This window comes from Myxocyprinus asiaticus, chromosome 38 (genome assembly GCF_019703515.2).
Source record: "Myxocyprinus asiaticus isolate MX2 ecotype Aquarium Trade chromosome 38, UBuf_Myxa_2, whole genome shotgun sequence".
Lineage (NCBI taxonomy): Eukaryota > Metazoa > Chordata > Actinopteri > Cypriniformes > Catostomidae > Myxocyprinus > Myxocyprinus asiaticus.
Genome location: NC_059381.1, coordinates 7,887,787 through 8,031,965, shown reverse-complemented (window position 1 = coordinate 8,031,965; position 144,179 = coordinate 7,887,787). Strand labels below are relative to the sequence as shown.

Below are 144,179 nucleotides of genomic sequence, written 5' to 3'. Positions count from 1 at the left end.
GAACTATGAATTTTTTATGTATGATAACTTGCAGACACTCAGGAGATGTTTAGTAATTCCTTATTGTAAAAAGGAAAACATTTCAGGCTCTACTTTGGGTTCCTCAGTCCACCACACTGGCAGAACCCTTTGGAGAACCTCTATGTACCCTTTAAAAAAATGGCAGTTCTCCAAGGAACTATCAAGCAGCTCTCAAAATGGAACCCTAAAGTTCCTGTAAGAATTCTAAAGACTGCCCACTGAGTGGTTCCTCCAGCAGCCTAACCCCATCATTCACATTAAAAATGAAAAGAAAATGGAGGCACAATTTGGGGACCCTCTGAACCAGTTCTCTGAGAAGTTCTCAGAAATTCTCTAAAGTTCCAAGAACTGTAAACACTCTAAAGAAGGACAGTCAATTGTTACATCAGTAACTCAATCATAAATAAAAGGCTTTGATGCTCTTGAAATGTATTTTGAAGTACTTTGAATACATAAATAGAATATTTGAGGCACCTTCCAATCATGTCTGTAGGATCTCCAAAGAGTTCCGGCACTGTCAACAAAGGAACCTCAATTGGCGACTCAAAAGAGGTCTTCCAGGAACTTAAAGTTTCTCAGATAATTGCCCTTTTTGAAAAGGTGAATACAGTGCAAACATTTATAGATTCTCAAGGTACCATTTGGGGTTTTTCATTTGCCAAACCTGAGGAACCTTCTGGAGATCCTCGATACACCCTTTTAGTTCTCTGAGGAACTTACCCTTACCTTATGGTACCTCAAGTATCTTTCGATAGTGTATATACTGAAGTTCCTCTAGTAAACAATTTGATTTTCAAGGCACCTTAAAAGGGTGCATAGATGTTCTCTAAAGGGTTCCGTCAATGTGGAAATCTGAGGGACCCTGAATGGTGCCTCAAGTATTTTTTTTATTTTTATAATCAGTACATTTACAGGTTTTTGTTTTGTCAAGCTACAGTCTTCATCTGTCTGTCCAAGTATCCATGACACAATGCATAATCTAATATTTTAAGGACGCACAACAAATACGCCATGTTAATAACATCCAGCATCACCTCTGACTTTCGGAACATGCATGCACTTTACAAGCGAGGCCAATTGAAGTCTGATTAAGGTGTATTCATGCTGGACAAAGTCGAGCTACAGTCGCTTTATCTAGGTCTGTTAGTCTGACTTTGCAAAAATCGGACTGGTAGAATTTCAGTCAGACTAAAGCGATTGACATTTTAAAAAGATGAACTATTGTTTTAGTCCGAATGAAATCTAACTTTTAAAGTGCATTTAAACATACAGTTTTCTGTAGTTATTCACTAAGAAGATTCAACCTTTGAAGAGAGAACTGCTATTAAATATGACATACAAATTCTGACGTCAGAAAAACGCGTCTACCCTACCCTAACTAACATACCCCAGACATGTTTAAAGAAGAAAGACCTCAGTTCAAGCACTGAATTCCTATAAACATGTAACATTACTTTCACACATGGAGCAGCAAATGTTTTTATGAACAATTCACACACCTGAACTGATTTGAAAATTTTATTTAAGAAAGCTAAATGAAACAAAGTGCATAAGCATCTTCAATCCTACAAATCCTACAATCCTCTGTTAAGAAACTGAAAGTAATGACCGAAAGGTCTCGTTTAATTCTATTGTTTGCCAGTTGACAAGTACCTCCGTTCAGTTCATGTTGCTGTTTAGCTATTGTCCCAAAAACGACCCTTGAATTGTCACTCTCATTTTGGAAGGTGATTATCTGCCATAAAGAAAATCTGACATGGTCAAAATGGTAGCTGACATTGCCTGTCCAAGGTAAAGACACTTCAAGCAATAAGGACACATTGTGTCCACAGAGTCCCATAACTGTTCCATTACGGGGCTATTGGAAGCATAAATGAAGTGAAAACAAATTATTCCTGAAGGGAAGGTCATTGGTAGTGTGAGTTGTAATTCTTATCGATTTCTAAATTTGAATTTACATTGGGTGACAATACGGTTGCCTTGGCAGGGCGCATTGTTAAAGACGTTTATCTCTGAAACTATTAATGAGCTCTAACACAGGAAGTTTGTGGAAGAGCGCATAAGGCACAGAATGAATTTTTGTGTTCATTTGCACACTTTTTCCATTGTTTTTCTACAGTGGCAAGAAAAAGTATGTGAACCCTTTGGAATTAGCTGGTTTTCTACATTAAATGCTCGTAAAAATGTGATCTCATCATTAGAGTCACAAGTATAGACAAAGCAAAATGTGCTTAAGCTAACAACACACAAACAATTGTAATCTTTCATGTCTTTATTAAACACATCCCATTAAACATTAAAAGTGATGTGGAAAATCTTGCCTAAATATATATACAAAAAAAGCTAATTAGAGTCAGGAGATGGCAAACCTGGCATCCAATTAATAAAACGAGGTTGGAGGTGTGGGTTAGAGCAACTTTAACTTATAAAAAGCACTCAAACATTGAGTTTGCTATTCACAAGAAGCATCTGCTGACACGGACCATGCCTTGCAAAAAAGACCTACAATCAAGAATTGTTGCTTTGCATGAAGATTGAAAGGGTTAAAAGATTTTTATGAAGAGCTTAGATATTCATCTGTCCACAGTTAGACACATTTTCTATAAGTGGAGATGATTTAGTACTGTGGCTACTCTTCCTAGAAGTGTCTGTCCAGCCAAGATGACTCAAAGGGCTCACAGCAGAATGCTCAGTGAGGTAAAAAAGAACCCTAGATTGACAGCTAAAGACATGAAGGAATTATTGGAACTGGTTAACATCTCTGTTCATGAGTCTACTATACAGAAAACATTAAATAGGCATGGTGTCCAAAGCCACTGCTTTCCAAAAACAAAAAAAACAAAAAAACAATTGCTGCGTGCCTGAAGTTTGCCAAGGACCACCATGACACTCCACAACGCTACTGGGAATTTGTTTTTGGGACTGATGAAACTATGGTTTCATTGTTTGGGAAGAACACACAGCAATACGTATAGTGTAAAAAGGGTACCGCATACAATCATAAAAACATCCCAACATTGAAGTACGGTGGAGGGAGCATCATGATTTGGGACCAGGACTGCTTGCCATCATCGAAGGAAAAATGAATTCCCAAGATTATAAAGATATCCTACAGGATAATGTCAGGTTGGCTGTGCGCCAGCTGAAGCTCAGTAGAAGTTGGGTGATGCAGCAGGATAATGACCCTAAATATTGAAGTAAATCCACTACAGAATGGCTTCAAAAAAAGAACATCCACCTTTTGGAGTGACCCAGTCAGGGCCCAGACCTTAACCCAATAGAAATGCTGTGGGGTCAGAATCAGAATATGCTTTATTGCCAAGTATGCTTACACATACAAAGAATTTGTCTTCGTGACAGAAGCTTCCAGTGCACAAACAATACAGCAACAAGACTGTAGAATAAAAATAAAAAGCGAATAGAAAAAGTATATATAGAAATACACAATAGGACAATATATATCCAATATTATCAATATGAATGATCTCAAGAGAGCTGTTTACACCAGACATCCAAAGAATATGGCTGAGCTGAAGCAGTTCTATAAGGAAGAATGGTCCAAAATTCCTTCTGAACGTTGTACTTGTCTAATCCGCAGCACATTGTGCTTTGTTTATACTTGTGACTTTGATAAAGATGAGATCACATTTTATGACCAATTAATGCAGAAAACCAGCTAATTCCAAAGGGTTCACATAATTTTTCTTGTCACTGTAACGTGGTTATTAGATGCACATTCAGGTTAAAAAGAACGTCAACTTTTAAACACACATCTTGAGACACGTACGTTCTCTTATAGCTTTTTTAGTGCAAGAACGCATTCGGTCTGAATAGCACCTGGCCCGTTTGTCATTTAGCACTCTTTAAAAAAAAATAAAAAGAGGAATAATATAGATCCACACAACCCTCTTGTTTTGACTTGTAGGAGTGGCAACACAAAAAAAAAAAACAACAAAAAAAAAAAACTGTATTCAAAAAGGTATTCCCGAACACTCCCCCCATCTGTCATTGGTCCGACAAAAATTGTCCCGCCATAAACTCTTGCCATTGTTCGAGTCTATGTTGCTGTCAGGCTGAAATCTACCTACAAAGGGCTAACTTTCATTTGTCTCTGCAAATTAAGCGAGGATAGGAGAGAGTAATTTAACATCTTAAAAGTTACACACTTCAGCTTCATGGTGAAAAACTGTCTGATAATTGCAACAGTTGAATGGCAGTTTTAAATTGCAACTGTTTTAATATCTGCTGCTAGCACAAGAGAGCACGCGCTGCATTGATTGCACAGAATGGTGGGACAGAGTGACAGATGTGCTTAACTTGCACGGTATCTCTCAGTGTAATCCTCTGACAAGAGGGAGGAGGGGGGTGGGGTAGAGAAAGATAAGAGTACAGTACGTAATCAAGCCTAGGTATAGAACACAGATTGAGAGCAGAGAGAGAAAGGGAGAGAGCGACCGGCTGTTGGATTATCAGCTCTATGATTCATCGGCATAGCCAAACGCAATGCCCTAATGTCACAAATGGATGACTGCAAAGAGGATGCTCAGAATTGATACACAGACTGGCACAGACAGAGTTTAAACAGTGTTTCAAACAGCAACTAATTTTTCAAAATATACTAAGAGCAAAGTAAACATGATTTTTATATTTCCTGATCATTTTCATGGTTCTTGCATGGGCAAAATTAATTGCCCTTATGCTAGGGAGTTGCTATGCATTTGATAAGTGTTCTGAGGAGGATTTAGCTTGTTGCTGGTTGCTAGGGCACTGCTAGGTGGTTGCTTACTTGCCTAAGTCTAAAGAGCCCACCCTAAGTATTCTGATCCCTAGATATGGCACAGATCACTCCTTCAATGTAAGGTTTATTGTACTCCATATGGAAAAAGCAAGTCTGATTTCTTACAAAATTAATAGCATACCCCTCCTCAACAGCTGCTCAATGGTGCAAGAGAAATTACATGCCAAACCATACTTCATGTTAGAGTTTGGATCAAACCCTTAACCTTGGGTTTTGGATTTACAATATATAGCAATACAAGAGTGATACTTCCATTAGCAAGCACCACTATAAAGGATATGAGGTTGAACATTCAGTACAAACAGTTCTGACTATACAAAGTTAAAGAGCAGAAATGTGCTTTACTGTGTTTACTATAAATGCACCATTATGTACAACAGCTTTCAACATGATCTGCCAAAAAGCAAATATACTGTTACTGGATTAGACCACTTTGTGTCAATACATCCATTATAAACTAATGCCTATACAGTTTTCAACCGCTTCTATTCACCATAGACCAAAAGCCTTTAAACCATCAGTTGTTTGAGATGATTAGAGCTGAATAAAGGTGGAGAATGTGTGTTAAAGCCCTATGTCTCTGATCTAATCCCTAACAATGGCCCAGGTCATACAAGCTTCCACAGAGCAGCACTATAGCTCTCAGCTGGGTTCCCTATATAATCTTCTGCATGAGGCCGCTCCTGTCAGACAGAGTTACATCTACAGCTTCTAACTTCTGCCTCTCATTTACACAGTGAGCTGGGAATTTATATTTCAATATATAATCTTAGGCAGAATCAGCCTATGGAAACTAGGGTTGAAAAGTTGCACAATGGAAATAATCAATGAACCGAGTTGTGATTGTTAAAAAGATTTTACATTTTTGGAGAGATTCGGTGATAAAACAGCCATGAAATTAACCCGTGTTGATGGATTCTGTATAACAGTAAAATATAATTTTGGCCATTCTCAGTAAACTGTGCCATTAGTGCGTGGATAACTGACTACTGAACTTCACGTTATTCATAAGTAAGTCACATTATCTGACAAATGTTTAGTGTGTAATGCAAAAGAACGTAATAAGTAAAACATACAATTTATTTCTTTGTTTTTCATTGGCATATCAGCTTAATTTACATATGTCACTTTCATTTTAATGTGCCTTTTATGTGAATTATATAACACAAGAAAACTGTGCTTAGAAATGCATTGCCAGTGCAATGATATTAGATATTTTTGCACATTTTGAATGTAACAGGGTTGGCACAAAACATGTTTTAAGATAAATGTTATGGGTTATTAATATTTTTTTCCAATTATAAATGTGCAATTTTTTACAAGGCACATAGACACAAGAGTTATACTAGAATATACTTATCTATTCAAATAAAAAGTACACCAACTCCAGATTTATTGTGATGGGGTTGTATCTATGGTGGCATCATCTTTCACGAGCACTACATTTTAAAGGGATATTTCACCCAAAAATGAAAATTCTCTCATCATTTATTCACCCTCATGCTATCCCAGATGTGTATGACTTTCTTTCTTCTGCTGAACACAAACAAAGATTTTTAGAACCATATCTCAGCTCTGAAGGTCCATACAATACAATACAAGTGAATGCTGACCAGAACTTTAAAGGTCCAAAAAGCACATAAAGGCAGCAGTAAACATATGCATATGACTCCAGTGGTTAAATCCATGTCTTCAGAAGCGATATGATAGGTGTGGGTGAGAAACAGATCAATGTAAGTCCCAATAGGTGGCGATATGCATAAAAATGTGAATCGCCAAAAACAAAAGAAGCATGTTAAGGACTAAAATATTGATCTGGACTTTCAAAGTTCTGGCCATCATTCACTTGCATTGTATGGAACTACAGAGCAGATATATTCTTCTAAAAATATTGTTCAGCAAAAGAAAGTCATACACTTTCTTGGATGGCATGAGGGTGAGTAAATTATGAGAAAATTTTCATTTTTGGGTGAACTATCCCTTTAAGATGCCATGTTAAGTTAAAAAAAAGAACGTTAACTTTGAAAAACACATTTTGAGACACCCGCATTCTGTTCCATTCATTCTGCTGCATCTAGCATTTTTTAACCTGAGAATGTGTTCCGCCTGAACAGCCCCTATGGTGAACGTTTAAAAAACATTTTTTTGGACAAAATGTTTTGGTAAGTTGGCAGAAAGAGGCAACACGAAGGTCATTCAAATAGTTTTTTTTTATGTAAATTGTTTGAGAAGAAAAACATATTTCCCATGTTTTAAAGATTCAAAACACGTATTCACCTTTGAGGTGCTTGTTTCCACCAATACAATTAGGCTTTAACACTTTTGTAAGAATAAAACTAATAATAATAATAATAATAATAATAATAAAAACAGCCTTCTTGTAAAGCATGCACCAAAGGACTTGTTCAAATGCTTTATAATATTGCAGCAACTTTTACCACAGTTCAGAAAATGCCTGGGGACAGTGATTGAGGTTTTTAAAATGATCCTTGGACTGGTCTTTAAATGTAAATATAATGTTAGGCATCTAAGGAATATATTAAATCATATTTGGTAAAATGTAACACACACTTGGAAAAAGAGCAGCCATTCAAACCCTGTACAACTCTGATAAAAAACCCCAAAACAAAACAAAAAAAATCCTCAAACAAAATACTTTTCAAGCATAATAATTTACAGTTTGCAAACAGAAAAACAAACAAACTGGAAATGAACAAAAATGGACAATTCCTCATGTACACGTTGTGCTGTGATTACCAAGAGCTCTACTTCATCAAAAGAACTTCTTAGCTGCAGCTTCCTGTTGACTCCTGGAAGAAGAAAAAGGGAGAAAGAGCAAGCATTAAGGCTCAGTCACCATTCACTTTCATTATATCTTTTATTATTTTGAACGATCTTACTTTTTCAGTATGCAAACAAAATATCATCTAATTAGGTAACTTAGGCCTTCAACGAGAAAGACCAATCAGACTAGAGCGATAGCGCAAAACTCATATCATGAATGCACCATTAAAGGAGTTTTGTATAGGGTGAACACCACAGGGACATGAAAAGTCACTCACTTGTACATTACATAGCCGAAGAAGAGGAGGGACTGAATGACGATAAAGATCATAAAGTGTGTGGTGGAGAGGCAGCTGGGTGATGGAGGAAGTTCAGGACATTTCATTTTCTCTGCAGGATTCTAAAGACCAAAAAAAAAAAAAAAAAACATTTTCTAAATGTATTACACAGCTCTCAGAATTACCTGATTCTGATTGGTCAATCCCATCATTTTACAGATCATATAACTCTTTGGTCTCCTCCTTTTCACATAAAAAGCTCAAATAAAAAAATGTATGTCCATTTGTTTATTTGGCAAGTATAAGTACATGTACAGTAAGCCGATCATTATGACAAAATAAAGTCCTTCTGCATAACAAGACCCCTCTGCTTATTTTGTGATCATGACCAGCTAAATGTTAATTATCCCTCACTTTAATCATATTTATTTGATAGGCGACATTAAGTGTGCTATCCCATCCTATCGACACATTGTCCCCATTAGAAATGCTCACCACATTTTTCTGAATTATATGTTCGATGTTCCTCTTGACTTCGTGTAAATGCTCTTTTATGTCATTGAAGTGCTGGACTGTCTCATATGTTCCCAGGCCACCTGTGTTACCCTGCTGTTGACCCACTGCTAACTGCTTCAGCGAGCCTGCCAACGAATTCCTACAAACCACAAAACAACATTAGTGCAATTCTTCATTAACTACCCTCACATCGTAAAATACATTTGTATATATGAAGAGGACTGCAACAGAGGCCACATGTAATGATATCAACTACTCAAGCAGGAAATTGGTTAACATATTAAAAGACTTTGCATGCCTCTTGCATGCCTGCTGGCCAAGCTCTTAACAAAATGCCTTTTTTATTTATATATATATATACACAGTATGTCATACAAGAGGATCTTATCAGACAATCAATTCCTCTGAGACACAGGGTCACACTTCTTAATCTGTGTTTTAAATGCATAAAACAGCTTTAAAATCGGAATATCTGATCTGATTCTTAAGACAAAGCTCTTGTTTTCTGGATTGCATGACGTATTTCTCTTGCACAGACATGACTATGCAGGAAGATGATTTGCACTTGTTATCTTCACTTCACACTTCAAAGTAAAAAAAAGCTTGCAGTTGTGTTTAGACAAATTCTGTAGCTAAAATAAACATATTTTCATAGCAATCGCAGTTCTTATATTTGTTGAAAAATGTTTTCTTCATAACACATTTTTTCCAATGTATATCTTTATAAAGCAGAAGACTACTTTATAAATAATACCAAAATGTGATAATTCAATATATAAGAACATGTTAATTCTGAAATGTCATGGAATCTGGTTAGGTATACCTGTAAATTATTTCAATATCAGGTTATATATTATGCATTTAGTTTCTGTTTAGCAACCAGAAGGTTTAATACTGGTTTGGATTGTTACCATGTTTTTGCTAAGGGGTAGTAAAAAAAAAAAAAAAAAAAAAAAAAAACCCACAAAGCTTAAAACACAAATCAAAAACCTAACAGAAAAAACAAACAAAACTAAACAAAAATGCAACAAAAAACAAAACAAAAACCTAGCAAAACAACAAAACACACACCCAATAACAAAAAGCATAAAGAAACGAAGCAAAAACAAATAAAAAAACAAAAGAAAACAAGCATTAAAAAAACAACAAAACACAGAAAAAACTAAAAGCATAATAAAAACTAAAACAAACAAAAAGCATTAAACAACAAACAAAAAAACAAAACAATAAACACAAAGATTAAAACATAAATAAAAAAACCTAACAGAAAAATAAATAAAAAAAAACAGAAAAAAAAACAAAAACCTAGCAAACACACTCCCCCCAAAAAATCCAAAAAGCATAAAAAAAACAAAAAAAACAAAGCATTAACTGAAACAAATAAAAACCAAACCAAAAGAAAACAAAAAGCATAAACTGGAACAAATAAAAAAATAAATTAAAAAAAGCATAAAAAAACATTAACCAAAAAAACAAAACAAAACACAATAAACACAAAAAGTATCCAAAAACAAACCAAATCAAAAACAAAAAAAGAACACTAAATGAGCAAGGCAATGTCCAATCCAAATGAGAGAATTGTAATATCTGAAAGTGCTTTCGAATCAACAATTGTCAATTTTATTTTCAGCAAAATAAATAAATAAATAAATACAAATAAAATACATATTCTTTTATTTTCTATTAATATATTCTTTATATTATGGACACTCACTGTTCAGTGAAAAGTTGAGATGTTCTCTTGCCTCTAGTGGTTGCTTGAAAGCACTGCAAGCAAACGCTGGTGTCCCCGATTACACTGGCAAACGACTGCGACCCAATCTAATCTCTTAAACCTCCTTAACTCTCCCAAAAGGCCATATATCCTTCAGCTTCATATAAAAAATGAAATTACCCTGCAGCTCAAGCAAAAATGATTGCTAAATTAATCTTCCTAAAACAGTCCTTTTCTTAAACATATTTCAGATCTTAATATAAATTTTCTATAAAAAATACATTTATATCAATGTAGTTAGGATAAACAATCTAGCAAATACTTCAATAGTAACAGTTAATGACTAAAATAAAATAAAAAAACCTATGGGAGAATTTGAAAACAAAAATTTGGACATTTTAGACAGAATCTTTAATTACTTTAAAATACACTGAGAAGAGGCATTCAAAACAAGTTGTCAGTTTAGTCACCATTTTTTGGTGACTAAGTTTTTACAAAACTTTCTCTTAAAATACATTGTGAAATTTTTAATCGAAACAAGCAGCCTGCGGTCTGCACAATAAAAGAGCAACGCCTGGTTTAACCTTGTAAACGGGAACACATCTTCAAACTGAGATAATTTCACTGCTTAACATGCATTTTTTTTTTTTTTACTAATCGTGTATTATCACAAGCAGTTGAACCCTATTTCTTTGGTTATCCTCATCAAAATTCTAAGATGATTACTAGGATAAAAATATATATATATATATATATATGAAGGGACGAAAATCAAAACGTTTGGTAAGTCATAAGTACAGACTCCTTGGGGAATTAAAAAGACAAGAAAGCAATCAGAAGCTGACAGTGTTTTCACTCGTGTATGATGGATATATATTTAAAGACTCGCATCTAATCCATCAAACAGAAGCCCATAAGGAGCCTAAACAAAATCAAATTTGTTTCTTAAGGGGGAAAAAAAATAATTAGACACAAATCTCCCTCGGGGCAAAAAAAAAAAAAAAAAAAGTGAACATTTAGTAACCCTCCTCATATTCTTTATCCACTTCAAATGACCTATATGTCAGAGAAAGGCGTTTTGGCCATCAGACAAGTAACTTTGTTCGGCTAAGATGAGGCAAGTGAAATTATGATTAAAAAGAAAAAGTCAAGATCTTTAAATGAATATAATCTATAAGATGAATCTGATCAATTGAGCATTAGTTTGTTGCGGACCAAACAGTGTTTAAATATGCGCACCAAACAGGATTAGCCTAAATGAACAATCAACAGAGATTACTGATCTTTTTGACATCTGTCATCTCTCAACTGTCCTTTTAATGAAATCTGCTGTATTATTTTCCACCAACAGCGATATAAATGCAATATTTGCATAAATGCTAAATAGCCAACCTTCTGACCTTTTTAAATGAGAGAGCATTAAGAACATGTTGCTTGTTTTGGGTCATGCAGATTCATTATTCAGCTGGCTTGTTGATAGTTAGGGGTCATACACTATATGGCCAAACGTTTGTGGACACCCCCTTCTAATTAACGAATTTGGTTACTCCATTAAATCCAGTGAAGAAAAATCTTAATGTTTCTTTATGTATTGGCTTGGGCTTTGTGTGCTTCCAAATTTGTGGCAACTGTTTGGGCATAGCCCTTTTCTGTTTCAGCATGACAATGCCCCTGTGAACAAAGTGAGGTCTATAAAGAAATGGTTTACTGTGTCTGGTGTGGAAGATATTGACTGGCCTGCACAAAGCCCAGACCTGAACCCCACTGATCAGTTTTGGGGTGAACTGGAACAGCAACTGTAAGTCAGGCCCCATCGACCAACATCAGTTCCTGACCTCACTGATAGCCTTGTGTCTGAATGAGAGCAAATCCCTGCAGCCATGTTACTACATACAGTATAGTGGAAAGCCTTCCCAAAAGAGTGGAAGCTGTTATTACAGCAAAGGGGGAAATTGATGCCTACGGTTTTGAAATCCAATGTTCATCAAGCACATATGGTGTCCACAAACTTTTGGCCATATAGTGTAGTTAAAACAGCCCCTATTTGTTCTCTTCTGGAAAACCCTTTGCACTTTATTAAAGGGATATAAAATGAAAGAACAAGAGAAGAGTCTACTTAAATGGGCTTGCTCTTAAAATTAAGTCTTTAAGTCATCACTTAACCTTAATGTTGTTCAAAACCTGTATGACTTGCTTTCTTCCGTAGAATACGGTGGGGGGGGGAGAGCAGCACCAAAATCCAGCGTCAAAATGTCTCCTCGTGTTCCACAGAAGAAAGCAAGTCAGATGGGTTTGAAACAAAATAAGGTTGAGAAAATTATGACAGAATTTTCATTTTTCAGCAAACTAACTCTTTAAATCGTAATATGAAATATGCTGTCTATAATTTAAATGGGTTGTTAAAAGTGGGAAAACAGTGCACTTACCTGTAACAATACTCTTAATCTAAAATACATGTGTTACGGACAAATCTCTTGGTTAACTCCTAAGACATCAACAACAAAAAATCTGTTTAACAATCATTATAGTTTGATCACATTAGAGTTGAAGTGTTGTAAAAACAGTCTTTTGTTGGCTAATCCCCTACTTGCACGGTAAAAGAGTTCTAAACGCCATGTTTTGGGGTCTAATCCCAAAGCCTTATTGTTTGATTTTGTCATTGTGCTTTAATCCTTGTTCGTCTACACCTCACTTCAAAAACACCTGGAAGGAAAACAAACAACTGGCCACAAACAAAACAAAAACAATGCTGACATTACAAAGGCTAAAGAGAATAACAAACAAAATGTAACTAATCTGGATTTAACAAGGAACATCTTTAGATCTTCGTGTAACGACACAACAAGCAGGAACTTTACAGACAAAACCTAATCCGTTCCATTATTCAGTCTTTTGCAAAGGCATGTAATGTGCCAAGGCCTCTGGTTTTACTCCACAATTGCATGAGATTTAAGGCTTTATTGGTTGGGAATTTTCTGCAATATAATCCAGTCTTTTTCGGGGTAGGAGAATAATATTTTCCTTGGGGACTTACCTTACTTCATTAAGGTTTCTCAAAACCTCCTGTTGTGTGTTGATAATCGTGTCCATTTCATGACTGGGAGCCTAAATAAAGCAAGTAAAGTAAAGTAAAGTTAGTATTAATTAGGTTGAAGGACAGTTCAGAACATAAATTACATTATCTTTAATGAATCTGACTCAAGAGTAACGTGGAAAAACACATGCCACGTCATTCAATATGCAAATCCCTGTTAGTGAGCCTGTGTTCAATGCCATTACAAATATTTTTGCTTTACCAGACCAAACTAACCAATGCTGATGTACTGTATTTATAGTTGTTTTAACCGAACAGCACGTGATGCAGATTTTATGTTATGTTAGTTCTATAACCATGGTTTCTTTTACATTACATTTATTAAAACTGACTCACAATTTAAAGAAAAGCACAAGTAATTTATAATAAAGGAGCCAACAATATTAGCAGTAATGCAATACTGAATTTCAAGAGTTAACCAGAGTAGTACAAAAGCTGAACCAGAAATGTAACTGCAGGAAAGTAGCAAAACAAATAATTTTTTTTTTTTTTTTTTTAAATTGATAGGAAGTGCCTTGATTATGGTTACGGCGTGTCTAAACTTTTAGAATTAATTTTTCCTCGGGGCCTGGGTAGCTCAGCAAGTAAAGACGCTGTCTACCACCCCTGGAGTCGTGAGTTCGAATCCAGGGCGTGCTGAGTGACTCCAGCCAGGTCTCCTAAGCAACCAAATTGGCCCGGTTGCTAAGGAGGGTAGAGTCACATGGGGTAACCGCCTTGTGGTCGCTACAATGTGTGGTTCTCGCTCTCGGTGGGGCGTGTGGCGAGTTGTGCGTGGATGCTGCGGGGAATAGCGTGATGCCTCCACACGCGCTATGTCTCCGCGGTAACGCGCTCAACAAGCCACGTGATAAGACGCGCGGGTTGACGGTTTCAGACGCGGAGGAAACTGAGATTCGTGCTCCGCCACCTGGATTGAGGCGAGTCACTACGCCACCACGAGTACTTAGAGCGCATTGGGAATTGGGCATTCCAAATTGGGGAGAAAAAGTGGAGAAAAAAGAAAATAAATTGTTTTGCCTGTCCTACCTGTCCTGACTGTGGTTGCGATGTGCGTTTGGAGATCTCTTCTGTGAGGACGGACACGTAACGGCGTTGTTCGTCCAGAATCATGGCCAGCTGCCGATTCAACTGCTTGATTTCCAGATGGAGTTGATTCTGGCCCTCAAACACCTGACGGATCTCCCGGTCATTCACGCTCTCATACAGGTCCTCAACTGCCAGAAGAGGAAATCATATGGTAGCTGAAGATGATGAGCAAACATTTTTTCTTTAAAAACAGTTTTGAGTGCCTCTTTGCTTTTATAAAGCAGTGCAAAAGCAATATGATATAAGACCTAAATGCCAGATAAGTAATAACTGTAATATAATAATTAAAATGTATAAATAATATGTACAGTACATTGATTTGATTTCTAATCATTTAATAAAATAAATGAATACAGTCAATTTATTAATAATTATTAGCACAATTCTTTTGTTAACTAATACAGTTCATAAGCTTAACAGTAGGCTGTTTAAGTTCTGTCTGATTTTAGAGCAGGACTGTGCACCATTGTCTTATTTTATTTATGTCTGTGAATTCAATGCAATACAACTTTATGTTGAATCTTGACACATGAAAAAACTTTTCCTAAAGTCTCTTTTTTTATCCATCTAGCTAGCACATTTCTTCAACTACAAACATGTTGAAAGCCCAAAGCTGTGAATTTGAAGACAAAACTGAATGAGACAGAATGAGAAAACTACTCACTGGGCTGCCCCTGAACATCAGGGTGCTCTTTCTGAAACTCCTCTTTCCTTTTGTCCAGCTCTTGTTGGAAATTTTCAAATTCCTCTTGGTACTTGTCCTTCTCCTCTTTGGGAATCTCTTTTTCAGGGGGAGGCTTCATAGAAACACACAAAACACACATTCAGAGCCACTCACGCACATTGACACACTTACGCATACTCCAATTATAATTAACAAGAGGAGTGGAGTAAGAGGCGGACACTTATGAAATAAGTATGGCGGATTCTTTTTAATCATACTTAAATGCATGTGTGTGCATGTGTGTAGGTAGAGAAATGTTTACCAGATCCTGCCCAGGCTCTGTAAGTCTGAAAAGAAAAAATGACAGCACATCATGGTCATCTATGGGGGGGAAAAAACAACAACCTTTAATTATTTGATTAATGGCCACCTAACTGTATTCACACCATATATACTGTATATACTTATTTAAGCTTTATTTTAGCACTAGTTAAACTAGTTATTTATTGAACTAGTTAACCCTTATATTGTGTTCCAGTCAAAACTGAATGATTAACTTTTTTTCTTCTGAAAATTGTAGCTTATTTCACTGAGTTGGAATAAAATTTCATGACTTTGTTCACACAGGGCATCTAAACGCGTGCGCGTGCGTGCACACACACACACACACACACACACACACACACACTCACGTTGGTGCGGCTATCCTAATGAGGACTCTCCATAGCAAAATGATTTTTATACTGTACAAACTATAGATTCTATCCCCTAACACTAACCCTAAACCTAACCCTCACAAAAAACTTTCTGCATTTTTAAATTTTCAAAAAAAACAAAAAAACAACAAAAAACATTTAGTATGTTTAAGAGATTTGAATTATGGGGACACTAGAAATGTCCTCATAAACCACATTTATAGCATCATACCCTTGTAATTACCAGTGTGTAACCTAAAAAAAAATGTCCTCGTAAACCACTTAAACCTGCACACACACACACATCATGTGTTGAGTGCCCTTTTGTGTATCGTTTTCCATGTACAGTCTTTGAGGAATATTTAAAGATCTGCTCATCATATTATGTTGTGTTTGGGCTCGTTTGAATCGGGATAGTCTGCTGTAAGTTACGCTATGTCATTGTCTATGTTATATGTATGTTCCAGGAAGTAATAAGGAAAAACGTGACAAAAAGACACTTCTGTTTATTATATTTGTGTGTGTCAGTAGGAATTTCATACACTAATACTCACTGCAGTTTGGCCTCTGAGTGAAACAAATTTGCTCATTGCATTTTACTAATTAAGACCTTTCCAACAATACTGAAAACATTTATTTTTTCTGCAGGGAGTGCCCCCCACTAGCCTGGTATAAGCTCAGTTCAATGAATTCTTCTATCGATTAAAAAAAAAAAAAAAATTATTATATATATATATTTTGCAATATGAGATATTTATTAACAATCTTGTGGGCTGGTGATTACCTAACTACTAAGTAATTGGACTAGTTAAACTAGTTGAACTAAATATTTTTACCTAGTTAGTTTAATTATCTAACCATCTTAACTAATTTCACTAGTTAAATCAAACCAGTTTCTTCCACAGTACTTTCAATACATAGATTAATGACTATTAACTATCCAATACATAATTTTTGAGTTAAACTTTTATTTTCTTTGTGAGTCAAATTTCAATTGAAATCTAAAGACAGAAAGGAAACACTTTACAATAAGGTTCCATTTGTTAACAACATAAGTTAGCATGAACTAACAATGAATAATACTTAAGCATTTATTCATCTTAGTTAATGTTAATTTCAAGATATAGTAACACATTTTTGTATTAGTATAATCAAAAGTTTTGTATTGGTATAATCAAAAGTTGTATTAGTTAACATATAGTTAATGCACTATAAACTAACATGAACTAACAATGAAAAACTGTATTTTTATTAACTAACATTAACTAAGATTAATAAATGCTGTAAAAAATATATTGTTCACTGTCTGTTCATGATACTTAATAAATTAACTAATGTTAATGAATGGAACCTTATTGTAAAGTGTAACCGACAGAAAAAATTTGATACCTGCAAGTCCCCCAGTGGCTGCAGAGATGCCAAAGTATCCGGTATCAGGAATGATCATGTTCTCAACTTTGGTGCAGAACTCATAGTCGTCTTTATCAGGAGTGAAGCCGTTATTGATGAAAACCTGAAAAGGTTAATATATGCAGTTGTCAGAAGTTTACACACACACCTTAGCCAAATACATTTAAACTCAGTTTTTCACAATTCCTGACATTTAATTGTAGAAAACAGTCCCTGACTTAGGTCAGTTAGGATCACAACTTTATTTTAAGAATGTGAAATGTCAGAATAATAGTAGAGAGAATGATTTATTTCAGCTTTTATTTCTTTCATCACATTCCCAGTGGGTCAGAAGTTTACATACACTTTGTTAGTATTTGGTAGCATTGCCTTTAAATTGTTTAACTTTGGTCAAACTTTTTGGGTGCCTTCCACATGCTTCTCCCATTCCTCCAGACAGAACTTGTGTAACTGAGTCAGGTTTGTAGGCCTCCTTGCTCACACACGCTTTTTCAGTTCTGCCCACAAAGTTTCTATCGGATTGAGGTCTGGGCTTTGTGATGGCCACTCCAATACCTTGACTTTGTTGTCCTTAAGCCATTTTGCCATGTAGGTATGCTTGGGGTCATTGTCCATTTGGAAGACCCATTTGCGACTGAGCTTTAACATCCTGGCTGATGTCTTAAGATGTTGCTTCAATATATCCACATAATTTTCCTTCCTCATGATGCCATCTATTTTGTGAAGTGCACCAGTCCCTCCTGCAGCAATGCACCCCCACAAAATGATGCTGCCACCCCCATGCTTCACGGTTGGGATGGTGTTCTTCGGCTTGCAAGCCTCACCCTTTTTCCTCCAAACATAACGATGGTCATTATGGCCAAACAGTTCAATTTTTGTTTCATCAAACCAGAGGACATTTCTCCAAAAAGTTAGATCCTTGTCCTCATTGCACCATGTGCGGCTATTTTTAGCCTTCACGCGGTGCACAATATTTGAGCACTACTCACGAAAAACATCTCAGAAGTAGATGCTCAATAGTTTTTTGAGCATTTAAATAAGAAGCGAATTTAAATAAGAATTTAACTACTGTGAACTTGCCTACAAACAGACACATACAGAACTTCGTGAAAAGTTCAAAATGTCAAAATAAAAGCCCGAGGGTTTTAGTTAAAGGTGCACGATTGAGATATATTACGGTTGTATTTTAAATTCTACAAATCAATAATAATAGTAATAATTATAATAATAATTTATTGTTGTTATTATTTGTTTACAAATTATAACAATATTTAAGTTGAATGGGTTCCAAAAAATAACTGTGAATGAAAAGTGAGCTGATATCTTACAATTAAATTGAACAAAAAATAGATCTGAATCCAGATACAAAATTGAAAACATTTTGCAAAAAAAAAGAAAAAAAATTGCCTTTTCTACTGAACACAGACTGGAATTACTGTTAATTTTGCTACTACACTATCCAGTAGACTAGTAAACAATAACGTTTTTCTTAATAAGCTATACATTTATTATGATATAATGTGTAGTAAGAAGTTTGTGTTTCTTTACAGATAAGAGTGCCCCCAATTAGTTCCACACAATACTGAAAAGATATTCTAGATTATGCAAAAAAAAACAAAAACAAAAAAAAAAAAACAAAAAAAACACCAGTATCGGATTGGTTTTCGGCCGATACTGAGATTTCAGATATCGGAATCGGAAGAGAAAAAACAGTGGTATCTGTGCATCCCTAATATACAGTATATATATATATATATATATATATATATATATATATATATATATATATATATATATATATATATATATATATATATATACACACACATATATACTGTATATATATGTATGTGTATATGTATGTGTGTATATATATATATATGTATGTGTGTATATATATATATGTATGTGTGTATATATATATATATATATATACATATATATGAAGAACTGGATTGCTGACACAACGGTAAAATGCCAGCAGGAGTGTTCGAGCGGCCATATTGGTATTCCCCAACTGCCATCGAGCCTCGATGACTGATAGCCAATACCTCAGCCATTTCACCATCTCCGACCTCTGGATATGGAGGTCGTTATGGATAATATCGTTACAAGAGAGAAGACATATGCCGATCGCAACGTCAGAGCATCCATCTGCCCTGCAGTGTGCCACCTATCAATGTAGGACAGCGCTCACCAAGGGATGTGGCAAAACTGTTAACAAGTTGTAATGCACGTAGGAAAAGCAGCAATGTCTGCTTGTTATAGGGTGACAACATGCCCTTTTCCCCAGACATCCTCTTTTTCAGACCTTACAAAAAGTCAGACCGGGATTTCTATATCTAAAATATATGATAATATAATATAAACAGGCACCCATACCGATAATGTTTTCTTGTAGTAGATGATTTTGGCGCGTACAGGGTAGGGTTTGTTCCTGAAATCTCTAAGGCATGTACCCAGGGACTGGGTTGTCCCATCACTACAAGGAAAAATATCATCAAATACACACATAATATAAGTAAAAAAAGAAATAAAAAAAAGCAACAAAAGGTAACACATTTCCTTTTCAACTGTTGTCGTGTTGAAGAAAAATCCAATATAAAAAGTTAAAAATTTTTTGATGGCTTATTGAAATCCCTCTGAAAATGTTATTGAAAATCATGATGAAAAAAGGTTAAACAATAAAATGAGGGTCTGTGAATGTATCACTGTATGTATCTATGTGTTCCTCCAGTCTATATTAACACATATGCTGCTGTCAGCTCTGTTCCGCTGGCTCACAGATCTAATTTAATGCTTTCACTGTTTCTGCGCTCAGATTAGGATAGACAGAGGATTAGACTCTCTCTCTCATAAATAATCATATTTTCGAATCCCCTTTCAGTTGTACAAAATGAGAGCGCTTATGTCAGCAAGGAGGATATGTTTACTTACTTCTGATGATCATAAACAAGTTTTCCATTGTTACCCACCACCAGGACAGCAGGGTTATTTTTCTACAATGGCCAGGTCACACAGGAGAGAGAAATAATCCTTATTAAGTACACAGCGCAAAACAAATCTACTGAGGTGCTTTGATGTTTGTTCCTGGGGCAAAAGAACAACAGATAACCTATAATCCTTAAATACATATTTACCTCCACCTTGTTGTTTTGTTACCTTGATGTTTTGTCTGAAAAATGTACATAATTTGAAAATAAAATCTATTGGACCATTTTACCAAACATTTTTCTCTTCCATAACCAAATAATATCTGATAATATTTTCTAATGTTGAACTAACTTAATTCAACAAACAATTTTGGGATTTCCCCTTTGATGTTTATTCCTGAGACAAAAGCACAAATGATAATCAAAAGCCCTTGGAAAATACATATTAACCTCTATCTTGTTGTTTTCTTACCTTGATGTTTTGTCCGAAAAATACACATTTTAAAACAAAGTTTATTCTATTTTTTTTTAGTATATAACAAAAAAACTTCTTAAATATATAAAATAAAATAAAAAACATGTATAAACATCTTTAAAAGCACGATTCACAATCAGGGTCCAAATAAAATCTAAATGATTTTTTTTTAAGAAAGGCATTTTACATATTTTATAATACAATAATATAATAAAATGTAATATATCAAATTGTAGAAATAAAAAATTAAAGAATGAGAATGTGTGTTGCAGTTTTATTTACCCAAATATTTCTATTTTTTGTTTTTAATATAAAGAACTAAGCAATTTTTTTATGCAACTGCTTTTAATATAAAAAACTATGATATTTTGTACATTACTGTTGTATAAAAAACTAATTTTCTAAACAATTACATATACATATATATATATATATATATATATATATATATATATATATATATATATATATATATATATATATATATATATACATATATATATATATATATATATATATATATATATATATATATAGAGAGAGAGAGAGAGAGAGAGAGAGAGAGAGAGAGAGAGAGAGAGAGAGAGAGAGAGAGAGAGAGAGAGAGAGAGAGAGAGAGAGATTGATTGTCACAGTAATATATTACATTCAGGCCAGTTAGTAAACTTTAAAACAATAACTGACAACTATAATTGATGCAGCTTTAATGATATACAAAATCATAATTGTGTGCATTCACCTTTCCATCATTATCAAATGAGTCAAAGAATATTCCCACACCGTTCCACTGATCGGCAGCCCCGTACACAGGGCCCTCCAAACCTTGAACAGTCGTGAACCATATGGCCTACAGAAGAGAGACACACACACACTTCTGTGAGCATGGGTAATTTGATAAGTGGTGCTTGAGATCTGTGTGGTCTGCTCCACTGGACTGGAGAACAATTCAAAGAAAGTAGTGTTACTTGTACAACACTAAACTATAATTACTAATTCTACATTTCAAATATGCCCAACAACTTGCAGGAATGTATCAAGGCTGACCTGTGGATGCTTGGCCTGATATAATGATATCTTCAGTGCAACAGAAGTGCCGCCCACTTAAGATAAAATATCTGAAACTCATCTTGACTGTTATCAAATCAAGAAAAACAGACTGTGTGTAATGCAGAAACAATAAATAAGCTCATATACGGTATGACCAATGAAAAGGGAAAGTGAATGTGACATGAAGTTGTAAAGCTAAGCCCAAACAAATAATAAAATAAAAACTGCAGAACCGTCCCTTTAAGTGTGAGCAGTAGTAATAGTGATGCTTGCCTTATACATGCCACTAATTACAGCGAGACCCACATTGCCTTGCTTCTGTGCTGACACTGATGACATCATAAATATATACAATTAAGAGTCTTCCCTGATATCCCCTACCAGCACATGCACTGTCCTTCACATGTCAATCACCAAGGCCACAATACTGTGAAAAAGCAACTGTCTGTGCTAAGTTGTGAATTGATGGACAGACTCATGTTTTTGCAGTTTGTTGTTTAACCTATAAGCAAGGTGTTTTGAAAAGGATTAGTAAGACAAAGGTGGTCACTATACAGTCAGCTAAATTAAGGTGTGGTGAGCTGGAATTAAATGCGCTGCACCACCTAAAAATAAGTCTAAATATGCAAATGTCTGCGTTGTGTGTTAACCAAGTAATCTGTAAAGGCACAGAATGGAAATGCCCCTGATGTCTGACAGTGGCATAGCAGCACAGATCACAATGCCACCAGATACTAGACGAACACAGCAGTCTGGCAGGCATTGTAAAAAAAGACAGAGCCCACATCCACTTTAGCAAGAGTGTCAAAAGATTGAGAGCCATAACAACTGTGAGACTGTGATACAGCCTGTAGTGACCATTTAAGTTACACTGTATGAAACACAGCAAATGCTTTTCATCCTATGAAAGGTGCTAGGAATAGGCTTAAAGGAATTGTCCATAGTCATAATTTACTCATCCACATGTTGTTCCAAACCCATATGACTTTCTTTCTTCTGTGCAACACAAGAGGAATTTGAAGATTGTTGACGCTGCTCTTTTTCCATACAATGAAAGTGAATGGTGACTGAGGCTAACTTTCTGCCCTACTTTTGTGTTCTGCAGAAGAAAGAAAGTCATATGGGTTTGGAACAACATGACAGTGCATAAACAATGACTGAATTGTAACTTTTGGGTGAAGTAACCATTCAGGTCACCCAGACCTGGAATTTAACCAGCGTCACTTGCTTAGAACCTTAACTCAAGGTTACCTTATCAATATAACCAATATAAGTAAATATAACCTTTGCATAAACCTCCACAGCCAGCAGGGTTTGATTCTGCTCTTGAACAGCCAACAGATTTCTTAAACATTGCCCTAACCACTGATACATACTGTATGTAGACAGATTAAAAATAATAATAAAAATAATAATAATAATAATAATTTCACTTACCAGCCCATCAGCTCCCATCCGCCCTCGTCCGGACACACGGAATACAACTTCAGCCTCCCAGTTTTCAAAATTTACAGGAGATTTTGTCCATACTGAACCCTTCTGACTGCGCAAAGAAGGGGTGATTCGGACCTGATCCGAACTTGGAATGGCATCTGGAATAAAAGATATAATTAGAAAAAGATAAAAAAAACATTAAGAATTTAATGATGATTGGGGGCCTGGGTAGCTCAGCGAGTATTGATGCTGACTACCACCCCTAGAGTCGCGAGTTCAAATCCAGGGCGTGCTGAGCAACCAAATTGGCCCGGTTGCTAGGGAGGGTAGAGTCACATGGGGTAACCTCCTCGTGGTCACTATAATGAGTGGTTCTCGCTCTCGGTAGGGCACGTGGTGAGTTGTGCGTGGATGCCGCGGGGAATAGCGTGAGCCTCCACATGCGCTACGTCTCTGCGGTAACACGCTCAACAGGCCACGTGACAAGATGCGCGGATTGACGGTCTCAGACGCGGAGGCAACTGAGATTCGTCTTCCACCGCCTGGATTGAGGTGAGTCACTACGCCACCACGAGGACTTAGAGCACATTGGGAATTGGGCATTCCAAATTGGGGAGAATTTTTAATGATGATTGAATGGTTAGCTTTAAAAGAATAGTTCACCCAAAAATTCTCTCATCATTTACTCAACCTCATGCCATCCTAGATGCGCATGACTTTCTTCTGCTGACCACAAACTACGATTTCTAGAAAAATATTTCAGCTCTGTAGGTCCAAACAATGCAAGTGAACAAGATCAAAAACTTTGAAGCTAAAAAAGCACACAAATGCAGCTTAAAAGTAATCCATATAACTGTAGTGGATAAATCCATGTCTTCAGAAGCAATACGATATGTGTGGGTGAGAAACAGATATATATTTTTAATCCATTTTTTTACTTTAAATCTCCACTTTCAAACAGCCCTCCTAAGAGTTCTTCTTTTTTTGTTGTTGGCAATTCGCATTCATCGGGCATATCGCCACCTACTGGGCAGGGAGGAGAATTTATAGTAAAAAAGGACTTAAATATTGATCGGGTTCTCACCCACACCAATCATATCGCTTCTGAAGAAATGGACTTAACCACTGGAGTCTTATGGATTACTTTCATGCTGCCTTTATAAGCTTTTTTTGAGCTTCAAAGTTTTGGACCATGTTGACTTGCATTGTATGGACCTACAAAGCTGAGATATTCTTCTAAAAACCTTCATTTGTCTTCAGCAGAAGAAAGAAAGTCATACACATCTGGTATGGCATGAGGGTGAATAAATGAGAGAATTTTAATTTTGGGGTGAACTATTCTTTTAAGGCCATCATGTTGATTTTAAAATCACAATCTTCTAGTAAAACAGATGTCATGTTTTAAGCTCTCAAATTAGGAATGCAAGTTAGGAAAGTTAGTTTTTGATCCCCCAACAATGACCTGTAATGTGTGAAGGCAAAAGCCTAATACAAAAATGCTTCCTCTGGGCCAAAAATGAAACTACGATTAAGATCACAAACTTTAGTCACACATGCTGCTGTATTCTGGGATGGCACATCCTTAGAATGTTCTTAAAGTTAGTCTTAAAATAGGTGTGCAACAAATCCATCAGCTTACCTTATATTACTGTATGTATTAAGTATTATTAGGCAAATGCAGAAAGCAAAACAGTAGTTAAATAGGCTGATTTAGCTAATCATTATCGGATGCCAGTGTGCAATATCTGGCTGGCTCAATGCCAAATATAAGAGCAGTGATTTCCATGACAGCATGCTTCTCAATTGAGAAAGGCCTAAATCTATTGAAACGAAGCAATATAACAATAAGTACAGTAATAATACTACAGACCACATATTCAGCATACGTATTGCTCCTGCAAGATATTAACGGGGTTAATTTGAGAGAGCCAATAAGTGTTGTAACAAAGACCTTTGCTCTTCCAATTGTGCCTAGATAGACTTGTTTAACCCTTTAGTAAAAACTAGAGCTAGTGATGCCCAAATCCTTGGTTTCATTACTTGTGGTTAAACATATTCTAATGTAATGAACATTTTTTTTGCAACAACTGAATTCCAAGTGTTTCAGTTGTTAAGCTATATAACATTTGTTGTTTTAACAATATCAGCAGCATTATGCATCAAAAGTGACTGTGTGAAACTGATATCTGCACAATATACATCAAAATCACCGTTTTAATGCAACATATTATTGTTAATATTGGTGTTAATTTCCTTAATACATCAAAGCACAACTGGCAAAGCACCATACAGTTTTTATACTAACTTTCAAGTGTTTGTATAATTTATTACAACATATCATGTTACAAAAAATCACCAGTTGCTACAATTACTAGACTACAGGAGACCTCACATGCACAATGCAAACCATCTTTCATTCAATAATGCAATACTTGCACCACTTAAGTTCAGTTCATTTGAATGCAATTCCATCTAAACTTCATAATGCATTTAAACCACATGTCTGCGCATGGATTAAAAATGCTGACATATAACAGACAGTGATCCATATGGATGTGAGATGAGAGAAATATACCCATCCATAAACTTACTCCCAGTATGAACCCAGAATGGGATTCTTCCATCACTCTGAGTCAGATGCGGCCCTTTGAAACTGTATTTGTACTCGAAGCGCCGATGTGGCATGTCTCCGGCAGGGCTGTCGGCAAAAGCAGAGTGAAATATTAAAGATATTAATAAAAAACAGACATGAGCTGCCAGGCACTTGGCTATGGTTACCGCCATGTTTCAGTCTGAGTGCTGACGTAGCGAAGAGAGGGGCGGGATGACGGGAAACGCTGAAGGGCCAACAGGGCGCTCGCTCATTGGCTTAGGCGCTTGATTGACACACGGAGAGTTTATGCGTGAAGAGCTATTGCCGCGTGTTACTATGGTAACGATAGTTTCCGCTAAAATCGTTTCTGCTGCAAAATTATAATAAATGTAGGACCAGTTTCAAACTGTGTGTGAATCTTTCTGTAATTTTTCTTTAATTTCTCGTTTTGTTTTAATGGTGGTTTATATACCAAGTTACCACAATTTTTGGCATTTTGATTTATTATTATCCTGATAATTTTTTGCAGGGATTCAAGATCCCAAAATTCTCATCTCAAATCTCAAATGTTTGTTTATTTGCATATTTAATTATTTAGAATGGTAAGGACTTGTTTAGAAGTCAGTTTATTATTATAATAATAAATCAACTTACATTATTTTACTATAATAATGTATTGAATATTGATCATTTATAGTAGTAGTAGAAAAATTAATAATAGTAGTTAATGTTAATATAATTATAAAAATACAAATAATAATAATATGTGAGTGGTTCTTACGAAAGCTGTCAAGAAAATGTCCTGGTCATTAAACCCTAAATCAATAAAAAAAACATACAATTATTCTTGCATAAAAAAATGGAGCCTAAATTTAGGGCTAGTAAGATTTTTTTGCATTTCAGGACACTTAAGCACATTTAACACCCCAATTATCATTACCGTAATGTGTCTGGAAGTTTTACTTTTAATATTCCCATTGTTTTTTTGTTTTATCACAGTAAAAATATGCTGTTGTACAATGATTTTAAAATTAAAATTAGCAAAAATTAAAGGCAGAACCTATTATGATCTCACTGACCACTTTATTGGGTACATCCGTACACCTACTTATTCATGCGATTATCTAATCAGCCAATCGTGTGGCAGCAATGCAATGCATAAAATCTTGCAGATACGGGTCAGGAGCTTCATTTAATGTTCACATCAACCATCAGAATGGGGAATTATTATTATTATTATTTTTTTTTATCTCAGTGATTTGGACTCTGGCATGATTGTTGGTGCCAGATGGGCTGGTTTAATTATTTTTGTAACTGCTAATCACCTGGGATTTTCATGCGCAACAGTCTCTAGAGTTTACTCAGAATGGTGCCAAAAACAAAACACATCCAGTGAGCGGCAGTTCTGTGGACGGAAACACCTTGTTGATGAGAGAGGTCAACAGAGAATGGCCAGACTGGTTTGAGCTGACAGAAAGGCTATGGTAACTCAGATAACCACTCTGTACAATTGTAGTGAGCAGAATAGCATCTCAGAATGCACAACACGTTGAACCTTGAGGCAGATGGACTACAACAGCAGAAGACCACGTCAGGTTCCACTTCTGTGGAAAGCTGAGACTGCAGTGGGCACAGGCTCACCAAAACTGGACAGTTAAAAACTGGAAAAACATAGTCTGGCCTGATGAATATCTATTCTGCTGAGGTACACAGATGGTACGCCCACTGCAGCCTCAGCTTTCTGTTCTTGGCTGGGCCTCAAGTTTCGACATGTTGTGCATTCTGAGATGCTATTCTGCTCACTACAATTGTACAGAGTGGTTATCTGAGTTACCGTAGCCTTTCTGTCAGCTCGAACCAGTCTGGCCATTCTCTGTTGATGTCTCTCATCAACAAGGTGTTTCCGTCCACAGAACTGACACTTACTGGATGTTTTTTGTTTTTGGCACCATTCTGAGTAAACTCTAGAGACTGTTGTGTGTGAAAATCCCAGGAGATCAGCAGTTACAGAAATACTCAAACCAGCCCATCTGGCACCAAAAATCATCCACGGTCGAAATCACTGAGATTACATTTTTCCGCATTCTGATGGTTGATGTGAACATTAACAGAAGCTCCTGACCCGTATCTGCATGATTTTATGCATTGCACTGCTGCCACATGATTTGCTGATTAGATAATCGCATGAATAAGTAGGTGTACAGGTGTTCCTAATAAAGTGGTTGACGGTAATTAGAATTTGAGGAAATATATGCATAATTGTAATAAAAATAATGTCACAATGTAAAATGTCTTAATGCCCCTAAAATTAGGCTTTGTTTTGCATGCAAAATATGATTAGTTATTTGTTTCTTTTGATTCTGGAGTAAAATAGGGCCAGTTCATTTTCTTGACAGGTTTTGTGAAAATCACCAATAAGTCAGTTTGTATTATTTTGTCTGGCTCTACTGCGTTTGTGTTTCTTTTGTGAAATAAAAGACTATTTTCTTGTTTTCTTTATTTCTCTCTTAAAAATTTGTCATTTTGGATTAATGTATCTATCAAATCAATACTTGTAAATGCAATGTAAATAAAACATTATTAATGTGTAATTCAAATAAAAACAATTGCATTGTGGAGAATAATTTGCAAGAGCAATTTAATATATATTAAATATATATTGCACTCTCTAGAACAGATAGTTCAACTGTCAAGCTCCTTGTGTAGAACACATTAATTCCTTCTCAGTACACACACATTCACCTTAAAAGGACTCACTCATCACGTCTTCTTATCCTGCTAGTGAACCTGTAATGAAGGTCTTAATGAGGCTGGCGTGCCATGACCTGTCACTATGGGGGACACCAGGTAGATGACACCCCTTCATTCTGAGCAATGAGCAACCCCCCTGGTCTCAGGTCAGCACTAGCACCGTGTGGAAGGGATCAGAGTCGAATGGAAAGCAGGGGCACCTGAGTTCCAAACCCTCAGTGGATGGTGGTGGTGGGGATCTGTTATAATCCCCCCTGCCATTCACTTTCTATGCTAATTGCTCAGGACTAATGAGGGGACAACCTCACTCTGAGGTTAACTTCAGCTGAACCTGACACAAAAGTGTGGAGAGGGTTCTACAATGGTTGACATGAAATTTAATTAATTATTTGTTTCAAATGCAAAAGTATACAGGCACACAAAAAGATTTTATATGTTGATAGAAAATGGATAGTTATTTGAATTTATGGCACATGAGATCATAATAACATAGTTGGGCAGTTGTAAGTTACTAAAAAAATAATCCACTACAAATTTCTAATTACTTCTCTAAAATTGTAATCAGATTACTTTATTTATACCACATCTAGAAGTAATCACATTACAAATTACTTTAAGTTACTTTTCTTTTCACAGAAGTTTATATTTGTTTCACTCAACATATTTCAAAATAATGTCTATATTTCCTTGTTCATTGTTCAAGCCATACACTCAGCACCACGTTTCTCCCTCACAACGCACACCCTTTATTTGTCACAGAAATTAAAATAGACGTACATATGAACATAATTCATGTTTTAAAAGTATTCTACACAAACATATTTTTCTAGAAATATGTATAACCCAAGTAATGTACTTATTACTTTTAAAATGTATTTAAAAGTCAGTAATCGTTATCTGTTTACAAGAATTACACTGATTACACTACTTTTGCCTAAAAAAGTTATTCGATTACAGTAACTAATTACTTTGTAATCAGATTACACCCAACACTGGACAGTAGTGACTGTTGTACTATAGGCAACTTTATCTAAAATTATTTTAAACAACATTTTCCAGTTATATAATATACTTTTACATTACTAAACTCATGTTATATTTCTCTCGTATTTATAAAAATGTTTACATTGCTCTGATTGGGTTTCTAATACAAATGTTGAGGGAGTTTGGGGTCTAGTTTTTCCTCTTTTGGAATGTCATGGAAATCTGATGGTTGACTTTTAATTTATTTGTTTTGATGTTGAACCAAATGGGAATGCTATAGATGTTCCAAACTGGAAATATGAGAAGGGTTTTTTGAAAGACATTGAATATTTATTTTCTGTTTATGCATAGGCCTATATATTTTAATCTAAAATCTTGATGTTGAAAAAAATTCATGTTCATATTATTTCTCAATTATATATGTCAAACGCCATCTTGCTTTTTTTGTTTTTAATGTCTACTTGTTAAAATCATGCAGGTTTTTTTTAGACATCTCTTGCCTGAAAACCGAATGTCATGTTGCATTTTCCAAACTAGTGCATTATCCTTAGACAGACTTAAATGTCATTCTGTTGGTATCCATCCGAGCAGTATTCCTCTTTGCTTGTAATCCGTCAGGCAAACAGCATCCCTCCAGCTGATCTCATCCTGTGGCCTATTCTCCTGCCCACGATACTCCTCTAATCATGACAAGTGTCTCTCTTGTTTGCGTCATTAGTTTAGCCTGAGGAGAGAGTTTGTAATTGAGGTCCCTTCTCCTTTGTGTGAAGTTCATTAGGAAGTTAATTCTCACAGTTTAGAGGAAACGCATTATTTAAATAACAAAAGGAATGCAAATAGCTCATTTGGATAAGAGACAATGGCACCTGATGGGAGATAATGGATTACGCTTTAGGAGAATACCACTACAAATTAGTCAGCACAAATATTTGGTCAGCTAATAATGCAGCCTTGGCATCAGAGAATTGTTCAAGTGGGATTCAAAAGTCTGAGTCAGGTTTCCTTGCTTACACTGAAGCACACAAGATGCTCTTTGTAATTCTCATTCTCAAATCATCTGTAAAATATAAAACAAAATATAACAAAATTTCAGTGAAAAGTTGAATTGAAATGTTAACATGAATTTCAGAATTTCTTAGTATTTAGTTAGTTCCCAATTTGCTTTAATGACATCAGGCACATGAGTTGACGTGGACTCCACAAGTTTGTGCAAAACCTGATTATTTTGAGATGACTAAAGAAAGTAGAGCATCGTGTTTTCATTGTGTGCATCAAGGTAATCTGACCTTTTGTACAAAGTTAACATTGTCAATGCCACAAATTTGCTTACATTTAATTAGTGACCAAGAAATAGGCCACAATCTTAAATAATTCAGTAAAACTTTACAATAAGGTTCCATTTGTAAGCATTAGTTAACAACATTACCTTACATGAACTAACAATGAACAATACATTTACAGCATTTATTAATCTTACTTTATCTTAATTTCTACATACTGTATGTATACTAATACATGTTTTAAATCAAAAGATGTATTAGTTAACATTAATTAGTGCACTACGAACCAACAATGAACAATTGTATTTTTATTAATTAACATTAACAAAGATTAATAAATGGTAAAAAAAAAAAAAAAAAAAAAAAGGTTAATTGTTTGTTTATGATACCCAATGCATCAACTAACAAATGGAACCTTATTGTAAAGTGTTACCAATAATTCTTCTACATTTTATGTAAAAACATTTATAAACTGAATATAAATCCTGTATTATGAATGTGGTCTCATACTTGCACCCCACTGCAGATCACAGTTTAATGTCTAAAATAGAGCACCAAGGCAAGAACTGTTGTATAGACGGCTGAAATAAAAGAAAGACTAAATTATGTTGGAGAGCATCTCCTAAAAGGGTCATTGTGTGCATTCCCTGTGCATTATAAAAAGGTTCTTTTCGGGTCGTACGGGACACTGGGCTTCTCACCTCTCAGCTGGGTTCCCTTCTCTGTATTCAGTTCGTCTTTTGCATTGAATTCACAAACCCATGCAAACCCACAAAAACAACAAGTATTTCCACAACAAAACCTAAGTAAATAACAACAGTGTAGAAGGAAAGCAGCTTGTCACATTTTATGATCCTTCACCTGCTGAGTTAACATCTCTATGGTGACCAATTCAGCCCTAAATGGGCTATTCATTTTTCTATAGAACCAACATAAAGATTTGACTCCTTTTTGGATGGCAGGCTAAGGCCATATGTTGTAGTTTGAGTTATGAATAGGGTTTATATATATATATATATGTGTGTGTGTGTGTGTGTGTGTGTGTGTGTGTGTGTGTGCTGATTGGGGCTAGTTGTCACCAGTGTTAGGTAAGTTACTCAAAAATAGTAATCCACTACAAATTACTTATTACTTCTCTAAAATATATTTTTTTTGCACAATGATTTCAAAATAAGGTCTATATTTCCTAATTTTTCACTGTTGTTGTCCCTTCAGCTGTCACTGAAACACAAACAGACATAAAAATGAACATGTTTTAAGTGGTTTCTAAATAAATATTATTTTAGAAATATGTGTAACCCAAGGGATGTACTCAAAAGTAATTAACTCTGAAAGTCAGTAACTGTAATCTGATTACAATAATTTAAAATATAATGCATTGCACTACTTTTTGACTACAAAAGTAATTAGGTTACATTAACTAATCTAATTAACTACATCAGCACTGCTGTGATTCGTCCGCAGGCACGAGGCCGCAGTGCTGATTTAGGGCCATATCGCACTCTTGCTTGTGTGATATTGCTTAAATATATATATATATATGTTTTTTATTCTATTTAATCATTCTTAGTATTTAAATGTTTAACTTTTATTTTTTCATTACTACTATTTGTTGTATTTATTATTGTATTATTATCTTATTTTAAACAGTTTGTATTTACATAACCTTAAAATATACTACAATTGTCATGTCAATAAAGCTGAATTGAATTGAAAATTGACTCTTGCCCACCGGCTACTGTGAAATAGGGAGGAATACCCCCTCTTGGAAGGCTATTTTTCCACTGAGAAAATGAATTTCACCAAAATGACATTATCTTCAGAAAGCTGACTAACACACTACAGCATCATCAACAGGTGATCGCACACGCACCAACTCTCTCTCTCTCTCTCTCTCTCTCTCTCTCTCTCTCACACACACACACACACACACACACACAAACACACATCCTTGTTTCTCCAATAACATGTTAGAAACAGCCCAAACTGTGATTCTAGTCATTCTAAAGTGATGTTTTTGAGAGGCTTGGACACATCATTTGTTTTGAACCAGCAATGGCAGATTCTGATCCATCACGTAAGAATGTAGTTCCATGCACAAATGCATTTTTTATGACCATACTCAGTTTTTCCTAATTTTTTAAAAAATTTACTTGTTCAATGAACTATTGTACATAAGCAATATCACACTAGTAATCGTGCTATATGGCCCTAAATCAGCAATGCTGTGATTACCTGTGGCCGAATCACAGCAGTGCTGATATAGGGCCATATCGCACTCTTGTTCGTGTGATATTGCTTATATATGCAACAGTTAGTTCCGGTCCTCAAATCTGATTGGACGAGAGATGTTCCATGAGTACTGCTGGTCTCACACCATCATCACTCGGATGCTTCACTGTGTGTGTATCACTCCGCTTGTGTTCGTGCCATTCTAAACTAAAGTGTAAGAGCAGTGCAAATATGTTAAGAGCTACTGTATATGTGTCTCTTTACATGTAATTTTTTTGACATTACATACACTACTGCTTAAAAGTTTTGAAACACTTATTCTTTATTATAAATGTTTTTTCACATTTTAGAATAATAGTAAAGTCATCAAAACTATGGAATAACATAAATGTAACTATGGGAATTATGTTATGACTAAACAAAATCCAAAATAAATCAAAACTGTGTTATATTTTAGCATCTTCAGAGTAGTCACCCTTTGCCTAGAATTTGCAGACATGTACTCTTGACATTTTCTCAACCAACTTCTTGAGGTATCACCCTGGGATGCTTTTTAAACAGTATTGAAGGAGTTCTCATCTATGATGGGCACTTATTGGCTGCTTTTCGTTATTATTTGGTCCAAGTCATCAATTTAAAAAAGTTTTTTTTTGTAATTACATTTTAGTTTTATAATGAAATAAATTAATATGGTGGCACAATTATATTTTTGTTTGGAAATAGTTTTGTAGACATTTAAGGATGCGCCTTCAGATCAAAAGATTTTTAAGATCATGAGAAACATTTCAAAACTTTTGTGTTTCAAAACTTTTGACCGGTAGTGTATGTTAGCCAGCAGGTGGTGGCAAAAGATAATTTTTGTGTGTAATATGAGCCAGTTAGGTGAGGTGAAGTAAGTCAGCGTCAGTCAGTGTTTACATAGAACAGCACTACGTGATCGCTCGTATTACTGCTACACTACTAAAGATAGGAAATAGCTTTAAACGGCTTTAAACTAACAGCATTACAGCTCAACACAGCTGAGAGACACAACAGACTGATTTACACAAACTCAAGGTGCTTACCTCTTACCAGACTTTTCACATTGAAGAAAAAATACTGTTCAAAATGGCAGAGGACATTGCAGTTTCTATAGTGAAAGACTCCTGTGTACCGGCTACCGTGAAATAGGGTGAAATACCCCCACTTGGATGGCTATCTTTCCACTGAGAAAGCTGATCTTCAGAAAGCTGACAGCATCTCTGCTTAGGAGTGGCAACAGGAGATAGCACACGCTCCATCTCTCTCTCTCTCTCTTTCTCTCTCTCACACTCACACACACGCACACACACACACACACACGTTGGTGTAGCTATCATTATGAGGACTCTCCATAGACATAATTATTTTTATACTGTACAAACTATAGATTCTATCCCCTAACCCTAACCCTAGCCCTAAACCTAACCCTCACAAAAAACGTTGTGTATTTTTACATTTTCAATAAAACATCATTTAGTATGTTTTTTTTAAGTGATTTGAATTATGGCGACACTAGAAATGTCCTCATAAACCACATTTATAGCATAATACCCTTGTAATTACCGGTGTGTAACCTAAAAAAAAGTCCTCGTAAACCACTTAAACCTGCCCACACACACACACACACACACACACACACACATCCATCCTTGTTTATCCAATAACTTGTTAGAAACAGTACAAGCCGTAATACTATTTCTGAAGTGACATTTTTGAATTACTAATGAAGGCTTGGACGCATCATTTGGTTTGAACCAGCAACAGCAGATTCTGATCTGTCGCGTAAGAATGCAGTTCCATGCACAAATGCATTTTTTATGACCATACTCAGTTTTTCCTAATTTTTTAAAAAATTTACTTGTTCAATGAACTATTGTACATAAGCAATATCACACTCGCATTCATGCTATATGGCCCTAAATCAGCACTGCTGTGATTACCTGTGGCCGAATCACAGCAGTGCTGATGTAGGGCCATATCGCACTCTTGTTCGTGTGATATTGCTTATATATGCAACAGTTAGTTCCAGTCCTCAAATCTGATTGGACAAGAGATGTTCCATGAGTACTGAAGGTCTTATATATATATATATATACACACAAAATAGGAGAATATATACAATATGAATTAAATGTATACAGTGAATTAGTCATGTCTAAGTGAATGGCAGACACATATTTAGCAGCTAGTGCGGCTGTGCTGTCGTCCTCTCCAAGTATATAGGGGATTTACTTTGTATCACTATAAGAAAGGATGGATTCAGCATTTCAAATTTGGGGAAAAACATTTCTCTCACAGTTTGGTACTTGGGACAGATGAGAAGAAAGTATTTCTCATCCTCTATTTGCTTTAGGTCGCAGTGTCTGCATATTCTCTGCTCTCTCTGTGTCCAGGCTTTCTTATATCTTCATCTCTCTATTTCTAAATCATGATCACTTATTTTGAGAGGATTTTTCTCTCTTTAAATTGTTTAATTAAAAAGTAGTTTGCCAATTTTGTGGTTCTATTTAGGGCCGAATAAAATTGGAGTTTGTTTTGGAGGTCAAATTGAGTTTTTAATGATTTATCATGAGCATCTTTAAAAAATTTTATCAATGTCTTTAATAATTATTTTAGAGTTGTACCTAGAGTCAACCATGGGTTGAGTTTCATTAACTAGTTTAAGAGCCAGTGTATTTAAAGGATGAGACACTGGTGGGATCACACTGGCGAGGAGGGCTTTATATAGACTCTGGATCAGACTGATGGAGGTGTTGCCAGAAATGAACAGATCTCCTCTGTATTTCAATGTTTAGGGAATATAAGCCTAATTCAGTCCTGCACCCAGTATCGGAAGTGCCACTATGTACCCCCAAAATATTCTTTGCAAATTCCAAGATTTTTTTTCTACTGCAGTTTTATCCCAGTTTAAAAATTTAAGACTGGTCCCCAAATTTCACATCCTTATAATAGAATTGCTTTAATGATTGAGCTGTATAATTTAATCCATGTTTTATTTGGTAATTTCATATTGCCGAATCATGATTTAACTGCATAAAATGCCCTCCAAGCCTTTTCACTCAATGCTTTTACAGCCAGACCGAAACCCCCAGATGCACTGATCTCAATGCCCAGATAACTGTAGCTGGTGCTGTGCTGTAGGACCTTTTCTCTGTAGGTGAACTGGTTTCCCTGAGATCTAGCCTTCCTCTGGAATACCATGACCATGGTTTTGTCCAGGTTGACTGTAAGGGCCCATTCCTGACAGTACTCCTCCAGCACGGACAAGCTCTTCCGAAGACCCTCTACTGTGGGAGACAGCAGGACTAAATCACCTGCATACAGCAGACATTTGACCTCAGTGTAATGTAGAGTGAGGCCAGGGATACTGGACTGCTCCAGAGCTGCTGAAAAATCATTTATATAGATGTTAAATAGGGTTGGACTCAGACTGCATCCCTGTCTCACTCCACGTCCCTGCCAGAAGAATATTGATCTGTGATTTCTCATTTTGATTGCACATTTACTGTTTGTGTACAGGGATTGTATAATATCGGATGTTTTTCAGCCAATGCCAATTTGAAGAAGTTTGTAAATGTTATAAAACTTTTAAATCTATAAAACCTTGACTGACCTGGCTGTGTGGTATGAAACACTGTCCTGCTGGAAAAACCAATCCTCAGATTTGGGGAACATTGTCAAAGCAGAGGGAAGCACCAGATAAAGACCCTGTCATGGCCAGCCCAATCTCCAGACCTGAACCCCATTGAAAACCTCTGAAATGTGATCAAGAGGAAGATGGATGGCCACAAGCCATCAAACAAAGCTGAGAGGAGTGGCATAAAATCACCCAACAGCAAAGTGAAAGACTGGTAGAGAGCATACCAAGACGCATGAAAGCTGTGATTGAAAATCAGGGTTATTCCACCAAATATTGATTTCTAAACTCTTCCTAAGTTAAAACATTAGTATTGTGTTGTTTAAAAATTAATATGAACTTGTTTTCTTTGCATTATTTGAGGTCTGAAAACACTGCATCTTTTTGTTATTTGGGAGAAATGTTGTCAGTACTTTATAGAATAAAACAACAATTTTCATTTTACTCAAACACATACCTATAAATAGTAAATCCAGAGAAACTGATAATTTTTCAGTGGTCTCTTAATTTTTTACAGAGCTGCAACATAGATTGTAAAACATTTAATGTAACATTTGTGAAATCCATAATGATTGTATCTGGGCCAGCTCTTGAATTCACAAGGCCTGGGACAACATTTTTATGGATGGGCCCCCATGTAAAGATGCATTTTTCAACGTTTCCCCCCGACAATGGCCCTGGATTGTATATTTCTCTTGAAATGTCACTTAAATTTAAGAGTTTATAAAATATGTGCCAATTAAATGAAGTGTTAGTACACTATTGTGACACCTATTTTATGTATAAGTGTGTTGAAGAGTTTGTATCTACTAAAGCAATAGTGCCCTTTGTGCGAGCATGTGTATGGTGTTTTGAGCACTCAAACATTACCTTAAAGTGGCCTGATACAGCCTTGTGTGAGTGTATGTGTGTGTGTGTGTGTGTGTGTGTGTGTGCGTGGAGTGACCTGTTATTATCTGTCCAAACTAAAGAAACATTCACCGGAGAGGCTGTTCTCTGCTCGTATTTACCGACACACGAAAACCAAAACTTCCAAACAATATCAAATGGATTCCTTTATCCTCACAAAACATGCTTTGCTATTGTGGCACCTATTTTATGTACAAGTGTGTTTAAGAGTGTGTGTCTACTGAAGCAATAGTGCCCTTTGTGCGAGCATGTGTGTGGTGTTTTGAGCACTCAAACATTACCTTAAAGTGGCCTGACACAGCCTTGTGTGAGTGTGTGTGTGTGTGTGTGTGTGTGTGGAGTGACCTCTTATTATCTGTCCGAACTAAAGAAACATTCACCGGAGAGGCTGTTCTCTGCTCATATTTACAGACACACGAAAACCAAAGCTTCCAAACAATACAGAATGGATTCCTTTATCCTCACAAGTACTCGCCATCTCGTCCACCTTTGAATTCCCCTCCCTCCAGATACCTGCACAAAAAAAAAAAAGTATGACAAAAGGTTATCCCAAACTTTCCTCTGCAGCCCCCCATGCAGAGATAGAGGGCCTGGTTTAAGACCTTTATTTGTGTAAAACCTCTCATTAACTTTGCTCATGCTGCTTGCTCGGCCTGTTGTGGCTTAAGTAGCACGCTTTATAAAAAAGCTACCAATTAGTCACCCATCAGCTCCAATTAGAAGAGACAAAACCAGTATAAAGATAACTCAATGAGAGTGGGAGGGAACCTCTAGCTCAACACTGTGTGATCGCTCAAGATCCTCGGCCCCATTCATGAGCGCTTGCAGCACCAGGGTCCTTTCAGCGAGGCCTCCTTACCGAACGCACCCTCCTCAACCTGTTTCTCCCTTTCTAAGAACCCAGTGTTGTTGAGATGGGAAGCTAGGCCTCCCAGGAGCCTCAGAAGGAGGCCTATTCAGCCTTCGTACCTGTTTACGGGCTCTAAAGCGTTCGGCTTGCATACAGTCGGCCTTTGTCCCCGCAGTGCTTCCTTTAACTTAGGCTCCAACAAGAGCGAGCTTTCACCAGCACTCTCTTTCTTTCTGTGAGTGAAGAGAGGGGGAAAAAAAGAGGAGAAAAAAAACTAGTTGAAGGAGTGGCTTTCGCCTCATTAAAATTGAATTTGCACTGTCCTATAATTACATGGGAGGGCAACAATATATTTCTTCCCTTCAATGACGTTTTTTTGGGGCAGTTAATTTGGTGCTTGCATTTAATCTCTTAAAAGCATTAATTAGTGCAGAGTGAAACCCTAATTTCCTCCACCGGTGCTTTTCAGTTGTAAGGTTTAGCCTCCTGTTCTTATACCGTGGCTGGGTGAGCAAGCACCTTTAATAAAATTACCTCACTAATGACTTTTATTCCAGCACAGTGACTCACTTGGGGTCTGCCATTAAGCATTAGCTTGATGCTGTTTGAACGGGGCCCCCCACTTTCACTTGTGTTTTTTTCTTCATAGTGGGCAGTTCTAAATAATGAGGGAGGCAGACAGTGAGATATAAGGAACAAGGGGCACTTCAGCAAATATTTGAAATCTTTTAAGGCTGGCTCTTGTACACTGTCCATTAATTACTTCCAGATGGGATTTCGCTATAAACTTTCTGTCCAAATGTCACCTTTCTCTCCCTCCACAAGCTCTCTGCCTCTTATGTAACCTTGAAGAAGACCATCTTGTTTGTTTCTTGCATTTGTTCTCATGTGTAGACAGGAGTGTAAATTGTCAATGGCTCAAAATGAATTTGATGACATTGCTTTAATTCAAAGTGATGTAATAATTCAAAAGAGCCATAAAAAACAATGAAGAAATAGAGAATTTGCCCAAGATAAGATTACAACTCATTAATATCTTTATTAACTTCATATTTCCCTCTTTCAAACTGCTGCAAAGTAGGAAAGCTTTAGCTTAAAATAAAAAATGATAACTTTAAAACAGTGGCTATGTTTAAAATGAAATGCTAGTGTAGCACTTACTGTGAACTGCACAGCATACTGTACACTGAATAATGCCTTGTACTTTAAATATAGAATGTGAAACAATATGTATTATGTAATGTGAAACATTTCAAACAGAAGTATGCTACGTTGTTGTCACATGACCTCAGCTAGTGCCGTCCAGTCTTTATAATTGTTTTTAATTTAGTTTAAATGTATAACATTACACTTTGTGTTATATTACCCTGGCATTAATAATAATACTTTAAAAAAAGTCACAATTTTTTTCCTCTTTTTGGAAAGTTGTGGAAATGTAATAGCCTTTTTTTTTTTTTTTTTGCTGCTGGGAACGCAAAAATAAAATTAGCTGTGGTCTCCCATTTACCGCTATAGAAGTTTACCCTGCAACAGAGTGCAACAGTCTGGTTCCCAAAGTAAAATTCCCATTCATATATCCCATAGACAAATAAATGATATCTTATAAACCTTTAAAGACAGACCTACTGTGAGTTACGAGGTTGTTCATCGATGGTATATGCTTCCGTTGAAGCATCCGTCTGCGTTATCTCAACTTCATTGTTTAAAAATCATGTTCGATAGGGGAATCCATAGTAAACAACTATATTACCCATGATACAGCAGAGAAAGATGCACCAATAAGAGAACTGCGGCCAACAAAATGTGCCTCTGAGCGACCGCGCGCTCCCATGACGCACTGTGATTGACGTAATCGAGTTGGTCTCCCTTCATCATTAAACTGCTTATATATGTGTCAGAATATTTTGTAATAATCAACAACCTAAAATCAATAGTTTTATATATTCCCATCATTTATTATTCAATGACATCATTTGCAATGCTTCATGGGATTGTAGTTTATGCCCTCATGAAAGACGGTAAGTACACGGCCTTGTACCTTTGTCTTTATGTCCGATTTTCAAATACTTTTTTTGCCTCAAAACAAAGTTCACGATGTTGGGATTCTCCTCAGAGCTGGTTGGTTTGATTCATGGCTCACAACTGTTATTAAGGATTTTATGAAAAGTCTATGGAAGAAATGAATGGGGAAAATACTTCCGGAACCCAGATGGCTGAAAAAGTGGGCGGGCACTGTTGCCTTACTCTATTGTTTACTACCATGTTCCAAATGTGAAGAAGGGTTCATATTGCAATTTTTGTCAAATGTTGTAGGTCATCCAGGAAGTTTAAGCATACAGAAAATTAGAATATTGTGCACATACATAATGCATACTGCAGAATTAATGGGACTAGTATGGTAGTATGCTGTTCTGAGCATAGACGGTTTTAGAAGAAAAGATCTTTAGCATGAACTTCTATATTATGAACTAACAGTGACTATTAATTGTTGTTGTTTTTCATAGCCTGATTTATGGCCCCACAAAACCAAAGTGCGTCTTCGGTTTTTCATATGCTCGATATTGTAGGTTCACTTCATGGTCTTCTCGGTGGGATTCATCAACCTGGAGGTCATCGGTCACGTGTAATGGTTAAAGAAAATGGCATAAGCTTAAACAATAGAGATGTCACATGTTTTCACTACAACTGACTACATTGTACTTACTGAGGGACCACGTCCAGTAATTACATGATCAGCAATTGTGCCCACGCACATGCACACACAAACGCATGAACATCCATGCTTACATGTTCACAGGTATGCACTCACAAATACATTTGCACACAAAAAATATGCTTACATTCACATGAACAGGAATGCACGTTATTGCATACAAAAAAGACAACTGATCAACACCATTTGATAAACATTATCTCAACAAACTCCTAACCCTAAGTATTAAAATTTGTCAAATAACTCATACTACACACTTTGTGCTGCAGACATAAATGATACCTCAAATCATGTGGCTACTTGAAGAGTGGTGTGCTAGTACTTTTCTAAGAAATGATGAATTTCACTTAGCGGATGATTCTGAGAGATTTACATTTAGAAAATCTAGTGTTCTGGCAAACTAGCTGCAACATTGCAAAAAAATTATTATTATTATTATTATTATTTTGTTTTTATTTTACATTTTTTGCATATTTTTTTGTCTTGTTTTCCAGTAAAAATTTTGGCCGGTTATACTAATAACCGATAATTCATAAAAATTTGGTAGCTGATTGCTCTTACATTTGCCGATAAATGTAAATCTGGATATAAATCAACATTCTGTCTGAATACAAAAACAAAAGGCTCAGCTTTTAAAGCCACGTCCACAGCACTTCAAATGAAATTCAAGATCTCAGATCCTCAGATCCAGTATGATCTTTTAAGCAAAGTCTGCTGTGTGCTGACGTCACGTCATGCAGAAGGCACCAATCAAAACCCTCATGGAGACTAGTGTGTGCCTGAAAAAGCCATAATTTACTGGCTTTATTATACAGTATCGGATAACATTTTCTTAACGGACCGATAACCAATAACTTTAAAATTCATATTTATCGGCCGATAACGATATGGCCACCGATATATCGTGCATCCCTAGTAAAAATATCTAAACATTCTTAAAACAAGATAAATTTACTTGACCAAAAAAACAAAAAACAAACAAAACAAAAAACAATTCAGATAAATATAACAAAATTTAGTGAGGTTTAAGCGTAAAACAAGAAAAAACTATTTGCCACTGAGATAAAAAAAAATACATAAAAAACATTATTCAGAGTGAAAACAAGTTTCTTTTTCAAACCCCATTGGCAGATTATTTTTTATTGTTTAATGCATAAAGTTTACTAAATTTGGTCAGATTTCTCTGAAAACAAGATTTTATATCTCATGCCATTTCACTTGTGAAGTAAATATATCTTGTTTTATACATCTTAGCAGCCTCCTAGCAACCAATCTAAAAACTTTAGCAACCTCCTAGGAACCACTGTGAACATCTTAGCAACCTCAAAGTAACCACTCAGAACACCTTAGCAACTTGCTAAGTGGTTGCTAGGAGGTTACTATATAGCAACCTCCTAGCAACCACTCTGAACACTTTAGCAAATGGCTTAACAAATCCCTGCACAAACGGCACAAAAACAGCACAATCCATCCCAAACGTAAGGGGTACTCGGAATCAGGGGTACTTGGAAAGTTCTCAGCCCAACAGACTCCAGCAACTTTCCATAAATAACATCTTTTTCATCTGTCAAATACAATACTCATATTAAAATACACAAAAGACATACCAACAAACTGAGTGACGTGCTAACGGACACATAATGCATTGCTTGTCAATCCACCATTCTAACAACATGGATTCTATTGTTGTCCATCAGCACAACAAAGGTGATTTTGAGCACAGCAGATTGACCCTGTTGTTGCTGAGATAATTACTGCAGTGGAAGCAGATCTAATCAGGGCTGGACTTTACTTACATGGAATTGTAATTAATTACATGGAACTGGGGTACAAAACCCTCACAAAAGATATACATGGATAGGGTATCAGTCCTTTGAGAGGAGATAACTGGGACCAGATCGGAACATGGATTTTTTGGGGAATGTGCCACTCGGAAAGCAAGCCAAGGAAGTCCTGAATGGGCATTGCTGTGCTCTGTGCCAAATAACCCTCATGAATAGGTTGAGAGAGAGAGGATCCCTATGCCAGCTATAGGACCCTCCAAATTAACCAGAGGCTCTGATATATGTAAAAAGAAGAGAGCTAAACAAGGATCAGCTTTTGCTGCTCAGACTGTTGTGGATTTATCCTCAGTACCGAGATGAGAACATTTTCAAACAATGTTTAGTTATGACAAATGTTAATTGCTGCATATTAAAAATAAAAAATAAATAAATTATTAAGTGGATGTATGCATCTATCCAGAACACCCTAGCACAAAGAAAATTTTGTTTTTGGGTGTTATTGAGCAACTGGTCCATGGCACTGTCGCTTATGATAGAGTGCCCATCAAAATATGAATTGTATGAAAGGAAATAAAAGATGTTGTTTTTTTGTTTTTTTAGCACCAAAAGTGTCTATTTTACCAGGAAACTTGTTGATTAGCATATTGAATTAGGCTACATATTCAGCATTTTGAGAGAGACCAGATTAAATAGTCTGGATTGACTGAATGAGTCTGTGAGAATCATTAAACATGAATTACACCTGACTCAAGTGTCTATTTATTACACACATTATACCACATTTATTACATTAAACAGTTCACCCCAAAATGAAAATGTTGTCATCAGTTGCTCCCTCATGATTTGTCATCCAATCACCCTCATGTTGTCAACCATCCTCATGTTGTCTTGAATTTAAAAGGGGATGTCAGGCAGAATGTTGGCCTCAGTCACCATATACTTTCATTGTATGGAAAACAGAGACAATGAAAGTGAATGGTGACTGAGGCCAACATTCTGCCTGACATCCCCTTTAAATTCAATGGGGAAAAAGAAAGTCAAAGGGTGTTTGGAACAACACGAGGGTGAGTAAACGATGATGGAATTATAATTTTTTGGGTGAACTATCCCTTTAAATTGAAGGAGTGAAATGCTTACAAAACATTTTGTGATTACCAGACGCTCCACCTTGTTATTTCCTTCATTAGGAGGTACAGCATGTACACACGAATTATAGCCTGATTTAAACGCCTCTTTGATCTGAGCAGTTTTAGCATAAAGTTTCTCATTTCTAGATCTGTCATAATCACGTGTTACCACACGATAGCTTGTGTGTTTTTGCTGCCACCTTGTGGAGAACACCCAACTTACAGCGCTACAGCATTATATCACTGCTGCCATCTAGCGGTTATGTAACCACACAACAAAATACAATATTGAAGAATTCTACCACCCACATAAATAAAATAAAATAAAATAAAGAATCTGTGGTATTTGATACACAAACAGTATTTAATTTATATTCTTTGTCATATTTTTTCACTAGTTTATGGCCATGATATTCAGAGAAACAGGCATGATTTGTCTGTAAATACTGAAAGAGCTTGTTGAGAGGGTGTGTATTTAGTAGTTTCTTAAGTTTGGCTTGCACTAAGCAGAGATATACACAATTGTTATGGTTATATGGGGGATTTAGAGCACCATAAACTGTTTTGTCTTTATCAAAAAGTAATGAAAGATTAAAAAGGCAAAACATGCATAAATCAACTCAAAGTTCAGTCTAGACATGATATATTTTTCTTCTTTTTTATTTGGGTTAAACACACTTTAACCTGTTCATTTTCCAGTGAATATTATTGTTGGATGTCCACCTCCATTGGTCCTTAATTTTATTAATTTTGGAGTATAGGCCTATTAAATCATTGGTTCTCATCCTTTTTTGACTCCAAGGCCCCCAATAGTCCAAAACAACATTTGAAGGCCCCCGTTCCCCTGAAACTACAAGAAAATGTAAACCCTTTCAACATTTACCCATGTATATTTAATTCAATAAGACATCTGTAAATATAAGATAAAATTGCACTGGCTTGGAAAATGTTGATGTGAATCTATAATCCTTTTCTCTCTACTTTACTACTGTTGCAATTAAATTGTGTAATATAGATCTACTTTTTTAATTTATCATTTGTAGATATTGCAGACCAGGCGCCATGCAAAATATACATTAATTTACTGAAATATGACCCTTCATTCTTTAATAAAAGGTAAAGTCAACTTACTGGCCATTTCCAAACCTTAATATTAATGTTTTCACTTCACCCAGTTGATTAATCGTTTTATTTGATCACATCAAAATATTATATTTCCCCTCGCAAGGTAATCAAAGCCAAAGTTGTTCTTGTCTCATTGGAAAATGATGTTTTGATGAAGTCTATGTTTAAAAGGCCTACAGGGTGAGCTGACCGCAGTCGTTGGCCGGTTACTTCAGACAGTCTCCCTTCACGGGCAATTAATGTGCGGCTCTCGCAGGGATCAGTACAATTTAACCATGAAATGTAGGGGGGGGGGGTTGTGTCAGAATGGTGCCCGACGGTGGGAATCTTCATTTTAGTTTGGGTAAGCAATGAGCAGGCATTGATTTCTTTGATTTATAAGTTTCAGATGGTAGAATTAACTGTGGGACCTTTTTAAAGATATATGTTCACATGATAGGCCTACATTACATTTAATACATGCCAATGGTCTAAGGCTATATTCGAAATCGCATGCTACCTTACTGACCTTACTATTTTTGCAGTATGTAGTAGAGTACAAAGGGGCTAAAGGCACCCATTAAGGAAGAAAATGTGTTATTTTCAGGTCACAAATTGTATCAAGATTTTGTTTTTATTTATTTTTTATTAATATTGATGGAACAACATAATTTGTGTCAAAAGAAATAATAGAAGGTTTTTTGATTAAACTGCATAAAAAAAAAAAATAAATAAAAAAAATGTGGCATTGGGACCTTTATACCCCACACTTGGGGTGTAGTGATATAATTTACTGTAGATATAGTGGCAATAGTTATAGTGCAAAATTCATGCAAATGAATGAGACAGTAAGTTCCTTTTTAAGGAACAAAAATAAGATAATGCTTACTAAATCTAAACACTTCAGAAAGGGGGGGGGGGGGGTATTGAAAATCTTTTGATTTATTCACATTGAACAACACAAAAAATGACAAATAAATGTGCGGTCACACATACCTTCACACGGCGAAATTCCGCGGGAGAAATACAGTCATCTAAATGGGAATCCACGTTGTACTTCCGGTGGCTTAGAATTTCCCCTCGTGGATTTCGCGTGGAGTTCAAGTTTGGTGAACTTTGACAGTCGAATTCGCAGCGTTGACCAGTCGGAAGTGGCTTGGTTTTTCATTCACAGCTAAACTGAAAATTCACAGTGGACACGATATCATTTTAGCAGTGAGTTTTTTTTTTTTTTTTAACAAAGTCTCACAGAGTATAAGGTGCAGCATTAAACAGAGGCCGCCTGACAATAATATTTTTGCTGTTTTCACATGCGCTCAATGTTTGTCCATCTTCGCCTGCGGAATTTCGCCATGCAAAGGTATGTTTGACCACGAATAGTTCACCCAAAAATGCAAATTCTCTCATTATTCACTTACCTGGATACCATCCCAGATGTGTATGACTGTCTTTTCTTCAGCAGAACACAAATGAAGATTTTTAGAAGAAGATAGAGCTCTGTCAGGTCCTTATAATATATGTACATGGGTGCCAGCACTTTGACAGTCCAAAAGTCACATTTAGGCAACATAAAATTAATCCACACTACTCCAGTCGATCAATTAATGTCTTCTGAAGCAAATCGATACGTTTGTATAAAAAATAAATCGATAATTAAAATGGTATTAACTTTTAAAAAGCTCTTCCTGCCAGCAGCTGACACGAAGCGTGACGTAAGTGTGTTGGCGAGTTCACGAGAGAATTCGGAAGCGCCGCTTATTTACAACAGAAGAACGAACATCACGCGAGAGTTTGGCCATTTCAAACAGCATCAGAGTCCTGGATGGAAGCGCCGATTTAAATTGAAAAACTTTTTAATTATCGACTTGTTTCTTACATAAACCTATCGATTAGCTTCAGAAGACATTCAATGATCAACTGGAGTCTTGTGGATTACTTTTATGCTGCCTAAATTTGACTTTTGGACCGTCAAAGTGCTGGCACCCATGTACTTCCATTATAAGGAACTGACAGAGCTCTATCTTCTTCTAAAAATCTTCATTTGTGTTCTGCTGAAGAAAGACAGTCATACACATCTGGGATGGCATCAGGGTAAGTGAATAATGAGAGAATTTTCATTTTTGGGTGAAATATTCCTTTAAGTATTTTGCCAAAAATATAAATGTGGTAATTTGAGAGATTCTCACTAGCTATTTAATTTTGCATCATTTTAAAAGTTATTGTATAAATGTTAGACTTCATGGAACAGGAATATTTTTGCAGTGCATAGTGAAGAACAGGTGTTTAGTAAAGTGCTTCTTTTTAGTGTTTTGAGGGAAAATAAAATCAAAAGTGCCTTATAATCTGGGGGGCCTTTAGCCCTGTTGTACCCTACTATACGTACCTGGCAGAAGAAATATTTGTTGTGATTATTGGTATCTTATATCATATAGCTGTTACTGCCATTTTATAAAATAAATGAATAAAGGCCTAACTTTAAAAACTTGTGCCATACAAAACCATGAATTGACAGTAATATGTTGTATTTGAATGTTATGAGGCTCTAAAACCGTAACAAAACACCTTTCCCAAGTTAAAACTTCAACACCTATGGAAGACAGAATCTACGGAAGATCAAGAAGCAGATATCCGTAATCTTGGCCTTTGGCCAGTTGTCCTCAGAGATAAATGAGCGTCAGACTGAGCAGGAGGGTCAAATGGGAATGCTGCTCCTTTGTTGTGATCCGCTTCATGAAGTGTGAGCGAAAAATACAGAAAGGGTAAGGAAAGATGGCAAGGATTTTTTTTTAGGTCATGGTTGTAGATAGAGAGCTATGGAGCACCAAAATAGAAAGATAATTTAAAGAGCTAGTTCAACCCAAAATGGAAATTTTGCAGTTGTTTACACTCATGTTGTTCCAAACCTGTATGACTTTCTTTCTTCCATGGAACACAGGCAAAATGAAGGTACTGACAGCCTCAGTTTCCATTCACTCCCATTGTATGGAAAAATATACTGTGTATCGTGACTGAGGCTTTCATTCTCCTTTTGTGTTCCATAGAATGCTTAGGCGTAAATGCTTACAGAATAAATTTTTTTCGGGTGAACTATCCCTTTAAGAGTGATGAAACGTAGTCTATGCACCTCAAAGTCAACGCTTGCACCAATTTCCTTCCATTATCACTGAATCATGGGTGTAATTTTAACCTAATGTTTTTTGGAGTTTGATAAAAGGTGAAAACATGTAGAAAAATCTTAAAGAGAGCCAGTTTTGTACTGTATTTACACTGCTTTCTTCATTGTTTTTCATTCCATACATTCATAGAACCTGACCAAATGTACACTGTGTGTGTGGTGCTGGTATAATCATGATAATTGCTCATTAATTGCTCACATACTTGAAAATGTATGGTTCAGCCATGGGTGATAGTTAATATTTGTTATCTGGTGGACAAATGACTCATGAAAAATGCAGAAATTACAAAAATGTACATCCTTTATGTTATAAAAATAGAAATTTCATACAGTGAAATACATTCAGCCTTTTTTTTTTCCAGAGAGTATACAATTAAATAACAATCATTCTGTGATATTTATACTCCACTCATTCTCTCTTTAATAAGTTCTTTCTTTCAGTATTGCCAAATTCGATGGCGGTCTCAAATTGGCCAATTGGGATTATTTAAGGTCTCGGGCAATTTTCTCTTCCTGGTGCTCTTGGGGGGACTCTGGGGTTTGTAGTCTTCTCCGGAGCCAAAGTCCAGACTTTCCTGGTTATCTCTCCAAGTGTCAGGGGCAGGGGGCAAGTCCTCTTCTGAAGAGTGCAACGGTCTTCCAAACACTTTATGCTGCAGTTCTGCAATGTCATGACGAATGTCGGCCATCAGGAGCAACAGGAAGTCGAAAGATCCTGGTGGGCCCTGAACACACAAATACACTCGCATCATATGAAAGGCCACCTGGTTGAGTCTGTGATCACTACCACACTCCTATGGATTACTTTACCCATCAATCTCAAGGACTGACAAATAAAACATTTTTGATTTCATGTTTACTAATGTTAATGAAAAGAGAATAAACTGGTTAAAGTGTAATCTAAAATATTACATTTCTGATTACAATTTTGGTTGTTAGTGTAATTTGGAATCAGTACTGGATTACATTTCAGAAGCAATCTACCCAACACTGCTTATAACCAATATAATCTAAATAAAACATCTCAACCTCAACAGGTTGTCAAATTTAGGGGCTTGTTTTGCTATTCCTTTTTGGGCCCAGAGAAAATAATGTTTTAAGGGTTAGTTTATGAGTACTCGATTGTTATAAACTTGTGGAGTATATCCCCAAAATTTTCATTCTGTGTCATTCGTGAACTTGCATTGTTTAACGTTTTGACCAAAGTAATACTGCATGTCTGCTCATTTTTAGTAAACCACCATCAACAGAGGTGGTGTATTTTGTTTATGTTCCTTTTTAACTTCAACACCTGTAAAACTTAGTAAATGATCACAATTGCTGGTCTAATCTAGTATTTTGAAAGAGTCAGACACACAAACAGACAGACAGACCAACATTAAAGGGATAGTTCACCCAAAAATGAAAATTCTCTGATCATTTACTCACCATCATGCCATCCCAGATGTGTATGACTTTCTTTCTTCAGCAGACCACATTTAAAGAAAAATAGAAAAATATCTTGGCTCAGTAGGTCCTTAAAATGCAAGTGGATGGTGATCCGAACTTTGAAGCTACAAAAATCACAGACAGTCATCATAAAAGTCATCCATATAACTCTACTGGTAAATGAATGTCTTCTAAAGCTAAACAAAAGCTTTTGGTGCAAAAAAGATAAATATTTAAGTACTTTTTAACTATAAATCATCGCTTCTGGTCAGCAGCAGTATGCGCATTCACGAGAGGGCGGAGTTCAAGCAGTCTCTCGTATAACGTATTCGTTTCGGCATGCTATGGACATAATCTCACGTTTTTCTCTCGGTTGAGACATCCAAAATGAGCACACAAATGCACAATTGTGAGTAAAAAAAAGATACATATACAGATCTAATCTAAAACCAACTAAGCTTCTGTACAGTGTTCCTCCTATTCTGTTGTAAATAGCGCTGCTCTTCCGGGTGTGTCGCACCCGTAAATATTGATTTTTTTTTTTGCACCAAAAGCGATCGTTTCACTTTAGAAGACATTAATTTAACCAGTGGAGTCATATGGATGGTGTTTATGCTGACTGCCTGTTCTTTTTGGAGCTTCGAAAGGTCGGATCACCATCCACTTGCATTTTAAGGACCTAGGATATTTTTCTATTTTTCTTCATATGTGTTCTGCTGAAGAAAGAAAGTCATACACACCTGGGACAGCATGAGGTTGAGTAAATGATGAGAGAATTTTCATTTTTGGGTAAACAAACACTTTAAGACAAAGGTAAGAGTGAGAAAGGACAATACAGACAAATATATCTCAGACAAACACCATGAGAGAAAATGTCATAAGAAATTCTTACTGGAGGTCCAGAAAGGCCAGGAAGCCCTCTCTCTCCCTGGAGAATCCAAACAAATATTTGGGTTAGCAGGATTACAGTAAAGAAGCCATGAGAAGTCCAATGGGACAATTATTGCCTGCTATCTATCAGTAACACGATAACACGTGAGAAAACAAGCCATTGCTGGCCATGTCAACATCAGACATCTTTACTCTGTCGTTCTAGGTCTAACATGCCAAAAAATTCATCACTACACACAGCAATTTGGCTGGTACAAAAAACCAAAAGACGGAAACGAGTTTATTCAACATCAGAGCTTATATATAAATGTTATCTTAGCACTTTTTCTGTTCCCCATTTGGAGTTGGTCTATAGCTCATTTGGGGTGAGGTATGGCAGTAGGTACCACACAGATAGACATTGTGAGATATTGACCCCTCTGTAGGGATTATGTAGGGTCAGGGTTCACACAGAGGTAGTGAGCAAGGCCAGATGGTTTTGATTTGTGAACACAAAGTCAAAAAACATAACACAAAAGCTCTCTATACAAACATGTAACAGAGACGTGCACACACTCACACATACACAGTCCATGGATCCACTATGAATGTATGTGAGCGCACACACTTGTTGGAAAACTTTAAGTATGCAGAGAATATGTTTCTGACCTAATCGTTATTTTTGGTGGCTTTAATGCAATATTTGTCTTTTATGCAGTAACAAAGCCTGCTATAGCTTGACCTACACAAATGTTAGCTACTTTTGGTCCAAACTTGATATAATATCTGGCAAATACAGCCCATTTCAGAGCACTGTGCTTTTAAAGTCTGTTATATAGACCACGGTTAGACTTGTGGGGGAGACTTGATTTAGATCTGTTTGGACATAACAAAAAGTTATAAAATTACAGAAAACATGTTACATATATTCACAAAGTCAAACTGGGAATATTTAAAGAATGCATTAATTTCAAGAATAACATTTCAAGAATGCATTAATGGTATTTTGAAATACCAGAGATTGCATTTGTCCTGCCATCTATGATGTCATATTTTAACACTGTGTTCCTCTTTGACCTGGCTCCATCCAAGAATTTATTTAATTAGTGATCGGTCACAATTGAATTCAAACATCTTTATCCTGTTTTTCCAAATATTTGCATTCCGCACATGGAAAATAGCCCGTGACCATAGTGTGAGTTTGAAAAGTCAAGGATAGAGATAAGGATAGATCGAAAACATACTGTACCTTCATGCCATCTTTCCCTGGCGCCCCGGGAGGACCCTACACACAAACACACACACACACACACACACACACACGATCATCCTTATTAAACAAACAACCACATATAACAATAAAAAAATATATCGTAAATTTTAACTTATAGGTGCATATGTCACGTCATATGGCTTAAGCAAACTGCATTCCTGAAATTTTTAAATATAATAATAATAATAAAATATAACAAGAAGAACCTCTGTTATGCTGTCTTTAGACTTATTTGCGAAAATTTGCAATTGTTCATGTCTGAGTTATGAAGTGTCATTTCATCTTACAACACAATGAACAAACCCATGTGCCAGCCAAGGGTCAATTTAAAGGAATAGTTCACCCAAAAATGAAAATTGGCTGATAATTACCCTCAGGCCATCCAAGATGGATCTGAGTTTCTTTCTTCATCAAAACAATATTTAAGATTTTTAGGATTTCATTTCAGGCCTCCTCCTTTAAACAATGCAAGTGAATGTACTCAATTATTTGACGGTCCAAAATGCATATTTAGGGTGCATCAAAATAATCCACACAACTCCAGTCGACAAAAAGTTCTTCTGAACCCAAGCGATTTATTATTTTTAGAAACAAAACAATACTTATATACTTTTTAACAACAAATGTTCGCTTCCGTACATCTCTGTGACGCGCGCTCATGAGAGGGATGACGTAAGCTCATTGGTAAGGTCACGCATCACGTGGAGGAGGTTTTTAACTGTAGTTAAAAAGTATATAAGTATTGTTTTGTTTCTAAAAATAATCATTTGGGTTCAGAAGAACCGTGTGGATTATTTTGATGCACCCTAAATATGCATTGTGTACCATCAAAAAATAGAATACATTCACTTGCATTGTTTAAAGGAGGAGGCCTGAAATGAAATCCTAAAAATCTTAAATTCTGTTTTGACGAAGAAAGAAACTCCGATACATCTTGGATGGCCTGAGGGAGAGTAAATTATCAGCAAATTTTCATTTTTGGGTGAACTATTCCTTTAAGGGTCCTCAGCACTCCAAGAAAGTAATATTTAGATTAATCAAATATTAGATTTAATGGTCTTCCTCATTCAACTCTCAAATATGTTCACACATCCAATCATACTTGTAAAGAGTAGATCTGAGTAGTATTCTGAACTGAAATGCGGGTCTTTATGCGGGCTGAAGCCCAGGGGCCCACAACTCCCAGGGGGCCCAGCTCGTGGTGTCCACCACCCCATTTTCCCCTATCGATGTTCAGGAGGCATGTCCAATCGCTTTCAGCGGGAGACAGAGTTGCTGACACAGAGATTGTGTGCAACTGTGAAAATGCACAGCAGTTCCACCAACATCCCCTTTTAACTGGTTTAGCTGGTCAACCATTTGAAGCTGAAAAGTGCCCAAAACCCCTTTTAAAACAGCCAACAACGCAGCCTAACCAGAATGGGTGACCAGCTAAAAACAGCAAACCAGCTTAGTCTGGTTGTTAGTGTTTTTTTTTTTTTCAGCTGGGTTCACACTTGCACAAATACTCACACAAAATCCCATGGTAGATGCAACCAGTGGCAGATCCCTACGCAGAATTTTCCAAATGTTCCAAACAGCTTGACTTCTCATTTATCAAATTAAAAAAAGAAACTCTGAGCACTTTAGAACTAAATTCATACTATGAGTCACGACCCTCGAGCATTGAAGGTCTCATGTTTCTAGGTCCAGGCTTCATAAATTATTACAGAACTTCAGCAACAAGGTATTTTTCTTCATTGACGACTCACACTTCTGCGATGTGGTCCAATGCATTAAAAACTAAAAGGTAAATGCTATCGGACAAGTTAACTGCCGGCCCTGAGAACAACACAGGCAAAAGAAAGCAACCCCTGAGCCACAACACAGCCAGCATTTTCCCTGTTATTGCCATTATCATTTGTCTACTTAAAGATGGGATGGATGTCGTGTTTTGGCATATTGAGAAATGTGTTGTGTCTATGCACGCACAGACTTTGAGAATGGTTTGGCTCACAACCAGTTTTTTTTATACATCAACCAAAAAAAGGACAGGAGATCAAAAGTGATCAACATGGTAGACAGAGAAAAGTACCTCAACAGAAGAAACAGAACAAAAGGAATAATAAAAATAAAAAAATGATGAAAGTGAATCTGTCCTAGTTTCAAACCCACCTGTGTAGCTGCCCCCCTTTAAAGAGTCAGAGGTCAGCCAGCTGAATGTCATGGGGTTTAGGGGACACGTGTTCAAGCACTAGCCCAGGCGGAGGTGACCCAGCTAGGCATGATCTGATACAGCACTCATCTTATCTGGAAAACTGAAAACCTGCTGCTTTATTGCAGCCAGACACGGCTAAAACTGATCTGTTTCTAAGCCAAGAAGGGAAATTTAACAAGATTATATAACTCATTATGAGATATTAAATTTTGTCTTGTATTTTTTAAATATTTTTTTAGTTCCCGTTACAGCATTCTGCAGCCTCCTTTCTTAATGGGAACTGGTTAGAATAAAATAAAATTACGGTTTATAACATTCTTTTTAAAATGACAAGCACTCTGTGCTAAGGGAAGGAGATTGCAGTTGCAGTGTTGCAATAGAAAACATGAGACCTGCTCTGGAAAAACAAGCTCAAAATAAGGGACTTGCCTGAAAATAAGCAATTAAAATTATTTTCCATGTGAGGAAATTATCCGAATAGAAATAGTATACAGTAGCCTATTTAAAATAGTCTTTTCAATAAATGGATTCTTAGTATTAAATATATCCCAAGAAATATTTCTAGTATTTCAAATATATATCTGGCAATCTAAAATCAATTAATAGCCTTCATCTCTCTTTCGCACATGCACGCACACACTGCTAGGCACATGTGGACTAAACGTCACTTTATGCGGGCCAAATCATTGTTATTTTTTTAAACCTTGGAATCCTTTTGAATCAAAGCACATTCTTACGTTCTACTAAAAAGAGAGAAGCCTAATTTTTTCAGGCAACAGGAAGTTTGTATTCTAAAAAAAATCACTGAGACAAACCTTTTGGTTTCATGAAAAAAAAAATTGAAACAAAATTAAGCGGTTATTAACTGTTTATCAGCATTTAAAAATAACATTTTCACTCTGGATCAGTTGAAAGCGATTTCGATCCCATTTTCGGTTATGTTCCTTGAATGTTTTAAAGTCCTTGATGTACACACTACACATTTAAAAAAAATGTTCTTCAGTCCAAAGACTATTTGTTGAAACTAATGCGCAAAAACAGCTCCTTATGATCTCTCACAAAAACGATAACAATACTGGACCATAAAGCAAACCTGCAGACCTTGTGTAAATGCAGCAAATTGCTGTTACTCAATTCATTTCACATGCAAAGAGGGCATTTACAAAAATGACTCGTTTAATTTTAAGGGTCAGAGAGAGGGTGGAAAACTGTCCTTAAAAAATTTAATCATGACTGTTTTTGGTGCAAAAACCCTTGAAAAATATGTTTTGACCACAAGGGAAAAAAATTAAATGCATGAAATTCTGCTAATGTAATTATTATTATTATTTTTATTTATTTTTTTACCATTCTACACACTGTACGCTTAGTTCACAACAACCAAAGCATCTGCAGTATTGATAGTCCAAAGAATTTTCTAATTAGTTTAGTGGAAATAAAGCAGATCTTGCACCTGTTGATCTAGTTCCAGCCTGGCCAGCTGAAACTATTAAGAGTCTATGTGAAAACTTCCAAAAAAACAAATAATTCCAAAGCTAAGATTACCAAAACAGACGAAGTCCCTAATGAGACCAGTCATTACACTCAGCGTTTTATGACCTTGAAGTAAAAGTAAGTGTTGTGCGTGAAAATCCCAGGAGATCAGCAGTTACAGAAATACTCAAACCAGCCCGTCTGGCACCAACAAACATCCATGCGATTATCTAATCAGCCAGTCGTGTGGCAGCAGTGCAGTGTCATGCAAAATCATTTAGATACGGGTCAGGAGCTTCTGTTAATGTTCACATCAACCATCAGAATGGGGGAAAACAATTTGATCTCAGTGATTTGGACTGTGGCATGATTGTTGGTGCCAGACGGGCTGGTTTGAGTATTTCTGTAACTGCTGATCTCCTGGGATTTTCATGCACAACAGTCTCTAGAATTTACTCAGAATGGTGCCAAAAACAAAAAACATCCAGTGAGTGGGAGTTTTGCGGGCTGAAACGCCTTGTTGATGAGAGAGGTCAACAGAGAATGGCCAGACTGGTTCGAACTGACAAAGTCTACGGTAACTCAGATAACCGCTCTGTACAATTGTGGTGAGAAGAATAGCATCTCAGAATGCTATTCTGAGATGTGGGTTAGCGCTGTTTTGGCGGCACGAGGAGGACCTTCACAATATCAGGCAGGTGGTTTTAATGTTGTGACTGATCGGTGTATCTACAAAATATTCATGGTCATGAACTTTGACTTTTGTTTCTAGAGGCTAGATACACATGGGGCAAAGTGATGATTCAGCTGAAAAGGTTAACAATAGAAAGGCTGATGTTATTCACGGTGCTTGTAATTTGAGTGTGTGTGAGATCATTCATTTTGTCCGTCGGTATGGGTAAGAATGTGTGGAAGAGTAATGAGGGTTAACGGTGCATAACAGGAAGTGAAAAGCGTGTCACTGTTGACAGAAACCACAGGTCAGCACTATATGACACTTTTATACAGTGTTAAAGAAATGCAGCTTGGTGCAATAAATCAGCAAATGATACAAATTAAGAATGAAGAATTAAATTCTGGAATCCAAGTCAAAGGAATAACTATTAGGAGGGTACTCTGCATCTTAAGAATGCAAGTACTGTGACATTTATAATCTTAACACCAGGGGTGCTCTCAATCCTACCCTGAAGACCTAACTTCCTGCAGAGTTTGTGTCTAAAGGCCTGTTCAACAAAGTTCCCCCCCACCCAATTTTTAAACAAAACAATACAGAGCCAGCAAAACCATACTGTGATGATTAGTGATCGACCAATATGGGTTTTTGTAATGGCTGATGATATCCAGAGAGCAGGGTGGCCGATAGGCCAATACAATTCCGATATACCACACAATTTAATATAGTAAATAACATCAACATAAAATAGCTAAATAATGAATAAACTCTTATTTAGCACTATATTTACTCAATTTCACACTAAACTTTAACTTATAATAATAATATCAAATATAAAAATATAAAATAATATTTAAAATGGTAGATTTCTTCTGATTTCCATTTGAAGCAGGTCTGAGCACCACAGCTTTACATCCTACACCCTGCTTCAGTACATCCTATAGTAAGTCATAATAAATAAAAACCAGCTGAACTAATGGGCTTATGTTGAACAAAGCACAAAAAGGGTTGGGCAAATGTCACCTAATAAATGCACAGAAGTGACAAATCTTTATGAGTTTATCTTTGTGGCAGAGACAAACTGCAATATAAAAACAACATTGTTGCCCTGTGTAATACCTGCGAAAGGAAGCGTGAAATAAGAAACATGAAAACGTGCGATTCAGAGAGAAAAAGCACTTTCCGAGCTAGACTAGTGATTACAATTATATATGCAGAAATATTTACGAATTACAAACTGGTGCAGATTAGTCCTTAATTTCTTAGAAATCAGATAGTTAATGACACTAATTACAGCTGACTTTATGCATGATTTGTAATGTTTCCTGTTGGTGACTTATGAGGTGTAATCCGATGCATACCATTTGACCACGCCGGCCTTGTTTGATATGAGAGAGGTCCGGAGAGGGACCAATGGGCCCCATGTCACCTCGGAGGCCAGGCAAGCCTGGTGGCCCCATCTGTCCTGCTGGGCCAGGTGAACCATTGGGTCCTGGGCTCCCTAAGAGACAGATAAAGAAAAAGAAAATCAAAGTCAATATAAAAAAAAAAAAACAAACAAAACAAAAAACAAATCAATTGTATTGAATATGTAAAAAAAAATAATTATAAAGTTGTATAACCTCGTGCAACCCCACGCACACATGCGTGGACTTTGTATTTTGGCTTTGCTATACACAATGCATATTTTAAATTAATTTAAACCAACTGATCTCAGTTCAGGAGACTCTGGGCTGTCATTAAAGGGTTAAACTTTCGACACACAGAGTCATGTGACCAAATAACATGGCGCCGATCACAGCTGAGTTTGCCACTGGGAGAAACACCAACACAACTACATCTGGTAAGAAACCTAATTACGACTTTACATTGAAACCTTTTTGAGTCAAAAGATTCGAGTCTATAGTTTCATCCGATATGCCATTTTTAACATTTGAGTGATTTATCGCAAAACACCACACTGCTAAACACAATGCACACTAATGTGTACTTAAGCACATTTTTTCCTTAGAAATGCTATATTTATGGTGCATTTTCACATTGAGAATCAATGGGTTCATTCAAAAGCAGAAGTATGGCTTTATATGGAGTTAGGATGAAAATATGGTGCATTTCAAACTGTTCTGAGACCACTAAATAGAAACAGGGGAACATCCTATAGTGTATTCACTCCTAAAATCCGACCAATAGTTTAGTTTCAGGCTGCAGATGATGACTGGACCACTCAACATGTTTGACAGAGATAGGACAATGGTAATCAGTACATAGAATTTATAATGTATGGGCCTCATTCATGAAACACGAGCAGAAAAATTGTGTAAATTGTTCGTAAAGCCGGTCTGACATAAAGTTTCGGATTCATGAAAGTTTTCATATTTTCAAAACGTTAATTGGTACGAATAAAATTAACACCTGCTCCCGACCATCATGCATAAATTGTGCGTAAGACATCCGAATGCGTTTTGTTCTTTCAGACAAACTGCCATGATTACATTTTAATAGAAGTGAAATTAAATGAGTAATGGAAAAAAGAATTAATAATTAGTGAAATTAACCTTAAAAAATTATAAATAATAAAAAAAGAAGAAAAAAAAAGCTTTCATTTAGAATCGTTTCTTTGCTGCTTGCATTTATTTGTTAAAAGTATACTTTTTTTTCAACTCTGCTTATTTTCAGCAGAAGTTCTTGACATGGGTTTGCATTTGATTTTCTCGAGATAAATAATAATAATACCCTCTAACGTGACTGGCTGGACTGTTTTTTTATTTTTATTTGATATAAGCTCTATTATTTAGATTTCATAATTTAGAATAGGGATCGGTATATCGTGTTCAGTTGACATGGTGGTAAAACCATAAAAGAACACGTCGCAGGTAGGTGCAGAAAAAATACAATGGGGGAAAAAAAGACAAAAAAGTATTTTAAGCTTTTAAATCTGTCAAATTTTAAATTTAACTGTCTTTTCAGTCAAAGACATCCTTCAGGCATTCTATGTCAGAAAGAGAGAGCGAGACAAAGAGACCCAAGAGCAGAGGAACAGTTCAAAGGATTTATTAACAATAAATATTCACTTCAGCTGTGCTGGCGAAGACTGAGGATCCTGGCACTGGCCGCAGTAGCGGGGAGAGTTTGTGGATGCGTGCATGCCGTGGCCACGCAATGGGCAAATCTGTGAATAGTGTGTTCGTAGGAGAGCGTGTGCATTGTGGAAGTCAGGAGCAGATTTGTAGGAATCCTCCATTGAAGTGTAGTGAGGTGCAGAGAACCTCACCCAACAGACTGGAAGGCAGTCACTCTCCCAACACGTGGGCAGAGACGAGGAATCCTCCATTGAAGACTAATAAGCACAGAGAACATGCGTAAAGCAAACTGGAAGGCAACCACACTCCCGACACGAGGGCAGAGATGGGCAACCAAACAGATGCACGAGACAGGACCAACTAGAGTGAGGTAAGTACTTCACATCAAACAGCAATCTAGCAAAGATACTCAGAACACAAAGGGCTTAAGTAGGGAGTGAATCAGTGGAGAACCAGGTGCTGTTAGTATGCTAATTAGTGACATGATCAGCGTTCCCCTGAAAACAATCAATGTTCCCATGGAAACACTGATCATGCATGCCGGCAGTGTCTGCGAGACATGAGGGAGAGAAAATAACAAAACACACAGAGCAAACCGACAAATTCAACGGAGCCATGAAATTCTATAAATTTCTTTAAAGATTGTTCTTGTTGCAAGTGAAGTATCACTGCACAGTCTTGGATTTACTCAAAGTTTCTCCAATGATGCTGGCGATGCGCTCAACTGAACCAGAGAAGGCGGTGGACATACTCCTGTGACCTCTTGGCATGAACTGAACATTTTTTACACTAAAGCTTCATGTCAAACTATTTTATTCACAAAAGAACCTCTGATGACAGCAAATAAGATGACTGCAAGTTCCTCACTTTCTTTTTAGATGTGAATATTTTACGATGTGTATGCACCCGTGCATCTTATCACGTGGCTTGTTGAGCACGTTGCCACGGAGACATAGCGCATGTGGAGGCTTCACGCCATCCACCGCAGCATTCACACTCAACTCACCACGTGCCCCACCGAGAACGAACCACATTATAGCGACCACGAGGAGTTTACCCCATGTGACTCTACCCTCCCTAGCAACCGGGCCAATTTGGTTGCTTAGGAGACCTGGCTGGAGTCACTCAGCATGCCCTGGGATTCAAACTAGCGAGCTAGTGAACTCCAGGGGTGGTAGTCAGCGTATTTTTCCACTAAGCCACCCAGGCCCCCGAGGAATTTGTTTTTACACACAGCAGCAGATATCCGAAAGCTAAATTTATACACTAAAATCTCACCTGCTGGCCCAGGTGGCCCTGGAGGTCCGGGTAAGAATGCGTGTGTCGTCAGTATCTTTTCATTGGTCGTCTGCTTATTCACCTCTGTGTTGCTTGGCAACATAGCTATCTGAGGAAAGAAAAGCTCAACATATCACACCGATCTTCCCAGGTCTCAGTTTTTCACACTACATTTCTAAAAAAGGATAGAGCAAAATATTACATAATCGCTTGATCATGATTATTTAATCTAATCTCAATTATTTGAGATAACCATGATCACTGTGGACTTTAAATTCAAACCATTGACTGCCATCCAAATAAGGGAATTTTAAGAGAATACAGAAATACACATTTTATGTGTCTCTTTTTCTAGTGCAGTATGCGCAATTCACTTGGTAAACAATAAAACAATCATTATAGTAACTATTATAGTAATAAATACTATACACTTTTACTACTACTATTATTGTAATAATATTAAAGCAGTCAGGGTTCCAAAAAAACAATATAAATGGTGTGAATTGAAAGTGGACTTAAAATACTATATACAGTATTTTAATATTTAGAACATTATATACATGTCATTCAACTCCATATTCTACACAATAGATTAAAAAATATACAGTACTGTGCAAAAGTCTTAGGCACATTAGATGTTTCACAAAAACGTTTGTCCTAAGATGGTTATTTATATCTTTAGCTTTTGTCAATAGGAAATATACATTTTTGACTCCCAAACATTCATTTTGCAAATAGAATAGAATAACAGGGAACCCTGCAACAGATAGTATGTCCCCCACAGAGCCCCCGGCTGAACATCGAGTTAGTCTGGAATTACATGAAGAGACAGAAGCATTTGAGACAGCCTAAATAGAAAGAAGAACTGTGGCGAATTCTCCAAGAAGCTTGGAACATCCTATCTGCCAATCACCAAGGAAAACTGTGTCCAGGTGTACCTAGGAGAATTGGTGCAGTTTTGAAGGCAAAGGTGGTCACACCAAATACTGACTTAGATTTTTTTTATGTTTACTGGACTTTGTATGACGTTAATTGATAAAGGAAAACTATGTATGACATTATTTTTGAAGACATTCTCACTTTGCAACATTTTTTCACAAGTGCCTAAAACTTTTGCACAGTACTGTATGTTTTCAAGTTCATTTTGTAAAAATAACTTTTTCTTTGTGTATATGTTTTAAGCTTACACTGTAACTGACATGAACAAAATAGACAATTACATCATGAATCACACTTATTTGTATGAAAATTAATCACCAGCCAAAATGTAATATTCGTGAAAGTCCTTTGAATAAGCTTCAAACACTGGATTACTCAATCTGATTTCTGAAGTAAAACAGAATGAAGACCAAAAGACTTGCTATCAGTTACAAATGTAAGAGGAACACAACCGATGCTACGGTTGTCTGATAGTACAGACTGCACAGTCTGACAGGAGAGAATTACTAAAATATATTATATTAATGGTTAAATGGTAGTAAATTGTAATAAAAAGGAATGCTTACAGTGACATTCAGCATGTAATCTCATCTATAAACTGTAACATCTGCATACATGCCATTTGCAACAGCAGGAAATCCCAGAATTACTCTGGTCGGTGTATAGACTAAGAGCAGTGCTTGTCTTTTACAAGCGTTCTTTGCGGAGTATTTCACTTCAAAGAACTGGAGGCTCTTTGGGTGAACTGGAAGTATCCATTACCTGCTAACCTCTGTGCTTTGGACAACAGAGCACACTCGCACACACAGACCTTTGAGGTCTTGCCACACACAGTAGATATAGCCCGAGGCGTAACGCATAAATCTATGTGAGTGTCTGGGTTCAGCCCATTGCAAGCAATTTAAATCCCATTCCTCGTTTCTGGTTTTGATTTGTGTTGGTTCCTTGGACGGCATATATTTCAATCCCATCTTGCACCGAATGCCAATGTCAACTACTTACACTGCCACGAGAGATTAGCAGAATTATTTGCCATGAAGAACAGTCCATTTTGCACAAAAGATCTGCATTTGAACTATGACACTATAGCTCTGTTCCAAAACCTAGTGACTTGTCTTGCTGTCTACTGCCTACATAGGCAGCAGCCTTCTAAGGCAGCATCCTAACCTTCATGGAACCTCATAAGCGACCCATTTGATATGTTCTACAAAGGTAGAAACTCAATGCGCCACACAAATAATGCTCCTTATTGCTACTTATTTGTATTGACACTTATTGGTAGTGAATGTATTACAATTATATTTGTAATCATCTTGAATGAATATTTTCACAGAGCTTGTTGCAATGCATTCCCAGATTGGCTTCTCCACAATGTAGATTTTGGCCAAAAGAAGGTACACTATATTGCCAAAAGTATTCGCTCACCCTTCCAAATAATTGAATTCAGGTGTTCCAATCACTTCCATGGCCACAGGTGTATAAAATGAAGCACCTAGGCATGCAGACTGCTTCTACAAACATTTGTGAAAGAATGGGCCGCTTTCAGGAGCACAGTGAATTCCAGCGTGGTACTGTGATAGGATGCCACCTGTGCAACAAGTCCAGTCGTGAAATTTCCTCGCTACTAAATATTCCACAGTCAACTGTCAGTGGTATTATAAGAAATTGGAAGCGATTGGGAATGACAGCAACTCAGCCACGAAGTGGTAGGCCACGTAAAATGACAGAGCGGGGTCAGCGGATGCTGAGGCGCATAGTGCGCAGAGGTCGCCAACTTTCTGCAGAGTCAATCGCTACAGACCTCCAAAGTTCATGTGGCCTTCAGATTAGCTCAAGAACAGTGCGTAGACAGCTTCATGGAATGGGTTTCCATGGCCGAGCAGCTGCATCCAAGCCATGCAACACCAAGTGCAATGCAAAGAGTCGGATGCAGTGGTGTAAAGCACGCCGCCACTGGACTCTAGAGCAGTGGAGACGCGTTCTCTGGAGTGACGAATCACGCTTCTCCATCTGGCAATCTGATGGACGAGTCTGGGTTTGGTGGTTGCCAGGAGAACGGTACTTGTCTGACTGCATTGTGCCAACTGTGAAGTTTGGTGGAGGGGGGATTATGGTGTGGGATTGTTTTTCAGGAGCTGGGCTTGGCCCCTTAGTTCCAGTGAAAGGAACTCTGAATGCTGCAGCATACCAAGAGATTTTGGACAATTCCATGCTCCCAACTTTGTGGGAACAGTTTGGGGATGGCCTTTCCTGTTCCAACATGACTGCGCACCAGTGCACAAAGCAAGGTCCATAAAGACATGGATGAGTGAGTTTGGTGTGGAAGAACTTGACTGGCCTGCACAGAGTCCTGACCTCAACCCAATAGAGCACCTTTGGGATGAATTAGAGCGAAGACTGCGAGCCAGGCCTTCTCGTCCAACATCAGTGTCTGACCTCACAAATGCGCTTCTGGAAGAATGGTCAAAAATTCCCATAAACACACTCCTAAACCTTGTGGAAAGCCTTCCCAGAAGAGTTGAAGCTGTTATAGCTGCAAATGGTGGGCCGACGTCATATTAAACCCTATGGATTAAGAATGGGATGTAACTTAAGTTCATATGCGTCTAAAGGCAGATGAGTGAATACTTTTGGCAATATAGTGTATCTTGTCAGCCGTTCAGACCAAATACAACTAGCACTACAATAGGTAGATGAACATAGCCCAGAACAGAACCCATGCATCTCGAGATGTTTTTAAAAGTGGATGTTCTTTTAAACTTGACATGGCGTCTAAAAACACAGCCCTCCTGTGCAAGAAAAGGCACTGCGGTTAAAGATGTCCATCTAGCGTATGTTTACACCGAAAAACAATTAAAAAACAGAGCAGATCGGTCCCTTACGGCCTGATATACTTCTGGAGAAGTTCTTCGTTCAGCGGTAAAAAAAAGTTGTAAACAGCCGAGTAACAGTCTGCTGTTTCTGTACATTCAGACACCCGCCACACCACTGTGGGAGGCGTTTAGAAGTACATTTAAATATGAGGACACTACATGTAAAACCTTAACTAGTGTGACATTAAATGTGTTATCAATGACTTTGTGCTTCTTTCTATGAGTAGAATTCACGAGATCATTAAAAGTTGTTGTTTTAACCACTCGATGATGATTTAAAATAACACTGTAAATGCAGTAGAAAATGTTTAATTTGTCATTCTCAATTCATGACGCCAATGCACTAACCAGCTATACACGGCCATAATATGCGCCGGTTACACTCTGTTATTGTAATTTATGATGAAACTGATACTACTGCAGAGAATAAAGAAAAAATAATGATGATAGGCTTACTTTATGAAAATGCGTGAATGGCTTTCGGTGCAGATGGCACATGAGTGAATAGGCACTTGAGAGTATTTGAGTAGATTTGATTTCTTTTGTAAGCTAATTAAACAAACAAACAAAAAAAATTGAATGACATGGTCTTGGAAAATATCTCTTCGTGATTGTACAATGTAAGTACATTTGCACCAGCTCACTAATAACTCTGCATGCCGATGAGTTCATGTTGACTGATCTTCCAGACTGAACAATGCAAACAAAGTAGGTGGAGCTTCAGGTCACAACTACCAATGATGTGGACCAATGGTAGTAAGAAGGTGTTTAGCATTCGGTAAGAATTTTTCCTAAAAATTCGCCCAGGTGAGCTCTTACGAACCACCGAAACGAACACAAAAACACCTTCTTTTTGGCCAGATTTTGTTCTAAATTATGTTACACCAGTTAATTCTTTGATTTTGTATAAAGTATATTGGGGCCTTTAGAAGGCAGCATAACTATTTCATAACTTTTGGAACAGCCTTTGCATCAGGACTCAGGAGTGTGCCTAAAATACCTTAAAATACTGTCTAGATAGGCAGCTCACTAGGTTTTGGGACAGAGTTTATGAGTACATTAAGGCAAGAGGTAAAAAATAAATTGGGGAGAAGTTACAAAATTGGTCAGAGAAAGCATCTGTATCAATCATATCAGAGTCTTTGTGCATAATAGAAAAATAACTCAAGCCTCACTCTCACTGGTTTACATTCACTTTATTTTATTCTCTCAATCTGTTCCCTCATAGTCTACAGTACCACGAGAGCTTTATATCAAGTCATGACCATGAGGGTGCTGAGTGGATTTGTTGACAATCTTGCTTTGACTGCAGAACACTGACTTTGCACCCTTACCCCGTCTTAACCACATTCGGCATGTTCAACGTGATTTACTAGCCTGCAGCAAGGACAGACATAAGTCACAGTACCAGATTGCTCAGGGGTTTGGACCGTGTTTTAGCACTTTTTATTTAGTCTATAAAGCTGCCAACATGTCCCCAAAGACCTGTATAACCTGAGTTCCACTGGCTTGTGAAATATTGGCAGGTATGCTCTCGTTGGGTCAGCTCACGTCTATGGATGAGGACATGTATATAAAAAAAAAACCTCCTGTTTTTTTTTTAATGGCTACGGCCTGCAGGGTCCTGCAGGTAAAAAAGGTTTAGAGTGGTAGGGGCTGGAATTGGGTACCTTCTGTTTGAGTTGGAGAACAGTCATCTTCATACGATGGAAGTCCTCACATGTGGCTGAGCATGTTCCCTCTTTCATGACATTGTCTGACTTCTCAAACAGCGGAGCTGCAAAGATACAAAAAAATTGTGCATGCAAACTTTAAAGCCAAAGTGTGCAATTTCTGTGTAACTAGCATCACCAGACAGAGTTGCTAAAATATTGGCTTTTCAAACATGTTTCCTGAATAGTCTTGGCCTGCCATTCATTTGTCATACCTCTAAAGCTATTTAAAAAATAACTAAGAAAGTCAAAAAGATCCTTTAAAATGGTGAAAAGCTTTCCCTAACATATTCAAATACATTTTCTTACCCACAATCTTGATGTTGATAAAAATAAATTAAAAAAAAAAACGTTCCATGGACACATTATGCATCAATTACACAACGATTTATAGTTTCTTTATAATAAACGAACAGAAATGTACTATCTTTTCCGATCCTGCCAAAGGTCTGCTAAGTTGCATCACAATCTCTTTTGAGACTCTAACAACTTAGTTTGACCAGCTGTTGACAGCCTCATCTGATCCACACACTGTAATCTCAATGGCCTGGATTACTCAGAATTCCTGTTTTGTACGCCTGGACTATGGCAACCAAGAACGTCTTGAAAGATCATCTTGTTTGTGCTCGCATTGACCCAAAAGAGAGGAAACAGCACACAGGAAACCCTGACAGACTGACACGCTCCACAAGAAGGGCTAGAGATAGATGGAGAGAGAAGGGGGGTGTGATTGATGCTAATGCTAACTGCTAGCTGGTGTCCTAAGTCATTAGCCGCGATGGGTCAGTGGACTTCCAGCTGGGAGGAAGGAAGCAATGTCTTATAAATGTGTCAAACCAGAAGAGGCTCCAGAATGGATTTTTTTTAATATAGTGAGGTTAGATTAAGAGTTAAGACACATTTGACATGAAATCAGAGGGAGTGCAGCTCTTGGCACGCAACCAACGTCCAATCACGCTGGTGCCATAGTGATATTTCCTTGTGCTCCATGTTTCAACTTCAAAAATATTTGTGCAAAAAAACATCCAGTAACTTTCAGACCTTCAGAAAACTTCTTCCCCAGAGTAATAGACCATTTATTGAAACTAAGATGAAAAATGGCGAAATGAAAATTCGTAACTTTCCAATTTTCATTAGAACAAATGCACATATTACCACCCACATTTACATGTCAACACCACATATAACGCCCCAGTCATGGTGATTCAATATGAATGAAGAAAGATATTAGGGGTCCGTAATGCTTTAAGCAGCAACAAACACTGTTTAATTCTAAGGGTAAGAGAGAGGGTGGAAAATTGTCAAACTAAATTATGACCACTTTGGCACAGAAAAACTTTACTAACATAAGTGGACCTCAGAAGATAATTGTTTTTATAATATATATATATATATATATATATATATATATATATATATATATATATATATATATATACACACACACACACATACACACACAAGCATACACACACACACACAGCCATTCAAAAGTTTGAAGTCACTTGACTGAAATGTTTCTCATGATCTTAAAAACTTTTGATCTGAAGGCATATGGTTAAATGTTTGAAATTAGTTTTGTAGACAAAAATATGATTGTGCCAAAATATAAAATTATTTCATTACAAAACTAACATTTAAAAAAAAAAAAAGTTTTTCAAATGGATGACTTGGACCAACTAATTAAGAAATGCAGACAATAAATGCCCATCATAGATGGGAACTCCTTTAATAATGTTTCTTTAAAAGCATCCCAGTGTGATACCTAAAGAAGTTGGTTGAGAAAATGCCAAGAGTACGTTTCTGCAAATTCTAAACAAAGGATGGCTACTTTGAAGATGCTAAAATATAATTTTGTTTATTTATTTTTGGATTTGTTTAGTCACAACATAATTCCCATAATTCCATTTTTGTTATTCCATAGTTTTGATGACTTCGATATTATTCTAAAATGTGAAGAAAAAATAATAATAAAGAATGAGTATGTTACCCCAAACCTTTGAACGGCAGTGTGTATACATTCTGTATATTAGGGGTGTAACAGTTCTCGGTAAAAAAAACGAACCGTATGGTTCGCCACCTACGGTTCGGGAAGCACTGGCACCGCGGTCGGTTCACCTCAAGTTTAATGACCCATCTGGAGTACAAGAAAACAAAGCGTCAATCAAACAGGCACAGTTACAACCTCTGCTAATGCTCCTGTATGGCTTTGTAGATGGACGCTCCGCCTGTGTTTCATGTAGGTCAGCTTGATGACATCACTGTTCTGCAAGTGTTGTGTGTAGTTAGTTGAGAATGGTAAGTGGAGAAAATGAGCCGCTGATAGAGAAGCCCCTTGCGTTTATCCTTTCTGAGAACATTTTCTTTTTGCAGTCAATTACAACAGCGATGGTGAAAATACGTTTACAAAACAGGCACTGTTTGCAGACATCGCTCGGCATGAGTGCTGTATACTGGTAATATATGTAAAAAATGCGCATGAGGGTTTATTTCAAACGTGCACGCAAGTTCTTCCCGTTACCTCGAGCGGCTGTAATCTATCGCGAGTGTCAATAATGTGCTTTGATTAATGGCATTAAGATGCCATTATAGTAATACATTGATACATGATTAATCTTTTACGCTGACATCACACAGGGAAAGGGCCGCAGGTGAGCCAAAACTGCACACACTCCCTTCCATTTATAAGCAGACACTCTGTGCTAATTCGGACAGACATGAAACAATAACTGAAGCACTTGGGGTGCTCATGTGGGATTTCCACATATTATTAAAATACTCGAGTAGCATTATCACCTCTCTCATCAGCATGGCATTTCCATCCACAGAACTGCCACTCACTGGATGTTTTTTGTTTTTGGCACCATTTGGAGTAAATTCTAGACTGTTGTGTGTGAAAATCCCTGGAGATCAGCAGTTACAGAAATACTCAAACCAGCCCGTCTGGCACCAACAATCATCCATGCGATTATCTAATCAGCCAATCATGTGGCTGCAGTGCAGTGCATAAAATCATGCAGATACGGGTCAGGAGCTTCAGTTAATGTTCACATCAACCATCAGAATGGGGAAAAAAATGTGATCTCAGTGATTTGGACCGTGGCATGATTGTTGGTGCCAGATGGGCTGGTTTGAGTATTTCTGTAACTGTTGATCACCTGAGATTTTCATGCACAACAGTCTCTAGAATTTACTCAGAATGGTGCCAAAAAAAAAAAAAAAAAATCCAGTAAGGGGCAGTTCTGTGGATGGAAATACCTTGTTGATGAGAGAGGTCAACCAAGAATGGCCAGACTGGTTCAAACTGACAAAGTCTACAGTGACTCAGATAACCGCTCTGTACAATTGTGGTGAGAAGAATAGCATCTCAGAATGTAGGATATATTGTGTGTATATATATATATATATATATATATATATATATATATATATATATATATATATATATATATATATATATATATATACATACATATATATATATATATATACATACACACACACACACACACACAGTGGCATGCAAAAGTTTGGGCACCCCTGATCAAAATTTCTGTTGCTGTGAATAGCTAAACGAGCAAAAGATGGCCTGATTTCCAAAAGGCATAAAGTTAAAGATGACACATTTCTTTAATATTTTAAGCAATTTTACTTTTTTATTCCCATCTTTTATAGTTTCAAAAAAACAAAAAATGAAAAGGGCCCAACAGCAAAAGTTTGGGCACCCTGCATGGTCAGTATTTATTAACACCTCCTTTGGCAAGTATTACAGCTTGTAAATGTTTTTCGTGGCCAGCTAAGGGTCATTCAATTCTTGTTTGGGGGATTTTCACCCATTCTTCCTTGCATAAGGCTTCTAGTTCTGTGATTCTTGGGCTGTCTTGCATGCACTGCTCTTTTGAGGTCTATCCACAGATTTTCTATGTTTTGGTCGGGGGACTGTGAGGGCCATGGCAAAACCTTCAGCTTGCACCTCTTGAGGTCATCCATTGTGGATTTTGAGGTGTGTTTAGGATCGTTTCCTGACTAAATCCCTTCCACACCTATGTGACAAAGAGAGTGCCATGGATGGTCATGTGCAGACAGGAAAGAGTATATCTTTGGTTCTTTGTGCTCTATTTAAAACCTCAAACTCTGGAGAATCGCCTTTCCGTGCTCTATTTCTGAAGTTTGTTGGAAAAGCATTGGGCAAATCAAAGCAGTACTGTGAGGTTCAGAAATGCAGCGTACAAAGGGAAAGCATTTAGACGGACACCAAGAGGTGTTGAGTGGAGATTACCAGATGTTTGGAGAAGAATCGATAAATTACAGATTCCTTAGAAGCACACATTTATCTAGAGTAGAAAAGGATAGAGACAGACGGCAACATTGAGACATGTTTCTAGTGAGAAACAGACACATTTTTAAAAGTTTTTTTTTTTTTTTTTTTTTTTTTTTTTAACTTGACACACATTTTCATAAACAATTGAAAAACAGCACAGATGGATGTAAAAATACATTCAGTGTGAATGGCCCCAAAGAATATGGCCAAAAGAAGGTATCTTAGGAGGTAGCATAATTATCCTACCATTTGTAACAGCCTTTGTGTCTACAGCACACCTATTATGCCTTAAAATGCTGTCTAGGTTGGCAGCTCACTAGTTTTTGGATCAGAGCAATAACAAAGATCCAAAGAGAAAATAGACGGATAACATGGAGAGTACACTCACCTCTTTCGCCCTTGGTGCATGTTTTTCCATCATCCTCTAAGTAGAAGCCTCTCTTGCACTCACAGCGGTAACTGCCTGGGGTGTTCACACAGATCTGTGAGCACACCGTCTCGTTGTTGCTGGCACATTCATCAATGTCTGATGCAAGAACAGAGAGTGAGAGTGTGAGTGATGGAAAGCTGGCAATGCACAAGGATGTGAAATTCACTCCTCAGGCTGTATGGAACACTTCTGTGAGATTGGTATGAGAAACTTAATTTGACATCAGATCAACTTAAAGGAATATTCCGGGTTCAATACAAGTTAATATCGATCGACAGCATTTGTGGAATAATGTTGATTACTACAAAAATAAATTTTTACTTGCCCCTCCTTTTCTTAAGTAAAAGCAATTAATCTGGGTTTCAGTGAGGCACTTAAAATGTAAGTGAATGGGGCCAATCTGTAAATGTTAAAATACTAACTGTTTCAAAAGTATATCCACAAGACATAAACAATATGTGTGTTTACATCATTTTAGTGTTATAAAAATGCTTATTAACCTTTTCTGTGTAAAGTTATAGCAATTGTACAACTTCATTGCCATGACGATCTATTGTCATCAAACCCTTAAAACCACTGTAAAAATTATGATTCAAACAACTTTACACCTCAAAAAACAGAAGGTGCTTTTATAAAATTATAAGCTTCACATTCCTGTCTTTAAACCCTAAAAAAAATTGGTCCTATTCATTTTCATTCTTAATTTTCTTTCCCCTTTGGTTCCCCCACAATCTTGAATATTTGACAGCATTCCTAATAGCGGATCAGAGTCGTAGCCTTGTGTCTATCGTGTAGCATCCCGAGTAATGTGAAAAAATTATAGAGAGAATGCTTTGGCTTTGTCAATATGTTAATAATAAGAAGAGCAGAATCTTACCCAGGCAGTACGGTTTCTCGCGGTTTTTATGACGTTCTCGGTCGTAACGATAACCAGAGTAACAGGTACACACCACACGGCCGAAATGATCGGTACACTGTTGTTCACAGGGGGCACCAGCACATACATCATAGTCTGTAGACACAAACACACCCACACACAAACAAACCAACAAATATAAACACAACATAAGAGAAACTGGATAAACAAATATAAAATCACAGGATTATGAAAAAAATAAATCAGCCCAAGTGCAAAAAGCACAATATTGATTTTTCTAAATTAATTCTACCAGTGCTTAGAAGTCATATACAACTGTTTTACTGCATAAGTCTTTTCTGTCACTATTTTATTTTAAATACTAGGGGAGGGTGGTACGACCAAAATCTTATAAATCATGGTGTGAGTAATGTTATATATCATGCTGGTAATGTATATATCACAATATGGTTCTTTTTTTCTGTTTGATCAACCAATATCAGACAGGATTTTTCTGGAAAGCTGTGTGAAAATAATAATTTTTGCAGTTCCGTTTGGTGGCACAGAAATTACACACAACTTCAGATTTAAAGGGATAGTTCACCCAAAAATGACAATTCTCTCATCATTCACTCACCCTCATGCCATCCCAGACATGTGACATTTTTCTTCTGCTGAACACACATTTTTTTTGAAGAATATTTCAGCTCTGTAGATCATTAAGAAGAATGTGAAAGTAAAAGTGATTTACAGTAAAAAAAAAAAAAAAAAAAAAAAGGACTTAAATATTGATCTGTTCCTCACCCACACCTGTCATATTGCTTCTGAAGACATGGATTGAACCACTGGAGCCTTATGGATTACTTTTATGCTGCCTTTATGTCTATTTGGAGCTTCAAAATTGGTTAATAACAATTCACTTGCATTGGGAGGACCTAAAGAGCTGAGATATTCTTCTAAAAATCTTTGTGTTCAGTGGCAGAAATTAAGTCACACACATCTGGGATTGCATGAGGGTGAGTAACCAATGAGAGAATTTTCATTTTTGGGTGAACTATCCCTTTAAGTTGCAACGTTGATGGGCAACCATAAACAACCTAACGTTCCATTTTGCCTACATGTGGTGTGTCACATCAAAACTTAATCGCTGACACAGTTGTAGAGTCAACTATAGTTTTCTGCTTGGTGCTGGATTTTTTATTTTATTTATTTTCTCCACAGATAAATCATGGTACAACGGTATAGTAGAATCTCTACACATTTCTATATATATTTAGTCATACAGTCCAGCCTTAGTAAGTACTTAATAAACACTCCAGTTTGGGAAGCCAGTACTGCATTTTCTAACCCAAGAATCTCTCACATCTTTCCTTTTCCCCAATCTCTCCTGAAAGAGCCAAAACATCCCAGGCACAGCATGGAAAATATGTATCCATTTTAAATGGTCTCTTTATGTGTTTCTCATCAGCAGAGAGAGAGCAGGTAAGGACACCAGAGAACAGAAACAACATAGAAAAATACTTTAAAAACAAGGGACTTTCTCAATGGGCCATTCCAGAAACCACTACACACACTCTCAATGTGGCAGATCTTGGCAGGGTGGACTGCAGAATGCAGACAATATCACTGTAAGCTTTAATTTGACAGTTATGAGTAAAACTCATTAGAGGTTTGAAGCCCATCCAAAGATGGAGAAGGAATATTACTTTATTCATAAGCTAATATACAGATCTGTTCCCACAAGAAAAATACACACATAAGGTAATCAAGCAATCGTTACTTGGGTGGAAACTCTGCCAAGCTTTCTAAGGTGTGCAGGAAATGTTAAAACAACATTAAACAGCCCTAGCTGAGTGGTTTCCAAAAGGAATGATTTTGTTTAGAATGCTAATGGGAGACAAGGGAAAACATGTCCAGAAATATCACAGAGTTCATGCCAGAGGCATTAAAACAGGGGAGAGGGTGGGATCTTACCTTCTGGAATACACTGTCCCAGCACAAATTTAAAACCATCACAGCACTTCTTTCTGTAAGGGAGAAGATAAATAAAACAACTTTACTAGCGCTGTATAATATAATCATATAAGGAATACAAATTAAAGAGCCACAGTTTATAAAACAGAGTTGTATATAAACAGAAACTACATTTGAACTCTCCAGCATGATGCTAGGGTGCTGTGTGTGGTTGCCAGAGGTTTACTAAGGTATTTGTTTTTGTAAATGTTGCTAGGTGGTTGCTAAGGTGTTCTGAGTAGTTGCTAAGTGGTTGCTTACTGGTCCAATTCAAAATAACCTATACAAGAGTCTCTATGATATTCTGGTCATAGAGACTCTTGACTTCAATGCAAGTCTATGGGATTTTCCGCCTGTTTTATTGTCCACCAGGTGGAAATCGTAAATTCAATCACTCATATCACAACAATCCAGGTGATTTTAAGTATCATTCATGTCCGTAGCTCAAAGGTGCTGGACATACGTCACTTATAATCCTAAGTAATACTCAAAAAAAGACCACATAACGGGGCCTGGGTAGCTCAGTGGTAAAATACACTGGCTACCACCCCTGGAGTTCGCTAGCTCGCTAGTTCGAATCCCAGGGTGTGCTGAGTGACTCCAGACTAAGCAACCAAATTGGCCCGGTTGCTAGGGAGGGTAAAGTCACATGGAGCAAACTCCTCATGGTCGCTATAATGTGGTTCGCTCTCGGTGGGGCACGTGGTGAAATGAGCGTGGTTGCCGCAGTGGATGGCGTGAAGCCTCCACATGCGCTATGTCTCCGTGGCAACGCACTCAACAAGCCACGTGATAAGATGCGCGGGTTGATGGTCTCAGATGCGGAGGCAACTGAGATTCGTCTTCCGCCACCTGGACTGAGGCGAATCACTACACAACCACGAGGACTTAAAAGCACATTGGGAATAGGGCATTCCAAATTGGGAGAAAAAGGAGAAAAATCCAAAATAAAAAAATTAAAAAAAAGACCACATGGGTGTATATAAATAGAAATAATACATTCAGAAAGAGTTTAAGACAAAAACACTGAATGGCCCCAATCCAGTCTGAATCTAATCCACATGTATTATTAATGTACTTAAGTGACTCTTCTGTTTTGCAATTTTCATAGTTGGATTTAATGTGATATCCATGTCCACATGGGTATGTGAGACAGACAGACAAAAGAGCCAGAGGAGGATGATGTTCTATTTCTCGACAGTGATGGAATACTCACCTTCAAGGTAATGCATTGAATAATAACACCCTCCTCTCCCCTCGACATTCTCCCTCTCCGAGTGGCCACTGTGGAAGCCAATCCACTTTCGGCACAACGAGGGAGCAACTTGCAAGCACTAACAAAATCACTCTTGTCAACACCATTTTACAATGATTCCCAAATGTTTCTCAACCATCCAAATAAAAAACAAAAACAAAAAATACACATGGAATTTGGATATTAAGTAGTAAAGATATTATTTCCAAGTGTATTACTCATGAATTTCATAAAACTGTTTAGTCTAGTAAGAGCAAGCTCTATTAGTCTCTGGCAGCAAACCAATCAACAATTTTGTAATGGAGCACATTAAAAAGTATATCAGCATGCTTTAATTAAATCAGTTTATGAGCTAATCAGAAATTTAACAGCTAATATATTTCCAGACAATCTCTTTTACAGGCAGAAACAAAGCACATCTGAGCCAGGCTACTATAGTGTGGTTTGAATCATGGGACCCATTTAGGTGGTCTGATTCACACAGGAAAACTTTATTGGTTTGTTTGATGTACTAAATGAAAATATTGGGAGGTGCAGTCACACACACACACACAAACAAACTCAACCAAAACACAGCGAACTCTTGCTGTATTAAAGACGTGCTTTCTATATCTTAATGTCCACAAAAAATAATAAATACATAATAATGGACTTCAATTGCATTGTGGGCTAAGACAGAGTTTAAAGCAACCATATGTAACTCCTTTATGGAAATGACATTGTGAAAATATACATAATTAACACTCAAAGCAAGATTTCTTGTGGATAATCACTGCTAAAAAGAAAACAATCATGTACCAGAACTTTGCATTGAACTAAAACACATTTTAACTTTATTTCAGGATATGTGTGTGTCTTTCCACATAAGCCTATTTTTTCTGCTACATGTTGCCCAGAACTAATGGGTGTCTGTGGACCACCTTCAAATGCTTCATAATTTTCCCACACTGTTAACAAGAATCTGTAGCATTCTGTATGTGTACTCTCTACTCTTTAAAGGTTCCAAAAAGGGTTTTACAGTCTGATGACATACAAAAACCTTTTTGAAGTGCATTGGGAGAAACTTTTTAGGTTCTTACGATGCCATAACCCCCTTTCCCACCAACAGTCCCGGTACTTTTCCCTTACTTTTTCCCTTCTCTTATGAGGAATGGCACACCAGAGGAGTCTTTTTCTCTTTTGCATTTGCACTAAAAAAAAAAGTAACCACAATAGTGACTTCATCTAGTATCGACCATTTTTCTTCTGATGTTTCTGGCATGTGCGATGCAATAGCAACAACAACAATGAAATCAACAACACAGACAGAAGACACCAGGATCAGATACAATTTTCTTGGGGCTGTTGAAAACATAGGCAGCTGCCTAATCAGTTAATGGTTAAACCAACAAGTGTTTTTGGATTAATGAAACTCTTAAGGAAACTGGTCTCTGAACAGTTTAAAAAGCACCTTATTTCTTCCTACCTAATTATACAGCCTGCAAAGGCAGCATTTTCCAGTTTTTGGACACAACATTTGTCTTCAGGTTACAATTTACACTGGGCACATGAGCCGTGTGTGTGGTGTCCTTGAAGCGGGAGTGAGAGATAAGATGAGCCGGTCTTTAACCACACAGCACGCTGAACTCAGCAGACAACATGTTGAAAAAGCACTATAAACAATATCAACACAATCTTTTACAATAAAGCCTTTTATGACAACATATATACCTGTACTGAATACTCACTAATTTACTCATAAGACGTCTTGATGCAAGTTAACCACGCAGTAACAGGCACGCAATACTTCCCTCAAGTAAACAAGATTTCATGGTTTAGTGTACAATAGAGTTCAATTACCACTCTCGATAAACATCTTATTATTTATATCTGTCATCCCAGGAAAAATTCTATGTAGTAATCCAGAAATCACTTTATTTTCTGTATGGTCACTCAGTACAAATAGTTCAGATGCGCTGAAAACTCAAAGTGTCTCCCGATGAAGTCACGCAGCAGCTCTTCCCCCTCAAACACAAACAAACAAACAAACAAACAAACACACACACACACATGTGTGTGAAACAGCCCTGCTAAAAAAAAAACCCATCTTAACCAGCATGCAATTCCCATGCTGGTCTAGGCTGGTTATATTGGTTAGTGCTGGTCTAGCTGGTGGACCAGCATAGTCTTTCTAATGAAGCTGGTTAAGCTAATTTAAAAGCCTGGTGGAGACACTAGCGCACCAGCATCCCATGCTGGGGGACCAGCACCCAAAACACAAAATAAGCTGATGACCAGCAATGATGGTCTTATAGCAGGGAGGTGATTCTCTTTGGATAATTTTGTTGGTTTTATGTTATTTCTGTTAAGGGAATTGTAAAATTAGAGGAGTCTTATGAGTAGCAGGCTAGCAGCTATAAAAAACTGTTTCAAATGGCGGCTGCTAACTTCTTGCGCTTGTCAATGCTTTATAGGTTTTTAACCAGTGATAGGTTGTAGCACCTCCCACAGTCCCTCTACATCCCCAAAAGTTTCTACCCTGGAGTAGGAGCTAAAAATGTCACTTAAAACGTCTATGAGGAACTCTAGTTCCTCAGGTGCGAAAGCGACAAAAAATACCAATCCGGGGAAAAGTACTTAAAATGGGCTTTAGTACCTGCAGTGGAAAATGGCCTATAGGAGGACCTTTATAAGGTCATATGATGTCATAGGGAACCTGTACTAGGTCCTATGATGTCATAGGGAACCTTTATAAGGTCCTATAATGTCGTAGGACACATTTATAAAGTCCTATGATGTCATTGAGAAACTTTTCAGTTCTTATGATGCCATGGGAGAACATTTTAAGTAGTTGCTGTGATGCCATAGAGGAATCTTTTTAAAGTTTCATGAAACCCCCCTAGTTCAGGACCAGTCATTCACAACTCAGACTTAAAAAAAAAAAAAAAAAAAAAAAAAGGGTTTGAAAGGGGTATGAAAATGTGTAAAAAGGTGGGCGCGTTTTGGGTGGGAAGGGGTTCAGGACAGGAGGGGGTCAAGCACAACAGCTGACTCCCTCCCACTCACAATAGAGATGTCTGAACATCAAAATGTTTGAGGAAACAAAAGAGTTTTGTGGCACTTTGTTATATATCAGTCATGGGACAAAATTATGAATGTGAGAAGATTGAAGATGACAGAACAGTTTGCAAATCAAAGAATCTGATATTTTGTTGTGCAGGACTGCTTAGAGACATACACACACAGAGCACTTTATTAGGAACACCTGTACACCTACGTATTCATGCGATTATCTAATCACCAGTCGTGTGGCACAAAGTGTCCGTAAACCCTTTATGCCTAAATCCCGGTAAATTTCATATGATGTAAAGGAAACCAAAAAGAGTTTTTGAGCTTTCCAACTTAGATTTTTCGGTTGTTACCATTGTCATCTGTTTTTAAACAAGATGCCGTGTTATCCTGTCCATGATCAGATGTACAGAGAAGACGTGATGGAATCTATGCATCTCTAAACAAACATGTTCCCTCTGGTCCGGTTGACTGCAATCCATTCTGATGAGTGATTCCGATCTCTCCACAATATTCTGTGTAAAATTCCGATCTCATATTTGGACCAGGAACCACTGTCACATTCATGTGTGATTTTGAATTCTCCGCTGTATGCGATCTCATGCATGAGGCAGTGCAGTAATTAGATGGAAGTGTTCCTTCTCAAGAATAATTTTGAATTCTCCACTTTATGCGATCTCATGCATGAGGCAGCGCAGTGATTAGATGGAAGTGTTCCTTCTCAAGAATAATGTGGATAAACACTCAGAATCTAAAGATGTATTAGTGTACTCTGCAACCAACCACAAGAGTTTATGCTTATACCTAATATTTTATGATGTTACTTCAAGTTTCGTTTTGAATCCATTAGAACAAAATGGCTAAAAAGAATTACCACTTTACCCTTAACAATAAACATAATGAGTGCTATGATTGTTTTTGCTATCATTAACTTTTTTTAATCTCCATATTTTTTAGTTTCCATATAGCTAACTTGAAAAGCCTATATGGTAAAAAGCCTCAAAAGGGTTTACAGTTCACTGATGAGCCAAAACATTATGGCCACCTGCCTAATATGCTGTTGGTCCTCGCATGCCGCCAAAACAATGCCGACCCTCCGAGGCATGGACTCTACAAGACCCCTGAAGATGTCCTGTGGTATCTGGCACCAAGACATTAGCAGAAGATCCTTCAAGTCCTGTTGAGAAAAGTGCCGCCCTGGATCGGACTTGTTGGTCCAGCACATGCCACAGATGCTCAATCGGATCGAGATATGGGTAATTTGGAGGCCAGGGCAACACCATGAACTCTTCATCATGTTCCTCAAACCATTCCCGAACAATGTGTGCAGTGTGGCAGGGTGCGAAAGAAGCCACTGCCATCAGGGAATACCATTGCCATGAAGGGGTTTACCTGATCTGCAACGATGTTTAGGTAGGTGGCACGTGTCAAATTGACATCCACATGAATGGCCGGACCCAGGGTTTCCCAGTAGAACATTTTCCAGAGCATGACACTCCCTCCACCTGTTTGTCATCTTCTCACAGTGCATCCTGGTGCCGTCACTTCCCCAGGTAAACAGCGCACACGTACATGGCCGTCCACGTGATGTAAAAGAAAACGTGACTCATTGGACCAGGCGACCTTCTTACACTGCTCCCAAATCCAGTTCCGACACTTGCTTGCCCATTGTAGGTGCTTTTGACGGTGGACAGGGGTCATCATAGGTACTCTGACCGGTCTGCGGCTACGCAGTCCCATACGCAGCAGGATGTGATGCACTGTGTGTTGTGACTCATTCCTCCCATAATCATTATTACAATTTTCTGTGAATTTGCCACAGTAAACCTTCTGTTGGTTTAGACCAGACGGGATAGCCTTCGTTGCCCTCGCACATCGATGAGCCTTGGGCACCCACAACACCCTTTCTCCGGTTTGTGGTTTGTCCTTCCTCAGACTCACCACTGCTGACCGGGAGCACCCCACAAGCCTTGTCATTTCAGAGATGCTCTGACCCAGTCGTCTGGCCATAACAATTTTGACCTAGTCAAAGTCGCTCAGGTCTTTACTCATCCCCATTTCTTCTGCATTCAACATGTTGACTACGAGAACTGATTGTTCACTTACCATCTAATCTACCCAGACCTTGACCTGTGGCCTTGTTAGGAGATGATCAAAGTTATTCGCTTCACCTGTGAGTGGTCTTTATGTTATGGCTCATCAGTGTATATTGGAAAAGGTGCTGCAAGGAATGCCTAAAAAAACTTTCAAAAACTGAAGAGTGTTGAGATATCTCTTACCCCTGGGTCTTTCTTTCTTACCCAAGCAAACTCAAACTCAGCATACTGTAAGACAAGCCCATGGTGAGACGCAGAGCTGTAACTGTGCAGCTTAACACAAGTGCCGTAACTCACATTTAATGTGAGAGGGTGAAAACAACAGAGGTGGAGAGAGTCCGCAGGGAGGAAGTGCTTGAGAAGTGAAAGAGGAGGGCAGATGAGGCACAAATCTTCTGCCGTGGGAGGTGATGATGTGTATGTGAGCAGAATAAGGTGGAGGTGATTTTCACACATGCATGTTTGCAGTCATGTGCACACTGTGGCTCACTGATTTATATTCACATTGTGGCTCACTGTTTTATATTCACTCTACCAAAATAAAATCACACATGCATATTCAGTACATGCACACCGCCATACGGACATTAGAAACATAATCAATGCAAGGCTTTTGCTCCAATACAGCTGTAAATTTGCGACTTACTGTATGCATATGCTGCTCATAAATCATCCAGTAGCGAAGTAGAAATCACAAATGAGATCTCTTTCTGTTTCTATTTGACAAAAATGAAATGGAGAGCAAATGGAGACTTTTGCTGGAGTTTCCTGCTTCTCAGATGTTTCTCCTGAGAGAAAGGCCCCTACAAAACATGACTATACAAAAAGGCACACATCATCTTTCGCCACAAACTCATGAGAGTTTAAAGTTTAGGCACATTTATATCCAAAAGAAAAACCTTTCTGTTTCTGTTTTTCTGCTTTGCTGACAACAAAGTTACCCTGATCCTTTCTAAATACACAAATTCTGATATGTCCCTGTCTTAAATAACACACAGAGAGAACAGCCATAACTGACCCTGGACCGGTCTCTTACAGGCTAAGCTTTCCAAAAATATTTTCAGAGCTTTGTTTATTGACTCTCTGAGCTGTTTATACTCAGATTTCCCTCCATCTGGGACATTCACATTGGTCACAGTTTGAGGGTTTGGAATTATTTAGTTTGATAAAAAAAAAAAAAAAAAAAAAAAAAAAAACTCAAACTCAGACATACAGTTATACCGATATTACCAAAATAACTGATAATATCAATATCGTACAGCTGGTATACTGTATATTTACCGAGTTGTATTGTACTGACTCTTAGATTTTCTAAAATATATGTGGTCTTTTAGATTTTGTATTGGAATCTGAATTATTCACCAATTTGTTGTATTAGTGCCTAAAATTGTCATATGGTGTGACCTGAAAGTTATTGTATATAAAATGAAAATGGGGTGTACTTTTCTTAAATAACTCACTTTATCATAATTATTTATCATTACTATCTTGAGATCCAGAACTTCCTTGTGCAAATTCATTACATTTTGTATTATTTTTATTAATCATCACTTTATTAATCAATCTTTCAATATATTTTAGATTAATTCTGACAAAAATGCTTGTGACTGGCTGATACTATTTTCCATGTGTTCTATTGATATTTTTATGATTTATCACTAAAAAAGCCTTTTTATTGTCACAATTCTGAATGTCACACCAAGTGATATAGTGTCACACCATAGGATGAACCACACCACAACACAATTTGTCAATGCAAAAACATTTATTATATGCATTTAACATTCAAACAAAAACAGTTTAAGAAAAAAAACTGTTGTAGTGTCAGTGTCAATTGGGCTGTTGTCACTAAGCTGCACCTCGTCATAGCAGCATTCTGTGCACTGGCGATGCATGCATCTTTCAACTTCTGTATTGCACGTTACACTTGAAAGGAGTGCAGAAAGGCTTTTTGTGGGGACCAAGCCTCTTTTTGCAAGACTGTCCATCAGAAGACACATATTTGCATGTTGGTAACACGCACATGTGTTGCGGTCACGTGGCTTTGCCTCTGTTATATAAAAAGGTCTGTACCTTTTAAACTGCCTGTAGGACATGCAGTGTTCTTTCTCACATTTCTGCATGTAGGCCTTATGGAGATCTTTTAGAGAACTGGTAAGTATTCTTCTTTGCTTTTTTCTCTTTTCTGCCAACTGTGTCCTTTTTCCCTGGGAGAAGAATGCTGTTTTCATCCAACAGCAGAAAGGACTCCACTTCATATTTCTTCGCCTTCTCAGACTTTTTGCATGGTGGCAAGTGGTGCTTCTCACTGACTGTTTTTCTTTGTAGACTTTTCTCATTAGCACCTTATTTCTGTTCTTCTGCCTTCTTAACTGAGTCTTAAGCTTCTCTATCTCTGCTCTACAAGGGCTTGGTGGTGGTGGTGATGTTGGTGGACTTTCCTAGTTTTGTGCTGAAACAGGATGTTCTGGTGTGCTACATTGCACTGGCACTGGGTCAGGCTGTATTTCCACTTCATAGTTAAATAAGTTGTCTGGGGATGAAGGGGTTAAGTTTATTACCACTTGTAGATTTCTTTTATTTGTCCTATATTTTAACGGTGCATTTCTCCATAATTCTCTAAGCTTTTTTCTTCATGATGGAGGAAGAGACTTCACTCTGAATGTTTTGATTTCCCCTCTGAGTTTCTTCTCTTTGTATCTGTTAAAAGAGAAACAAATCAGTGTATTCAGGTGGCAGGGGGGGGGGGGGGTTAGGTTTGGGTGGTTTATGAGGAAATTGTTTTAGGTTACAAACTGGTAATTACAAGGGTATTGTGCTATAAATGTGGTTTATGAGAAAATTTCTAGTGTCCCAAGTGTGACAAATGGAGTAGGTAAGTATAGATTCCCTGACTGAAGTAGGTATACATCTTTTTTCATGTGATGATAGACAAAAAATATAAAAGTGTTAAAAAGGACAAAACATATATTAAACTTAGCTATTAGTTATAAAATACAAGAATAAATTGTTAGCTCAAATGAATAATTATTCTGTGTGCATGAAAATACAGTTCATATCATATGGTGTAACAAATGGATCATGTGAAGTGACAAGCAAAACCTGTCACACAATATGATGTAGTGTCACACCATATGAGGTTTAATGCACTTAGCACAACATTGGGCTTTGTGGTTATATGCTAGCATCCTAACAGCATACCCACTGCAATATGGTAACATATTTAAAAGTAATAATGACAAACAAGTAATTTATATTTGGCATTTTTATGTAAAAAGTGTCACACTAATAGACACTGGGAAAGGGTACTGAAGTGGAAGTGCCAAAAAGATTTGATTTATTGAAAAAATGACAAGAGACAACTCACCTTGTAACCTTTCCATGTGCTTCTAAGATGTTTTCTGTACTTCCTGGTTGAACAAGGACCCCTCCTCCACAAGGGTCTCCAAACAATTGCTTGTTTAAATATCAAAATATATTGTCACACCATATGATATCCATTTCTAGGACAAAATCTTTTTGATCAGAGCTGACTCAAAATATTATGCCTTGACTTTGAAAAGAGCAGACTCACAAATAGACATCCGTGTTATCATTCTGTACTTTATTGAGGAGAGTTGCATTTATATTTCTTAGTTTTATTCAAGTTTAACTTTGTGAAACATGCTTGGGACACCATATGAGCTTTTCCATTTTAGGTTGAAAACTGTGAAAAAGTGAGTGAGTGACGAATTGCATGAATGTTCAGTATGTTCTAAACAATATAAAAAAACTTTGACAAATTGAATGTTTGAGTGTTTGATGCTCAGAACCACAAAAAGGCCATGTCACATCAACCACCCATACATACATATAAACAAATGCAAAGTATTCGTTGCATTTTCATTATGTTTGCATTTATTTTTGTTTAGCCTTTATTTTTGGTTATATTACTTAGAAAATGCATTATATGTCACAAAATACAGTATGTATCATTATGCAAATATTCTGGCTTGCATGAAAGTGTTTATCAGTGCCATATTCTTCAATTTGAATAATTAATAAAAAGCTTTACAACAGACAGATGAACAAGAATTCCAGCTGAACCAAATCCCATAATGTCCTAAACAGAGTCTGAAGTGTTCAAACATGAAATCAAGCTTCACTGTATACACGACACAATCCAAAACTATGTAAATAGACAAAACTTCACAATGGCTGTAATACTTTTCCTTGAGCGACAACAGATGTTGTGTTGGAAGTCTTCTACAGATTACGATTACTTTCACTGGTTCATATTATGTCTGTGACACATCACTGGCTTCATCTCAGAAGCTCAAAAACACAAAACTAAACAAGTCTGTGTTGTGTAAGTGTTGAACGCAGGCCTGCATTTAACATGTGCTGTATATACATACGTCTAAATAGGCCGCAAAAGACAAAATATCTCACAAATGAGCAAAAATCGTGGGAGAAAAATCTTTTTTTTTTTTTTTTTTTTTTAAATAAGGTCAATGGCACTATCATTTAACAACGTGACACATATTAATGTGAAGTCATTGAATCACTCCTTATATTAGCGGAGAGTTTGTCAGCATGGTTAAGAGCATGATGCAGGCCAGATTCTCTGCATCTCAGTTTCCCTAATGACTGTCTCCCCTTACAGGACCTCTGAGAGACCCTCCAGTCTACTAGTGCCTCAAGTCCATGAGAGCAATTAGATGAATTAGTGCATGATTCCTACATATATTTTTCAATATTACACTTACACATGACAAGAACTCTATACAAATGTGATTGTTGTTTTTAAATATACAATTATTATAATTTACATATTTTCTGCATTGCTGCCATAATGCTAGTGTGCTGTGGCCGGTTGCTCTAGTCCACAGAAATCTAGGGAGTAAACTTAAGAAAAAAAACATTGAAATGTATTTCTTCATTGAACCAGATAACCTGGGTGTAAAAAACACATTTCTAAGGATTTCTCATTGTTCTTTATTCATTATTTTGATCAATGAAGCAACTAGAAAATTACTATGGATTTTTGCTGTGTGACTATTTGCCACACAAATGCTTTAATGCTGCAAATTATTATGCTGGAATATTCTAGGAAAAAATTAAACACCATGCCACTTTAAAAGCAGACCACTACATGATTTACAGTTTAACATCCTATAGAGTCCAGATTGCAATGATAAGATTTTACAATGTGGTCTGATTGCTCTGATATCGTGTGCATGTCCAAGTTGGGAATCCAGATGTGGCTAAAACCTCAGGAGGTTTAAAACAGGATGAAATGGATTAGTTCAGGTTAAATCACTAAGACACAACCAGATTACTAACCAAATCTATGTTATACAAAAGAGAAACAGAGAAAGGAAATGTAATAGAAAGACAAGGTGGCACTTTCCACAAATAGGGTCTGAAACTTGTAAAAGTTTTTTTTTTCCCATTGGAAATGGCAGTCGTGAAAAAAAACAAACAAACATATATTTCAATTAACTTAAAGAAAAAACAAAAGTGTTTAACTTTTCATACAATAAATAACAGGGTTGAATAGTTGAGCTTGACGAATGCTGTCAATACTACAATGTGTGTAAAAAAATAAATAATTTTAATTGTTGGATACAGTCAGTACTTTTCATGTTAATCCTATGTTAGACAATAGTTTCTCTAATATATCTAACAATTCTCACAAAAAAAACATGGGATTTGTGCCTCTAAAGCTTATATAATGAGTAATGGGATACCAATGTGGACCCTATTCATGAAAAAGTGCCAGCTATGTTCTCTTGCACGCATAAGCAGTTCTTCAGATGGTTCAGTTCAGATCTTTGTAAATGACAGGATAAGAAATGTCTAGTCAACTTAATAGCAGCCATATCACCCTGTAGCTCAATACTGGTTGCCTTCTGAAACTACGCAGGGCTGAGCCTGGTCAGTACCTGGATGGGAGACCTCATGGAGAAAAACTAAGGTTGCTGCTGGAAGAGGTGTTAGTGAGGCCAGCAGGGGGTGCTCACTCTGTGGTCTGTGTGGGTCCTAATGCCCCAGGATAGTGACAGGGATGCTATACTGTAAAAAGGCACTGTCCTTTGAATGAGACAATAAACCAAGGTGCTGACTCTCTGTGGTCATTAAAAATCCCAGGACAGGTGTCCTGACCAAATTCCCCCCATTAGCCCTTATCAAACATGGCCTCCTAATAATCCCCATCCATGAATTGGCTATATCACTCCATTCTCTCCTCTCAGCCAATAGCTGGTGTGTGATGGGCGCACTATGGCTGCTGTCGCATCATCCAGGTGGATGCTGCACACTGGTGGTGATTGAGGAGAGTCCCCTGTTCACTGTGTAATGCGCTTTGAGTGTAGTGTCAGAAAAAGCACTATAAAAATGTATCATTCATACATTCAATATCTTCCACTGATTAACACAAATGCTACTTCATTTAGGACATTAACCTTGAAACCGGTTCAATCCCTCAAGCACCTGATCTAGACTCCTAAGAGAGTTGCAGCCCGACATCAATGTCTTCAAAGAACAGGTGTATTTGCGTACATGCAAAAAGGAAAAGTTTAGTTATTTTGGCTAGTTAAGTAGGCTTGAAACATGTAAGACAAGCCAGGAGCATTTACTTTAACACTTGCCCGCTTACATAAACTACATTAGTACGGAAAAGGAAATATCTTATTTTTCTTCAGCCTCTACTATATGAAAAATGGAGAGTATGTGAACTCCATGAATGAGTGGTGACATTTCTAGACCACTACGTCAAAACAAAAACAGGTGCATTGTGAGTCACATTTGGTTTTAGATAAACACACACAGTTTTTTTTTTTTTCTGTGCAGTTCAAGCCATACAGGCTCGTCAGACGTTATTAGTGGGTACGGTAGCACCTGTGCTCTCCTAATGTTGTGTTTATTTAATTTCCCACACTGATGGGGTCCAGTTACAAGGAGAAAATCAGGTCTGGATTAGTGTGACCTCAGCCACTGCTGGGCTCTCAAATCTCTAATTACTTTATAAACACACAGACACCATGGAAAATAAAGAAAAATAACTTAACATGACACTCTGGCTAAACTAAGAAATATACCATGGAATCGTATATTAACAATATGGATCACTTTTACGATACTTTTATATTACTTTTTTGTCCTTTTTGCAGCATGACAGCCGAATGTCACAGTATGCTTTCACTGTATAGAAAATAGCAGCACGAACATTCTTCAAAACATTTATTTTGTGTTGAAAGTAAACCAGTCAGTCATACATATTTAGAATGACAAGGGAGTTAATAACAACAGTGTTTTCATTTTTGGGTTACCTGTATGATTCTCAGTATAGCACCTGAATTTGATAGTCTGGGAAATTAATTCTTGATTATTACATAGGCCTACAATCTATCTAGCCAAGTACAGCACAAATAGTCATCGACAATCACAGCTGGAGATCACAGGCTAAAAATGCATAACAAAACTCCAAATTTCCTTGACAATTAACATCCAGCTAATTGGCATGGTGCCCGAGTCATTAGCAGCTGTGTAAGGAGTGTGATTGTATGGGTTCGTGAATATACGGTGGGCATATATCTCCCGCTTTCCAGAACAAAGGCCTCTACAGCTGGAAACTGTAAATTACAGAGACCTCCATTAATGTTTCACAATATATAATGAGTGTATAACTCAGCACAGGCTTTGGGTATACATGTGGGGTTGTTTGAAATTTGAGTATTACATGTGGAAGGGTTTATTAATGACAAGAACCCCTAAATCTCATTGTATCTTGTAGTGAATGTCAGTAAAACCCTCTACTCTTGAGATGGGCCTCCAAAATTGTAACTGATTGATTTTTTGTGCTTACTGTATGTACAAGTGGCACTTTCCACAAATGAGGTACAAAATAGTGTCTAGATCTCTTAAAAATCGAAGTACATTTTTCAGTTTCCTATAGTGAAATGAACACTAGAAGCGCTAAAACAATAACTTTTACCCCCCCCCCCCTTCACACAAATCACGAGTAAAACAGCAGATTAGCAGTTCATAAACACCAAATTTTGCCCTGTTACCCACACAATGCTATCTTATGACATACACTTTTACTATAATGCATCACTTGTAAGGCGATGCATTTTAACATTTGCATTACATAACCAACAACATTTATGAGCTTGTTCGAACCTGATCAAACTGTGCAGTAGTTTATCTGATAACACGTTGCACTTAAGACGCAATGGACCAGGGTACTAAACAATGTGCAAGTGTCACAGAAGCACCACAAAAAACATGTGGTAGCTACAGCAATTTCCATTTCACATCAAATTTGCTTCTTATGACACTATAGTGGTTAGGTTTAGGTTTGACTCGATACAGCATTAACCTTAAAAATCTTCACGTGTTTAGGAGAAAATGTAACTTGCTTTTACGCCATACAGTGGACATTTCTCCTTGGAACTGCCCCAATATGTAATGATGCGTAATATGTAATAATTGCGAATTATATTAATATAATTTTACATTTATGCATTTGGCAGACGCTTTTATCCAAAGCGACTTACAATGTACTTATTACAGGGACAATACCCCCAGAGCAACCTGGAGTTAAGTGCCTTGCTCAAGGACACAATGGTGGTGGCTGTGGGGATCGAACCAGCAACCTGGTTACCAGTTATGTGCTTTAGCCCACTACGCCGCCACCACCACTCTAATTTGCAAAAATGTTGCCACAATCACATAATTTTCATGAGATCGGGCTCCGTCAATCTAAGGGAGTATTTACGCTAGCCTTTACACTACAGTAATATTATTGCTAGCCGATCATGGACAGACCAAGTGTAAATGCCCTCCAAGATGGATCGAGAAGGATATACATCCGATCACATAAACCTACGGAGGTTGTTTGATGCATCTCAACTACGACAAGCCCCGAGGGGAAAATAATACCTTAAAATCTTTTAAATTCACTACCAGGCATTAGCGTATTTGTTTTATTTGCATATAGTGCAGGAATTTAAGATCGGATTTAAATATGTTTGGTGGAGACACATTGATGCTGCCAAGTGTAACTGGAATGTGCTTATTCAATGTGATAGCCATCCAATCAGTAAAAACACATGAAGTGACCAAGTGTAAATACCCCCTAAATTATGAGCAGTTTTATTTACATTTATTCTTCATCAGGTTCACAATTTTGGCTACATACTGTATGTAAAACTGTATTTTGGCCCTGTATTTAAAACAGTAATTTGTGTAATTGTTACTTTTTTAGCATTAAACAGTAAATAAACATCAACAATAAATAAACAATATATATCTTATAAAAAAGGAAATAAAATAATACAACATGACAAAATAGGTAACAGGGTTACTAATTTAGTCTAAATTAAAGGAATATTCCAAGTTCAATACAAGTAAAGCTCAATCAAGTTGAAATTACAGTACATGTTCATGGCAACGAAGTAACTTTACACAGAAAAGTTTAGAAAGCGATTTTATCACACTAAAATCTTGTTTACACCCATATTATTTACGTCTTGTGGCTATACTTTTGAAACGGTGAGTATTTTAACATTTATGGATTAGTCCCATTTACTTCCATTGTAAGTGCCTCACTGGAACCCAGATTTGTACTTTTTTTTAAAGGAGTTACAAGTCAAAACTAATTTTTGTGGTAATCAATATTATGCCACAAATGCTGTTGATTGAGCTTAACTTGTATTGAACCTGGGATATTCCTTTAAGCTAATAATCATTATGTTTTTGTTCATTAAATATAGTTGATAATAATGTTGTTGTTTTTGTTTTTTAACAAGAATGAATTGAAAATCAATTTTTTTTTTTTACATAGTTGTATGATTTTAATTGTTGGATACATGCAAAGTCACAATTTTATCTGTTATGTTAGATAAACAAAGTAATACAGCCACCTTACCTTCACAGAATCTTGATAATGTGGCACAAACCAAGTGGTATACACACACACACACACACACACACACACACACAGGGAGAAAGCGACTCTCCCCACATTCCTCCACACTAGCCCCAGATGTCATTCCTCGTTTTTCACATCTTATCTCCCTCTCCGCACTGTAATACCACCCACAGGTCTTTTATGAGAGTGGGGAGCCATGCGACCCTGGGAACCCACCGGACTGAAGTGTGGCTCTCTGCCACTTTTTCCCCTGCACTCACTGAGGCTTGATTTAACGTTTGCATTAAAGCGCTGAAGTGTAGGTGCTTGTTTAGGTGCAATCGCCTGGAATCGGGCCTGACAGAACCAGTCTGCCAATACAAAGCTCAGCTCAGACCTGCTGAGGTGATGAGAAATCAAAATGAATTCAGAGTAATGCCGTAATGGGCATTTAGCATGTCGGGAAACCCCATGTTGGCATGGTCACCATATAATCCAGTCTTTTCTTTCATTCTGTTGATTAAATAAGTCAATTTATATGACAGGGTGTTTGACAGCTAAAACTTCACATCCCATTTGAATTCCAGGAGTGCTTGTCAATCACATTACCCTTTATGAAACTGATAAATATCAGTGGGTCTTTGTGATACATTAGTTAATTACTTTAATAAAAAAATAAAAAAATAAATAAAAAATAAAAAAACAACTGAAATGTCAATTGTAGATGACTTTTAAATGAAATTTCAAAAATCTTTATAAAATAATATCATATAACAAATCTAATTATTTAATAAGGATATTATTTAATATACAACAGTTAGTTCTGGTCCTCAAATCTGATTGGACAAGAGACGTTCCAAGAGTGCTGATGTCATATAACAGCGCTTAACTGTTTGTATCACTTCGCTTGTGTTTGTCGTTTTCTAAACTAAAGTGTAAGAGCAGCACAGATGTGTAAAAGAGTTAGATGCATCTCTTTTCATTTATCCCTGTGACAAAGATTTTAGCCAGCAAGTGGCAAATTGTGTGTTATGAGCGAGTGACCTTTATTTTAGTCAGCGCTGCCAGTCAGCAGGTGGTTTCTTTGAAGTCTTCAGCAATTGCCTCTTACTCCAGGATCGCTAGGATTACTGCTACACTACAGCTAGAAAATACAGTTAAACTAACAGCTTCAGCATATAGGCTTATCACAGCTGAGAGACGCAACAGACTGAGTACTCACACATATGCTTGCCTGATACTAATGAATACCAAATGAATAAAAAGTGTCCGCTTCGGGAGGAGATGTAAATAAACATCCAACATGGCGGAGGGTAGTACGGTTTAGATAGCGAGTGACTCTTGTGCACCGCCACCGGCAACCGCAAAATACGGAGGAATACCCCCGCTCGGACGGCTATTTTTTCACAGAGAAAACAGGATGTATTTGACCAAAATGACATTGACTTCAGCAAGCTGACAATACTACACTACAGCTGAGGAATAGAGTTAAACAGCTATAGCTTTACTGTTCATCTCTGCTTGGGAGTCGCGGCAGACACTGGTAATCTCACACACTCAATCTCTATGTCAAACACACACAAACACACATATCCTTGTTTCTCCAATAGCTCTCTCATTTTCTTTATTTATTAAATAGAAATGATACTCAAATTTATTACGGTTTACATTTCTATTGATTTATCATTTAAAAATGCTTTATTGGCTACCCCTAGGAGGGACATCAAAGCTTTAAAGAAATTTAAGAAAATTACAATGCAAAACTGGTAAATTGGATTTTTTTTTTTTTTTTAGGTTTTTTTTTTTTTTTCACTCACTTTCTCTTTCTCCCTACACTGTTTCCACGTTACTTCTGTTTGCAATAAATGGCACAAGAGAGAAATAGTATGGATTTGGAGCTATTTTTGAACAGAATAACTTGTGGAGGATCTAATGTCATTTTGTGGTAATACAGTATGTGGATACATCTACTGTTTTAAAACAACCTTTAATGCTTTCCTCCAATGTTTATGTTTAGGATGTAATCAGAAACTGCTATTGAGTCTCTCTGACAGACAAACCAAAGAACTGGAAGCAAGTAAACACATGAGATCAGTATGGGGAATTATTTGGAAAGTATTTTGCATGCAAAAACACAGTCTAGAGAAGACATAAGACAGTGATCAAGTACTACAATTCCAACAATCATTCAAAGGTTTATTTATAATGTTATATCTTAAATAAAAGTTATTTTCTGTCAGAGCCATAGGCTTGTGGGCTTTAACACTTGGTAAAGTAGCATCCCGGGTGACCCAAGTTAGAGTCCCGATTCTGGGTCCTTTCCCTATACCAATCTTCTCCCCAGTAGTTTCCTGTATCTCTTTCTCCACTAACCTATCTAATAAAAGCAAGAAATGCCAAAAATGTGACTTAAAAAAAAAGGTATTTTCTTGAAGATTATGTTAAACCCCTGGGTATATTGTTTTTAAATATCCCAAATCTTTTTTATTTTCAGTGACAAGAGTTTGATATCCATCACAGTTCCTCTGAGGTTCTAAAAATACAGTCACAAGCCCTCAATGTGTTACGGTAGAACCGATCATGTTTGGCTGATCTTCACCGATAACACACTTTATGTAATCTGACAAAAGCTCTACAACTTTTCTGTCAAAACATACACTTTTAAGGCGATACCGGTCATCACCACAGAGGTGAACCAAGTGTCTGTCATGGTGCACTGTTACTCGAGCAAGCACAGAAAATCAAAGCTCTCGCCAGAAAGTTTAAGAGATTGTTCCAGAGAGGAGGATTGCTGTCGGAAAATACTAGCCTTTTGTCTCCAAAACACATTGCCTTCTGGGAATACTGCTACAGGAAGGCATAAATTACAAAGCACAGTTACCTCTGAAAAGCGCTTGGATATCTTTCAGTTCTCTATATTTTATTTGTTCTTTTCTTCTTCCAAAATGTCATATTTGGAGGAACATCCTATAGCCCTGCTAAAAATATCGCTATCAAAACTGCATGATGCTTTGCAGACCAGAGAAAGGCCTGACAAAAGCACCTTTTATTACGATTTGTAGATAATCTTTAGAAGGAACTGCACTTTGCATGATAGGTATAATTCATCACGTCTTTTTAATTTATTTTTTTATTTGTGGATTAGAATGTTTTCCTGATTATGTTTGCATCTATGATTTTGCTCCCAGTACATAGTCCAATTCCAGCCAGCATTGTTGCCATGGGATTCTAACATAAACCTAATGGACTGAATTGTCTTTGGCAGTTATGATATAATTGTACTAGGTACAGAGGACAAGGTGATTTGTCTTGAAAGAGGATATTACTGCACAGACGTGCTGTGCACAGGTCAATGTCTGTAACAGGCTATGATTGGGCAGCTTCTGCTTCCCTGTAAGAAAATAATTCTGGATCAAATCTGTAAGCTTCTGTATTTTCTAGTCATGGAGATGTTGTCCAGCCAAGGTTTAGTTAATCTCCATGGTGCACTTTACAGCTGTCATACAAAAGTAATTGAAAAAGCACTCATAAGTGCGTAAAATAATAAAATTGCAAATAAATGTATGGGGCTTCTTTGTGACATCGACTCTAAAACATCTTTTACACTAATGTGTTTTGTTTCATACTGTCTGATGCATTTGAATTGTCACCACATAAAATTTTCTTTGAAGCTTGAAAATTTAGAACAACTGAGCACTTTATTAGGAACACCTGTACACCTACTTATTCATGTGATTATCAAATCAGCCAATTGTGTGGCATCAATGCAATGCATAAAATCAACTTCAGGTAATGTTCACAACAACCATCAGAATGGGGGAAAAAAAATTATATCAGCGATTTCGACCATTGCTTGATTGATGGTGCCAGATGGGCTGGTTAGAGTATTTCTGTAACTAATTTTCACACACAACAGTCTCTAGTGTTTTCTCAGAATGGTGCCAATAACAAGAAACATCCAGTGAGCGGCAGTTCTGCAGACGGAAACGCCTTGTTGATGAGACACGTCACCGGAGAATGGCCAGACTGGTTTGTGCTGACAAAAAGTGTACGGTAATTCAGAAAACCACTCTGTACAATTGTAGTGAGCAGAATAGCAGAACCTTGAGGCGGATGGGCAACAACAGCAGAAGACCATGTCGGGAACTTTATTTGGACCATAGTGTTCCTAATAAAGTGCTCAGTGAGTGTATTTTTTTTTTCTCCTTTTTCACTCAATTTGGAATGCCCAATTCCCAGTGTGCTTTTTAAGTCATAGGGTTGCTAAGGAGACCTGGCTGGAGTCATTCAGCAAGCCCTGGGATTCGAACTAGCGAACTCCAGGGGTGGTAGAGTGTATTTGTATTAAATCAAGCGTTAAAAGTACATTTACAGCATTCTATTAAACGAATTGTTGGTTGTTAAATAAACATGCTTTCAAAGTTGCTCTTTGTTGAATTTATTTAAAATTAGCTAATATAACAATTATTGAACATTTTTATCAGAACTTAATTTTATTGCGTATAATAAATTAAAATATGTAACAAGGAAGTTCACTTAACCCATTTCCATTGGGACAGCATCAATCATTTTGGTTGGCCGGAAGCAGCTCCAGTGAATGATGGCGGCTCATATCTCCATCTCCGTGAGTTAGCAAAACCCAATACGAAACACATGAGATATGTATGTATACACCGTGGCTCTTATATTATATGACTTGACAGACAAATAGTTGTCCAGTGCTTTTCCATTCACACAGCACAGGTTTGCTGAAAATGTGGTTGTGAGTCCTGAAAATGTACGGTTGTCAGTTTGGTTATAAAATGTGGTTTTCAATCTCGTAAATAAGAGAACTGTGTGTGAACGTAACCATACTAAGCACTCAAATACCAGACTGACCACTATATTCTGCTGTTGTGTGAAAGCTACCAATTTCCTACAAAATTCAAATGATGGCTTTGACACATTTTTATTCAGTAGAATTTAGGCCTAGGTATGTACAACATACTGAAACAAATAATTTATTGAAAAAAAAAAAAATGTGAATTGCGTGAGAAAATTTTTTCCTCAATTTAATTACGTTTATTGATTGTGTAGATTGAGTGTGCTTTCCATCTAATGTCGGATATTTTATATTTCTGCCACTTCTGTCAATCAGCCATGCGGGCATTGTTATTGGCCGATGGCGATGATTTCAAAATAATGACCAAATATTATCTTATTATCCCCCTGCCGATATATATTTATCCACTACTAGTCTCTTGTTCAAGTTTCTTGCACAGTTTGGCATTCTACAAAGCTGGCAACAATTTCTCAAATTCTCAGTCATGTCTTGTCTTATCCAGAACAAACAAATTTATATATTGGCCTTGCATGAATGATTTGCTCAATTTAATACTGTGCACTTCATGCCCATTTCCAAAGTTCCGTAATCTCAAGTGAAGCTTTGTCAGGTTTGAATTATATTAAATTAGAGAAAAAAAAAAAAAAGAAAAAAAAAAAAATCACCACACAGCACATCTAGTAACAGAGTGCAGACACATAGAAGGCTACTGACCACCAAAATATCATGATATTTGCACTGTTCCATCATGTCATTGAAGAGAGACTCTGAAATATGTTTAGATAATAACTTTTGGACCTGAACACTAACACTAGAGCCAAAATGTCAATTACATTGGGGCAGAATATTTCTATCATTTTTGCATGAGGTCTTGTTTTTGAGTTCCCAAGACCGAAATTACAACCTGAGACACACATGCAAAAGGTTTTTGTTTCTGCACATGCTCACTGACACTTTAGAAATTGCTTCGTTCTTTGTTGTCTTGGCAACAGTCGGAGGGTTTTCAAAAAGACCCCCCAAAGCCCATGTGGTTGTGGTTAGATGCGGTTTTGCGACTACTTTTGGCCAGGAATCACACAAATCTGATATGGAGCGTATTCTCTCTCAGTCTGTCTCCCTCTCTTCACACTCAGTAACCAATTTCTGTATCTGAACCATCTAAATACCACATGAGATCTCTTTTTAGCCCGCAAACTATAAGGTTAATTAAACAAAACACAGAAAAGATGCATGTCGTCTTCGATACAAACACGGCCCTTTGAAACCAAGAAAACAACCCTGAAATCTGCTGCGTCTGGCTTCAATGTACAGCAGGCAGAGGAAGTCAAGGTATCTTAAGAAGCATGTTAAGGAGGGCTGGCACTGAATATAACCCGTGTGATGTCTTTCACCCTGACAACCCCGGAAATTACAGAGAACATGCCTGTCCATAAGTTGTTATACAGAACCCACATTTACGGAACGTCCTTTTCTGCGCCTATATACTCTTAACTCGAACCATACTACAGCCCTGGCCTGAGGCCAGATCCACAGCGCTGAAACTGGCTTCCACTACTGGAACCCTCAATAGGCAGCCGATATTTTTTGTAATGAGCGGCATTTCCAGGAAAATGTCAAGTGCATGCGCTGACCACTTGTGCCACTTTATAAACTGCTAAACCTTTACTGCCGAAGGTCATTCAGTTGTGGAAATGAATTGTGGGATTGCAAATTTAAGTGTAATTATAAGATCAGGTGGTCTACTGTCTTTCATATAACATCACATGAAAAACTAAAGTGATGCACATTGCTTTCAGGGTATATGGTATCATGATTATGTGAGATATTCTACCATCCTGTTCGTCCATTTGACCAAGAGTGTATGAGAATGAAGACATGTTTCTCATGCTAACTAGGTCTAGCCCCTTTTTGCATGTGATGGCTTATTGCCCCAGCCCTATTCTGTGAATTGGTGGCCATTGTTCTTGATTCAACCAATGTCTGAGTCAAATGTAAATGCATTGCCATAGGTGTGGACCATTCCTTATTTCTATGATAATTAAGTTGCCGGAGTGATAAAGTTATGCTAATTGGATTAGGGCTAGTAGAATTCAGAGTCTTCACACACTGGATGCTTTGGTTTCATCTGAATTCTTTGTAACCACCTGGAAGTTCTGCCCCCTGAATGCCTATAAAATACAATATATGCCTCACTAAGTTAGACTTGATGACTGCAGCATGAGACAGAACCTTCTGACATGTAGACCGATTCTCCCAATCTTCTACAAAAAAGAATCCTGTAGAAGCTTTACCCGAGTCTCCTGGTCTTCTCTGAGAGTTTCCAACGGAATGAATGAATGATGTAATGAATAAATTAAGTCCCTCTTTTCAGTAAAAACAAAAAAGAAAAAAAAAGGACTGGACCCTAAGGCACTGACCTCTGGAAAGACAAGTTTACAAAAACACTAATCAGGACTCAAAAGTTGTTGCTTGGAAACAAATTATTCAGTTAAGGCATAACTATATATTCTATACGTCAACAAGGCAATTTTTAAAGATAGGCATTTCAACAACAGATTTTAAGAAGTCAAGTATTTTCTTTCTTCTTAGCCATTCGAAGCTTAAAGGAATAGTCTGGGCTCAATATTCTAGTTAAACTCAATCGACAGTATTTGTGGCATAATGTTGATTACCACAAAAAAATAATTTCGACTTGTTCCTCATTTTCTTAAAAAAAAAAAAAAAAAAAAAAAAAAAAATCAAAAATCAAAGTTGCAGTGAGACACTTACAAAAGAAGTGAATGGGTACATTTTTGGGGGGTTTAAAGGTGGAAATGTGAAGCTTATAATTTTACAAAAAGACTTCAATTATTCTGTTAAAACTCATGTATTATTTGAGCTGTAAAGTCACTTTTACAGTCATTTTAGGGTTTTAGGCATCACGGCGTTATGTCATCATGGCAACGAAGATGTCAAATTAGATATAACAACACAGAAAGTAAGCAGTTAGTAAGCAATTTTATCACACTAAAATAATATTAACCTGCATATTTTTTTACTTGTTGTGGCTATCCTTTTGAAACTGATTTGCCCAATTCACTACCATTGTTAGCGCTTTACTGGAACCCAGATTGTAGTTTTTTATTTTTTTTAAAGAAAAGGAGGGGCAAGTCAAAATGTATTTTTGTGGTAATAAATATTATGCCACAAATGCTGTCGATCGAGCTTAACTTGTATAGAACCCGGAATATTCCTTTAATATGTGCTTGTTTGAGCAACACAATCAGCCTGACACAGCAACATTGCCAAACAATGCTGTGTGTTTGAGGCAGGACTATCTGGTTGACCAGTGGCAGAAAGGGGGTGTTCAGGAAGCCTGTTTGAAACAATTATTGTTTTTGCAATTCTGTTTGGTGATGCTAGTGATGCAGAAATTACACATTTACCTTTAAAGTAAAGTATTCTCAGACAAAGAGGTTTTTCCTTTCACATCCAATTTTCAGAGAGTCTCAGGCTTATGGGGTATCAGATGACATGCTTTTTCCCCATGATTTTTGCAAGAAAACAGACCTAGACTATCTGCAGCAAGTACAATTTGCATGTCTTCAACCAAGAGCAGCATAAGTCTAAGTGAGATCAGCTTCACATGCAAGATTTATGTATGACCTGGCATGAGTCACTGTTACTGCAAACTCCATCTGACTGACAAAAATATTCAAATTCAGAAGCATACAAGATTACGATGGTGATACAATTTCGGTCATGCCAAACTGCACTAAAATGGGACCTTGGATTGAAATTCTTTATTAAGCTTGAATCCCCAGCTGTTAGTAATAGAAAATGATTGGCACTGTAGCTTTTTACAGTCCAGAACATTTCCTTTAGCTAGTTAAAATCCTGGAGGACTAATAAATTATCATCTTGCTCCTAATGGGAGAATAAATTAAGAGTTAAAATGACCACAAATTGTGTAAAAAGGTAAGACAAAAACAGAAATGAAATGCACTGCTAGTGAAATATGTGCAGCAAATCCCCTAAAAGGCAAATGGTTAACCACCTAAAGGAGAAACAATCTCAATCTGTGGTTTTTCGGAACCACGTACAATTTCCTAAGCATACCAACATAAACAGGGTTTCCTTACAAACTATGGTTGACTTCATTACCCACTAAATATAAATCATACACTAATACACATTAGTGTACAGTTGAAGTCAGAAGTGTACACACACACCTTAGCCAAATACATTTAAACTCAGTTTTTCACAATTCCTGACATTTAATCGTAGAAAACATTCTCTGTCATAGGTCAGTTAGGATCACAACTTTATTTTAAGAATGTGAAATGTCAGAATAATAGTAGAGAGAATGATATATTTCAGCTTTTATTTTGTTTCATCACATTCCCAGTGGGTCAGAAGTTTACATACACTTTGTTAGTATTTGGTAGCATTGCCTTTAAATTGTTTAACTTTGGTCAAACTTTTTGGGTGCCTTCCACATGCTTCTCCCATTCCTCCAGACAGAACTTGTGTAACTGAGTCAGGTTTGTAGGCCTCCTTGCTCACACACGCTTTTTCAGTTCTGCCCACAAAGTTTCTATCGGATTGAGGTCAGGGCTTTGTGATGTCCAATATCTTGACTTTGTTGTCCTTAAGCCATTTTGCCACAACTTTGGATGTATGCCTGGGGTCATTGTCCATTTGGAAGACCCATTTGCGACCAAGCTTCAACTTCCTGGCTGATGTCTTAAGATGTTGCTTCAATATATCCACATAATTTCCCTTCCTCATGATGCCATCTATTTTGTGAAGTGCACCAGTCCCTCCTGCAGCAAAGCACCCCCACAACATGATGCTGCCACCCCCATGCATCACGGCTGGGATGGTGTTCTTCGGCTTGCAAGCCTCACCCTTTTTCCTCCAAACATAATGATGGTCATTATGGCCAAACAGTTAAAAAAAATTTTCATTAGACCAGAGGACATTTCTCCAAAAAGTATGATCTTTGTCCCCATGTGCACTTGCAAACTATAGTCTGGCTTTTTTTTTTTTTGGCAGTTTGAGCAGTGGCTTCTTCCTAGCTGTGCAGTCTTTCAGGTTATGTCTATATAGGACTCGATTTACTGTGGATATAGATACTTGTCTACCTGTTTCCTCCAGCATCTTCACAAGGTCCTTTGCTGTTGTTCTGGGATTGATTTGCACTTTTTGCACCACAATACATTCATCTCTAGGAGAGAGACTACATCTCCTTCCTGAGCGGTATGATGGCTGCGTGGTCCCATGGTGTTTATACTTGCATACTATTGTTAGAACAGATGAATGTGGTACCTTCGGGCATTTGGAAATTGCTCCCAAGGATGAACCAGACTTGTGGAGGACCACATTTTTTTTTTCTGAGGTCTTGGCTGATTTATTTTGATTTTCCCATAATGTCAAGCAATGAGGCACTGAGTTTGAAGGTAGGCCTTAAAATACATCCACAGGTACACCTCCAATTCAGTACACCTATCAGAAGCTAATTGTCTAAAGGCTTGACATCATTTTCTGGAATTTTCCAAGCTGCTTAAAGGCACAGTTAACTTAGTGAATTTAAACATCTGACCCACTGGAATTGTGATACAGTCAATTAAAAGTGAAACAATGTAAACAGTGTAAACAATTGCTGGAAAAATTACTCATGTCATGCACAAAGTAGATGTCCTAAACGACTTGCCAAAACTATAGTTTGCTAATATTAAATATGTGGAGTGGTTAAAAAAAAAAAAAAGAATTTTAATGACTTCAACCTAAGTGTATGTAAATTTCTTCAACTGTATTTCCAATGAATGAGAGTTAACATAAAAAAAAAAAAGAGCAGAATTTAGTTTTGATGTGAATTTATAGCTAAGGTGGAAAAAGCCATCAAATCTATTAGAACTTGTCAATGGCGTAGATTTAGTTTCAACATTGGAGGGGTTCAAAAGTGGGTCCTTTGGGGGTGGGGCAGCATGTACCAACTGGTAATTTCTATGGATGCCTTTAACATCTTCACTTACTCCACATATGACTTATGACATATTTCATGTTTTCTAAACTCATACAGAAGTTTTGTGTGGATAACAGACCTACAGACTGAAACTGCACATGTTGTCAGCCACTGACTGTGTCTTGTGAGACACAAAGTTTTATTCCTGCAGTGGGCGCTTCATGCTCTGTACACCGAATCCTCTAAGCATCCACATTTAAATCTCAGAATGTTTTATATCCCTTTGGAGACATTTTACACTGGATGGTTATTTTTAATAAAAACTTATAATTGGAAGGATTCAGACCTGTGAATGGAAATCCATCCATCCATCCATCCATCTTCTATAACCGCTTGTTCTATGTAGGGTTGTGGGTAGTGCTGGAGCCTATCCCAGTTGTCTCGGGCCGAAAGCAGGGAAACAAGCTGGACAGGTGGCCAGTCCATTACAGGGCTGAATGGAAATCCGCATCAGCATTATCTTTAAAAGTAAATATATTTTATTCATTCAGTAATAATAAATGACAGTAACTGGCCCATCCTAGCCAGCTCTGAGAAAAACGGGTACCACATGACACCGCCATCTATGCTAGAGGGGGATTGTGCGAAACTAGTTGGGCAATACCAACTCGTACAACGAAGGGGGGACTTCAGTTTTTTGGCTGATTATGACAGACTCACAGTCATGCATTTGCAAGGTATCTCGTACTAAATTATTTTGAGCATTGATAAAAAAATATTTATAAAATAGGATAAATGCATGATTAAGGGTGACAAATCACCCCCTTCAGAGCATTTGGGGGGATTTGTCCCCCACCCCCCCAATTCTACGGCAATGGAATTTGTATAATAAATCTTCCAGCACCAAAATAACAAAATTGATAAACCAAGTTTGAAAACTTTTGGCATGCTTAAAATCAACCCATCAGAATTTATCGAGAAGCATTGATTCCATAATGGTAAAGGAGGAAATTAAGTATCCTTCCATAACCAAAATGACAAAAATGTATAAACCAATCAAATTTACTATTATTGGCACTCAAAATTCAAAAGTTTCAAACAGCATTTTCCGAATTCTTTTAAAAATTTTATGCCAGCAGCTTTTATTAGGTCATATTAATTTAGAGACTACATGGAATATTTATACTTTTTGGACTAAGCTGAACTAGAGAATAAAAAAATTAAAAAATAAAACGATGAAGCACCTAAAATATACACTTTCCCATATGCAGTCATATACATTTTAACCTAAAATCTTGATGTTAAAAAAAAAAAAAAAAAAAAAAAAAATGTCCATGGACACATATGCATCAGCTGCCCTTTTCAGAATTCAAAACGAAAGGCCAATTCTACTGCAATAAATGAAGAAAAGCAATAAAATTATCCATCCAGCACAATCATTCACAGAATTATTTTATAGCTTGAGTTTTAATGCTTAATGCTGCTAAGTCAAGTATGGAAACCGCATTTTTAAAAACCCAGCCCAGATGGTGCACACAAGGGTCTTGTTGATGCAAAATGTAGCCCTTTTATATTCCAAGGATATTCCTGAATTCACTCACTGCTTATCATTAAGTCCACAGTAGTAGTTCCATTAGAACCCAATTAACAGATGCACACACATACTGTACATATAACATGCTGACACAGTACAAAGCCCTATACATTGTCAACCTGTGTCTCGACCATCCTGCTTTAATTCAGGCCAGTGTGAACATCTGTTTCTCTTTAGGAAGCCAAATCCTTTGAGTAGCCTTCATTCAAACTATTGGCCCCTATTCAATGTGTAAACCACCAAAACCATGCAGGGGCAAATTAATATTGTTAAAATTAAGTTTTAAAAAGAATAAGTATGTAGCAAAGACAGGGTGACAGTGTTATTTTTCATGCATTTGGAAAGAGCCAGTGGTTTGACATTACAGTAGGGGAAGATTAAATGCTATTTTTTGTCATGAGTGGACCCATATTAAAATTTGGTTTTGGTATTGTCCTTAAAAGTCAAGGATGCTTCTTTAACTACAGCAATACAGAGGTTGATATCAACTCCACCAACAATTTTACCACTAATAATGTTTTTAAAAAGTTTGTGTACCTTTGAAGAGCCTGCTTGAGGTGAAATATGGGACATGTGATGTGTGGAAAAGCAAGGGGGGAATCAGGATATATATCAGTTTTAAACAATAAAGTGCATTTCCAATCAAGCTGTAATTTTGCGAAACTTACATGGTGTGCCAATTAATTCACTGAATTGCATTTATAAATATTTGCTGAGAAAGCCCCTCAAATAACAATAATTCCATATAATGATGCAATAATTATGAATAGTATAGATTTATAAAAAGAAATAATTCAGATAATTAACATGCATTACATTATTGTGGCAGACAAGTAAAGCCTTGATAAGACTACAAAAAGTGGCTTTAGAATCCAATATATTGTTTATATCCATATTATTGAACACCAGTCTATCATTGTCCTACAGTTCACAGCGATCCATTTTGCGATTAAATTTGTCAATCAGTCCAAGATTTATTATAAGGGTTTGACGTGTCAATGTACACCTGCATCAGATGGATGCTTTTGGAGCATCTCCATTTGGTTGCATTACATCATAAACATACAGTTTTTAGGTTGCTGTTTCAAGGTAAATGTTGTTTGAAACTTAGAAAAACACATCTTGAGATCCCTGCATTCAGATCTGCGCTTCATCAAGCTGTTTAAATGCAAGAACGCGTTCTCATCTTGTGCTGTCTGCTGTCAGTAAGTGTGGTCGGTAATGGGAGTTTGAGTGCCCCCCCCTCCCCTCCACAAAGTGATTCAGGCAAAATGTCAATTAAAACACAAAGCCATGCACCACATCCTCAATAAATGTGCAGTCAAGTAAAAATAATTTTATTTTTTTTTTTTTTGGATTTTCTCCCCAATTTGGAATGCCCAATTCCCAATGCACTCTAAGTCCTCATGGTCGCGTAGTGATTCGCCTCAATCCGGGTGGCGGAGGATGAATCCCAGTTGCCTCCATGTCTGAGACCATCAACCCGTGCATCTTATCATGTGGCTTGTTGAGCGCGTTGCCACGGAGACATAGTGCGTGTGGAGGCTTCATGCCATCCACCACGGCATCCACACACAACTCACCACGCACCCCACCGAGGGCGAACCATATTATAGCAACCACGAGGAATTTACTTCATGTGACTCTACCCTCCCTAGCAACCGGGCCAATTTGGTTGCTTAGGAGACCTGGCTGGAGTCACTCAGCACGCCCTAGGATCCGAACTCTCGAACTCCAGGGGTGGTAGTCAGCGTCTTTACTTGCTGAGCTACCCAGGCCCCAAAATAAATTATTTTTAACTAAGTTAGCAGTATTGCTTTTCCAAGGAGCACAGAAATATTTGCTAAAAACAGGATGTTTCAGTCATGCTTTAACAAGCAAGCCAAACACAAACAAACAAACCCGCAAATAAGGAGCAAGAAACCAATCATCTAAGATGTCGCCTGTGATTAACAGAAGCTTGGTTTTTGCAGTAAACACATAAGCCAAAACCTTGAGGCTAACATTTAAGCTAAACCACAGCAAAGAGAGATGTGGATCAAACAGTATTCAGTATTTGGCATGTCTCTCAACATTTTAAGCTACCGACATGCTCCATCAGATCCTATTTCACCTGCCCGCTACAACAAATGGATTAAAAAACTGCTTCAGTGCGCAGTTTACTGGCTAGTTCTGGCTAATCTTGGCTTTGGCACACTATAAAATGATGATGCTAATGCCATACTGTACTGTTGAATTGTTAGGCTGCAGTACTGTACCAAATTACTTCATTTCGAAGCATGTACAGCTCATCATGTACCATGTTTACCACTCATCAAGGTTTAGCTTATATAAAACATTATTTATATCAGTTAGCTTGCTAGATGCAATCAGCCTGGCAGAATAAAACATCCGTATTCTCAGCCTAAGAAAAAAAAAAGTGGTAGCCAGGCAGAAGGAGAGAATTATCCAAGCCTAAACAGGTTAAATCTCTCTTGGTTTTGATAAAATGATCCTGGCAAAGAAATGTAATGATAATAAAACTGGCTGTTACATCCAACGCAATTAAGTAAATTATGTGTTTAGATCATGAAAACACAAGTCATGTAAATGTAGAATCCCAAGCTCTGACTTTTAGCAAGGCATGAGGCATTGCTCATTGGCGTGTTTTTGGTGTATGAAGGTGCTCCAACACTGGAAAAAAATGTATTTGGTAAATTGGTGATGATTTCAACAGCAGAAAAATGTACGAGTGTCTCTGATATAGTTCCTAGATTTGGCTTGGGTCCCTCCTTCAATTTTGAATCAACTGTATGTAAGGTCACTTAAAAGAACTGTTCATGAAAAAAAAAAAAATTCTGTCATAATTTACTCACTCTCATGTCCTTCCAAACCCATATGACTTAAAGACGGACTGAGATATTAATTTAATACAATGGCAGTGGATAGTGTCTCACTTTAAAGCTTTAAAAAAAGGACCCAAAAGTATCATAAGTATCATACCAAAAGTGCCTCATATCAGAGTTTCCGCTAAGAAATTTTGGTGCTGACCAATGCGTCCGGGTATGAAAAAGTTTGTCGGACAAATTGGAAAAAATCCGGTCATCTTATTTCTGTGTTTATTTTGCAATGTAAACGCAGTGCACTATGCATAATAATGTGATACAGGCTAATTTATGACACATTCAAGTCAAATGAACGATAAACGTTTGTTCATTACAACTGATTTTTCATAAAAAAAAGAAAAGCCATCATGGAATTAAAGTCTAATTTAAAAAAAAAACAAAAACATTCAACTTAAAGTGGCAAAACTAAACTAAACAACAATTTGCCACATATCTTTTCATTTATAAACAAATATTAAAATAACAAATCGTTAGGTTCTGTCATATAATTTCTCTTGGCTAACAACCTTGGCTAATTTCTTTGACTCTTTATTTTTTAAAGAGAAGCAAATTGGAATACAACTAAAATCTTGACTTCTATTGCATGTTCATGAGAACGCGTGTTCTATGAAAGAAGCTCATACACAGCATGTTTTTAGTGCTTTTGTCAAAATTATGAAAATTCAAATTTTCTGGTAAACTATTTATATAAATTATAAGATTGCTTGGAAAAGTAAAAAAATTAAACTGCTAAAGAAGTCTCTCTCCTCAACAAGTTGAATTTGAGTTATTCATGTCCGTAGCACAAACAATATGGGACGAGCATGTTTACATTTAATACTGTATGGGTTTGTTGAAATTCCTTACCTTAACCCTCCTATTGCGTTCGGGTCATTTTTGACCCGGGAACCAAACTTTGTGACTTTGTCAAAACTACCAAAATACACATTATATATATAATTTTTTTAAATTTTATTTATTATGTATGAATTAGATTTTTTGGTAACACTATGAATGCCATATTTATAATGCTTTGTAAAGGCTTTATAAATGCATTATAATACATTTGCAAAGTCTCATATAATATGTTGTAACTTCTCAAATAATTGTAAACACAATTATAATACTTTCCTATTCATAGTTATACCTTAGAATAAAACACATTATATCATGACCAACATCAAATTCTATCAGTAGAAGTTATAATGTATTATATCTGTTTTTATTATATATATTAGGTATGCTTTAAGTAAAGTGACAAAAGCAATGTCTTCTCATTAACATCCATAATATATTTTTACATAGTTCTAAGATATTACAAGGCATTACATACGTTTTAACTTTGTAGCTTTAAACATGTTTTTCTTCCCATCTCAAAATTTACATCCAGAATGTGTGTTCTTTTTATATTCTGTGAATTTTTTAAAAATAAATTCCATTATATAAGCTTGACTTGTAAGGTTTCACATATTAAAACTTTATGTTATGACTGTAGAAGACATTACTTTAGTAACTTCAAACACGTCAATCCTTTTGACTGTTTACACTGTGCTGCTTTTGTAGACAGCACTTTTACAATACCACAGTGGCAAATTCTCAGGGCCAGCAAAGCCTTCTCTGCTTGCGTAACATGCCAAATAAATAAATATTTTTCAACCTTTCATTCTCAATCACCTTTTTGCTTATGTACTTTTAATCGCTTTCCACACTTAATTAATCTACAAACAAATAGAGAAAAGTTTATCCAGTCAGAATTTATTCCTTGATGCTTACAAGCAAAGTGTGACAACTGTTTCACAAATTGCTTGCCCGAAGCAGCGCGTGAGTCTGAGCTCCACCCCCTCAGGCCTTCAGAATTTCCACAGAATCCCTCAACAGTGCAAATGAATGAGCAACTCAAGTCAGAATCATCAGCCAATCAGATTGATTTATTTGTTCTTGGTGGGTGTGATCTTTAGGATATTTCCCAGTCGAGGCCTTCTAACTGGCGTTGAGTGATGCAATCACGCTTTAAGTGATGTGCGTAATTCAAGAGCGAAAAGAGCCAGATCTTGCTGACGAGTCGGCTGTCATCACTGCTGGTGTTGCCGTTGAGAAAGAGATCCTTATGGATTTAAAAACATGAGATGTTCTGCATGACTGTGTGATTGCTTAATTTATTAAACAGGAAAGGAGGACTGATTTTCACTTCAAGCAAATTGGTAAGTGCTTTTTGAATTGTTATTGCAACATCAGGAGTTTTCTAAGTGTAAATTAGGCTGCTTGAGCATTCAGTGTTGGATCAAGTTTTGAAAAGTAGTGCTGCGTTCCATTCAACTCAAAGTCGGATTTTACAACCTCCTACTAGAAAAAGTGCAATGGAATGCATCTTAAAGTCAGAATTACAACTTGAATGCTCGTGCAGAAATTCTCAACTCCGATTTCGCCGAGATGCAGGGGCATGATATCACACAAACATGTCGACACTCAGGGAGATATACAATGTAAGTGATAAACATTCACTTTATTAAGTAATATCGATAAATGAGTTTGTTTCCACATTACGTGATATTAAAGCTTGATTAACAAATGCCTGCAGAAACAGGTGTATAAAACATTATAATCTCTTTTGATAATCGTACAACTGAAGCACAAATGCTAGTGCTGCAGCATTGTTTATCAGTTGGGTTGCTAGGAGACATCTCTAATGAGAGTCACACCCCTGCTAAGCTAACGGGAGTGTTGCAGTTCCGAATATTCCGAATATTAGTTCCGGAGAAATCAAGTAGGAATATCCCACATCCAACTTGAATGGAACGCAGCATAACCGTGTACCCTGATGAAACAAAATTTATTGCAAGCAACATTTAAATTGCAAATATTATTAGATAGATTTTTCCAGGTATTATAGACCTCCTCGGTAGATTCATATGAAAAATTATGATTTTTGATGTTCATTTCAAAAAACAGTCATGCTGCAGTTAAAATTAGGCTTGCTTGAGCATTAAGTGTCGTTTCAAGTTCTAGCTTTCGTGCGTGGATGTGTTTTTAAAATGACAGTTGGTATTATTAATTGACTGCCACGTAATGTATGATGGGCATACGGTGTCTTATTCATTGTGAAACTGTTTTCTTAATGGCATGAATCGCACTGAAGGCCTAGACTTAAAATGCATAGCACGCAGCTGCAATACCTAATATTTACTGTATATTACATTACAATTTTAGAGGATAAAATTGGATGTTTATTGTGTTATAATGCATTGTACTCTTTTAGGTATAACTATGAATAAGTTAAGTGTTATAATGTATTATTACTGTAGTTAAAATGAGAAGTTTTAACATATTATAAGACGTATTTTGAGACATTATTCACTTACATTTAGCCTCTTTCCCATACTCTCTCTCAGACTTTTTTTTTGTCTCTCACTGGGACTGCATCTTGTTTACAAACATGCACACACACATACACAAAGTAAAAGATTCCTGTACAAAACAGAAATAACAGTTGTAACAAACATAACAAATACAATAAACCAAAGGTACTACTGCCTAAAGGGGGTGTGACAAGATTTTGTTCATGCACAAATTAGTCTAAATAGGGCTTGAAAGAGGAAATTGTCCACATTTTACTCTGCAGCAATCTGATGCCGAACCAGCTTGCAGCATACTCACGCATCAATATTCGGCAGTTCATGCAAAAAATAGAATAGATTTGGCTTAAAAACATAGTAAAGAAGTATTAATTATGTGTACTTGAGTTGTACAGTTGTTTTGATGATGTTTAGTTTAAATATAATACATTGGTTTCATCAGTTTTGACCACCAAGTTGTATTGAGCAGATATGAGTAATAAAAAATTCATTTAAATTACTAGTAATTCTCACAATAGATGTTAATATAAATTGTTTATTATGTTATATTTAGATACATTTTCACAGAAATGTTGATTAAAAAAAAAAAGATGTCTTCACATGTATCACACTGCTTTTGCTGTAGTTAATGTAAATGTTGAAACGTTAAAGAATTTCTACATTTTATTATTTCTGAAAAAATGGCATATCAAATAATAACTTATATTTGTCAGTTAGCATGTCATAAATATCAATCTTTTTACATGTATGAACAGTTAAGAACTTATTAATAACTTACAGTATAGTTTTAGATGAAAACCATCGGGTTATGAATGATTTATAAGCTTGAATTGCACCGGGTCAAAATTGACCCGGGAATGCAAAATGTGTATGCAGATTCTCAATGCAATAGGAAGGTTAAGTATGAGCAGTAGTCATAGTGATGCTTGCTATTCACTAACTCCAATAATAACAGCCTAAATCAAATTTTACTGCATAATGTAACACTAAAATGAATTTGGCCTAGTGGGAAAAGACATACAGTTGTGCTCAAATGTTTGCATACCCTGGCAGAAATTGTGAAATTTAGGCATTGATTTTGAAAATATGACTGCTCATGCAAAAAATGATTTAAGGATAGTGATCATATGAAGCCATTTATTATCACATGCTCCTTGAAACAACCACACCGTCTTTTTCCAGAGCAGCCTGTATTTCTCCTGAGGTTACCTGTGGGTTTTTCTTTGTATCCTGAACAATTCTTCTGGCAGTTGTGGCTGAAATCTTTCTTGGTCTACCTGACCTTGGCTTGGTATCAAGAGACCCCCGAATTTTCCACTTCATAATAAGTGATTGAACAGTACTGATTGGCATTTTCAAGGCTTTGGATATCTTTTTATATCCTTTTCCATCTTTATAAAGTTCCATTACCTTGTTACGCAGGTCTTTTGACAGTTCTTTTCTGCTCCCCATGGCTCAGTATCTAGCCTGCTCAGTGAATCCACGTGAGAGCTAACAAACTCACTGACTATTTATACACAGACACTAATTGCAATTTAAAAAGCCACAGGTGTGGGAAATTAACCTTTAATTGCCATTTAAACATGTGTGTGTCACCTTGTGTGTCTGTAACAAGGCCAAACATTCAAGGATATGTAAACCTTTGATCAGGGCCATTTGGATGATTTCTGTTATCATTATGATTTAAAAAAGAGCCAAACAACTATGTGATAATAAATGGCTTCATATGATCACTATCCTTAAATAAAAGACAGTACTTTTTTGCATGATCAGTTATATTTTCAAAATCAATGCCAAAATTTCACAATTTCTGCCAGGGTATGCAAACTTTTGAGCACAACTGAACATCAGAAAAAGGACTTAATTTTCTACAGCATCTCCCACTTATTGTACCTCCCACTTACTCTGAAAGAACATATAGCATAAAAAACAGCAACCTCAGGAGATTTAGAAAATAAATAGTCTCTATAAATAGGACTGGACCATTTTTCCTGTAGTGTACACTGAAGATTAAAAAATGAAAGAAAGAAAAAAGTGAGTAGGCTGCAGAGAAGTTGAACTGGTTCAAATGATTCATATTGAACTTAGAATTGCTTTACCATAAACAGCCATGCTATGGTATAATACTGACAATAAAATAAAGATTGCATTCAGCTTTGGTTTATGGCAGCTTCTGAGAATGAGCAGAGTTCTTACCAAGTGTACTCTTGATGATATTTATGACTTAACAGATATATGACATTTATTGCAATATGTTTGCCAATGCTTGGGCATATCATGAGATATCCTGCTGCGATACTCCTATATCGTACTTCGTTATGTGTCATGCACCTAGGCAGAACGCCAGCACTATTAGCCTGCTGATATTTAAGTCTGGTTATTTTTATATTCAATATTAAACCCATTAATTTGGCCTTGTTTAGAGTTACCCGTCAAATATTCATCAAATTCTCTAATCCAGTGGTTCCCAACCCTGTTCCTGGAGGCCCACCAACACTGCACATTTTGTACAGTATATCTCCCTTTTCTGACACACCCAGTTCAGGTTTTGGAGTCTCCACTAATGAGCTGATGAGTTGAATCAGGTGTGATTGATTAGGAAGGTATGCAAAATGTGTAGTTTTGGGGGGCCTCCAGGAACAGGGTTGGGAACCACTGCTCAAATTAACTAACTTTTCACATTGGCCTTGCTTCAGGCTCTTTCTGGCTGAAAAACTTTAGTAATTGAATTCAGAAAATATCAATCAATGGCTCTATTTTCCAAATAACTGCTTCTTGACATCAACTGAAATGAGCTGAAAAACATGGCAAAAGAACTGGTATGCAGAAATGTTTTAATAAAAAAAGTCAATTAATCTAGTAGAGATTCTAGATTAGTGGTTCTCAAACTGTGGTACGCGTACCACTAGTTGTACGTGGAGTGCCCTTAGGTGGTACGCAGCACGACCCAGCTTATTTACATTAAAAAAATAAAAATATACATTTTATTCAAAAGTTTTCCATGTTTTATTTCTAATGTATGATTACAATTGTAATATACAACCACCTTTTTCTTCCCCCCCCCATTGGCAGTGCAGGATAATAGTTAATGTTCTTGTTGTGCTCAGCTGCGCTGATGTCTCTGTGCACACACCACAATATTATTCCCATGCAGAAAACAGAACAGCAAAAACTGATGCGACTGAGGCAAGATATCATTCCGTTTCTTTTACACATTCTCAGACTTCTTTAAAGTCTATGATCTTAAATAGTGTTTTTGACTCAAAGACACTGGGTTGTATTTGGCTGTATTTTGTTTTTGATTTCAATGGAAGATTGCTCGGATGAGGGACAGAGAAATGGAGTGTGCGTCTGACAGCTGTGCGCAAGGCAGTGCTATGTGACGAACATTGCCACTATGTCACTTATGGCCGAGTCCGCCTATGACTAGAAGGAAGGAAAATACTTAGTTTGGCAAGTTTTAAAGTTAATGACTGGTAAGAGCATGATTCAGATGAATCTCAGATAGCTTACTGCAGCCGCTGTTGTCATGGATCACATGCACATTATCACATATTTTTAACATATTTTTAAGGGTGATGCTAGCTGCATCATTTTAGGGGGGCTGAGATGAAAAACAGGGTCTAGCAATGACTAAGCTCCAAATTTCTAAATATATATAGTAGTTTGTTTGAACTGTATGGCAAAACTTATAAATGTTAATATTGTATGTTTGATTTTAGAAACACACTCTTGCTGATTGTGTAAACTACAAGAATAATGATATGGTGTTGTGTATGTTGCTCACAATCCTTAAGACTACACTAAAAATGTATATCTGCTGAATGCTGAAAAAATATTTGAGTGAACATTGGTGGTGATTAGGTGGTACTTGGCCTAAAAAGTTTGAGGAGCACTGTTCAAGATAAAGCAGGTATGGTATTATGAACTATTACAGTACATACTATGTGTTTGCATGCTTCATTTATAAACAAAATTCTTTGTTATTATTAAAGTTTCAATAAAAATGGCTGGACAAATGGCTTTGAGGAGAGCAAGACTATAATTTTTGTTACTCTGAGAAATTACTCTGGAGTAGAGAAATTGCAGAAGGCCATCCAAAGAAATGACAAGCAAAAATTCGTTTTTAATTTAAAACTCTGCTAAAAGGCACTTCACATCTTTACAGCCTTGAAAACTCCAGGAAAAATGGCTTCATGCACAAAGAAAGCAGCTTTATAGTTTCACAATCCACAGCTTATGCAATGATTTTATCATGGCACAAAACACTGGAATAGTGTAAAATTTCCTAGACTTGTGGTTGGCTATGATTTTAGCCTTTTCTAAACAGACGGACCCCAGACATCAATGTTGAGTTGATTTGAAGTTATGCAGTGACAAATACAATCAGCGTTTTGGTTAACTGCCTCTTTTGTGGAAACTTACATTGTTTTCAAAAAGATTGGCATGAGAGCGATATAAAAAAAAATAAATAAAAAAAAACTACATTAATGGGAGATATCAATCTACATCCACCATAATTACTTACAGGTGAAACAAAACACTTTCCAGGTTGGAAATCATAAATGGCTGACCTGGGAATTTCATTACAAATTGTGTATTTCTGTGCTTGCAATACTGACACTGCATTGTTTTCCCATGTTTTGAGTAATTTTATATCACAGTAATGGTATACAATATAGCTATTTTGCAGCAACTTCAACCCCAAACCATTTCAGTAATACTTTACAAATGAACTTTACTGAATGAATGTACGGAGGTACTTAATCTTATTTGATTATTTTCATATTTCAAACTTGATGGATGCAAACCAAGGATAAGGTTTTTCAAAACAAATTCATGAATCTTTATCAGTGCAAAAACAGCTGCTTCACATTATATGCATATTAAGTTTTATAATAATCTGAAGATAAAAGTTAAATAGACAAGACACGAAATACTGTAGTAATTTAAAATATGATAAATTGTGATTCAATGACCAAAGTTAGAAGCCGTTATAAAAATAGGAAAAATATTCACTTATACATTTTTTATATATTCATGCAGCAAGATGTGATATTGCTTGGCAAACATGAACAACCTACACTTACACCTTGTATATTATAATGTCATATATTTTATATTATATAATATATATAAATAATATATTTATATATAATTTTATTTAAAATAAAATATATAAATATATTATTTATAAATAATTTTATTTGAAATAAAACGAGATATATATATATATATTATATTTTTTTTTTTTTTTCATATAAATTTATATAATATATTAATTCGCTTCATAATGAAAGTGCTCTCATTTAAAAAAAGCTTTTTACACTGGATGCACTCATTTGAAATACAGTACCCAGAGTAAACTATAGGTTTCTGCTTGGTTTCTGATTTTTTAAAATCATGAAAAAAGGATAAAAGCAATTAGATGATATATACCTGTACCATCATACCACTCAGCCCTAGCTAGAAGGATGAAAGAGAGATGTGAAGACTACGGGATGGAGGGCAGGATAGGATGACGCATATTCAGAAAATGCGAATGAGTGCAAGAGCAATTCTGAAGTAATTCATACATCACTTAGGAATGCAACACAACAAAAACAACACATCCTCTCCCCCACATGCCTGCCAAGATATCTCGAACAGCGCTGCAGACTCCCTATTGCTCAATCACGCTCTCAGATTATGCCGAAAAGTGGTCTGCTTTTTTCAACCAACTACTGGAAAAAAACGGGCCTTTAAGGCATTGATATATTAAAATTAGCCAATGTTTAAATGAGAAGCCAAATTTTTTTTTGCTTTACAATTCACTCAGTTCAACCCTCTTTAACAGTCTAGTGTAATAGCATTTGGAGAACACAAGAGGGTGATATAAAATTTACTGCAGCCGGTCATGGTCAGGATATCAAAATCACACACACACACACGCACATGCACACGCATGTTGGGTTTCATGTTTTATGAGGACTCTCCATAGACATAATGGTTTTTATACTGTACAAACTTTATATTCTATCCCCTAACCCAACCCCTGCATTTTTACATTTTCAAAAAACATCATTTAGTATGATTTATTAGCTGTTATCCTCATGGTGACCGACTGATTGTCCCCACAATGTCAGAAATTTCAGGTTTTACTATCCTTGTGGGGACATTTGGTCCCCAAAATGTAGGGAATACCTGGACACACACACACACACACACACACACAGGATCACCTGAAGCAGATGGTAGTATAAAGTAATGAAGGTTTTGTACTTCTTCAAGAACGAACAAATTGGCGTTGATGAGTTTGCAGGTAAGTGTAAGAAACTGGTGTTACTGCACGAAATGAACAGTTAGAAATGTTGGTGTTTATTATGCGATTTCTCTGTATGTAGCCTTAAATAGGTCTTTCTTTTAAGCTGTCAAACCACAAAATTACATACTTGTAACTGAAAATACATTGTGTAGGCTCCATGAAAGATACATACACAGTATATCATCCAGCGATGGCTAGAGTAAATAATATTTGTCCTTTGATAATGATTTGGGTCAAATTTAATGGAATTTAATGTGGCTTGCGCTCAGTGGCACTGCAGAACTTTGAAGCTGAGCACTGGTGGGGTATGCGTCCCTTTGTAGAAAACAATTGTTACAAATTTTAGAATGTGCAATGTCATCCACCAGACACGTCTGGTGTGTGACCCCCTTTAATTTACCCTGCTGTTCAGACTTTAACAAAGTTTTCAGAAAATCTTTGGAAAAAAATAAAATAAAAAAAATAATATTGTGCAACAGGCAGATCAATTTATATCTGGAAAAAATTATGTGTATATTATATATATATATATATATATACACACACACACACAATTTTTTCCAGATATAAATTGATCTGATTATCCATGCGTGAAAAAGGCATTGATCCCAAGCCTAGAACTAACAGAAAACAATTTGGAAATGTTGCAGTAATAATTGCTAATTTTATTTATAACTGGAATCAAAAATGTAAAAGGTTAGTTCGTCCCAGATATTAAAATTGTATCATCATTTACTCACCCTCATGTCTTCCAAATCTGTATGACTTTATTTCTTCCATGGAGCACAAAAGTTAAGTAGGCTATACTCTCCTGTTTACTCTTTTCCATACAATGATAATGAATGGAGACAGATGCTTTCGAGCTAAAAAAGGACAAAAATGCACCATAAATGTACCATAGAAGTAGTCTATATGACTTGTGTGCTACAATCAAAGTGTTTTGAAGTCATCCATTAGCTTTATTTGAGGAACAGGCAAGTTGGTTTTTACTAAAAATCTTACCTTCTTAAAAGCTCTCAAATCTCTTTTGTGTTCACACATATTTAAATTTGAAAATGCGTTGAGCCAGGTTCTACATCAATGATGCCAAACGCTAACGATTCATGCATGCCTCGTAACTGCTGGGACAGGAGAAATTATTTTATCATAAATTCAAGAATTACACACTTCACCTTTAAGTGGACATTCTTGGAATATCTTGGTTTCCTCTTAATATTTAAACTTTAAAACTTAAACATTAGCTACTTTCAAACGATGAAATGAGGTAATGAGAACTTTGGTTAAACCACAACATAATTTGCTGGATTTAACACAGCCGGACCCAATTATACAGGTTGTTGACCTTTGACCTTCTAACTGCATGAGCAAACCATTTCTGGCCTAACCGCTAGTCTGTATCATTTTGACTGGTGAAACAAAACAGACCACCATTGATTCTAACTACTGCAAAAACAGCAACGATTAATAGCAAAACCATGTAAAACTGTGGTCAGAAACGTAACCTTTGCAGATCTAAGACAGCGAGAGAGATGACCTTCATTTGTATGTGACAGCATAATGTCAAATCACAATAACATCAAATTACTTTGATCATTTAAATGGTATATTTCTGACAAAACACTGACTGTTGGATTCATGATTTAGCACATTATTAAAAAGCTTTTAAATACAGTTTGGCAAGCTTATGGCATTAGTAAAAACACGTGCTTTCTAAAAAACAAGCATATGGAAGTTTCTTAATTCTTTTACTAATGTTTTCCTATAAGCTAATTCCAGAGGCTTTTGTAGCATTATATGTTTCATGAAAGATTTGGAGGATTTATACATGATCACAGCTAATTTTCCATCTGAAAGAACATCAAGAACCTTTTTAATCATATTCTGTGAAATGAGCAACTTGCCTCAAGTTGATGCAATTTGTTTAGATGTCAATGGGGCGTTACAGATTTCACCTTGGATAATTTCTTCAAGACATTCTTCAAGATATTTTGAAGAAAGTTCATGAACACATCTGAATTCATAGCTTACAGCTGTGTACACACACCAACACTGCATCATCACCCAGAACAACATCGCAAGAAACGACATTGTGACAACATGTGGAAAGTAAAGTAAGAAATGTATTAAAGGAGAGTGCTAAAAAAAAAAAAAAAAAAAAAAATATATTCACCAGAATTATCACAAAATCCATCAGGGACTTGTGTACGTCACAGAATACTAGCTTGCCACTTACTGAATACTGCAAAGTATACATTGTGTACTGCCTACTATTATTTAAAAATAGTGAGTGAAACAGTGGTACTGAATGCCAAACTACCATATTAAAAGGAACATACCGGGTTCAATACAAGTGTAGTGATGTGGGCGTGGGTGTGGGCGTGGCCAAGTGGCATCTGTGGAGAGCAAGGCCGAGAGAGGAAGAACGGTTAGGATTGACACCTGTGGGAAATTATCTCTAACAGCTGTTTGTGGAGCTGGGAGAGATAAAAGGGCAGTCCGAACCACTGGAGGGAGAGAGCGACGCACATAGCAGTCTTGTGTGTGTGATTGTTGTGCTGAAAAGCAAACATTTGTGTAGAACGCTGAAAAGCATTGTAAATAAAAGATTTACATTGACTGTTTACCTGGTCCCCACTTCCTCCTTCACAAGAGAGCTAAAGAACCTGTCACAGTGGTGCCGAAATCCGTGAATTAGGATGAAGAAACGCCGTCATTGAGTCCTCGCTGCTGGTCGGAGTAATCAAGACCCTCGCCGGCGGGGGCCTGGGTAGCTCAGCGAGTTAATACGCTGACTACCACCCCTGGAGTCAGGAGTTCGAATCCAGGGCGTGCTGAGTGACTCCAGCCAGGTCTCCTAAGCAACCAAATTGGCCCGGTTGCCAGGGAGGGTAGAGTCACATGGGGTAACCTCCTTGCGGTCGCTAAAATGTCAGTGGGGCGCATGGCGAGTTGTGCGTGGATGCTGCGGAGAATAAAGCCTCCACACGTGCTATATCTCCGCTGTAACGCGCTCAACAAACCACGTGATAAGATGTGCGGATTGATGGTCTCAGGTGCGGAGGCAACTGAGATTCGTCCTCCGCCACCCAGATTGAGTCACTACGCCACCACGAGGACTTAGAGCGCATTGGTAAATGGACATTCCAAAGTCAAGTCGAGCACATTGTATTGCATTGAGATACAGTATGCTATGCAGTAAGCTCTTGTATACTGCTTATTTTGGCAAATGTAGGCCATCTAGGTATTCTAAATATACAGAAAATTCACATAACCTCTTCTTTAACTTGTTGTGGGGGGATATTGAAGCTGAAAACCTACATTCTTCAGTGGCCATTGATTAACTTTTTTTTTTTTTGGAGAGTAGATTGAGGGTCACCCCTGTCATCAATACCAGAGTGTTGAAAAGCCTGTATAAATCAGCTTGAGTGGTTTTGACTCAGTGGTCCATTTGATTTAGGCCTATAAAGAACCATGACGCATTTGTGCTTTAAAGTTATAATGCACATTCATATGGCAGCGTAATTCCTGCATGAAATCATTGTGGCCAGAACAACACCACATTTAAGCCTCCTCAATACCCTGTAGTACTCTCTGAGAGACTGTATAAAAAGGAATATCTACAGCACTCAAAATAACACCACAAACAAAGATATTGACCATGGTTTGATCTGCTGCAATTAATCCCCAAAGACATTATAAAGACACAGAGAACAATATGAAAGGATTTCCTGTTAAACAATTACTCTTTGTAATTGTTTTGACTGATAAGAACCATCTGGTCAACTTATTCAAGAAGGTTATTAATCACTGTTAAATTGCGTAATATTTCTTCCTAAGTCATACAATTTTATACACTTCCCAAAGGGAAGATGCTCTGAGAGTGATTTGCATCAAACTGTTCCAGCTTGTGCCTTTTAAAATATTAAGGGAGGACAACCTTCATGAAATGTTTGTTGGTTAATATTTCATGCTTAAATATTTTAGCAATTAAGAAGCAAAGTTGTCTGACGTTTTTACCTCAAATTAACATTTCTTCCACATTTCATAAGCGAACAAGTGTCAATAAAGCTGACAGATTGCACATGCAACTCGTAATCAATATTTTCTAGATAAACTCTGCCTGATCAAACATGCACACTGGCAATGTCTACATTGATTAAAAGTGATGGATTTTGAAAACCCACTAACAATAACCAAGATCGAATCAGTTTAGCTAACAGAACCGGAAAAACATGGCAAGATATCTTGCGATAATTAGTGAGAAACATGGCAACAGATTTATTTTAGTTTTTTTGCTGTGCTACATGTTTCATCACCTTACTCCAATCACAGCCCGTTTACATATCTGTGGACTTACATAACTCATGAACAGCATTCAAAAATACTCAAATATCCCCACATGCATTCAAGAGAACAAACAATAAATCTGTCAAAAAAGAAAAAAACAAACCAGACACAGAGACAGTCTTCAACTTTAACAGCAGGAGTTTAATCTTCATTCTTTCTCATGTCTTCTTTCTTCCTGGTTTCTGGCTAAGGAGTGATGACACTGTAGTCCCCTGACTAAAAAGTAAAAAGTTCCTTGCCTCATGGTGACATCTATTTACAGCCAGAGAGTACTAGATCATTAAGTTTGCACAGAAGGATGATATCATAGTGTTTGAAATTAATTAGACAAAGACACAAAAACAGACTTGAAAATGTTGAAAGGCCTGAATGCTAATTCAAGTAGGGATGTGCGGAACGACTAATTTCACTGATGTTTAAATGAACATTTTGGAGTCGACTAGTCTAAAAAGCAAGAAATCCTTAGAAAACTGTCAAAAAACATTGTGTGTTTATGCAACACATTTAGAATACTTAATCTATTCCAACAGCCAAATTCAACACTAAATTCCACTGAAAAGGGCAACGTAGGCTTTCCCATCTGGTCCAAACCGACAGAAGGTCTACTGTGGCACAAGTCACAGAAAATGTTATTGATGGTTACGGGAGGAAAGGGTCACAACACACAGTGCATCACACCCTGCTGCGTATAGGGCTGTGTAGAGGCAAACCGGTCAGAGTGCCCATGATGACTCCTGTCCACCGTCGAAAGCACCTACAATGGGCATGTGAGCATCAGAATTGGACCTTGGAACAGTGGAAGAAGGTAAATGTCCATTTTTTCCCCCCGATGGCCGTGTACGTGTGCGCCGTTTCCCTGGGGAAGTGATGGCACCAGGATGCACTGTGGGAAGAGGACAAGACAGTGGAGGTAGTGTGATGCTCTGGACAATGTTCTGCTGGGAAGCCCTGGGTCCGGCCATTAATGTGGATGCCATTTTGACACGTTCCACACACCTAAACATCGTTCCAGACCAGGGACACCCCTTCATAGCAATGGAATTCCCTGATGGCAGTGGCCTCTTTCAGCAGGATAATGTACCCTGCCACACTACACACATTGTTCGCGAATGGCTTGTGGAACATGATGAAGAGTTCAAGGTGTTGCCCTGGCCTCCAAATTCCCCATATCTCAATCTGACTGAGCATCTGTGGGATATGCTGGACCAACCAGTCTGATCCATGGTGGCTCCACCTCGCAATTTACAGGACTTAAAGGATCTGCTGCTAATGTCTTGGTGCCAGATACCGTTGGACACCTTCAGGGGGGTCGTGCTTTTTTGGCGGCACTCGGAGGACCAACAGCATATTAGGCAGGTGGTCATAATGTTTTGGCTCATCAGTGTATATTTGGCAACTGGCTGGTTAATGTTTAGATTTCACTCACCAGTAATAGTGTAGTATAGTGTTGGAGTATTCAGCAGTGAGATCCTTTCACTGCATGTTGAGAGTAAAAGTTATTCCGTGTAACGTGTGTCCAGAGATGAGATCTACGCAACCCATTTGTCATTGAAAAATGTCTCTTTTAATACCCTTTCTGATCTCTACAGTCAGTTGTTGATCAAACAATTAACAATTAATGAAAAACTAAATCCTGAATTGTAATCATGCATGGTGTAATGTAGCCAGCTGGTACATGATAGCTGTGCAGTGTGTGTAAACCTCACTCCCCTGGCCTCAAGAGGCGCAATAGCGACTGACGCTAGGGACTGTAGCCTTTAGCCTCCTTGTTAGGGTGCCTGTCTCCCATGCTGGAGACCCCAGTTCGAATCCCGCTCGGAGCGGGTTGAGCAGGACCGGTTACAGTGGTGCCGTGACCCGGATGGAAGTGAGATTTATGGGGGTGAGTGTAATGGTAGCCAGCTGATACGTGATAGCTGTGCAGTGTAAACCTCACTCCCCTGGCCTCAAGAGGTGCATTAGCGACTGACACTAGGGGTTGTAGCCTTTAGCCTCCTTGTTAGCACGCCTGCCTCCTATTCCGGAAAGCCCGGTTCAAATTCCGCTCAGAGCGGGTCGAGCAGGACCGGTTACAATGGCACAGATAAGAAAAAGCCATTTGAGTCATCTCTTATTAATATGTGCTCATTTACAGACGCCCTTGTCATAAATGCCGGTTTTGTTAAAGAGACAGTACCGCTTTTAGCACGTGTTCAACAAATCAATGTTAATATTTGTAAATAGTACAAATTCTGCAATTTAACTATAAACATGTAACAAAAAAAATAATAGGTGAAATATATTATTGAGATGTTAGGGGCGTGGTTGAGCGTCGGCTTGTGAATGGAGAGCGAGATCAGGAGATGAAAATGGTAAGAATCATCACTTGGCAATGATCGTCTCTAACAGCCGTTTGTCATTGCAGTGAGAGTTGGAGATGGATTTAGGAGTGAGCCAGATGCCAGTGAAGGAGAGAGAGAGATACGCACATATGCAGACACTGTGCTGTGCCTATGAGCCCTTTTTGAGATTGCGCTGAAAAGCGAGTTTGTTTTGATTATAATAATAAATATCGTTTGTGTTGAATTCACAGATTCCCACTTCCTCCTTTCCATTAAGAAGAGACCCGTTAGAATTAGCTTGTTTATTGACTGAATACATGGATTTGTTCATTTTTAAAAAGACAAAATGTAATCAAAATGATGAAAAAGGATGAAATACAATTAGTAAAATTAATAATTTTCATAATGTACCTAGAAGGTCCATTATAATTAACAGCATTAGCTGTGAGAGAATTTCTTTCATAGGTAAGCAAAAGGGACATTATCACTGAAATATACCCATAGGAATCTACATCAAAAAGAATTTAAATCTAATTAAATCGAGAGCTGGTGAATCGGAATGGAATCGAATCTGTAAATGTGTATAATTACCCAGCACTAATAGGGACACTGGTCTCCCTCAAGGTGGTGTTCTCTGAAGGAGTGGTTGGGAAAAAGGTTTAGAAACAATAATTTTTGCAATTCAGTTTTATGCTGCTATAGTGCAGAAATTTCACACTCCACTAAAGTCCACAAAGTTACAAAGTCCCAAGCCTGAACAATATATCTGGGAGCCATTCAACGGTAGGTAACCGCTAACCTTGTGAAGCCATGTTACAGGTTTTAGTTTAATATGCCTATGCCAGACACATCTGCATCTGCTCAAGGGAACCTTTAGACATTGGGGTTGAAAAACACAATATGAATAGATGATCTTGGGTGCGTCTCAATCAGCTCAATAGTTCAGTAGTCGGCCATTTCTAGGGCTGTCTCAATTGTAAAATCATTCCAGTACACTGAAATGTTCGCTCCCTAAAAAAATCCCACAATGCACCTTAAAAACCAGGGAGCATCATTGCTCACAATGTTCCCTTACTGGAAACGTCTCAAGCCGTTAGAAGACGGGCACAAGTGTAAATATAATATGTCAAAGCCTTATTTTTTCTTTTAAAGAGATGTTGTTTGTAATGACTTTCATTCATAATGACCATGAAAGGGAAATAATATTTTAAATATTAAAGTTGTTAAAAACAAAGTTTAAAATACACTCCTTTATATTTGTGTTTCTTTATTTAATGTAATTTATCTTTCATAATAACACTGTACATTTGAATATATTCAACTAAAATGAATGATATTGTCATTTATACAGCAATGATGCTGATTAATAACAGCTGCACTTGAATGCTCGAGGTCGTTATCGTGTCACAGGTAAATGAGTCATAAGTGTCCCTGTGTTCTGTGGATGAACACCTTTGCCAGTGCCCAAATTCATGTTCACGATATACTGATTCACGACATAGGGAGCTGATTGAGATGCACCCCTTTTTTCTTTCATGGATGCTTTTGCAAATACTCTCCAAAGACACCAATAGATATTAAAGATGAACTACAGAGTTGAGGAGGACATGAGCCTGGACTCTAGAGGCTTTCTAGTTTGTTTAAAGGTCGAGTCGATAATTAAAAGTCTTTCTTCTGGCAATGAATAAGTGTTTGTGGTCAGCTGAACTTCATGTGTAAGTTCATGTCTGGTTTTGAATCCTAGGGGGTTTTGAGGATATGGCCTTTGTCCGTTTGGATCTTTTTGCCTTTGGCCTGGAACGCTTCAACTTCAGAGGCCAGAAACAAGCCTAAAACTACCAGAAATATTTGGAAGAACAAACCAATCAACGTTTCAAATGATATCATTCTCCAGAAACACCTTCAGAATTTTCTGGAATGGTCAGTTCTTATCTGGTTTCAGAATGTTGACCCTGATCCCATTTCTGAGAAACAATGCATCTATTAATCCAAAAGTTGTCACACTAACTCATTTTGTATGTTGCAGCTCACTGAAAACAGACCTATAAATTCTGCAGAAATATATCAACAACCTGCACAGTGGTCTTTCAAATAACATGCTTTCTACCGGTAAACTCTATCCTCAAATGAAACTTTAACACTTTGTAATTAATCTTTGGGATGCATTAGCAATTTAAATGTATTACGGTACAAACATTAATTTATTGCCACGCAGATGCATGCAGATTGGAGTAACCAAAGCACCAAAAATACTTTTACACTTGCACACATAAGTAGGTTATTTCTGAGTCAAACAGAACTTGTCAAAGCCAAGGAGAGCTTCAAAAGCTCTGATCCACTCAACGATGGACAGATAGTTTTAGCACTGCATTCGTGGCCAGTTTTCACAGCTATCAAACTCAAGGGTGGATCACAACCATACGTAACATTGTACTAGAGTGCATGAGTATTCAAACTCTGTGTGACATTTTTATATATTCAAGAGACAAACCCTGGCTTGCAGGCATCTTTCTAACACAAAAACAGATGCTGAATATCCTGATGCACCAATACAAAGATCAGAAGCATTAAAGCATTAAAGGGATAGTTCACTGAAAATTGAAAAGCTTCAGTCACCTTTCACTTTCATTGTATAGTTTTTCCATACAATTAAAGTATATGGTGTCTAGGGCCCTATGAATTCAGTGTTGCGGAAAACACGGATAGAATTGTGGAATCCAGTCATACAAAATTGAATTAACTATCAAATGTGGAATGTCACAGAATTTGACATACAGTATTTTGGATGAAATTCATGTATAAATGCACAATTAATAAAATGAAGATTTTTATAATTTGATATGTCCCAGTGTGATGATTAAACCACAAAAGGCTGAGATTTACGGTCTGCAAGAGTTGCATGCTTCAACAGTAAGTGAATATGAGAAGCCACTGCTTACACACAAACTGTATAATTAACGTGCGCTCTGTGTGTAAGACTTTTGTGGTTTAATAAGCACATTAGCCCATAAAGCAAACTGCTTTTCCAGAGGCGAGAAGTGAAGCAATAAAAAAAAAAAAAATCTGATTTTCTGTCAAAATGTCAAAATAAAAGCTCCATTTAACTAGACGCGTGAAACTGAAAAAATGCGACGCAAATATATTACTTCTGTATAATAAAATATTAATATTCAGTGTAGTAGTATTAATAATAATAATTATAATAATATATCTATAACAATTACATTATATTTAAGGAACATCCAGCAAGAGTTTCATCACTGCTAATAAAAATAATAATAATAATAATTAAAACTCTTGGATTGTGCTGTGAGGATCAGTATAGGTGCTCTTCATTTAATAAAAAATAATGCAATGGTATGTTGTAAATGAATTGTTCTGTTTTCATTTGGAGAGTGTGAATGTGTAGGTCAGTGTGTGTTAGCCCTGTAATGGACAGGCTACCTGTCCAGGGTGTTTCCCTGCCTTTGGCCTGAGACAGCTGGGATAGGCTCCAGCACTACCTGCAACACTACATAGGACATGCGGCTATAGAAGACGGATGGATGGATGTTTTTAATTGATTAAAATTCTATGAATTCATTTGGTTAGATTTTTTAATGATAAAATTTATTTAAATAAAACCCAGAATTCAAATAAAATAAAATGGAAAACACGGAATTTGGGAAAGAATAAAACGGTTCCACAGGGCCCTAGGTGTCTAAGACTTAAATTTTGCCTAACATCTCATTTTGAAAGAATATCATATGGGTTTGGAATAACACGAAGGTGATTAAATGACAGACTTTTCATTTTTGGAGTGAACTATCCCTTTAACACACTGAATGACAACAAACAACACCTCATTTGAGATCTGCCAAGCCACAACCCAAGAAAAGTGGGTTACTGAATGCACCTGATAATTTACAATGAGCTCATGTCAAAACAGGGATGAGTCATTTCAGTGGTCTGCAAAAGAGCAGATTGTAATGACAGGCCTGCTTACTTGGGATCAAGTGTGAAAATCCATGCACGCTTGAGAGACGCAGGACCAGTGCTGACGTACCACACACTCCAAGCATTTACAAGGACAACCTTAACAGCAATTTTGGCAAGTTTCAAAGAATCACGTCAACGCCTGCTGAAATAAAAAAAAAAACTGTAGCTGTTCGTGCATTTACTTGCATTAACAGCATGCAGGTGGACACAACTGCACCCTCACAGAGGAGGAAAAAAGAGTCGCAATTGAAAAGGAAAATGACAGGGAAAAGAGAAAGCCTGTTTTCTACAATTTCAATTGTTGATTTCTATTTCAGATAAATGACAGTTCATATGAAGGGGTCCATGAACAACACAACAACCCTCAATAATGATTTAACAAGGTACCATACCTACATTTTTGCAAAAAGATTTTTATGTGGCCCGTTGTATGTATCATGTATCACTAGACGTGCTAAAACAACGACTTATTCCCTTTCACACACATTTTGAGTGAAAGGGCAACAACACCTTTCGCCCTGAACCTCACACAATGCTATTTTATGACATCAAAACCATTTTACTATAGTGCATGACTTGTAAGGCGATACATTTTATTGTTTTATAAATTACATAACCAAATACATTTATAAGCTTTTTCAATAACAATCAAATAGTGCAGTAGCTCAACTGATAGAGCATTGAACTTGTGGTTAATGAACCAGTGTACAAGTCCTGAAGAGTCCACTTGAGTCGACAGGTGAGCCGAAAGAGTCACTGAAGCACTCCAAAATACTGTGGTTACTTCAAACTAGGGATACACCGATGTATCGGCTGCCAATATTTATTGATAAACAATTGACCAAATTAAACCCATCGGCATATCATAATAAGCATGAAAACACCAATATGAAAAACTGATGGTTGATTTATAATTAATTATAGGGATGTACCGATATGGACATTTTGGCTGATAACCGATAATTCATTAGGCTATATTTGGAGGCCGATAGCCGATATATTTGCCGATGAATCTAAATCTGGATATAAATCAACATTCTATGTGCCTGATTACAAAAATAAAAAGGCTCAGCTTATAAAGCCACATCCAGAGCACTTCAAATTAAATCAAACATGTAAAGTGGATAACTGCTTTTATTTTAAAACAACTTCAAATGCAGAAAACAAGGAATCTGCAAGGAAACATCTAAATCTTTCTTTTCCTATAATTATTTACCAAATGTAGCCCAGTTAAATATATACATTTTACATTCCTATGACCAACTTTTTTTTATTTTATTTTATTGACTCTGTAATTTAGAATTAATTTGACGAGTGAGCTATTTTGATAAATGCAGTCCATTACACTTAATTCAAACTTGTCAAAAGACCACAATAAGGAATGCAAACAAGTCTTAGACTCACTATTAATATGATAACATGCTTTAACAAACAAAAAGAATTAAGAAACAAAATGCATGTGTGGCTTCGATAAGTAAAATGGAGTTTTCTGCATATCGCTGCCCCCTTCGGCATATCGCAGCACCGTTTTTGGCCCGTTCTGCATAAAGCGGCGGCCCATTTCATCTTAATAAGCCCATTCGGCCCCGTTTCGCGGCCGGCCCATTGGGAAAAGTCCCGGTTCTCCCGATGGCCAGTCCGCCCCTGGTGCACCAATCAAAACTCTCATGGTGAGTAGTGCGTGCCTGAAAAAGCCATAATTTATCGGCTTTAGTATATCTGCCTAATTTTCATGTACTATTTAATTTTCATTCTCGTTTTCACGCTAATGCAGAAAACCCCCCCGCCATAAACGGATGTAACAGTTGTGAAAGCGGCACTTACCTACAGGCTACATGATGAGGGAAACCATCCAAAATGCTTTGAAACCAGAAGACTTTGACTTCTGAGATAACGGAAATGAAATACAGTATATTGGAAATTAGTAATTGTTAGAACAGTTATAAAGCTTTTGTACCTGTTTATACATTGTTTAAGAATTCATATGTGCAACAGTGATCTGATGACAAAAATGGCTAAATATGGGTATCGTTATTGGCCTATAGTTTTTTGGAAAAATCGGTATCGTATCGGCCAAAGATGTTCATATCGGTGCATCCCTACTTCAAACATTGAACTTTTTCCATTTATTACATTTTCAAAACCGACTATCTGGTGTGTTGCATGAATGACTAATCAGCCAATTGGTTTTCAGGAAGCCATGAATAATGAGGCTGGTGTCAGGTTCACCTTGACACTAAAAATGAACATTCTGCAGAGGAAAACATTGTGTTTTTATATAAACTGCAATAAACTCATATCATTAACAAGATGAGTGCTCTATCAATATACGAATCAAACTCACTCAGACTGCTGACAATTTATTTTCCACGCATAAATTTTTAATTATAATATCAACCTATGTGGTTACATACAAATCATATAGAACAGAGAAATCAATCACAGAAACTTTAACTTCTCTATCTTGCTTGCATTTGACGCCATTATCTCACAGGAGCCGGATTACTCCTATTGGTAGTCACTGCCGAAAGTCACTCCTCATTTGCATAAAGAAGCTTTTGTCAACTTTCTAAAGTCGCTGGACATGCACACATCTAGCCAGTGTTCGCTGTCGCTCAAGTCGCCGGAAGTCACAAGCTCTCATTGAAAATAAATGAAATCATGTCGCTTTGTCGCTGCATGTGTGAATGGGGCTTTAGAGGGGAATTTACATAATACATGTTCTTGTGTTCAAAAACAGCTAGACGGAGCACAACTGAATTCAGGGATCTCAAGCTGCTTTTTGAAAAGTTGGACTGTTCAAAGTTCATTGTGGAAAATGTATGTTCAAGCTAATAAATAAATATTTTTTATGATTGTTTGTTATCTTTACAAACTAATAGCACATTATACTGATCACACAAAGATACCAAAACAAAAAGTAGAAAAAAAAAATCTAGATAGTCTAGTCGACCAAAAATTTTTAGGTACGTTGTTCATCTATGGTGTGTAAAGGGCCGTCTAAAAATTCCACAAACTGTACCTAAACACCAGTACCCAAGCGTTCATTCAATTGACTTGCATATTCTAATATAACAAACACTTATTAAAAAAGCATTTTCTCATTCTAAAGGTTGCAGTAGACTGCCGGGATGATGGCTCACTTCCTACATTTGAAGCCAGCATGCCCAATTATGAGTACAGTGTTCAATTATTTTTGATTTTTATTTTGTTTTTGTTTTTTTGCTGGAATTCAACTGCAAGAGGATTTTACGAATAAATATAATAAATAAAAAAATACAAATCTGTTACACCAACCTTTTGATTAAAATAATTACTAAAAGGGATAGTTGACCCAAAAATAAAAACACTGTCATTATTTACACACCCTCATGCTATCCCAGATGTCTATGACTTTCTTTCGTATGCAGAACACAAATGAAGCTTTTTATAAGAAAATCTCAGCTCTGTTGGTCCACACAATGCAACTGAATAATGGCCAGAACTTTGAAGATCCAAAAAGCACATAAATGAAGCATATAAAGTAATCCATATGAATCCAGTGGTTAAATCTATGTCTTTAGAAGTGATATGATATTGTAGGTATGGGTGAGAAACAGATCAATATTTAAGTCCTTTTTTACTATAAATATCCACTTTCACATCTGTAGTCACATGTGGCCACTTTTTAGTTTAACTTTCACATCTGAAAGTGAAAAGGGAGATTTATGGAATTAAAAAAAAAAAAAAAAGCCAATAACTTAAATATTGAGCTGTCTCTCATACACAGAGCTGAGATATTTTTTCAAAATAATCATCATTTGTCTTCAACAGAAGAAAGAATGTTACACACATATGGGATGGCATTAAGGTGAGTAAATTATGTGAACTATCCCGTTAACTAACATTTTAACTATAAAAAATTATTATTCATCATTTTATATATGATGAATATATGAATTTTTATATTCATAAAAATTACGAGTGTGGCCCTCAAGGGTATAGGAATCCAGCTTTGCGGCCCCTGACCTTTCCGAAGTTGAGAAGCCCTGCCATAGATGAACACTGTACCTAAAACTAACTTTTCCCGCTTGCTGTTTTTACTCTGTGTTATAAAGTTTCCTGTTACTGTTTTCCTGAGAGAGAAAACACTACAAATGATTTCGTTTTTCAGTCAGTGATCTTTTGGCATGGATTTTGATATAATCAGTGAACCAATCCCGAAGAAAGGACTAGGTCTCATTCACATAGCCAGTCAGGTGAGAAGCTGTGGTACCTACCCTTTCCATTTCAACTGAACTGCTGTTGTGTTTCCTGAATTGCCGTTGTGTTTCCTGTCTTGCCGTTGTGTTTTCTAACTTATTGTTTTGTTTCTGGATTTGGTGTTGTGTTTTTAGATTTATTGTTTTGCACTTCACGGCCACCGAAGGTTACAGACAAATGATACAGAACAATGAAATCGCTCACAGAAACGTTTAACTTCTCCGTCTTGCCTGCACTCGTGTTGAATCCAGTATCTCACGCTCACACTGCCTGGAGACGAATGTCGTGAGCTACACTGTCTTCACTCTCATCGGTAGTCACACGCGAATGTCGCTCGTCATTTGAAATTCTCAACACTTGTCTTGTCGCTCCCCATGGTGATCTCTGTCACCAACGGCCGCGACAACTTGTGTCGCCGGAAGTCACAGTGCTCTCTGGGACGGTGTCGCTGTCTCGCACAATGTCGCTGGCGGTGTGAACGGGACTGAAGCAGTCAACTGGAACAACAAGATTTGCTGTCAAAACTAGCTTAAGTTACCATGGTAAGGCTAAAGGACCTGCTTTGGATCAGGAGCTAGATTAAAGTTCCAGCATCCTAATCCCCAACCTTCAAAGAGTGATATCGCCCTGCTTTCTTTCAACACCATCAAACGGTCACAGGGAATGGAAACAGGATTATTTAACATGCTTGACACAGGACACAAACACAAGGAAACATCAATGAAGAGAACCCCGGCAACTCTGAGAATAGAAATAGCAGAAATCACTCAGTTTCTTGATAATGCTGGTTGATCAAGTGTTGATCTGGTGATAGTCTATAAAATATAGTGCTTTATTAGATGACAATAAAACACTCCCCTTCCAGAAATGATAATCATGAACAGCAACTGACTAATTTAACAAATTAAAGAGTAATTCTCAATTTAAAAGGCAACAATATGGGTCCAATTTCCTAAAAATAAAACTCAGATGGTTCCTTCTTTGCCACGTATGCATTGCATGAAGCACAGCTAGAGTCTGTGGCTTGTTAGTGATGTAGAATCACATGGTAAATTAAAAGCAGGTTAATTATGTATGTACAAATTTGCTGCTGCATGCCAGTGTTTTTGAAAAAAACAAAACAAAACCACTGCATGCTATAAGCAATTAAACAAGTGAAAAAATAAATAAATAAAAAAAAACATTTATAGGATCTTTACTCTCATTTGTTTCTCCTAGACAACAATGAGACTAAATAGAGAGCAAAGAGTTCTGCTTACTTCTCAGAGGTTTCTTTTGAAGAAAAGACCCAAGTAACTTCACGCTTCTACTCGAGAGTTTCAGAAAAGATCTAAACAATGTCACAAACTGTGCTCAGATTTGCCAGTGTCTCATCAAATTCGCCTGAGAGCAAATTATCTGAGCAATCCACTTTTATTTTATAGCTCTTTATTCTTCAGTCAAAATTTGTTGTAATGTTTAATTTTAGGTGAATCATCTGAGACAAAGTTACAATTTGTAAGGTAATATAGGTCTAAATAATTTCTTGGAAGCCTTTCTAAGAAAATGTGATTTTCAGAACACCTTCAGGCAAGACAGGTTTATGCAACGAAGCCAATCAAAGATGTATAACTTTAAAAATACAACCATTCATATGTCAACGTTGCATTATACAAAGAGGTCTTTGTTTCACTAGATAGATAGATAGATAGATAGATAGATAGATAGATAAAATAACAGAATGTAAGACTCTACAGGATTGTAAACATAAACAAAGTCACTTACCTGTAGCACGTTGTGACATCTCCCGTGGATTTTACGCACGGATACTTCGTCGTTGCGATTTTGTTTTCCGAACACACTTCTCTGTAATAACACAAAGGAGTCGTCAGCTGTTTCGTATTACACAAATACATCTGCGTTACACACATAACAGCACTTTTATTCCCACAGAGTTTGTGACACAGCAAGCTGACGGACGGCGCGCGTGTTTGGACAGCTCGCGCACTGCACGCGCACTTTACCTGTCTGCATCCTCCTTCTCCTCACGGAAAGTCCACGTCGTTCCCGATGAGTATAATATTACCACCACAGCGAGTCTGAGAAAAGTTCCTCTGCCCATGTAGCTCATTTTAAACAATCTTATGTGTCCGTTTAACGCCAGCGTCTTCGTGTCTTTCAGTGGAATTGGGAGAGTATTGATTGGTTACCTCCCGCAAAGCCCCACGCGCAGATTCAACTGTTTCAAGAATATCCCTCCGGCCCCTCCTACTGCTCCTACTAAGTTTATAAACCACAAGATATGAATGTAATATTTATTAATGGCCGGGGGTTACATTTAAAGTTATTCCTGTATACAGTAATGCGAACATTTGGTAAAATGCCAGGGATGTTGACCGATAATATGGGTATGCGATGCAAGTTATTATATTAAGAATCTATGTACAGGGGGTATGTACAGGCAGAGGCCACAAGTGAAAATGCCTCTATTTTGCATTTGCATTAAAGGGATAGTTCATCCCAAAATGAAAATTCTCTCATCATTTACTCACCCTCATGCCATCCCAGATGTGTGACTTTCTTTCTTCTGCTAAACACAAACAAAGATTTTTAGAGGAATATATCAGCTCTGTAGATCCACACAATGCAAGTGAATGGTGACTACAACTCTGAAGCTCCAAAACCACATACAGTCAGCCAGTGGCGGAGCTAGGGGGTGGCCAGGGATGCCCGTGGCCACCATGGACCCCATTGGCCACCCCACTCGCAATTGCCATTTTGGTCATTTTTTATCTTGGGCACAATTTAGTTCCTTAGAGGTAGAACCGTCTCTGTACAACCGCAACACACAGGAGACTTAATGTGCACACACCAAGGTTGCCGCAATTCTCCGTCCCGAGAGTCACTGTCTCCACTCCCCTCCGTTTTTGTATTCACGCATCTTCGCTTTCTACACCAACAACCACCGCGATTCGCATTCTTCGTGCATATCGCCACCTACTGGGCAGGGAGGAGAATTTGCAGTAAAAAAAGGTCTTAAATATTTATCTGTTTCCCACACCTATCATATCGCTTCTTAAGATATGGATTTAACCACTGGAGTTGTATGGATTACTTTTATGCTGCCTTTGCGTGCTTTTTGGACCTTCAAAGTTTTGGTCACCCTTCACTTGCATTATGAGGATCTGCAGAGCTGAAATATTCTTCTAAAAATCTTTGTTTGTGTTCAGCAGAAGAATGCCATCTGGGATGGCATGAGGATGAGTAAATATTGAGAGAATTTTCATTTTTGGGTGAACTATTCCTTTAAAAATATATATTACAAATTATATCAGCATAAATTATGAAACATAGATACCAAACTGGAATGTTTAGAAGAGGTTTTAATGAATTTTAGAATTTAGTTTGGTATAGCTATTCCTCATTTACTATAATGACAGCATGCTTTCAAGGTGGCATTTACCTGATGATTCATATTATCCAAACATGGTTTGAGAAAGTTTCAAAAAGCATTTTGTGGAAATCTGGCCTTTTGTACAAAGAAGACAACATGGTCATTGACCTAGAAATATTGCAATTAAAAAACGATCCCAAAGCTTTATTAGCAGTTGTAAATTAATAAAATAAAATAAAAATCCCAAATTTCCAATGTGGTCTCAGACTTTTAGACCCTGCAGAATAAGTATAAGAGAAAAACAATATTTTAGGTTACGTGACTGGTCACTATTTCACTACTAAAATAGTTGGTAAGCTAAATTAATGAATCAATAATTTAGTTGTGTGTGGGCTATGAGGTATAAGGGCAATTGTTTTGTTTGTGGTTAAACTGGAAAATAGACTATAGGAAAACATGACACCATCTTTTAGCTCCCATGTCCAACTGTGTTCAGCCTTGTGGGTTAATCTAGGCAAACTGACATCTCTTAACCCTGGGACTGTTTGCACCAATTTAGTTTCTTTGACTTCTGACTGCCATTTAAGTTGTTAAGGGTACCCAAATGACCCTTTGTACCATAGGGCCAGGATGCTGTTGATACATGAAGCATTTAAAAAAAACCAAATTGTATTATTAAAATCTTTCTCTTTTGTTTTACAGTTGTTTTTAACATTAGAGTTAAAGACACGGTTGTCTTTCAATTAATAATTTGAATTCTTGCTATTCAGCTATTTATTCTTGCTTTAAGGGGCAGTGGTGGCTCAGCAGTTAAGGCTCTGGGTTACTAACCACTAACCAGAAGGTCGGGGGTTCACCCCAGCACCACCAAGATGCCACTGTTGGGCCCTTGAGCAAGGCCCTTGACTCTATTTTCTCCAGGGGCGCCGTATCATGGCTGACCCTGCGCTCTGACCCCAGCTTAGCTGGGATATGCAAAAAAAGAATTTCAATGTATATGTTAAAAATGTATAATGTGTGACAAAAAATGAAGGCTTCTTCAAGGCTTTTGATGACATAGGAACCACCTTTTGAAAGTCACAGTGTCGCCCCCTAGTGGCTAACAATGCAGCAGCAGTTTCTCCTTTGCATGCATACAGTTCTCACTTGAAAATGATCTCACTCTATCAACAACCGTCTGAAGAGCAATAAATGAAGATACACCCTTCAGCAATCTTCTTGATGAATAATCTCACATCTCATGAGTTTCACAATCCTCAACCATGAGTAAGCCACTCTAAAAATATCAGCCTGGATCGACTGGATGTTACCATGGAGCTGTTTGTATGATGAATCTTGGCTGAGTTTAACCACGTCAGAGTGTTTTAAAAGTGATAAATCCTCCTCGTCACATTCTTTCAACAATTTTAATGCAATGCAAGTAAAATATTTAAAATGTAAACTAGGGCCAATGTTATGAAGATTTTAAAGGGGTCAAGTAATGCATTCTTTTTTACTTTATTATTTTCCATGAAGTTCACTTATAATGTTAGTAAAGGTTTTTGCACAAAAAATAATCATTATATATATTAAAATATCCTTTTTCCTTCCTCTGGCCTTCTGTCTGAAACACTTGGTTTTCTGTGCTGTCCCCTTTAAGACTTCAATATACATGCCCACTGTATTAGGATTGTCTAACATGTTTTGAAGGGCAAACACCCCCTGCCAGCACTCATGGAATTGTTTTTTCCACAAAAGAATGAATATATGAAAGCAATTTACAAAATCCCCTGAAAGCACTCAGTTCAGGCAATCATTAATAACTATATATCCCAATGTATGTTAACATGCTAACTACTATTGTTGTTCCAACTGAAATAACAATCGAAAACTGAACAAAGTCGGCAAAGTCAATATACTAAGTCAATATAAGTTTCTTTGCAAAGACTGAATCAGAATATTTCTCAAAAGAATCCTTAGAGAAATTTGCCGAACAAAACATTTAATCCCACATTGACGTGATCAGGATCATTGTCAAAAATAAACTTCAGCCACTTTTTCCTAATGTTGTCATCCTTCGGAAGGCTATGCAGAGACGTTAAATTTCCACACCCAGGAATGGCACAACATTTTCAAATCTTGCTCAACATCACAACTACAGCAATGGTCCCTCTATGTGTGTAGCAATGGCTGTACCTTTCAAGTGGGCGGACCAATGAGGCGAAGATGTAAAACAAGGCATTGATTTCTTTTTTCTTTTTTTTTCTTTTTTTTATCCCCTTTTCTCCCAATTTGGAATGCCCAATTCCCACTACTTTAGTAGGTCCTCGTGGTGGCGTGGTTACTCACCTCAATCCGAGTAGCAAAAGACAAGTCTCAGTTGCCTCCGCTTCTGAGACGTCAGTCCGTTCATCTTATCATGTGGCTCGTAGTGCATGACACCGCGGCGACTCACAGCATGTGGAGACTCATGCTACTCTCCGCGATCCACGCACAACTTACCACGTGCCCCACTGAGAGCGAGAACCACTAATCGTGACCGCAAGGAGGTTACCCCATGTGACTCTACCCTCCCTAGCAACCAGGCCAAATTGGTTGCTTAGGAGACCTGGCTGGAGTCACTCAGCACACCCTGGATTTGAACTCGCGATTCCAGGGGTGGTAGTCAGCGTCAATACTCGCTGAGCTACCCAGGCCCCAGGCATTGATTTCTTGCTGTGGAGGTGGTCATGCATTAACGAAGGCCCCCAAGTGACGTAGAGAAGTTGTGGAAGTAGAGAACGAGCCCTTTTTTGCAGATTGGTGTCAAAAATTTTTCTTTTTGTCTAGGGAGGAAGTTTTGAGTTCTGAAACATGATGCATGTTTTTATAGTACAATAAATTCTTATATGTCAAAAGATCAAGGAAAATTTGATATGACCCCTCTAAGGGAATGGTTCACCTTTTTACTCATCTTTGTCATTCCAAACCCATAGGTCTATGCTGTTATTTTCTGGTGGAATACAAATATTTGACGCGTTTTATACGTATAAGGGGTCGTTCAGACCGAACGCATTCTTGCGCCATAAAAAGCTAGACGCAGCTTCAGGAGCAGAACAAAACACAGGTGTTTTGAAACGTGTTTTAACAGTTGAATTTTGTTTTACGTGACACGGCGTCTTAAAAATGAGGCGCTTTACCTTGGAAAACCAGAGAATAAAGAAAAATATGTTCACCATGAACAGCCCCTAATTCTGTCAATAAACATCGACATGCCATTTTTTAATTCTGCACTTGAATACGGATTAGATGTGATCGCCTCTGCTGAGGGGAAGATCAGTTAATATTACTTAAAGTTTTGGTCTGTTCCTCACACAAATCTACACAAAGGCTTCAGAGTACTTGGTATATAGCACAAAAGCTGCACAAGGTAATGTATTCCCACTGGTTCCAAGAGACAGTCCTAAACCTGGGAGATAAAATGCTTTTTATGATGCATTTCCTATGAATCACAACACGAGGATGACTATCACATTTTAATTAAACAGACTCAGCATTTGTTTCCAAATTCTATCCAGCTGATGATGTATTGTGTTTTTGAATGTCTCGGGTGGTTACATTATTCACGCTGTGCTGTTCAAACACCCATAAGTAAGCACAAAACAAATGAATTGTTTGCAGACAGAGAACACCTGCTCTTTTTACAATATTACTTCTAATCAAACAACAATGAGCTATTTGTTATGCTTAACTAAACATTTTATCTAGTGTTACAAGTTGCAATTGCATTAGTTATTACAATTTAGCTGTGCTTCATAAGGGGTGGTCTTATTTACACAGAACTGAATAATTGTGTTGATAATTTTATTAGTCTGCTGAAATTGCAATAATAGCACAAACACGTATTAATGAGATCGAACTCTCTTTGCTGTTCTAATTACTTTTTTTGTGTGACTGTTTTTAAATCAAGGCAGGGGAAGCACCTAAATAAAGCAGTAAAATATGCACAGCCTTGAAAACCCTCCAAATATTTTTATGTCAGTGGCACATGAAAATATTTGCAGTATGACTGGAGAATGGCCAGGGTTAAAATAATCAGGAAAAAAGTATGCAATGTTTATTTATTTATTTGGACAGGCCTCATTCTGGATAAAACAAACTAAATGGAAAACTAATTTCTATGCCATTTTTGCATTTTCCTTTTCTGTGTTTTGTCAGGAAGGTCCTAGGGTTCATCAGAACTCACAGTGATAATGACATTTACATGTGCGTATGTTGTTGCATGAGAACAGGAAGAATTTACCATGCTGACCTTTGGGTCATCAAAATCAACGGTCCATAATCAAAGTCAATTTGGGGCACTGCTCTCTCACCCACTCACGTTCTTTCTCTGGCTGATATCTGACAAATTAAGATTATTAATCTGGATTGTGAGTATATGTGAAGGATGTGAAAGGGTCTAAGAATAGAAATTAAAGCTGTGGGATTTATTACCACTCTGCATCAGTGCAGTCTGTGGCCAGGACAAGACCTATGATATACAGGTGCATCTCAATAAATTAGAATGTCGTGGAAAAGTTCATTTATTTCAGTAATTCAACTCAAATTGTGAAACTCGTGTATTAAATAAATTCAATGCACACAGACTGAAGTAGTTTAAGTCTTTAGTTCTTTTAATTGTGATGATTTTGGCTCACATTTAACAAAAACCCACCAATTCACTATCTCAAAAAATTAGAATATGGTGACATGCCAATCAGCTAATCAGCTCAAAACACCTGCAAAAGTTTCCTGAGCCTTCAAAATGGTCTCTCAGTTTGGTTCACTAGGCTACACAATCATGGGGAAGACTGCTGATCTGACAGTTGTCCAGAAGACAATCATTGACACCCTTCACAAGGAGGGTAAGCCACAAACATTCATTGCCAAAGAAGCTGGCTGTTCACAGAGTGCTGTATCCAAGCATGTTAACAGAAAGTTGAGTGGAAGGAAAAAGTGTGGAAGAAAAAGATGCACAACCAACCAAGAGAACCGCAGCCTTATGAGGACTGTCAAGCAAAATCGATTCAAGAATTTGGTGAACTTCACAAGGAATGGACTGAGGCTGGGGTCAAGGCATCAAGAGCCACCACACACAGACGTGTCAAGGAATTTGGCTACAGTTGTCGTATTCCTCTTGTTAAGCCACTCCTGAACCACAGACAATGTCAGAGGCGTCTTACCTGGGCTAAGGAGAAGAAGAACTGGACTGTTGCCCAGTGGTCCAAAGTCCTCTTTTCAGATGAGAGCAAGTTTTGTATTTCATTTGGAAACCAAGGTCCTAGAGTCTGGAGGAAGGGTGGAGAAGCTCATAGCCCAAGTTGCTTGAAGTCCAGTGTTAAGTTTCCACAGTCTGTGATGATTTGGGGTGCAATGTCATCTGCTGGTGTTGGTCCATTGTGTTTTTTGAAAACCAAAGTCACTGCACCCGTTTACCAAGAAATTTTGGAGCACTTCATGCTTCCTTCTGCTGACCAGCTTTTTAAAGATGCTGATTTCATTTTCCAGCAGGATTTGGCACCTGCCCACACTGCCAAAAGCACCAAAAGTTGGTTAAATGACCATGGTGTTGGTGTGCTTGACTGGCCAGCAAACTCACAAGACCTGAACCCCATAGAGAATCTGTGGGGTATTGTCAAGAGGAAAATGAGAAACAAGAGACCAAAAAATGCAGATGAGCTGAAGGCCACTGTCAAAGAAACCTGGGCTTCCATACCACCTCAGCAGTGCCACAAACTGATCACCTCCATGCCACGCCAAATTGAGGCAGTAATTAAAGCAAAAGGAGCCCCTACCAAGTATTGAGTACATATACAGTAAATGAACATACTTTCCAGAAGGCCAACAATTCACTAAAAATGTTTTTTTTATTGGTCTTATGATGTATTCTAATTTTTTGAGATAGTGATTTGGTGGGTTTTTGTTAAATGTGAGCCAAAATCATCACAATTAAAAGAACCAAAGACTTAAACTACTTCAGTCTGTGTGCAGTGAATTTATTTAATACACGAGTTTCACAATTTGAGTTGAATTACTGAAATAAATGAACTTTTCCATGACATTCTAATTTATTGAGATGCACCTGTATTTAGCAGTTTGTGTCATAAACACACACACACACACACACACACACACACACACACACATGCATACAAACATGCGGCAAAGAAAAACTTGAGATTTGCAGTCTGTTGGATTTCCTACCTCACATGACCTCCCTGGACACTAAATCTGTGAACTGAGATTAACGTTCACTGCACGGTCTACAGCAAGTCATTACGGATTAAAATGCTCATCTTGTTGTACATGTGCACTTTCTCATCTGGGATCAGTTTTGTTATTGCTTCTTGCTGTTGATAATGCCGACACAGGGGCAGACAAAGCATCCCTTGATCAGGGCTGAAGAAAAACCCCAAGCCTGGTAGTCAAAATGCTCAGAACCTGACAAAAGGCATTTAGGTCATTCTTGTGTTGCAGCACATTTTTAAGTACTCAGTTGTCTTATATTGGATACAATATTAAACTTAATGTTTCTGAAGATGGAAATCTGTTTTCTTTTATCATTAGTCACCTAAAAAATATAAAATTCACCTTCATGCCATCCCAAGATATGTATGACTTTCTTCTGCAGATCACAAAGACTTTTTTGAAGAATTTCAGCTCTGTAGGTCCACACAATGCAAGTGAATGGTGGCGAGAACTTTGAAGCATCAAAAAGCATATAAAGTCAACATAAAAGTATTACATGCAACTCCAGTGGTTCATTCCATGTCTTCTGAAGCAATATGGTTGATGTGGGTGAGAAACAGATCAATATTAAGTCCTTTTTTTAATGTAAATCTTCACTTTCACTTTCACATTCTACTTTTGTTTTTGGTAATTCACATTCTTCGTGCATATCGCCACCTACTGGGCAGGGAGGAGAATTTATAGGGAAAAAAAGGACTTAAATGTTGATCTGTTTCTCACCCACACCTCTCACATTGCTTCTGAAGACATGGATTTAACCACTGGACTTGTACGTATAACTTTTATGCTGACTTTATATGCTTTTTGTAGCTTCAAAGTTCTCGCCACCATTCACTTTCGTTGTGTGGACCTACAGAGCTGAGATATTCTTCTAAAAATCTTTGTATGTGTTCAGTCATACAAAGACTATGACTTTGTACGTCATACACATTTGGGATGGTATGAGTGTGAAATGATGAGAGTATTTTTCATTTTTGTCATTTTATAAGTTTCTTTTGTAGCCTATATTAAGTTATAATTAATACATTTTAAGTGCCTGAGCTTGATCAGAGCGTATTTTTCATAGTCTGGTTATCCTTATGTACACCAATCAGCCACAACATTAAAACCACCTGCATAATATTGTGTAGGTCCCCCTTGTGCCACCATAACAGCGCCAGCCCGCATCTGCATTCTGAGATGCTATTCTTATCACCACAATTGTACAGAGCGGTTATCTGAGTTACCGTAGACTTTGTCAGTTCGAACCAGTCTGGCCATTCTCTGTTGATCTTTCTCATCAACAAGGCGTTTCAGTCCACAGAACTGCCGCTCACTGGATGTTTTTTGGTTTTGGCACCATTCTGAATAAATTCTAGAGACTGTTGTGTGTGAAAATCCCAGGAGATCAGCAGTTACAGAAATACTCAAACCAGCCCGTCTGGCACCAGCAATCATTCATCAGCCAATCGTGTGGCAGCAGTGCAGTGCATAAAATCATGCAGATACAGATCAGGAGCTTCAGTTAATGTTCACATTAACCATCAGAATGGGGGAAAAAATGATCTCAGTTATTTGGACTGTGGCATGTTTGTTGGTGCCAGACCAGCTGGTTGGAGTATTTCTGTAACTGCTGATCTCCTTCGATTTTCACGCACAACAGTCTCTAGAATTTACTCAGAATGGTGCCAAAAACAAAAAACATCCAGTGAGCGGCAGTTCTGTAGACGGAAATGCCTTGCTGATGAGAGAGGTCAACAGAGAATGGCCAGACTGGTTTGAACTAACAAAGTCTATGGTAACTCAGATAACCGCTCTGTACAATTGTGGTGAAAGGAATAGCATCTCAGAATATTAGGCAGGTGGTTTTAATGTTGTGGCTGATCGGTGTAAATACTTTACATAAATTACAACACAGGAATATTCACTTTGTAGTTACAGTCTATTTAAAGTACTGCATAAGAGGAATAACCCAGTTGTAGTACCGCAGTTTACCGCAAGGTGGCTCTTCATTCCTAGTATAGAGACCTGCATCGTGCAGACTTCCATCATCATAAACAAAATGGATGACTGGTGTTATAAATACCGGGGTACGTCATGACTTGGGAGGGTGCATGGCATGCTGTGCCATTAAAGTTTGTGCTGTTTTTGATGGCTCAGCAGAGAGGAGGAAAAAAGGAAGGCAGATAAATAGATAGAGAGAGCAGGTTCATTATGTCTCCAGGTGCAAACATCCCTCACACATCGAGTCAGTTTATTTTCCAGGGGCAGAATTAAATGTTTCCCACAAGTCCATTTTGTCTGTAGCTGTGCAAAAATGTGTTTGCTGGTGGATGTGAACATAACGTGAAATAATGAAATTGCCAATGCAACAGAATATAATGCCCCAGGTTTGGCATTTTTCTTGTCTGTAAACACAAACCCTACTGAAAAAACAAACAAACATTTTAAACCAGCATAATCTGGTTTGCTGGTCTCCCAGATTGGTCAGGCTGGTCGGTTGTCTGGTATTAGGGGGGTTTTGAGCACTTTTTCAGCTTGGCCATGCTGGTAGACTAGTTTAAACCAGCTAAGACCAGCAAAGTCTTAGGCTGGTTTAAGCTGTTTTGTTTACAGTGTTAAAACTTGTAAAATCCACACTTAAACCAAGCTGTTGCAGTCGTTCGAGATAATACATAGTTATACAGAAGTATCTGCATTTTTGGGGCGTGCGTGTACAAATTGATGCACATTTGGCTGGACAATAATAAAAAACAACACTTAAGCCATTTTCCTCAGTTTCGGGTTGTCATAGTTACTGCATTTTGCCTTTGTAGAACAGTATAGCTTGACTATCTCCAGTTTGCACACGTTTCTTTGGGTTTGGCCTGTGGCAGCATATCCCATTACAGAATACTGTACATCACTTTAACCAAGGCATTGTCACCATAATCACTTCAAATATCTATCTTCTTTTTATCCCCCTTTTTTCCCCTCTCTATCCATTCTCAAGTACACAGGGACATTCTTTGTCACATATTGTCTTGCAGTGTTTTGTCTTTGCGTCAGGCCCAGACAGGAGAGCTTCTCTCTTGTGGGCATAAGGTGATTACACAACGCCTGGCACATCAACTACTGAGGGGCACCATGCTGTCTTCTTGACTCACACTTGGCCAAACTAATGTGTCTTTCTCATTTCGTCCTTCTGTTCCATTTTCCCATTCCTTGATTTTATCTTTTCACTTGAAAATCCACCATTTTTTTCCTCTCAATTCTCTCTCTCTTTCAATACATTTGCTCCTCTCATCTCCTATCTAGGGTCATTGATAGTCCTGGGCTTTTGGGCCTAACATCTTGAATAATTTATTTTCTAGACCAAAAATTAAATGAAATGTTTGGTGACTTACCATGTTAAAACTCTGCTAAAAAAAACTTCTTAAACCAGCCTTTGTTGGCTGATTTAAACTGGCCAAACTGGTACTACTTTAGCTGGTCTTCCAGCCTTACTAGCTGAAAAGTATCCAAAATCCCTCTAAAACTAACGAACAGACCGGCCTGGTTTGTTCAACTGTGAAACAGGTCTCTGGTCTTTTCTGCAGGGTAATGTTGCTGAGAAGGGAAGTAGCAAGGAATACTGTGATTAACAAGGAGAGACAGAGCTACAGTATAGTGCAGCCATGATAATCTGTTTACAGTGTCTGTCTGTACACATGCCAATCCCTCTCCTCCTTTCTCATAGCTTGCACTCTAATGTATGACGAGACTGTGCTATCACTGCAAACTGAGGCTGTCATAACATGCACATCGATCACTGTCAGACAGGAGCACTTCAGCAAGTATATGGGTTTGTCCCATAGTGCCATAGCTTCAGACAAACAGAGTTCACCAGGGGCCCAGCAAACCCCCACACACACACAGACATCACCTGAAGAGAAAAATCATAAACACATGCATACTGTTACAACTCACGCCCTGGTCGCTATGGTTGTTCACAATTAAAGAACAAAAAACAAATGTTTACATTTACTCAAACCACACATTTTGCGATATAAATTCATGTCCATTGTACAACTGGTGCGGGGTGAGTCACATGATACAATTTAACACTTAAGGTTAGGATGAGTCATTTTGAAAAGACCCTAATGCCAAGAATATGTTTAGAAAGAACACTTAATAAACCCATAAAAAAAAAAAAAAAAAAAAAAAAATATATATATATTTAAGTATTAATTATTAGGCATTAAAGTATTAGAATCCACTAGAGAGCTACAAAAAGCTCAACTATAATATGTCACTATATCATGCAACAGGAATTATATGCGATGAAAGCAGATAAATTGAAAAAAACTGAAGGATAACACTGGAATAATAAGGAAATAAAAGCAGAAGACAATGCTGCAATCAATAATGCCAGCTACTCAGTCCATCAGTCCATCAACCCTCATGCTGAATTCTCTTTCTCTTTGACTGTTTGAGTGGCTTTTAAAGCCATGTTTCCACACCAGTGCAGCTGCCAGTAATCATCAGTAATAATTACAAACACACTAATTGGGCAATGTGGCAGGCTGTGGCAACCATTGGCTATGTTTGGAATAGCATACTACCACACTACTTTTACTATTGCAGTATTTGCAGTAGCAGTATACTTTGCAAATTTTACACATCTTCTCAATTTGCCAAAATGTACAGTGTACTATTTTGTTTTATTTTGTTACACTTTACAATAAGGTTTTGTTGTTAACACTAATGCATTAGGTTTGATGAACTAACAATATATAATATTTAAACAGCATTTATTAATGTTGGTTAATGTTAATTAATAAAAATACAATTGTTCATTGTTAATTCATGTTAGTTCATAATGCATTAAATAATGTTAGCATTTACAACTTTTAATGTAAAAAATAACAACAACAACAACAACAACAACAACAAAAAACATTAGTATATGTTGAAATTAACATTACCCAAGAAAAATAAATGCTGCAAAATTATTGTTTATTAT

The 144,179-nt window shown here is 37.1% G+C and overlaps 2 protein-coding genes across 2 annotated transcripts; both read right to left on the bottom strand.

The window, feature by feature from the left end:
* Positions 1-5,854: 5,854 nt before the first annotated feature.
* Positions 5,855-25,743, bottom strand: lman1 (lectin, mannose-binding, 1). Its single transcript, XM_051676840.1, has 13 exons — positions 25,544-25,743; positions 22,956-23,110; positions 21,211-21,318; positions 20,001-20,062; positions 19,446-19,545; positions 17,043-17,166; positions 15,281-15,339; positions 14,959-15,091; positions 14,235-14,422; positions 13,146-13,216; positions 8,377-8,536; positions 7,882-8,003; positions 5,855-7,629 (listed from the first exon to the last, which is right to left on the bottom strand). The coding sequence occupies exons 1-13, from the start codon at positions 25,734-25,736 to the stop codon at positions 7,593-7,595; spliced, it is 1,512 nt and encodes a 503-aa protein (XP_051532800.1). The 5' UTR covers positions 25,737-25,743; the 3' UTR covers positions 5,855-7,592.
* A 22,648-nt stretch (positions 25,744-48,391) lies between these two features.
* LOC127428454 (collagen and calcium-binding EGF domain-containing protein 1-like) lies at positions 48,392-131,877 on the bottom strand. Its single transcript, XM_051676841.1, has 11 exons — positions 131,601-131,877; positions 131,362-131,442; positions 73,490-73,542; positions 71,537-71,671; positions 70,618-70,755; positions 65,867-65,973; positions 60,385-60,493; positions 57,388-57,527; positions 51,660-51,695; positions 50,433-50,468; positions 48,392-48,837 (listed from the first exon to the last, which is right to left on the bottom strand). The coding sequence occupies exons 1-11, from the start codon at positions 131,705-131,707 to the stop codon at positions 48,577-48,579; spliced, it is 1,203 nt and encodes a 400-aa protein (XP_051532801.1). The 5' UTR covers positions 131,708-131,877; the 3' UTR covers positions 48,392-48,576.
* Positions 131,878-144,179: the final 12,302 nt, after the last annotated feature.

Excerpts from the sequence above, each read along its gene's own strand:
- lman1 (XM_051676840.1), bottom strand. The coding sequence starts at position 25,736 with ATGGCGGTAACCATAGCCAAGTGCCTGGCAGCTCATGTCTGTTTTTTA. Across the intron at positions 15,340-17,042 it reads AGCCACTGGGGGACTTGCAG|ATGACCATGATGTGCTGTCA; the intron begins GTATCAAATTTT and ends TCCCCCCCATAG. Across the intron at positions 14,423-14,958 it reads TGATGTTCAGGGGCAGCCCA|TTGAGGACCTGTATGAGAGC; the intron begins GTGAGTAGTTTT and ends CTCTTCTGGCAG.
- LOC127428454 (XM_051676841.1), bottom strand. The coding sequence starts at position 131,707 with ATGAGCTACATGGGCAGAGGAACTTTTCTCAGACTCGCTGTGGTGGTA. Across the intron at positions 73,543-131,361 it reads GATGTCACAACGTGCTACAG|AAAGAAGTGCTGTGATGGTT; the intron begins GTAAGTGACTTT and ends TCTCCCTTACAG. Across the intron at positions 71,672-73,489 it reads GGGACAGTGTATTCCAGAAG|ACTATGATGTATGTGCTGGT; the intron begins GTAAGATCCCAC and ends TTGTGTCTACAG.